This window comes from Vicia villosa, linkage group LG2 (genome assembly GCF_029867415.1).
Source record: "Vicia villosa cultivar HV-30 ecotype Madison, WI linkage group LG2, Vvil1.0, whole genome shotgun sequence".
In the NCBI taxonomy this organism is placed as follows: domain Eukaryota; kingdom Viridiplantae; phylum Streptophyta; class Magnoliopsida; order Fabales; family Fabaceae; genus Vicia; species Vicia villosa.
Genome location: NC_081181.1, coordinates 188,586,388 through 188,730,566, shown reverse-complemented (window position 1 = coordinate 188,730,566; position 144,179 = coordinate 188,586,388). Strand labels below are relative to the sequence as shown.

At 32.9% G+C, this 144,179-nt stretch overlaps 8 protein-coding genes and 1 long non-coding RNA gene across 15 annotated transcripts in view; 6 read left to right on the top strand and 3 right to left on the bottom strand.

The window, feature by feature from the left end:
* Positions 1-6,229, bottom strand: part of LOC131653334 (probable cyclic nucleotide-gated ion channel 20, chloroplastic) — a 6,965-nt gene extending 736 nt beyond the window's left edge. Inside the window, exons 1-13 of one of the 3 annotated variants that reach the window (XM_058923444.1) lie at positions 6,030-6,229; positions 5,155-5,643; positions 4,817-5,008; positions 4,623-4,721; positions 4,277-4,414; positions 3,444-3,692; positions 2,955-3,113; positions 2,189-2,334; positions 1,771-1,848; positions 1,527-1,656; positions 1,004-1,256; positions 611-785; positions 1-297 (exon numbers count right to left, since the gene is read on the bottom strand). The exon at positions 1-297 is cut by the window's left edge and continues 736 nt beyond it. In XM_058923444.1, coding sequence (XP_058779427.1) covers positions 174-297; positions 611-785; positions 1,004-1,256; positions 1,527-1,656; positions 1,771-1,848; positions 2,189-2,334; positions 2,955-3,113; positions 3,444-3,692; positions 4,277-4,414; positions 4,623-4,721; positions 4,817-5,008; positions 5,155-5,643; positions 6,030-6,083 — 2,286 coding nt within the window. In that variant the 5' untranslated portion in view covers positions 6,084-6,229 and the 3' untranslated portion in view covers positions 1-173. The remainder of the gene's footprint in view (positions 298-610; positions 786-1,003; positions 1,257-1,526; positions 1,657-1,770; positions 1,849-2,188; positions 2,335-2,954; positions 3,114-3,443; positions 3,693-4,276; positions 4,415-4,622; positions 4,722-4,816; positions 5,009-5,154; positions 5,644-6,029) is intronic. The other 2 variants (XM_058923446.1, XM_058923445.1) reach the window with 2 other exon arrangements.
* A 22,205-nt stretch (positions 6,230-28,434) lies between these two features.
* LOC131647705 (uncharacterized) lies at positions 28,435-31,244 on the top strand. 2 transcript variants are annotated; one of them, XR_009297912.1, is made up of 4 exons: positions 28,441-28,610; positions 28,700-28,892; positions 28,970-29,320; positions 29,434-31,241. It is a non-coding gene; the product is annotated as an uncharacterized LOC131647705 (long non-coding RNA). The 2 variants fall into 2 exon arrangements; XR_009297911.1 differs by having other exon boundaries at positions 28,435-28,610; positions 28,700-29,320; positions 29,434-31,244.
* Positions 31,245-61,756: 30,512 nt separating this feature from the next.
* On the top strand, positions 61,757-68,821 carry LOC131653333 (uncharacterized protein At4g15970-like). The gene is made up of 5 exons (XM_058923443.1): positions 61,757-62,398; positions 66,434-66,802; positions 67,596-68,077; positions 68,437-68,508; positions 68,620-68,821. The coding sequence occupies exons 1-4, from the start codon at positions 62,171-62,173 to the stop codon at positions 68,489-68,491; spliced, it is 1,134 nt and encodes a 377-aa protein (XP_058779426.1). The 5' UTR covers positions 61,757-62,170; the 3' UTR covers positions 68,492-68,508; positions 68,620-68,821.
* Positions 68,822-74,408: 5,587 nt separating this feature from the next.
* On the top strand, positions 74,409-79,048 carry LOC131653332 (kinase-interacting family protein-like). 2 transcript variants are annotated; one of them, XM_058923441.1, is made up of 3 exons: positions 74,409-74,586; positions 75,486-75,663; positions 77,593-79,048. In XM_058923441.1, exons 2-3 carry the CDS (start codon positions 75,510-75,512, stop codon positions 78,564-78,566), a joined length of 1,128 nt encoding a protein of 375 aa, XP_058779424.1. In that variant the 5' UTR covers positions 74,409-74,586; positions 75,486-75,509; the 3' UTR covers positions 78,567-79,048. The 2 variants fall into 2 exon arrangements, with proteins under 2 accessions (XP_058779424.1, XP_058779425.1); XM_058923442.1 differs by lacking the exons at positions 74,409-74,586; positions 75,486-75,663 and adding an exon at positions 76,739-77,462.
* A 3,034-nt stretch (positions 79,049-82,082) lies between these two features.
* LOC131653331 (dehydrogenase/reductase SDR family member FEY-like) lies at positions 82,083-85,110 on the bottom strand. The gene is made up of 8 exons (XM_058923440.1): positions 84,521-85,110; positions 84,127-84,247; positions 83,847-83,964; positions 83,570-83,706; positions 83,351-83,452; positions 83,116-83,208; positions 82,969-83,041; positions 82,083-82,586 (listed from the first exon to the last, which is right to left on the bottom strand). Exons 1-8 carry the CDS (start codon positions 84,748-84,750, stop codon positions 82,318-82,320), a joined length of 1,143 nt encoding a protein of 380 aa, XP_058779423.1. The 5' UTR covers positions 84,751-85,110; the 3' UTR covers positions 82,083-82,317.
* Positions 85,111-85,264: 154 nt separating this feature from the next.
* LOC131653330 (dehydrogenase/reductase SDR family member FEY-like) lies at positions 85,265-89,343 on the bottom strand. Its single transcript, XM_058923439.1, has 8 exons — positions 88,916-89,343; positions 87,933-88,053; positions 87,600-87,717; positions 87,296-87,432; positions 87,093-87,194; positions 86,864-86,956; positions 86,070-86,142; positions 85,265-85,821 (listed from the first exon to the last, which is right to left on the bottom strand). The coding sequence occupies exons 1-8, from the start codon at positions 89,149-89,151 to the stop codon at positions 85,559-85,561; spliced, it is 1,143 nt and encodes a 380-aa protein (XP_058779422.1). The 5' UTR covers positions 89,152-89,343; the 3' UTR covers positions 85,265-85,558.
* Positions 89,344-103,853: 14,510 nt separating this feature from the next.
* Positions 103,854-108,322, top strand: LOC131653329 (eukaryotic peptide chain release factor subunit 1-3-like). 3 transcript variants are annotated; one of them, XM_058923436.1, is made up of 6 exons: positions 103,854-104,010; positions 105,100-106,587; positions 106,675-106,802; positions 106,882-106,961; positions 107,400-107,475; positions 108,066-108,322. In XM_058923436.1, exon 2 carries the CDS (start codon positions 105,125-105,127, stop codon positions 106,433-106,435), a length of 1,311 nt encoding a protein of 436 aa, XP_058779419.1. In that variant the 5' UTR covers positions 103,854-104,010; positions 105,100-105,124; the 3' UTR covers positions 106,436-106,587; positions 106,675-106,802; positions 106,882-106,961; positions 107,400-107,475; positions 108,066-108,322. The 3 variants fall into 3 exon arrangements, with proteins under 3 accessions (XP_058779419.1, XP_058779418.1, XP_058779421.1); XM_058923435.1 differs by having other exon boundaries at positions 106,666-106,802; XM_058923438.1 differs by having other exon boundaries at positions 103,857-104,010; positions 105,108-106,587; positions 106,666-106,802.
* On the top strand, positions 106,442-132,637 carry LOC131650913 (uncharacterized). Its single transcript, XM_058920613.1, has 4 exons — positions 106,442-106,587; positions 106,666-106,802; positions 132,000-132,216; positions 132,325-132,637. The coding sequence occupies exons 1-4, from the start codon at positions 106,442-106,444 to the stop codon at positions 132,635-132,637; spliced, it is 813 nt and encodes a 270-aa protein (XP_058776596.1).
* Positions 132,638-138,976: 6,339 nt separating this feature from the next.
* LOC131650912 (uncharacterized) lies at positions 138,977-141,715 on the top strand. The gene has a single exon (XM_058920612.1). It carries the CDS (start codon positions 138,977-138,979, stop codon positions 141,713-141,715), a length of 2,739 nt encoding a protein of 912 aa, XP_058776595.1.
* The last annotated feature ends 2,464 nt before the right edge of the window (positions 141,716-144,179 follow it).

Below are 144,179 nucleotides of genomic sequence, written 5' to 3'. Positions count from 1 at the left end.
AAATACATTTTTTTTCATTCCTTATAATGATCAATTTAAGGATTTACTTACATATATACAGTACGTTCAATATATGACACCTACTTCATAACTCCCTATCAGCATACCAGCACACCACTGTTCTATTCCAAGGACTAGAGAATAGAGATTACATACATTAGAGTACAGATAGCCTATGAGTTCAATGTTTGATAATCAGTTTGTCTGGTATGAGAGCTACTTCGACGCTTCTTCCAGTATCTCCATGCCACCTGAATTCTGTTTGCTGCAAGAGATCTCCAATAAGGCGACGCATACCTAACATAACACAATCGTCAAATCAATATGTCAGATCCATGGTTTCGATAATGGATATTATTGTGCATAAAAATCACACCTATTGTAATATTTGTATGTAAATGTGATGGTCATCTTTTGTAATAGTTCCTAAAATATATTACAAGTGGTGGGTGGTCCTACCCTTACAAACTAGTCTTATATGAGTTTTAAATTATAAGTAATAGAGAAAAAAAATGAAACAACATTCTTCATGAAAGATAATGCAATTGAATCATAAAAGGGTGAGGATAGGATGAAGTTTTAGCACAAAAACGACAAGAAAATGGAATACCTTATGACTCCTTGAACACGAGGGCTCCGCAAGAATCTTGCAAAAAGAATTGTGACTTCTTCAATGTCTTTTGCGCGAAGAGAAAAAGCCTCCACATTGGTTAAGCATTTTACTGTTCTGTCACTAGTCAACCCCTTTCCTTGAAGCTTTACTTTTTTACCTTCTACATGAGAAACTGCGTTAGATCACGAGATCAAAGAGATGAAGATTCATCCAATAGATAAACAGAAACTTGAAAGCTTGAAAGGAAGAAATAATTCTTAAAACTCTTATTGATTGATAAAGGATAAAATGAAAATGATTACACTTTTCTCTTTATCTAATTTATATTTTTTCTGATAAACCACATTTATGAAACATGTTGTTTCGCTTTTCTATCCAGTGTAGTAGTACCTTTGCTTTCGGAAGATTGTTCAAGATACCATCTAAGAAGTTCTTCACCACAAGCATCTCCTTCAGATAACGAAACCGGAATTCGATCTTCTCCAATGCTCTCCAATTTTCCACGCACAATAAACACCATCTTCTGCACTAGACCGCCCTGACTCAAAATTTTACTTCCTTTGATGTAGGTTGTTTGTACTAGTCGCTCACAAATGGCATCTAAGATAGGCTCATCCTCATCCATCAGGGAAAAAATACGAACCTGTAAATCCGAACTTGTTTAATATGATTGGTTTTGATGTGTCATTGTTTTAGTTTCAAGATCATTATGCATAAAATTTGGGCATAAAAAAAATTTCCGCATTCAATTTAGATTGGATTCTAGTAAGATATTGGTAGACAAATAGGGAAAAGATAATTTTATTTAAAAGATCAAAAGCAAGGTTTTGAAATTCACGTAACATGTAAATCCGATAAACAAAATCCACTTAGAGAATAATCATGAAATTCTTTAAAATGTTTGAATGCATACTTTTTTAACAAACTTGAAGAGATGACGTCGTATGTCTGTCACAAGATCTTCTGGCAAATTCTCCAAAACCATTTTCTCAGGAACACCTCTTGTTGCAGCCCAACTATATCTTTCAGCCTGTCGTACTCTCCTACATGTCAGACATAGAATTTATCATTTGTACATTACGCTTGATCCATTATTTGATGGGTGCGTTTTTGACAAAGTTGGTGTGATTAGTTAAAGGAATTAGAACATTCCATACCTTTTGAGATCTTCTGGTAAGCGACGATGACTCATCCATTGCTCAACATCACGGCCTCTAAGTTGCATTTCCAGCCTCCTGTAAACAAGATGGAACAAAACATATTGAGTTTGTTACAATCCAAAGGAAGAAACACATCAAAATATCAATAACAAAGTTCTATTAAACTTGCATCTTTAGATAAATTTAAAATGGTCAACATGAACTAAGAAAACTCCCTACACATAATTATCATAACATAATATTATGACAAGACTTTTTCTAGTCTTACATAAGTATCACATTCCAAATTAATCATAATATGAATCACATAGTAGGTAAGATCAAACATAACAGGTGCGAGAATTAAACAGATGACAAACAAGCACCATTGTTGCCAACAATTCAAGTGCACACAAAGAAAGAAAAAAAGTTCTACCTTCGTCCAAGAGCTTGAAGAAAGTTTTGTATGTTTCCAATGAGAAGAGCAAAAAGCAAGAGTCCCAATCCAATGATGGACATTGTAAAGAGGACTTCCCACACAAAATAACTTGGGACTTGATTGCCAGCCAGAGTACTGATTTGCTGTATTAAAGATCACACTGGTAAAATTGGTAAACAATATTAAACCACTAAACATAATTAACCACAATTTTGATGTTAAATTATATTCAAACATACGTGATTTTGAGGTTTTCAAATATACAGGATACGGATTAACTACAATTTGTGTTTAAATATACACAAGTATATTGATTAATGACATTCAAAAACAAGGTTAACTTGTTATGTAGATGGTTAATAAGTTGTGACTTATTTTTATATTCATTAATCATCTATGAAATATAATTAACGGTGCATTTGAACTGCATTAGCCATCCAAATTATTTTTGAATTTTGATGTTCCATTTTGTGTCAAAATGACACGGCTCTTATTTTTAAAACCTAATTTGTTCTATCATCAACCATAATTGGTTTTGAGACATCTATTTAACATTTGCATAAAAGTTTACATATCAAATTACTTTGTCATCTTCATAACTCTTTTATTATACCATTTTATTAAGAAGATATGCCATTAAGCAGTTTATCTTCAAAGGAGGAACATTGTATTAAGCCCATTTGAACATTCACGTCTCGATACTATAGGACAAAATGTAAATAATTACAACAAAGGGAAGAAATTAAAATAACGAAATGCATACCTGGAATCCCCAAAACAATGCATACACATACTTGTTGATCACATTAGTTTCTATAGTAAGTGGTACAGCATTGGCATATATTCCATAAGAAAAAACACCAGATGTTGCATTTACACAAGCATTGGTGATACCTTTATCTCGCAAACATTGGTTAACCCTCTGAAAAAGGAAAGAGGGATAAAAGGAGAGAAGTTAGTAGTTTGGAAGTTACCAAACACTAATTTATAGAATTAAATTATTAATTCTTTTTGAACCATTCATCTCATATCACTGTCATGCTTAGTTTTAACTATAATACTTCCAATGTATTATCATATAACTTTTAGAATTTGGGATGAGTCTAATTTAATTCTACAAAACCGACTTGTAAGGAGAGGACTTCTCAAACCCCACATGCATGGTGAGAATTCAAAGCAAAGTATGAAGCTTTGTTGAGGAAGAAATTTTGTATTTCCTAAAATTGAAGCTTCAAATGTCATCTTAACTAACCTGTAGACCGAAGAGGTACCAACACGAACCAACAACATGGCCAGATAGCATAAAAATAAGAAGATTTAAAATGAAATTTGCCCAAGCCGACTCGAATATGAGTCCGGATGGAGACTGGCCAATTAGTAGAGGCAAAAATCTGAACAATCTAGGAATATATTGTACTAGGATGGCTAGACGTAGAAGATTCTTAGCATAATTTGCTCCTGAAGACCACAAGTGATTTGGTAGGATAAACAATATTATTATCTGCAAGTAAAACAACAAATTTGATGAGTTCATCATAAAAACCCGTAGTCTTTTTTACATATTAAAATTCCATTCCTTTCACAAACTATTTATTTGTTAGTATAGGTTATGTTCTAATACAGTTATCAAATTTGGCTTCGGCCTTCCCTCATAAACACACATTTAGACCGTATTTCATCCGACGTGGGACTCTCAACAGAGACAATAGAGCATTGCGAACTTATTTCTTGACACAATCAACAACAAGGCCTCTGACAGTGATACCTTGTTAAGTTAATTATCCTATAAGCCTGAGCTACTTAATTTCTGTTAGAAGTTAGTTTTTCTATCTTTAATAACTTTTGTGATGTGGCAGTGTTATGCTTAAGAACTTCTAAAGTATTTTCTTTCTTATTTCTATCTTTATATAAACAGGTTATAGTTCAATTTAATCATGTTATGTTTCAAAAAAAATTAATCATGTTTAAGTTCAACATGAGCATCTCTATTATTCAAGGAAAAAGATCATTTCATGTAAAAGTTCATGAGATAAAAGTATTTATGTGCATGCATCTAAGAGCATGGAGAGATAGGAGGTAGTATACCTGAGGAAGAGGTAATACAACAAATAAGTCGAAGAAAAAATAACGTTTAAAGTAATTAATAGCAATTTCCTTGGGACGGTCAACTAAATCTCCAGCACCAACCACCGTTGATTCAGGAGCAACATAAGCCAACCTAAACTGCAAAGAAGCAACTTACTAGAGTTATTTAATCTTTATATTATAAAAACATGTTAAACTAGACTTAAAACTCAACAACCAAGTTTAAGATTCAGAACACATGCACATTTTTCTTCTAATAGGTAAATAGAGACACCGAAATTAAAAGACAAACTATTAGAGACATCTATATTTAAATGGTCAATCATTCTATGAATAAATGGATTACCTGGAGAAGAATGTTCAAGAAATACACAACATCAGTTATGCTTCTAAGTAAAACAAGTATATATGCCACTCCCCAATCGATAACGATTCTTAAAATATGCTGCAGAAAGCGAATAAGAAAAAAGATGTTTTTTTTAAGAGTAAAGTAAATGATTGGGAATATTTCACAATTAAATAAAAGCAAAAGAATCATACCTTGTCCACGTAGATTGAGAAGAAAAATAATGGATCAACAAAAATTGCGACCAAGCAAAATATGGCCAAAAACTGGTTCCATTGTTGTACAAATTTAGTGTGAGGGTTCATCACTCCAGGAGTACATGAAAAGCAGAAAGAAAGAAATTTTCTTCCAAAACCTTTGGCATCACCATAAAGAGAATTGTGGAACTGTAGACATCCATTAACAGCAAATAATTTGTATAAAAGGAAATTAATAAGGTAACAAGAAGTACAAGTATACTGATACAGTATCAGTAAGTTTGCACAAGAAGTTACAAAGAATTACTGGTCTATTACTTTAGGAAGAGAGATACCTTGGGATCAAATATGGCGGAACCGCTTGGTCTTCTTTGCTCAGAAACTTTGACGTAAGTTGGGCAAGTTGTGCAATAAGGATCATTACACATTCCGAGTTGTCCGGACCTCAACAAGTGTTCATTTTTTCTGTCATAGTCATTCTCCCAATGATTTTCATCTGTCTTGTTCTCTCCTACAGTGTTTCGCGCCACTACTAAACTATTCTGAAAAGGATTTCCAGTAGCGGAAGTAGCATGTAGTGGACCGCTCATTTGGTTAAACGGAGTTTTCCTCACCGTACGAAGCGGACCAGTATGTCCGACAAGATTTGGTTGTCTGTCATATGGATGATCCAAAGAAACCATAGGAATAGACATTGAGGCACTTCGTGTCCTAAATATGTTTCTTCGAAATGAAGAACTCTCAGGTTCATCGGATCGTTGTGCACGTGTTATTGGCAGAATTGGAACTTCGTCATTATCAAAATGATTCATGTTTCCTTGATTCTGAAAACAATAAAAATCATCAAAATATTTATCTATGTACCATATCAGCAATTTTAAAATGAAACAATCCAAAAGAGGAAATATAAATCATAAAACAGTAAGGTGAATAGCGGGGTGTCGTGGGTTCGAACTCGGCTCTTGCATCTCATAGCCCTGCACAGCTACCATCAGAGTTGGCTTAAGGGAAAGTTAGTTGGTTCATTTTAACAAACACATTTATGCAATTTCTCTTTGCCATACAAAAATAACTAGGTTTCTTAATATGTGAATTAAAGGGGTAAAGAACAAGCAACAATAATGAAATTATAAACAAAACAAAAAAAAGCAGCAATAAAGAAGAAACATGCAGTAGAGAAAGCAAATCCAGAAAGAGTAAAGAGTGAGACCTGATTAAAGAAGAAAATTCCAAAATTAGGTTGCACTGATTCAAGTAAAAGCATGCATTTTGGGGGGATTTGTGATGATTGAACTGAAAATAAAAGAAAATGAAGTGCGAGTGTGTGTATGAGAGTGTTTTGGGAAGGTGAAGACTTCGACAAGTCAATTCGTAAGGTGAAGTCATTGAAGGCTTGGCGCGTGAATTTCAATGTTTACAAGTGCGCTTTGTTATGGACGTACAGAAACAGAAACACTTTTTTGCGACAAGAACATTGACGAGGATTGACTTAACTTTAGAAGATTTAAAATTATTTTTTCTAGTAGATTTATTTGACTCCTCTTTTTTTTTTTTAAATTTCTTTACCCAGCTCCCTATGGGGGTCACCCCCAGCAAAAAACCTAAACTACCCCTGCTTCGGAGATGAATCTCCGAAGTTATATTTTTTTTTTGAATTTTTGTTGACTTCGGAAATGCATCTCCGAAAACACCAATTTTTTGGTGTTTTCGGAGATGCATTTCCGAAGTCAAAAAAAATTCAAAATCCGTGCATATTTTCGGAAGTTCATTTCCGAAACTGTTGTTGCATATACAAATTTCCCTCCTTCACTATTTCATCATTTTTCTCCAAAACTTCTCAAAACCCTCTCTAAAACCCAATCAATCTCCATCAATTTTTCGCCCTAAAATCAAGTTTCAAACCGTTGATCACGTTAAAGGGAGCATAGAAAGCTACAATTCCAGGTAAACATCTCTCATTTCATCCCCTATTTCACTACATTTATTCAACAAATTTATGCTGAAAACTGATATGGTTCGGAAGTTCATTTCCGAAATATATTACCTAAAAAATTTCGGAAATGAACTTCCGAAATATGCCCTGGCAGTTTAAAAAAAAACAGTTTTGGCCAATTTTGCTAATTTATTCATTTGTTAGGTATGGTGCATCCGGACAACATTGTGCAAGACGATGGAGTATTAGTTCCGGAAATTGTCAACGTTAATAACGATCTGGTTATTGACGTTACTCCTATGATCAATGCGGTCGATGTTCGGCAACATTTTACAAATGATCGGAGCTTCGGTAGTCGCGAACAATTGATTGATTGGGTTCGGAAGGAAGCTAACAAACATGGATTTGGAATTGTTATTTTAAGGTCGGACAACGGAAATAGTAGGCGGAAAGCTTTCGTTGTTTTGAATTGCGAACGGGGTGGTAGTTATGTACAATCAAACCGGGTGCTAAAACACGAGGACACGGGATCGAGAAAGTGCGGGTGTCCGTTTAAGTTGCGTGCCACTCGGAGGGTTGATGATTTGTGGCGGTTAACCGTAATTTGTGGAATGCATAATCATGCCTTGGATGTCAAGTTACACGGGCATCCAATGGCGTGTCGTTTGTCCCACGAAGAGAGGAATGTGATATCGGACCTAACGATAGTCAAAGTGGCGCCTCGCAACATACTTGCCGATTTGAAGCGTAAGAAACCGGATAGCGTTTCAAATATCAAGCAAATTTACAATGAACGGCACAATCTCAAGGTTTTGAATATGGGCCCTCGGTCGGAAATGCAACAACTTTTGAAACTACTAGGCGATAACAATTATGTTTCAAGCTTCCGAACCTCTGAGGACAAAGTTACGGTGCGTGATATTTTTTGGACACATCCCGAAAGTATCAAATTATTCAACACATTTCCAACCGTTCTTGTCATGGATTCGACGTACAAGACAAACAAGTATAGGCTTCCTCTTCTAGAGATCGTCGGTGTGACCTCGACGGACAAGACTTATTCGGTGGGGTTTGCTTTTTTGGAGTGTGAAAAAGAAGACAACTTTACGTGGGCCTTGGGAATTTGCAAGTCTTTGTTAGTTGATCAAGAGGTTATGCCAAACGTCATTGTCACCGATCGGGACAATGCTTTGATGAATGCGGTCGATACCGTCTTCCCGACATCTACCGCTTTACTTTGCCGGTATCACATAACTTGCAACGTGAGAAGCAAGTTGAAACCCGCGGTTGGGACAAAAGATAGGCCGGATGAAAACGGTAAATTTGTCAAAGCCGGTGTTGTGGTTGATAGGATAATGTCGGCATGGAGGGGAATTTTGGATGCATACTCCGAAGAGGATTATACCAAGAAATTGGTACACTTTAGGTCTTTGTGTGGTTCCATTAAGACTTTTTGTCATTACGTCGAATCCACCATTCTTGACAAAGTTAGAGAAAAAGTCGTGTGCGCTTGGACAAATCGGGTTAGATATCTTGGTTGCACCACGACTAACCGAGTTGAACCCGCACATGCGGTCTTCAAGAGGTGGTTGGGTGATAGCAAGGGAGATTTGTGTCGCGGATGGGACACCGTGAACCAAATGCTTGAAAATCAACACAATGAAATTCAAACGTCGTTCGGTCGGAGCAAGACGGTTATGGAACACCGGTATAAGGGCCAAATTTTATTCTCCCAATTGATTTACAACATATCTCGAACGGGTTTGAATTTTTTGTTTCATGAAGCTAAGCGGTCGGAGACCACGGGGACGGATAGTTCATTATGTGGGTGCACCATTAGAACTACATATGGCCTTCCGTGTGCTTGTATACTTGCAAAAAAGAAAAATTTGAATTCACCCATACGCATGGATGTGGTAGCCGACCATTGGAAGAAACTTCGTTTTGATGATTTTGACCCGCCGAAAGAAAATGACTCCAAAATCACCATCTCCGACGAGTTGGAAGTGATAATGGAGAAGTTTGCTAAAGCGGACGACACAACAAAAATGCACATAAAAGAACAATTGCGAAAGATCGCATTTCCGGAGACCACCGATTTGAAACCGCCATCTCAACCGGTTAAAACGAAAGGTGCACCGAAAAAGTCCAAAATTACACAAGATGACACGTCAACAAAACGATCTCCTTCCTATTTTGAACATGTGGATGCATAGTTCCCGGAAATTCATGAGACACCGAAGTCTAAGTGTAATGGTAACAAAGGAGCCCGTATTTCGAAGCCACCTCGCACACCGCCGATCAAAAAAACACCAATTGTCTACATTGATGAGATGCCACTTTTTATGCACAAATATATCGATGACATCGTTGATGTTGGCGGCGACGGCAATTGTGGATATCGGGTCGTTGCGGGTTTGCTCGGTAAAGGGGAAAATAATCACACTTTAGTCCGACGGGAACTCATTGCGGAGTTGACTTCGCATCGGGACATCTACGGCCGACTATATGAAAATCAAGAAAAGTTTGCGAAAATTCATGATTCACTTGTTCCATCACTTACCGGTATCGCTCCGGTCTCGAAGTGGATGTCATTCCCCGATATGGGTCATCTAATAGCAAGTGCCTATGATATTGTATGCGTCGATTTGACGAGGTTTGGACTAAGTGAGACTTTCTTTCCACTTCATAGTCGACCGCCATTAGACTCGTCGGGCCGGATCATATGCATCGAGTATCTACGATCGCGGCACTTCGTCCAAGTGTTTTTGAAACCGGGGTGTCCTATATCGGCGGCTACTTGTTGTCAATGGACCGCACATCGTTCAAATGAGGCGGAGACTTGGCCGGATCCTTTCGTTTCAAGAATGGCGGAGTTTGAAGAAATGATGAGCCAAGAGCGCGAGCAAAATAGAGAGCGGTCGAAGGACGTGCCTATTTTGGACTTAGGATCCACCGATTGGTTCGGTGAATTTTAGTTCGTTCCGGATCGTTTTTGTTTGTAACGATCATTTTTTGTATGTATTGTTGTTTATCATGTAAAATCGGACCGATTCAATACATATATAATATAAGTATGTTTTATGTCATCTTTGTTTAATTTATGTTTAATGTCAATTTCATTTGTTCAATTTACACAACACACTAAGCAATCAACAAAATGCAAATTTTATGTCTGTTTCTGCATAATTCGGAAATGAACTTCCGAAATATGCGTGTCTGCCTCCTAATTTCGGAAGTTCATTTCCGAAATGTCCCCTGAGGCAGGATAAGGTTTGTTGGGCCATCAATGCTCCAATAAGTCTATAAATACCACACACTCTTCTTCATCCTCTTCACACCACAAAACACAAATGACACAAACCTACCCCCACCTAGCATTCGTCTACTTTGAAACCGGCTACCCGATGCCGTTCCAATTTCGCTTCTCGCGCGACACGCCGTTTGCGGAGTTGATACCGTCGCTCAACACGCTTTTGCGCTATCCCGAGAATCGAAAGGTTGTCAAGCTCGAGTACCGCTCGCCATCGCTTAACGACGAGGGAGACATTAAGTTCACACCTTTTGAGATCAAGAACGACGAAGATTTAGCGGTTTTGTGGACAACGTTCGACCGATTTTCTTCGAAAGGCCCGATCGAGTTGGACGCGAAACTTCAAAGATCGGCGGACGACGTAATCAAAATGTTGACTCATCCCCACCTACCCGTGTTCAACAATATGTAACTTTAATTTTCAGTAATATTATCGTTGTAATCTTCACCCGATTAAATAAAGAGAATCGTTGTTGTTTTCCATTTTTCTTCTGTCCAGACATAAATTCGGAAGTTCATTTCCGAATTTCTCCAAGGGGGTGCGTTCGGAGATGAACTTCCGAAACACCACATTTTCTAAAAATGTAACTTTATTTCGGAGATGCATCTCCGAAATCAATATTTTATATTAAAAAAAAACACGTTTTCGGAGATACATTTCCGAAAACACCTTTTTTTCAAAAAAAATACCTTTTCGGAAATGAACTTCCGAAACAAGGAGTAGTGTTGTAAATTCACCAGGGGTGAGCAAGAAGGTTAGGAGGTGGGTGAAGAAATTTTCTTTTTTTTCTAGAGCTAACCTTTAAAATCAGGTTGCAGGCTTACAGCTTCAAATGACAAGAAAAATCATATTACATATCTTCTGTAATATAAAAAAATCAGATGGACTTGAAATCTCATTTTTACCCGAGGCTATGATTTTTCTCTTAATCAAAAGAGGGCATTGACCCATGATATAAAAAGAAAAAAAATAGGTAAACAAAAAATGAGAGAACAAAGATCAAAACCTCAAATCTAACAAATATGAAAGTTAGGAAGGCCTAACTTGTTTCTATTGAAATCCCTAGTTATTTTGGATTGTAAACAATTCTACCAAATATAGTTAGCAACTAAAAAATTTAAATTAGGCCAATTCTGACTAAGAGCATGTTCCATGGCTAGGATGGGTCGCATGAGCTCCGCAAACAAAGCATTAACTGGACCTAAAAAGCTAGTAAAACTGCCCAAATGATCACCACTATGGTCACGAAAAATGCCACCACAAGCAGCCACCGTAGGGGTACCAACAGTTGCCCCATTCGTGTTAACCTTAACCCAAAACCTAGGCAGAGGACTTCACAAAACCTCAATACATAAACGCTGCTTAGGAGGATGCACAGATATCGCAAAATTCTTCAAAATGATAAAATCCTGAATATCATTGTTGGAAGTTTTAGGGGTGAGATTACCTGCTAAAGTTGTGAGAGAAATGATGGAAGTGCAACCAGACTTCCAATGGGAGATCTTGTTTTGAAATCGGACCATGTTTCGAGCATTCCAAATAAAGAAGATGGTGTTGGCCACCGCAACAAGGGTGACTACCCTGCACTGCAAGAAGTGTCTACTGCCAAAAATAAATAGGCAATCCTCAAGAGAAGTAATAGGAGCACTTAAACCAAGTAAACAACTTAACCCGCCCCAAAGACATTTGGCATATTTGCAATCAAAGAACAAATGTTGCAGAGTCTCTAAATCGCAAAGACAAAGGTTGCACTGGGAAGGAAACAACCAGCTCCTAGAGTTAATTCTATCATCAGTGGGTAACTTCCCAAAAATCACTCTCCAAAGCAACAGAGATTTCGAATGGGGGGCGACAGGTTCCAAATAGCCTTGCCCCACAAGCAAACCTGATGGTTAGCAGCAAGGTGTGCGTACGCATCTTTGACAGTGACTAAACCATTATCTGTACCTTTCCAAAACATTATGTCATCACCGAGCGGGTTAATCGATAAATGAGTCACAAGTTGCTGCAACAAAGGGCCACAAGACATCAAATTATGAGGAATGAAAACTAATTGATCTACATATTTAAGGGAAAAATCATTTGCGTATAATGTTGATCTACGTATTTTTATATATGGAAAAAATTATATTTATGATCTAAATATAATTAAAAATTAATAAACTTTTTTGATTTAGCAATTTTTTCTTTCTTCCAATTTATATTTATTATATTTTTGAAATAAATGTGTGTACCATATCAATACCCGTGCGTAGGCACGTGTATTTTACTAGTTTGTATTAAACTCGATTTACATAGCATTTGAGTTTATAAGTGTGCGCATATACATAATATTTTACAAATCGGCATGGAATGATCGATTGAAGCGATCAAACTGAAAACAATATAAAACTGAAAACAATATCAAACTGATCTAAATGGAATATTGGATCACGTAATTAAATTAGTGTAAATGACGAGAACCAACCAAATTTAAAAAAAAAATCGATGAATTAGAAGATTTTGCAAATCATATGAATTAATATTTGCTTTTTTTCCTTCTTAAAAGTCAAAATGAATATTGTTTTATAATTGTTCTGTTTTCTTATGAAATTCGCTAAAACGGTATAGAGATGAATGAAAGATAAAGAGAAGAAGAAAAGTGATCTTATATTATTATCTTCAAGTTCCCTTAACATTGCAACCTGAACCATATTTATAGTACATGATCAATAACAACAATTAACTCAAATAATACACAAAGGTTAGAAACTTAGCTCAAAGGGGTTAAGGAATATAAAAAGATTAGGGAAAATGGACATCCACATCTATTTACTATTATTCATAACACTCCCTCTTAGATGTTCATTGAGGATATGCCTCGTTAAAACCTTACTAGAAAAAACCCATTGGAAGAAATCTAGTGAAGGAAAAATTGTACAATATCCTTTTAAAATAAATTCATTTTTCCCCTCTTCTGAACGATCATTTCTTCGACGATGAAGATCAATCTTTTGTACTAGTTGACTAAGTTATACTTGGGAGTGACTTTGTAAAAAATTCTGCAAGATTATCACATGAACAAATTTGTTGGATGTTTATATCATCACTCTTTTGAAGATCATGAGTGAAAAAGAACTTTGGAGAAATGTGTTTTGTTCGATCTCCTTTAATGTAATCATCTTTCAATTGAGCGATGCATATAGTATTATTATCTTCATATACGATCGTTGTATTTAATTTTTCAAAAGATAAACCACAAGTATTTTGTATGTGTTGAATTAATGATCTCAACCAAATACATTCTTGATTTGCCTCATGTAATGCTAAAAGTTCTGCATGATTAGATGATGTTGTTGCTATGGTTTATTTCACCGATCTCCATGAAAATAGTTGTACCGTCACATATAAGCAAATAACATGTTTGTGATCTACCATTATGAGGATCAGACAAGTAACTTGCATATACATAACTTGTTAATTCGAATCTGGATATTTTGCTATAAAACAAACCCATGTCTATTGTACCTCTAAGATAACGAAGTATATGTTTGACTTCGTTCCAATGTCTTCGTGTAGGTGAAGGATTGTATCTTGCTAATAGATTGACAGCAAATGATATATCAGGAAGTGTATAATTAGCAAGGTACATTAGTGCTCCAATTGCACTAGGATATGGTCCTCCAGAACCAAGCAATTCTTCATCCTTTTCTCGAGGTCTGAAAGGATCTTTCTCCATATCTAATGATCTAACAATAATTGGAGTAGACAACGGGTGACATTAGTCCATATAGAAGCGTTTTAACACTTTTTTATATAGCCTTGTTAATGTAGAAATATTCCTTTGTCCAAATGTTCAATTTGTAAACCTAGACATAATTTTTTCTTTCCTAGGTCCTTCATCTCAAACTTTTTTTAAATAATTCATAGATTTTTGAAGCTCTTAAGGAGTTCCAATAATATTTATGTCATCTACATAGGCAACTATTATTGCAAATTTTTTTCCTAATATTATTATAAAAATACAAAGACAAACGAAGTTATTTGTATATCCCTCTCTAAGCAAATATTCACTAAGACAATTATACCACACGCGGCCAGATTGTTTCAGCCCATAGACATACTTGTTCAATCTTATGGAGTAGCTTTCTCAAGATTTAGAATTATGTGCATCTGGTATATTGAACCCTTCAGGGAGCTTCATGTAAATTTCACTATCAAGTGAACCATACATAAAAGTTGTTACAACATCCATCATGTGCAAATTAAGCTCTTCATGTTCTACAAGGCTTATTAAATATCGAAAAGTGCTTGCATCCATTACAGGTTAATATGTCTCATAAAAATCAATTCCAAGTTTTTGCGAAAATCCTCGAGCAGAAAGTCAAGCTTTGTATCTTACAATTTCATTATTTTCATTTCATTTTTGCACGAAAAACCCATTTGTATCCAACTGGATTTACACCTGGATGTGTTTGAGCTACAAGTCAAAACATTTGTTTCTTGTGAAGTGAGTTTAATTCTGCTTCAATTACATATTTCTATTTAGGTCAATCATCACTTAGTGTACAAACTTTAATAGACATCGATTCATGATCTTCTTTGTCATTTATCACATTAAACGCTATATTATATGAAAAATATCATCAATGTCGACTTCATGTTGGTTCCATTGTATTCCACTATGGACATAATTTATCGAGATCTCTTTATTTTCATAAATTTTAGGTACCTGGTCAATATCTTCTGGAGATAAAATGTTATAATGCTTGAAGATTCTTCTAGATTTTCTATATCCTCACTTGGACCATCTTTATTCTTAGCTCAATTTCTTGTTTGAGTATTTTTATCTTTGGAATCGATTGATTTTGCCACGCTTCAGACGTGGTTTAGACTCATTAGATTGTCTAGCAAGGATATCAATTGTTATTCGAGCATTTATAGTTCGTATATATGATTTAGTCACACCTTTTGAATCAGTGAATGCATTTGGTAATTGATTTGCTAAGTTTTGCAGCTGAATTATCTTTTAAACTTCTAGTTCACATTGTTTTGTTCGATGATCAAGATGAGATAATGATAATTCATTCCAACTGATCTCTTTTTCCAGCTTCTTATTCTCTTTATTCCAACTTATCGCTTTTTCCAGCTTCTTATTCTCTCTCCTTAATGCTGAAAAACTTGATTCATCAAAATGACAATCAGCAAAACGAGCAGCGAATAAATCTCTCATTGTTGGTTCAAGGTACTTACAGTATATGGAAATTCATATCAAACATATATTCTCATCCTCCTTTGAGTACTCATCTTATTGTGTTGTGGTAGAGAAATTGGAACATACATTGCACATCCAAATATTCTTATATGGGAAATATTATGTTCTTTACCAAAAACTAGTTGTAAATGGGACGAGGTGTGGTAACTCGTCGGTCTAATATGAATCAATGTTGTAGCATGCATAACTGCATGTCCCAAGCAGAAACTGGGAGTTTGCATCTCAAAATAAGCGCTCTTGCAATTAATTTCATATGTTTAATAAATGATTCTGCAAGTCCTTTTTGTGTATGAAGATGTGCTACTAGGTGTTCAATGTCAATTCCAATAGACATACAATACTCATCAAATGCTTGAGACAAAAATTATGCATCATTATCAAGACATGCTTTCTTGACAGGATAATCGAGGAAATGAGTTCTTATTTGAATCAGTTAAGCTAGCAATCTCGCTAACGTTTGGCTGCAAGTTGACAACAAACAAACATGTGACCATCTAGTTGATGCATCAACTAAAAAAATAAAATATTTAAATGGTCCACATGATGGGTGTATTGGCCCACAAATATCACCATGTATACGCTATAAAAAACTGATAGATTTATTTTTAGTTTTTTGTTGGTGATGGCCAGATTCAATTTCCCTTGGGAGCGAGAGTTGCATGATAACTTATTTGATTGAATAATATTCTGACTCATTAATTAATGATCGCGTGAATTTTCAATTATTTTTCACATCATTATATAATCGGGATGACCCAATCGGTCATGCCAAATTAGAAATTTATCGTTATTTGTAAACTTCAAGTTTACAGTTATTAATATTGGAACTTACTTTCCTACCATGCTTCATGTACGGTTTTAATTCATTTCCAATATAAGATTATCCAACACGAGAATCCACTTCGATTGTAATATTAGCAACTGTAATTGGTTGTATAAAATTTACATATGAATAATATTTCGAACTTCTGGTTCATATTAGTTTGTACAAAGCTCAAGATTTAAAATTGTTTATTTAAACTTCTCATTCATGATTTCAGTTGGGTTGCAATCAAGTATTTTATTATTTGCTCAAATTATATCCTCAAAACTGGGATTCATATCAATTATATTTTTTTCAATATTCTTTCATGACTCATCTTAATGTATTATATTGGAGCAATTGGAATATACACAAGACATCTAATTGTTCACTTAGATGAGAAGTATTAGAATAAATTGTAAGTTAAGGAGGGTTAAGATATACTATCTTGTTGGCTTGATGCGAATAAATATTTCAATGTGCCTGATTGCATGTTCTCAAATCATAATTTAGAAGTTATAATCTCATAAGTATGCATCATACAACTAACTTTAGACGTTTAAAGAATGGATCTTCAAGTCTATTTTTTTATTATATGAACATATGCTACAAATGTTCAAAATCAATTTTTAATAATATATGTGATACTTATCCAGAAAGTTCTGGAAAGAAAAAATTTATGAAAATGAGATCGTTGTCTTAGAAAACTATGAGATATTGGATCGAACTCTAGTATGGTCGAAGGGGAGGTTCTTGGTTCGAAAGAATTAAGCATGAAGTCGAAGGTTGTTCACATGCTTGTGTCGAAGATGCTAGGGTTGTTAGCATGTTAAATTAGGTTTTAGTGTTTAAACTCTAATTTGTTAAGTTAACTTGTTTATTAAGTTGGCTTGTGTAATGGGCCTTGTGGAAAAAGCCCATTAGTTAGTATGTTAGGTTTTATTATAAATAGCATACTAGTCTCTCATCATTGCTAAGCTGCAAATCCTAATTTAGGGTGAGAGAGGTTATTTGTTATTCTTGTAAACTTGTAATCTTGTTTTAAGAGAAAGTAAAAGAATAACAGTTATAACCAATTCTTGTGTTCTTCTTATCTTCCCTAATCCCTATTATATTTTGTTCTTGACATCGTTTTTCACAACAAAAACAATTTCACATCCTTCTGGGTGCGAGTAGACAATAAATATTTTACATGATATTTAGGTCGATGCAACAATTAATGTCATGAAAAACTCATTTTCTCTTATTTTTAATTTCTTTTAGAAACACAAAAATTTATTGGATTGAAGAAACTTCTAGTTCTTCAATATTAATTATTCGCATCATATTATATCCGAGATGACTCAACCGAATTTACCAACGACGCATTTAAGTGTAATTTGTAAATTTTTAGTTTACAATGACGTGTGCTTCAATGGTACCAATATAAATGTAGTACAAACCCGGGGAAAAAGCTGATAGCTTTTCTATTACACATTTTTTGTCTAAATTATGTTGTGTAATACAAAGATATTTGATACCTACAATATAATTCAAAACCAATATAATAGTATCTCATGATTAAACACTTTAATCATATACTTTGAAAATATTATCATATAATTATCAAACAATTATCCCTTGTAAAACTAAACATATTTAATCATACAAAATCATATCACTAAAATTATATCATCATATAAGTAATTTGTTTTACTATCCTTCGGGGATGCTTGATAAGTTTTTTAGGAACTATATAAATAATTTGTGTTGTTATCCTTCAGGGATGCTTGATAAGTTCTTCAGAAACTATATGAATAATTTATTATAAACAATAATCTAAAAAATATAATCATCCTTTTGGGATGCGTTAAAATTATTTGTGTCAATTTTCTAGAGTGACAATCTTTTATGAGCATATTTTAATACTATTCTTGCAATCTTTTTGGGAGGCATCGAAACCACAATTGATATTATCCTAATCAAATAAGATATAATAGGTTGAATAACTAATATATTTTATGAAACTAAAACAAAAAATATATACCTGAGAGCGTCATGTTGATAACGTGTTATGAAATTCACCAAAACAATATACAGATGAATGAGAGACAAATAAAGAAAAGAAAAATAATCTTATATTATTCTCTTCAAGTTCCCTTAACATTGCAACATGAATCATACTTATAGTACATGATCAAGAACAACAATTAACTCAAAAAATACACAAAGGTTAGAAACTTATCTCAAAGGAGTTAAAGAATATCAAAAGATTAGAAAAAAATGAACATCCACATTTATTTACTATTATTTATAATATTTTTATATAAAAAAATTAATAAAACTTCAAAATAAAATAAAATTTATTAGATACTTATCTCAAAGGAGTTAAAGAATATCAAAAGATTAGAAAAAATGAACATCCACATCTATTTACTATTATTTATAATATTTTATATATATATAAATTAATAAAACTTCAAAATAAAATAAAACTTATTAATAAAACTCCGAACACAAAAGAAAATTAGAAGAGAAAAAGTTTAATAAATACTTAAAATTAATTTAATCTACGATATTTCTGAACATACAATTTAACTCAATTAAATAATTATATAACTTGATTATTAAGATTGACTTATGTGATTGAGTTTTTCAATTTTATTTGAATCAATCATGTGGTTTAACTAGTAAAAAAATCGACCAGTGACCCTTTGATCCCATGACTTTTATGGGTCAATGGTCAGACAAAATTTTAAAACATTGCTTAAATTTATATATTTTTTTATTCTACCACCAACCCTTTAATCCCGTGACTTTTATGGGTCAATAGTCAAGCAGAATTTTAAAACATTGTTTAACCATATATAAATTCACTTCACACAAAGTTTAAAACTACTCCCTTCGTTCCTTTATAATTGTCACTTTTGTGGAAAATATTTGTTTCTTTTTAATTGTCACATTTCAAAGTTCAAGAAAGTATTTTTGTTGTTTTGTCAAAATTACCCCTAATCATTATGATAGAAAGAGAAAAAGTTAAATAAAGTATTAAAAAGTTTAGGGTATTATTGGAAAAATAAATATCATTACTTAAAAAGTAACAATAATCATTGGTTGTCTTGGTATGTGGAAAAACTTAAAAAGTGACAATTATAAAGGAACGGAAGGAGTATAACTTTAAGCTACATGTGGGATGTAGGATTTGATCACAAAAAAATAAACAAAAATGGGAATACTCCTTGAAAACTAATAAATTTATTAATCTATGCAACATATTTTTGGATTATATCTAGGATGAACCATCAACTAAATGACTCATGGTGAACCATAAAAAGGAACCATGAGATTAAGCCATTTTACAATAAGTTATAATGTATCACTCATATAGGATAATTCTTTCTTTGTTCTTATTTATCTCTTCCCCTTACCCTCTCAACCATCACTATGCTTCCCATATCACAAAAATTTACTCTATTGATTCTCTTTCTTTCTTTTTCCCATAATTTCTTTATCTTCTTCCACTGCCATTTACGTATCGTAAGACTTATTCAATCTGACAAAAAATTGAATGTTTTAATTTTGTATTCCTTAATTAAGTCTAGATAGCAACACAGGATGCACAATTAACTAGTCGAAATTGATTTCAAACATTGCATTCATCCACAAAATAAAACAAAAAAAAGTAGAATAATATACTTTTATTTAATTTAAGTGTAAGTATAATTCCTTATTTTTTACTTTAGTATTCATGGAAAATTTTCAAGAGTTAGTATTTGGATGCATGTTTGCTTTAGATCATACAGTCGTTCTTGAAGAGTTGAAGGAAGATTTAAATGAGAGGTTGGAGACTTGGAGATGAATTTTAGAAACACATGTTTTTTGCTGATGAAGAAGTAAAATGAAGTATATGGAATATAAGTTCAACAAAAGAAGAAGTGTTCATAACCTAAATGTGAAAGTTGGAGACCATGTCATCCCTCAAGTCACATGATTCAAATCTCTTGAGCTCGTAATGAAAAATGATGGAGAAATATAAGGGAATGTAAATCATCGAATTCGAGATGGAGCATATGTGTCTTGCTACAGCGGTAAGTCGAGAACAGTGGTTATGGCACTACCATCTTGGACACCACAATTTTCTAGACCTCGACACGTTACAAAGGAATGTTATCGTAATCGGGTTGCCAAAAATCAATATTCCAGGTGAGATGTGTGAAGAGTATGTGCAAGGGAAGCTGCACAAGAGTAGTTTCAGCAAGGATGAAAGTCATAGGACCAAGCATCATCTTGAGTTGGTGTACTCCGATGTGTGCGATTCAATACAAGTCAGCTCGTATGATGGCATTAGGTATTTGTCAATTTTATCGATGATTTTAGTATGAAACCATAGATATACCTAATCAAGAGAAAAGATGTGGTATTTCATGTGTTCAAAAGATTTAAGTCCATGGTTGAGCGGCAAAGTGGTCACAAACTTAAAATTCTCAAAACGGATGGTGGAGGTGAATATACCTCGAATGAGTTTGGGAAGTATTGTGATGAAGAGGGAATAATGCGTGAAGTTGTGCCACCCTACACGCCACAGCAGAATGGTGTTGTCAAGAGGAAGAATCGTTCGATAATGAAAATGGTTCGAACCATGTTAAAAGGAAAGAACTTGCCAAATAAGTTATGGGGTAAAGTTGTTTCTACAGTAGATTATTTGTTAAAATAGGTGTCCCATAAGAGGCGTGGTCTGAATTTAAACCAAGCTTGAGTCATTTGAGAGTTTTCGGTTTGAAAACATTTCGACACATTTCGGGTCAACATCGAAAGAAGTTGGATGATAAGGGTGAAAAGATGTTGTTCGTTGGTTATCATCCTACCGAAGGTTATAAATTGTTTAATGTTGCGAACAAGATAATCGTGATTAGTAGGGACGTTGTGGTCGACGAGCTGAACCTTTTTTATAGTAGAGTCATCCGCCACTAAGGCAACCATACAGAGAATTTTTACCCGCCACTAAGGCAACCACAAGATGCACATGACAGGTCATACATAATAGAAACAAAAATACCATCCCGACAATTAGGGTGTGTTTGGTTCGAGGTAAATAGAGGGGAGTGGAGGGGAGAAGATATTTATAATAAAATGTGTTTGCTTCAATTTTTATGAGGGGAAGGCGGGGAGCAAATTCTCTCAAAATCACACTTTTTTCGTCCCCCAGAATCAGGGAGATTCGGAGGGGAGAGAATGTGACGGTTGATATTCAATACGTTAATATATTTATTGAAATATTCTAAATTTTATTTTATTATTTCAAAATTATTATTTTCTTTCGTGTTCCTGCTCTTTTTTTTTGTTGTGATTTTTCTCTATTGTTTTTATCAATTTATCATAATTATTCCTTACCTTCAAATTATTATTTTTATTTAATAAAAATTATAATCATTGTCGTTTTTTATTTTTATTATAATTTTTATTTTTATTTGTATATTTATTTATTTTTAAATTTTGTTATGTATTTTATATATATATATATATATATATATATATATATATATATATATATATATATATATATATATATATATATATATATATATATATATATATATATATATATATATATATATATATATATATATATATATATATATATATATATGAGAGATCAAATTACACCCGAAGAGTTACACTGGGCGTTACACTCGCTTAATAATTTCATTTCGAATACTTTTTTAATTTCATTGGATTGAAACATAATATCATATCGATCATACTATAAAGTTTGAGATAAATCTATAATGATTTACTATACCATCACGGTATCAAAGATTAACGTCAAAATAAACTTTCATATACTGTAAATTTTGATGTAATTCAATGGCATAGTAAATCATTATAGATTTATCTAAAATTTTATATGTATGATCTATATGATAGCATGTTTCAATCAAACGGTTGATTTTAAAAAAAATCGAAATGGAGTTATTAAGCGATTGTAACTCGTGGTGTAACTCTTCGGGTGTGATTTGATCTCTCCTTATATATATTATTAACCAAAATCTCTCTCCTCCGCTTTCCTACTTTCGTTTGAACCAAACATACATATAATTAAAAAAAAATCCTCCCCTCCTCCTCTCCTCTTCTCTTTCCTCCATTAAAATTTCTCTTCTCCCCTCCCCTCGCCTCCCCCTTATTTGAACGAAACAAACCCAAGCACTTACGGAGTAAAAATCATATTTAACTCTCCCACATATATTTCAGAATCACAATTTATGCACCTAATTTAAGAGTCCATAAGACAACCACATCAATTCAAACAAAATTATTCTTTTGTTTGTTTGCTCTAAAGCAGAATAGGTCAGACTGCATGACAATAGAATAGACTATAAACCTAAAAAAAAAAAAAACACTATGGAATAATTAAAGTAGTTAATTAAAACTTGAACAGGCTTAGGAGCTGTATTATGTATTTAGCCTCTTTATACCTCACATTTCAACCACCACCATTAGCGGCGGAGCCAGAAATTTTAGGGAGTCCGGACAAAAAATTTATACCTTGTTTTTACTAATTTTACAACCTGTTTCTACTAATTTTACCCTTAATTTTGTCTAAAAATTTTGCCCTTAATTTTATCCAAAAAATTTACACCTTGTTTTTACTAATTTTGTCTAAAAATTACTAATTTTGCCCCTAGTGTTGTCTAAAAGATCAACTATTAGATGGAGAGTATACAACGAAAGAAGGGGTTGAGCCCGAACGCGTGCCCGGACTCGCTAGGCTATAGATCCGCCCCTCACCACCACACTATCATTGTAATTAAATATACATATTTTACAACCTTATGCCTTTAAACCAACATCACCCTATGTATTAAATCTCCAGCTACATAAATTTCTTAAAGTATTAGACCTTAAGGTATTAAATAGCAGCAGATCACATGTATATATGACTCACGTTTCAGTATTAACTTAAGTTTTAGGAATTGAGATTACAATAAATTAGCCAATATAAAAATCTGGTAGCTACATAATTTGGATTTCAATTACTAACATTTTTTCAATTGTTTTACTATCTAAACAATCAAACATGTATATTACATCTACCCAACTCTTAATTCAAATCTAGTTTAAAATTTACATGGGAAAAAACCCTTACCTTGCAGTGTTTGTCCTTAGTGATAACATCAAAGAATACTCTTCCAAAAGACACCACCAGAATGAAGATTAAAGAGTTGTTGACGATGAGGAATAGAGAAGAATTTTCTTTTGGTAAATATAATTCCTCTTTGTTTTTGTGGAGTGTTTGCATAAGAAACAATTAGGAGTTTACAAATGAAGGTTGAGAGAAAGTAGGAGGTAGTTGTGGGCAAAAACAATTTAGTGACCTATTCACCATCCAATAATCACGTACATACTTCTTTTCCTTAACTCTCTACTACCACTACTTTCTTACTACTATCATTACTATTTTTATCATTATTATCACACCAAATAACACCTACACACGCACATATACTATTCCTTATTATTTTACTTTTATAACTAATAATAATCAATAAATAAATTATAATAAATATTATTAATAATTTCCATTTATCAAATAAAATACGTAGGGTGTGTTTGTTTCAGGTTGTAAAAGATATTCTCAAAAATATAATCATGGAAATGCAACATTCTCATGTTTAATTCAAGTTTTAAAAAAGTATTTCAAGACATTTTTTCAAGATTCTTTTTTTTTTTAATAAGCAATGGAATATAAGAAATCGCACTAGGGGTGCAACCCTTACAACAAGAATGCACTAGTTAGTGATGTTACAAAGTAATGGTAGTTTATACCAATCATAAAAATCCATCCTACTCGAAGATTCCCTCCTACTAATCCATCTCCAAGAAAAATACATAATATTTGATATCACCTCATCATGACTAAAAGAGCCATTATCAAAAATAATTGTGTTTCTCATGTTCCAAATGCACCAAATAAAAGCTAACCAAATTGTGTTTATAATAGCTTTTATGTTGTTGTTTGTCACCTTTTCTTGAATACTCCCGAATTGCTTGAATTCCTCTTGAGAAAAGATTGCATCATCACCCAACCATAAATAAATTCTATTCCAAACCTCCTTTGTTACATGGCATTGGTAGAAAAGATGGTCCAAAGATTCCGGATAAATAGAACAAAAAGGGCAATCAATGGAAGATAAGATAGACACACCTCTATTAACAAGTTGATCCTTAAGCGGTAGTCTTTTGATGAAGAATCTCCACGAAAAAATCTTGATCTTTGCCGGAATGGTTGTCTTCCAAATTACATCCAATAGCTTGATTGTGGAGTTTGGCCAAGCTATCTCTTTTGCACTTGACATCAAATGCGAGACACTAGACACCGTGAAGACTCCGTTAGAGGTGAGATTCCAATGGAAATCATCCTTAGCCGTTATGTCCAACACAACACCTTGAAGAAGCTCAATTAAATCCCTAATTTCGTCACCAATTTCCTTGCTCGTTACGGACAAGTTGATTAAAGTGGCGTTCGGTACCAAGTGAATCAAAACCTCATCACCGAAGATGGCTTCCCAATTCCACGAATTGTTACCATTGTTCGGATTAAGTATGTCCTTCACCGCACATAATTCGTTGGTTGTACGATCAAACAAGAGTGGGAAGTAAACACGTAGCGGTTGGTCAACCAACCAAACACTATGCCAAAAGAGAACATTATTACCTTGCTTTAAGTCACATTTGATCCGATCGGTGAACCCATCGCCTAAGGCCTCCTCTTTGTAGTCATTAAGAACAATGTCTCTCCACCATCTAGAATCATCCCGATTTAGGAGATCCTTGCTAGCGGCTAACACTTTTATCTTCGGTTCATGATATCTCAAGCGTATGAAATTACTCCATATTGCCTTGTCCTCTTTTAGGATTCTCCACTTCCATTTTAGGAGAAGAGATTTGTTCATTTCTCCCACATCTCTAATACCTAACCCTCCTTTTCCTTTGGGCTTGCAAATGTTCTCCCATTTAACCCAATGGATGCATTTTGATTTCGCATTCCCGCACCACAAAAAGTTGCTAAGAAGGCTTCTTATTGCTTGAAGAATTTTGCTCGGAGCTTTGTAGAAAGAAAGGGTGAAAATAGGTATTGCATTAAGCACAGAGCTGATAAGAGTAACCCTCCCTCCTATGGATATGTTCCTTCCTTTCCACTTGGATAATCTAGATTTTATGTTGTCAATCACCTCTTGCCACACTTTTTTCTTATAAGCACCTTCACCCACCCATATTCCAAGGAATTTAAACGGTAAGCTTCCTTTTTTGCAAGCAAGAAAAGTTGTCGCGGATTTAATGAACCAATCACCAATGTGGATTCCAAAAAAGTTACTTTTATGGAAATTGATCTTCAATCCGGAAACCAATTCGAAACCTCGTAACAACACTTTTACACTCCAAAGATTATCATAAGTGGGTTCTCCTAAGATAATGGTATCATCCGCAAATTGTAAAATATCCACAAATTCATTCGCTCCATACTTGAAAGGCTTAAAATCTCCCACCTCCACCGCTTTCTTGGTTAGAGCGGTTAACCCTTCCATAGCAAGAACGAATAAGAAAGGTGATATGGGATCCCCTTGTCTTAAGCCTCTTTGAACCTTGAACTCTTTTGTTGCACTTCCATTTATCAATACGGACATGTAATTGGTAAAGACACTTGATTCCATCCATTTCATCCATTTTTTGCCAAATCCCATTCTCACCAAAATCCACCTTAGGTAATTCCAAGAAATCGAATCATAAGCCTTTTCGAAATCTACTTTAAGAAGTAAGCACCCCCTCTTCTTCTTCTTTTCCCAATCAAGAATCTTGTTGACCAAAAGCACCCCATCCATCATACTTCTTCCCAGAACGAAAGCGGTTTGATTGGTAGAGACCAACTTGTCCACAACGCCTCTCATTCTCGCCGCTAAAATCTTTGCTATGATCTTATATATGCTCCCCACTAAACAAATTGGCCGGTATTCAAACAAGTCTTGCGGATTCTTCTTTTTAGGAATAAGAGCAAGGAATGAAGAAGTGATGGATTTGACAAGGGTACCTCTATGATAGAAATCGTTGCAACACTTCATAATATCTCCTGTGATTAGATACCAATACTTTTTGTAGAATTCCAATGAAAAACCATCCGGCCCCGGGCTTTTGTTTCCATCACACGACCAAATAGCTTCCTTCACTTCGTCTTCCTCAAAAGGTTTCTCTAATGTCGTTGCGTCTTCCGAAGATAAAGAGTTAAGATTGATCCCACTAAGCTTCGGCCTACAAGGATTTTCTTCTTTAAAGAAGTTTTCGAAATGTTTGAAAGTGAACTTTTTAATGTCTTCTACGCCTTCCAATCTACCCTCCGAATTGGCAATGGAACAAATAGAGTTTCTTCTTCTTCTATATTTTAAGGAATTGTGAAAATAACAAGTGTTGTCATCTCCTTCGGAAAGCCAAAGTTGCCTCGATTTCAATCTAAGCAAGCCTTCTCTCTTATTGATGTTGTCCCAAAACTCCTCCGCCACTCTTATTCTTTTTACTACTACATCTTCCGGAACATTACCTGCAAAATGAACAAACACGTTATCTAAAGAATGCAACTCTCTCCCATCATTGTTGATTTTGAGGTCTATCCACCCATAGACATTCTTGTTCCACCAAGTTAACCGGCTTTTGAGAGTTTTCAACTTTTCCACCAAGCAATAATCACCTCTTCCTTTTATAACTATCTTCTTCCACTCCTCCTCCACAAAGGTGTCCAAATCCTCATGATTGAACCACATATTATTGAACTTAAAAGGTTTGGGACCCCAATCTTTTCTATTTTCTTTCAACCAAATAGGAGCATGATCGGACACATCCCTCTCTCCAATATATTGGCCTTCCACCTTCCAATCTTCTATAAAGCTATCCGATAGAAGAAATCTATCAATCCTACTCATGCATTTGCCATTACTCTTAATCCAAGTAAACTTGCCTCCTATAGTAGGAAGATCCACCAACTCCATGTCCTCTATAAAGTCTTTAAAGGTCGATATCTCCCTCCTATAGCTACGAGTCGATATCCCGATTCTTTCTTCTAAAGAGGTGATAGAATTAAAATCTCCTCCTATGCACCAAGATCCTTCGGAGTTGTTGTTTTTGAACTCACATAACCTATCCCAAGAACTTTTCCTCTTGCATAAATCACAAGATGCATAAACGTTCACAAAGTAAATGAGTTTACCATCCTTCTCCACACAAAGACCTAGAAAGCCCTCGCCACGGAAGCTAAAGGCTAGATTGAAGAGGTCACTTTTCCACATAGTTAGAATGCCTCCCGACGCCCCGATGGCATCCAAGTGTGACCACTCCACTTGATTATCACCCCACATTTATTTTACAACATTAAACTCTACACCTCTTAACTTTGTCTCTTGAATGAAGCAAATATCAACGTCCCCTTTTTGAACATGGTAACCAACTCTCTTCCTCTTGGCCCGACTTCCTCCTCCTCTTAAGTTTAAGGAAAAAATAATCATGGGGATGATCGAAAAGTGTTCCCCGTCTTCCCTACTACTCCTTTGGTGTCTCTATGTTCCATCTCCTTTATTTTTGTTATTGGATCAAAAATATCGGAAGTGTTCTTGATGCTCAACTTAACCATCGAATTCCACAAACCCTCCGCCGCCTTGTTGAACACTCTATTGGTTAATCTTTTGTTGCAATTTGTAATATCGCTACTAGAAATTGACTCACAAGTTAAAGGTAATCCTCCTGATAAATAATTCGGTTTCAAAAAAAGCATGTTCTTGTTGGATTGAGGTGAGGCTCCTACCACACTTGAATCCTTTCCTTCATGAGGCCGAATCTCAACAGGGTAAATGAAATTTTCTGCTTGTTCCCCTAAATCCAACACCTCTCTAATTTTCTTCCTTTCCTTTTTGCAATTCTTCACTCTTTGGCAATGCTCATCAAAGCAAAAAATTTGTTTTCCTTTGTTCACATGATCCTTCTTCTTGAAATTTTTAACCACTTTCTTTATGGGCACTACAAAATTCTTTGAAACTTTTTTGTTGTTTTTGGTGTTTAGAGATAGGCCTTGCATGCATGCTACGTCTAAACCTGTGGCTCTATTAATCTCTTCCTCGTCCTGGCCCACCTTAAAATTTAAAAGGCCCATATCATCTTTTGTAATTTTTAAATGAGTCATCTCCTCTTTTGTCGTTTTACAAATATCAGTGGGGACCACTTATTCTTCCTGCGCTTGAGTACTGAGTTTCTCCAAGACCACTTCCTTACTTGATTTCTCAGCCACCTCATCACTTAAAACATTATAATTTAAATGCTTATTAAGAATAACCATTCCTCCTGGTCCCACCCTGTCAACGGGAATATTAGAGGGACTTTCCTCTTTTGCTGAAGGCGTAAACACGCTCAACACCTTCTCTCTGCTCAGTGAGTTTTCTGAAATAGGATCTAAGGTGCACAGGTTATCTGAAAGAGTAAGGAATTTCTCCCCTAAAAGCTCTAAGCATTTAATGTTTCCTGTAAATCCGCTTCTCCTCTGTGATCCGTCGCTATCGTTTTGCAGGTTCTCATCTCTGATGTCGACATCGTAATTAATGCCATGGTACGGATTCCTAGGCGTGTTTCCGTTCTGATTCGACCGGCGCCGCGGCGAATCGGTTTCTCCACCGAGGGATCCCTGAAGAGAAGCCGTGTTGTCTCCGACCGACGATGACCCGCAAGAAGATGGATTCACGTCCGATTCTCCTGATGCCCAGGTTTGTTCTTCGATGATTAAAACAGTATACCAATCTCCATCTATGTTAACCCTAGCTCTGCTTCGAATTAAATCCAGGTGATCTGTGAAAATCATTATTCTGCAAACATCCAGTCGGTTCTCCTTTTGATTCAGGGTTTGGGGATTCAACATCTTCCCATATCCAGCTAACAGGGTGTTCAAGAATCTTTCGTTTCTGGAGAAGCAAGGAACACCGTAGATGGCCACCGAAGCGACTCTAGCACATTCAACATCTGTTTTCTTCCATCTCCTCACATCTTCAAACCAGAATTCCAGCCAGTCTTTCCCTTCTTGCATCAACGTTTCAAGCTCACCTTCCGCTATCTCCTCTAACAGACATAAGCTTGGGCCTAGAGCTGTTGCCGACACGGTGAAGATCCCCTCCTCCAATAAACTGTTAGCCACTACGTAAGCATCTCCTACTCTTCTTGTTATGCCAACCTTAGCTTTGTTGAATCTCAACATCTCTGATTCATAAGAAGTAAAGAAAAGGGTCTGACTGGCTATAAATTCCTCCGCAGGTTTCGACTCAAGATCTCCTTTGATGATGTCTGCAAAGGACTTCGAAGAACCCTCACCTCCCCCAACCTTAGAAACCATTTTGTTATTTCTGATAGCATTAGCTGAGAAACTCGCCCTTTTAGGTAAAGAGTTTATCTCCTGTTTCCTTAGATTAGCTGCTGGGTTGTTTATGTTTCTCAATTCTTTCCGTTTAATCCTTGAAATGTTGGCGCTAAGCTTAGTGCCATCAAGCCAAACATTGTCCATTTTGGTCTCCAAGAACTTCTCGTCTGTTACGTTTACGAATCTGACGAACCCAAATCTTTGACCTCGCCAATCCCTTTTTGGAGGTATAACAATTTCTTCAATCACCCCCATCTCCTTGAACCCTATGAAAAGGTCTCTAGCACACCATTTTTCTGTGAAATCAGTAATGAAAATGGTGAGAACATCCTTCCTGTTTGACTCTATCTCCTTTCTAACAATGTCCCATTTAGGTCTCTCCACAATAGGTCTCTCCATGAATTTGTTCTTCTTCCCTGTTACCCTGCGCCATTCTCCTGCCATGACTAGCCGGTGAAAACGTTGAAATCTCAAAAAAGCTCAAAACCTGATAGAACACTCACACACTCTCTGTTTTTTCTACATTCTGTAATATTCATGTTGTTTTTTTTTGCAACAATGATTGTTTAGTTAACGGTGGAAACACTATTCCTAATGGAGGTGTTATTTCCTTCAAATATGCTAACACATATTCTTATGCTCTTTCTGTTTCATCTGTGGATTGTTTTCCAAGATTCTTATTTACACATGATTTTTCTATTCTTATTCCAAGGCTTAAAAGAGTGAGAATATAACATTTTCTTAGGAATAAGTTCAACCAACTCTAACTTTCCATTGTCAATCTCATTTTCTATTATTTTTATTTTTGTATAATTTTAAATTAAACAAATTTTATCATTATTCCTTGGAAATTAAATTCTTAGCAAACACATATGTTGGAATATTATTTCAAGGAATACTAATCCTAGGAATACCATTTCAAAAAATAACTTTTCTAACCTTGAAACAAATACACCCTTGAACATATAAAATAGAGGTGTTACAATTAACTTTGCTAAAAATCTCATTGCACATGAGATGAGAAAACATATTAAGATGAGGTTTCATTACTTGAGGGATCTAGTGTGTGAATGCAAGCTGGGGTTGGGATACTGTCGAAGTGAAGAACAAGTTGCAGATTTGCTGACGAAAGGGGTCACAAATGTTTTGTTCAAGAAGTTGGTAATGAGCCTGAGCATGAAAAACTTGGAGCATTTGAATAAAGGTGGTGTATTGAATGTGCATAGTAATTCAAACGCAATATAAGCTTCTGGGAGCAATCTGATGTGAACAACTTAAAAAATAAACACTTTTGAAAGCATAACCGATTACAGGAGGCTATTTTAATTTTTGCATTTCTGTTATGTGTAGGCGTGACTGGTTACAGCATTTGGCGTAACCAGTTACGAGCCCAAGTTTAAGCTTTTTAGCTTTTTTTTTAGTTGTTTTGTATTCCACTTGTTTGGACTTAACTTGTATAAGTACCATCAAGTGTAACATTTGTTGTTAATGTCAAATTCACTCATCATCTCAATTACTCTCTCTTTTTCACTCTATTATTTTCTCACTTTCATCTTCCTCAATTATCACCTTTCTCCGTTGATTCACCAAAATAATTTATGTAAGTGCTAACATATTTGATGTATTTTCTCTTCAAGAAGATAAAAGATAAAAAGAAAAGTTATGAGATTCATTTATAATTAATGGGATAAAATTGTGTCTCCGTAAATGTTCGAAGATGCATATTTAAATTTTGAAGATGTATCTCCGTAAACTGTCTTTTCACCGATACTCAAAACACCAATTGTTTATGCATTATTATTTCTTGAAATATATATATATATATATATATATATATATATATATATATATATATATATATATATATATATATATATATATATATATATATATATATATATATATATATATATATATATATATATATATATATATATATATATATAGTCTCAGTTATTAGGTATTTTGAGTAGTTGTATGTTCCATTGAATTTTTCAGTTGTAATAGAAAACTTAAAAGAAGATTGAACCTAGTTTATATATGATTATTGATTCTCTTTAGTATGTTGACATTTGAAAGCAGGTCTTGACTCCGTGTATCTTTAAGAATTAGTTGCGACTTGCGGTGTGATTTTCTCACTGACCACTCACTTAGGAAGTGTGCTTGCAATAGCATAATTTGAAAGATATGTGTTTTACATAGATACGTCTTCGAATTTTCATAGATGCATTTTTCCAATAAAGTTTCTAAAAAAAAATAAGAATGTCTCACTTACTAAATAAATATATATATATATATATATATATATATATATATATATATATATATATATATATATATATATATATATATATATATATATATATATATATATATATATATATATATATAATATGCAGGTGCATTTTCAAATTCTAAAGACATTTTGATTTTAATATTTTACCGTAGTGTAGAGCACCTCCTAAAAGAGCAATCCGTAAATCTCTATTATATTACGTTGATGCATGAGATAGTAATAGTTGAAACTTTCTTTTAAGTATCTCAAATTTTTTTTAAAACCCGCGGCAAAATTTTAAAAATGTTCTTATATTTCAGAAGTGCATCTCTGAATTTTTTTTTTTTTAAAAAGTCGATTTCGGCAGTGCACTTCCGATTATTTTTAGGACAAATATGTGTTTTCGGAGATGTATTTTCAAAAACACTTTTTTTTGGGAAAAGAGTGTCTTCGGAGATGCACTAACGAATTCACTTCATTAGAATATTTCGGAGATGCACTTCCGAAATATTGTCTGATACATAAAACATAAATCAAGGTGAATCATTTGTATTAATAGTATAATTAATTATATTACTTAAAATATATACTATTTTAATCAAAATATCTATTTAATAAAATAAAATAAAAGGAATATTAATTATTTTATAATATATATATATATATATATATATATATATATATATATATATATATATATTAACATATTAATTTATCAATGGCATATTTGGAATATTAATATTCTTTTATTTTACGATGTATTTTTTGAATGTACGGTATCACATTTATTTTATTTTATTTGTGTTTTAATTTATGTGTTAATATATATAATAGTATTTAATTGATCGTTAAATTTACCAATGACATATTTGGATCCCCATAGAGAGTCCACAAAGAAGTTGTCTAATAATTTGACGCGGACATTATAGGCTACAAACAATTGTGCCTGGGCCTTAGGTTGACCCAAGAAATTGGGAATGTCATATTTGGTGCATTGCTTATTAGAGTTTTTCAACGTCCTATCTTCACGTGGGATTATAGGATCTTCCTAATACACCCCTCACATTCAATATTCTTTTAAGACTTCGTGCGTGAATATTAATGGTGGGTGGCTTATGGTCTGATCGATAGGCTCTGATATCAAATTAGAATTTGACATAACTCATCCTTACAAAATCGGTTGGTAAGGTGAAGAATGTCTCTCTATATATACTCTTTCATTACTCTATCTGCAATAAATGTGAGACTATAGGATATTCCTACCAGTTTTACTTTCACATTGCTTCATCAGTTTTCCTTTTGAAGTTTTTTGTTGATTTTTTATTTTTAACTAAAATAAATTTAAAAATAATTTAAAGGATTTATCAAATACTTTGAAGGAAATAGTATTCCTAGAAATTTAATCATATCCAATAAAACTAAAAGAGTAACATGGACATTTCTTCATCACACACTTGATCTCCATTAATTTATTTTTAGAGGTGTGTATTTATTTTCTAAATCATTTTTTATTCAAATGTTTACTTCTAGAATGTGAAAAAAATTATTATCCACTTGTCGGATTCTATCTACAAAAATTATTTCTATCTAGCGAAATTCAAATATAAAATCTTAAGAAAAACACAACTCCTAAAATTTATAATTTGGAACCATATGTTTGTAGTGTTCCACTCGTAATAATATTGTTTAAATTCATTTGTCAATAAAATAAATTATTTGCAAATTAAGTTTGATTTTTCCGCCTGACTTTTTCTAAGTTGCAGTCGAATTTAACTTTTCGATGCTTCCAGAGAAATACAGAAATAGTCGTATTTTGTCTTTTGGTAAATTTTGATATTTTAAAATTAATTACAGCATGTCAAAAAAAGAAGAAATATTATTTAAATGAGTATTTTCTAAAATAAAAGGATTACTTAAAGGAATAAAGTATTCAGTCTTTATGTGAAGATTACTTCACCTCCTCTTCAATTTTTAAAATAAATTGTACACTCCTTCTTATATGCATGATAAATATTGAGTGGATGTCTTATTTTGGTCCTGGACAAATATTATGAATTCTAATTTGATTTTATTTAGGAGGTCAATGAGAGGAATTAATTTTGTGGTGAGTTGGAATATTGGTAAGTGATAAAGAATAATTAAGGAAATATGATTGGTGCCAAAGTGATGTCATGCTTCCCTCTTTTTTTTTTTTTTTAAAAATTGTCTCAAGAAATTGATTTCCTATATGAGTAAATTGATTTCCATAGTGAAATTTTCAGAAAATGTTTTTCTTGCACTGTTTTGATTATTGCTCGATCTTTTACCTGTAAAAAGCAAAAAAAGGAAACAAACAAAAATATTTTTGGATTTTGGTTAGTATACAACAAATTAAAAGCTATAGGTGTCTGATAGTTCCCCTCAGAGATGAACACGATACTAAAAGCATAACTTTGAGATGGAGCTCTTGATTAATGATCGAGATGCAAATGATGTATGATCTTATGGTCGAAAATTGGGGTATGACAAAGTCATTGACAACTTGTCTTTGAGTTGATTTCCTTGAGGGACTAAGGTTGGTCAGAATCCTTAAGAAGACGTTGGCAGGTAGTCTTTATGGTTGTAATTAAAGATTTTGATTAGTGAATTAAATCTTTGTAATAAGGCAAAATCACCTTGATGGGTAGATTGGAGGTAGCTTAGTTAACGGTGAACCCAAGATAAAATACTTTAGTTCTTTATCATTGTTAGTTTTGTGATGTTTATCTTTGGGTTAACGAAAAGACTTTGTATCTAGAAACCAATTCAAATCGTCTTTCTTGTGTTTCTTTGAACCTTTCATTCATATATAAGTCAGCTTGGCCGAATTTCATTAGAAATATTCATTTTTTATGCTATTTATCTATATTATGGGTTTATGTTGGTACCTCTTTTCTCTACAGGTGAGTAAAATTGATTTTAGAAGCTTCAATTTAAAAAATATATTTTGGTATGTAATCCGATTCAAATATATTGGTACCCCCTTGTGAAATAAGTGACATGTATGATAAAGAGGGTCGTCATTGTTAGTGTAAAAAATATTTTGGTACGTAATCCGATTCAAATTAGATATTATTAGTTTTTATTTAATTTTTTACTATTAATTGAATTAAAATATTAAAAATTTATAACCCATAGGAGTCTGATGAATTGATGACTTCTCCCATAACTTATACATATAACTTGTACATAGTCGTCAATTCAATTTAGGGATGGCAAACAGACCCAAACCCACAGGGTCCACCCGCACCCGAACCCGAGTCAACGGGTGAAAACCCGAATTGACTGGGTTTGGGTTTGGGTTCGGGTGCCACCCGATATTTCGGGTGCGGGTTTGGGTAGTGTGAAACCCGCGCCCAAAACCCGAAATCACACCCGAATATATATATATATATATATATATATATATATATATATATATATATATATATATATATATATATATATATATATATATATATATTTTAAAAAATATATTATATATAATATAATATATATATATATATATATATATATATATATATATAATATTATTTTTTTGTGTGGAAATTTGTAAGAAAATTGTAGGAAAAATATATTTTATGTATTTTGTTGCGGGTTTGGGTGAAAAAACCCGAACCCAACAGATGTGGGCGTGGGTGTTATTTTGTCATCCGAATAACTTTTGAGTTTGGGTTCGGGTGGTAATTTCGGGTGCGGGTTTGGGTAGTATAAAACCCGCACCCGTTGTCATCCCTAATTCAATTGGTTAGACACCAATTCAATTGATCAGAGCTCTTGTTTATTTAATGCAGTTTCTAATTAGATTGATTGGTGCTATGCGTTACAATTTTTTATTTAAAATATAAGTATTTTAAAATTAATGGAAAAAGATGATTATTCTAGTAATTTTGATTAAAAAGATACTATTATTTTAATATAAAAAATTTAATATAGTGGTTTGGTTTTCTAAAACCCTGGTCTTAGTATCTGCCTCCGTCTTTGAATCCGCGTAACAAATACTATATACATAAGAATCTTTGGTAAACAAATGTTGATGTCGTGACTCTAATACCAATCCTAAGTTTGGATTAAAAAATTGCACAAATATAAACAATTTTTTATTTTTTTAAATGATGAACATATAATTGAATACAATAGTAGAATCTTTCATATAATACTATTTTTTATTTTTTTTTCTCAATAACCTTCACACATCATACTTTTGTCCCTAGAAGAAAACCACCCTGAATATGACTTGTCCCAGTTGCAACACAATGGAAGACAAGAAACTAAAGAAAGCTAAAAAAATTGAATGATCTTGTATTCTTGTCCAATGAATTGTCCCACGTAATTGTTTACTATATTATTTTTGACATAATGACTTACTATTTTATATATATGACACATTCTATGTATAAACGTTAACCAAAAAAAAAAAACTATTAAATATTAACTATGAAAAGAATGTTATTTTGTGGAATATTCTTTTTCACTAGCTGTATTTAATTGTCGGGCCCATTAACTATATCCGTAGGGCTTTTCTTAGTTGTATCATCTATTCTGATTTTTTTATTCTACCATATGTCAAAAGAACAAATCATTTACAATTTTTAAAATGCCCTTTTAAAATTGAAAATTTTCGGTGTGTTTTTTTTTTTTATTAAAATTGATTAAAAATCGAAAGTATATTTATTGTTTTAAACCGGCAATATATTTTCGGTTTTAATGTTGCCAGTTGCAGAATATTTTTTTAGACAATATATATCATTTTTAGTTTTAATATATTTACAGTTGTTTCGCACTAAATACAAATAATTGTACAATTAGAAAATATATATATATATATATATATATATATATATATATATATATATATATATATATATAATTATAATATTACCAAATACAAAAATATAATCCAAATATAATAACAAAAAACAACAACCAAATAAATAAAAAAAATCAACAAAAACTACTAAATATGGCGGATGGTGAGTCGGCCTGTCACCCTCGAGGCGTCCCTCTGCTGCCTCTTGTAAAATAGAGCCTCTGCCATGATGGCATTCAGAACACCTCTGGCATCGGATCCATCAGGAAACAAACCTTTGTCAATACCATCTCACGCAAGCTCCATGATATGACAATACCTGGAAACACGTCAGTTGCATGATCAGCCCCAGTCTGCTCTTTCATTAGGATCTCTTGATAAACTGGCCTCGGCGGGTTTCTTGGAGTATCATGTATCATGTATGGATGGGACACCCAGAAGAACCATACCATGTAATTGTACTCGTAGCTCCATCGTCTGGTGCTACGGTACTCTTGGCCTCTTCAGGAACAAGATGATTCTCAAAATCATCAAACATATCATCCATATCCCTCCGTCTCACCGTCGGAGGAGCAGATACAGTAGGATCCCATGGAATAGTCTAGGTGAACCCGAACTGACGCATCACCCACTCAGACATATAGGCAGCCGTCTTGCAAATCGTGTAGGCCTACAAACCCGTAAACAAGACAACCTCGTCAAATGGTATCGTCTTACAGTGGTCGACGTATGAAAAGAACTGTATGTCCTCATGTGTCAGTCGGTCATTGTACAACCGGAACGACTCTACCGCCTCGTTCCCTTTGAGGGGTCGTATGCGCAGGCACGTGACTTATCTTCAGTATAACCCTCCCCAAGTGACCAACCCGAGATGCGGGGGAAGTGCTTTAGGACCCATCCCTGAAATAAGAAAATTAAATAGTTAGTTTCCCGAATCAAAATAATTAACAAAGGCCACAAAGAAAAAGAAGTTATATCGTCATGAGTGACATGCTGTCGATTATTTGCTTCGTATTCCACTTAATCCCTTCATCCAACTTCGTGTACAAGTATACCAGGAAAGCAACCCCCGGTTTCACTGGTGGATCGTCTCAAAATCATCAAAAAAATTGGAGGTACATAATATCAGTGTAAGTGGCACTAGTGTCCATAAAAATATGTGTGCCTACAAGATACAAAAGGTATGCTCTCATAGCAAACCTCCTGTGAATGGTAACCTGCTCGGCATCACCATCAGTCTCCCGTGCATGCCATATCTCATCCTCGAACACCTGAGCTAAATAATTGTACCTGAAGTGACTACCTCGGGTTTAATCACTCTCTCCCAGAGCACTCTCAGGGGTAACTCCCAACATCTCAATCAATAGATCTAACACATCCTCTTTGCTTATTCTCTCATGATCCAAGAATTTCCCCCTGATTGGAAGATGCAGCAGACATGCGACGTCGTTGAGTGTGATCTTCATCTCACCATGTGGTATGTGAAACGCTGACGTCTCATGGTGCCACCTCTCAATGAAAGCGTTAATCATACCCAAGTTGACCACGTTGTATTCACACTACAACACGGAAGGGCTTTAAAAGCGCTTTTATGGGCTTTAAAAGCGCTTAAAAGCACTGTGAAAGGCAGCGCTGGCAAAGGTAACAAAAGCGCTTAAGAAAGCGCTCTGGTAGGCCCCCTCTATAAGAGCGCTTTTCTGGAAAAAGCGCTCTGGTAGGCCACCCTATAAGAGCGCTTTTCTGGAAAAAGCGCTCTGGTAGGCCCCCCTTTAAGAGCGCTTTTTCCAGAAAAGCGCTGTGATAGCCCCCCCTGTGAGAGTAAAAAATTAAAAAAAAACCCCAACATACGAAAGCGCTTTTGGAAAAGTGCTCTTATAGGGTGGGCTTTAAGAGCGCTTTTTCTGGAAAAAGCGCTCTGATAGCCCCCCCTATAAGAGCGCTTTTCCAAAAGCGCTTTCGTATGTTGCGTTTTTTTTATTTTTTATGCTTTTTTATTAATCTTTGGCAGCGCTTTTACAAAGAAGCGCTTTAGTAGGTGGACCTTTAAGAGCGCTTTTTAAAAGCGTTGTCGTTGCTAAATGAGGTATTTTAATGTGCAGCCTGTAATTTAATCCTCCCAGTCGACCTGTAATATTTTCGACCTGTAATATGTTTTCAACCTGTAATATTTTCGACCTGTAATTTATTTTCGACGATATTATTTCAGCCATCAGTAAGACAATATATATACTAATATAATACCATTATAATATCCAAAATTATATATATACATCATTACAACATCAATAATATTATAGTTCAAATCGACACAAATCCTACATGAAAAAGCGCTTAATATAAAATTGACACAAATCCTCTTTTATTTCTTCCAACTTAAGTCTCGGGTACCCAGTAGCACGGAATTCGTCAAGGTACTACAAAACAAAAACATAATATGAATGATACATTTAGTTAAATGTAATAAATTATATGAAATTATCTTAAGTTATAAATTCATACCGTGAGCGGAATCTCTAATTGATTTGCCTGAAGGATTTCTTTCATAAACCTCAATACAAAGTATCCGCAATCGTAACTGTTTCGCTGTTGCGGACACTACATAGAAAAACAAATAAGATCCAAGTAATGTTGTGAAAAATATATTATAAGCAAAATTGTGAAAAATAATGTACCTGCACTTGGATCCAAGTAATGTTGTTAGATTTAGTTCGGGATACCTGTGCGTCCCGTTGACTTCGGAACACTTGTATTGATCTAATTAACAAATATATAAAAGCATATGTTTAGACCAATCCCACAAATAAGTAAATATATAAATATACACGAACATATATTTAGAACGATCCCACTTACAAATCAACGATGTCCTTCATAGCCGGATAATTGGTCCATTCACCATTTACCGAATTCAGATAATACACGACTTCCCTTATAGGGTTGATAGCAAGCAGCAACCAGTGTGCTCTATAAATTAAAACAATAGGTTATATGAAAATTTTGCTATACACAAAAGAAACAGAGATTAGATGAACAAAGAATGAGAAACTAACCCTACTGGTCGGGTATTATACGCCCAAAGATGCAGACTTTCTGTATTGCTGGTGGACATGAATCTATCGACTAAGCGCTGTCTAACTGATTCCGGTTCCGAAGCAATTGCCATTCCGCTGCAATGGGCGGAAGACACGAAACGGAATCTGTTAGACAATGGATTCCGCTACATGTAAAGAATTCGACAAACGGATACATGGTTCAAAAGTTATGTACATAACGAGAATATGCACCAAAATTGAATAAGTACTATACTATTGATTAAAACAATCGGTACAAATTGAATAAAACAAATTAGTCGGAATATGTATACTATTACCTTTATCACTAACGTCTCTTTCTTTTCTTGGTAGGATTGTGTTCTACGCGTCTCTTAACAACGCGGACGGTTGGATTGATCCAAATACCCTCATTATGATCATTTCTAGTACAAGATTCATTCTCATTTTGATCGTTTCTTGTACAAGATTCAATGCCAACACCAAAATCACCTTGATCTTCAATGTTTTCATCAACTATTTTGTTAGATAAAAGCACTATAGACCATTTCGTACTTGTCGGATCATTGACATAGAACACTTGTTTAGCTTGAGAGACTAGAATGAAAGGCTCATCTTTGTACCCTACCCTATTGAGATCCACTTGCAAAAATCCTGACTTATCCATTCGTATGCCACTATTATTTTCAACCCACTTGCAACCAAATACAGGAATCTGAAACTTCGCGTAATCAAACACCAAAATGCGCTCGATAACCCCAAAATATGATAAATTTGCAAATTTCGGATTTAAGTCATTCGCACTTGATATGTGCATTGCTTCAGCTACCAAGGTAACACCACTATTTTGCATAGTACTTTTATCATCCTGTTCTTTGGTATAAAATGTGTATCCATTAATAGCGTATGCGCTATAAGAAAGCACAATTACAGTTGGACCATAGGCTAAACATCTCAACCTTTCTGTTACTGAAGCAGGATCTGAACGATACTTCGAATAAATATGATCCCTAAACCACGGTATGAAACTTCGATTGTGCTCTCGTACTATCCAGTTCTCATTTCTATTTGGATTTAAATCTCGGAGAACAACCTTGTGCATTTCAACATACAGCTCAACCTCAATCTCATTGTGCAGAACATACAAGTGCGCTTGATCCCGTTCGACCATTGATACTGTCACAACTTTATTTCCAATTAGCCTTTTTCCTTCTTTTTTCTCGACAATATGAGATTTGGGGAGTCCAATTGATTGAACATTTGACAGATATTCAGTACAAAACTCAACCGCTTCTTCAACAACGTATCGTTCGGTAATACAACCCTCCGGTCGACTTCTGTTTTTCACGTACCCTTTTAATATTTTCATATAACGTTCAGCAGGGTACATCCATCTCATATAAGCTGGTCCGCACAATTGTGTCTCTTTCACAAGATGAACGACTAGATGAACCATTATGTCAAAAAACGAGGGAGGAAAATACATTTCAAGATCACATAAAGTAACAACTATCTCTTTTTGCAATGTTGGTAAGATCGCGGGATCGACCACCTTACTGCAAATTGACCTGAAGAAGAAACACAGCTTAGTTATTGCGCTTCTTACTTTTTCTGGCAGAATAGAACGTATACCTATTGGTAAAAAATGTTCCATTATAACATGACAATCATGCGTCTTCAAACTCTTTAACTTGAGGTCTTTCATGGACACAAGTCTTCTAATATCTGAAGAGTAGCCTTCTGGAACTTTAACTTCACTGAGGAACTTACACAATGTTTTCTTCTCCTTTCTAGATAGAGTGTAAACAGCAGGTGGCAGATATGTTCGTCTTCCTTTCGTCACGGGTCCCAATTCAGTTCTCATTCCCATGTTTACCATGTCCTTCCTTATGTTAAGGCTATCCTTAGACTTTCCTTGTATATTGAGTAACGTACCTATGACGCTGTCAAATACATTTTTTTCAATATGCATAACATCCAGGAAATGTCTTACGTACAACGACTTCCAATATGGAAGTTCAAAAAAAATGGACTTCTTCTTCCACCCACCCTTGACAAGTGAATGTGCAAAAGGCTTGCCAAACTGAGTGCTCATATCTTTCACCTTTTCAAAAATTTGATCACCTGACAAAAAAGGCGGGGCTGTACCATGTTCGGCCTTTCCGTTGAATTCTTTTCTCCACCCACGGTAGTGATGATTAGAATTTAAGAATCTACGATGGCTGAGAAAGACATTCTTCTGACAAAGCTCCAATCGTGTCGTATCGGTTTCATCTTCACAAACGGGACACGCCTTTTGACCTTTATTGTTGTACCCGGATAGATTTCCGTATGCTGGAAAATCATTAATTGTTCCAAACAACATCGCCCTCAAGTTGAAACTTTCCTTGCTATACCCATCGTAAACCTCCACACCGTTGTCCCACAAAAACTTTAAATCTTCGATTAACGGTGCCAAGTATACGTCTATGTCATTCCCTGGTTGTTTAGGCCCAGAAATTAGCATAGATAACATCATGTACTTACGCTTCATACATAGCCACGGAGGTAGGTTATAGATCATAAGAATCACAAGCCATGTGCTATGCGAGATACTTTGAATACCATGCGGGTTCATTCCATCAATAGACAATGACAACCGAAGGTTTCTTGCTTCTTTTCCAAATTCAGGATAATCAGTATCAACTTTCATCCATTGTGGTTAGTCTGTCGGATGTCGCAACTTTCCATCAATAATTCTTTCATCTGCATGCCAAGTCAAGTGTCTTGAATCGGTCTCACTACGATACATGCATCTAAATCTCGGAATTATAGGAAAATACCATAAGACTTTAGCAGGAGACAACTTTTTCTTATATTGAGGGGCACCACATTTAGGACACTCATTCAACGCTGCATACTCGTTTCGAAACAAAACGCAATCGTTTGGACATGCATGTATCTTATCATAGCTCATGCCAATAGAGGACAACATCTTTTTGGCTTCATACGTTCGATTGGGAAGAACATTATCCTCTGGTAGCATATCTTTCATAAGGGCTAATAACTCTGTGAAACTTTTATCCGACCATCCATTGTCCGCCTTTAAGTTGTACAACTTTAACACCGCAGACAATCTTGTGAATTTTGAACAACCATCATACAACGGTTTCTCTGCATCGCTTACCAACCTATCAAACATTTTGGGACAATCCGCAAGATCTTCTTCAAGCGCTTCTGCAATCTCTTCGACTCGATCGCAATCGTATGTGTCTGTGCAATCGTCGTTTGAAGCATACTTCCTATTACACCTCGACTCAGCATTCCCGTTACTTTTCTCACCATGCATTGTCCAACATGTATAACTTCTATCAATTCCAAACCGTAGTAAATGGGATCCCAACTGTTTCCCGTCAACCTTACCCCCATAACAGCAACCCAAGCAAGGACACGGCATTCGAAGCGGGTCTTCGGAGTGCGCAACCGCAAACTCAACGAATTCCCATACCCCTTTCTCGTACTGTTTCGACAATCAGTTTGAATTCATCCATGTCTTATCCATGTCTTAATTAAGCTAAACAAATGCTTCTTGGTTTCTCTATCAGATACTAAGGAATTCTGTCAAGATAATAAATAGCTATCATCATTATGTCTTGATCAAAATACCTAGTGAGATCCTATAAAGTGTGAATAATAGAATACCTAATCAGAATACCTAATCAGAATACCCGATTTCTTAAAGAAGACATTACCTTATTTCAAGGTAATATAAGTTCACAAACCAAAAAATGGATTGAGAGACACTAAATTGCAAAAAATACGTCAAAACTGGGACAAATCTCCCAAAGCAAATTGTTTGCTCAAAAATCTATAAAAATAAATAAAAGAGGAAATCTAGATAGGAAGAAATTGATAGTTGTATAACTAATTTAGTTGTAATTGATATAATAATAATTTTTTATAAGCAATATAATAATTTTGTTTAATTGAAATCGATTGTTTAGTTAAAATTAGTATCTAATCAATATTGTTTTTCAAGAAAGTTTGAACTTTCTCTCTCCTACATGATTGAATGGAAAGCGTAAGAAAAAAATGATATATTTGTTAAACTACAAAAATATCACAAAATATGAAAGTAATATAGTATAAAAGATTATTTTTTTAAAAATAAAAAGTAGAAACAGTTGAGAAATACCCTCTAATATAATAATCCATCATCTTCAAGTTATGGTTCTCATATAAATTGAAATTGAAATTAAGCAGAAAACAACAAATTATAAGCAAGAAGAAAGGGATAGTAACCTGAGTTAGACTTGATGTGGGAGATGGGTAGGTTTGAATCGGCGTTGTACAAGTAGAAACCAGAGACTTCAAAGTAACTGTAAAATTAAACATACACACGATGCAGTTAAATACACCACTACTAACAAATATCAAAATAAACCCAATCTAGAACTCAATTATTTAAAATGCACAATAATTCACATAAACATGGTACCAATTAATTTTCAGCTGCTCGACCTGCTCTAATTAGCACCAAAACACTAATGTCATTACCATTTTTCATGCTCTAACAAGTTGCAATGAACTCAAAACAACACTATTATCAATTGTCCATTTAATTTCCAGCATTTCAACACCATTGAAACTCATCATTCTCTCAATTTACATGTTAACAACACCACCAACCATCATAGAAATTTCCAGAATCAAATGTCCACCAAATAAGCAATACAATTCACATTATCAATCACTAAAGCAACACCAAAATTCCTGCATTTATATACCTTCGTACAACCACATTTCAAAGCATTTTTATTAGTTAAAAGTAGTGGAAAAAACAACAGAGGACAAGTCTGAAATACTGCACTCAAATGCTTAACTCTAAAGTATAAATAGGAAAAGTTGCAAACATTAGAAATAAGTGAGCAAAGAGATAGAATTGAATTTATCCCAAATGCAGTACCACAAACAACAATCAACCTGCATTAGAAACACTCTCTACCCTTCAAACAAACAAAAATCTGTCCTCCAACTCTAGCCAGCAAGAATTCCAAAACAGTACAATCCACAATAGCAGAACCACAATAGCAGTACAATCCACAAATACAAATCCACAAAACCAAATACAAATCCAAAATAGCAGAACCACAATAGCAGTACAATCCACAAAACCACAATAGCAGAACTTCTTTTTGACATTGCCATCAGAAAGTAACAAGGTATGAAATACCAAACACAAATCCAAAATCAGTTCATAGGGATAGGGTTCGAACTTGCGTTTTTTCTCGAAGGGAGTACGAACGGCGGCGGCGACTAGTTGTTTTGGGAGTACGACGACGGAGGGAGTACGAACGGCAGCTCTGCAACTGCAACCGTCGGAGGGAATACGAACAGTGGGCGGCAGAGGGAGTACGAACGGAGGCGGCGGCAAGTTGTTTTGTGAGAGACGGCGAGAGATGTGTTGTAGAGAGAGAGTTAAAGGTTTGTGAGAGACAACGAGAGATGTGAGAGACTGGGTGATGAGCGAGGAAGAAGAAGACCCTTTTTGTTTTCTGAAACAAATAGGGTGTTTTAATTTTATGAAATATAAATTTAAAAAAAGGCTACTAGAGCGCTTTTCAGAAGCGCTTTCATATGCCCCTTTATACCAGCGCTTTATTACTAAAAGCGCTTTCGTACCTACCCCCTATAAGAGCGCTTTCAAAAGCGCTTTCATACCCACCCCCTATAAGAGCGCTTTTAGAAAGCGCTCTCGTACCCCCCCCCTTTACCAGCGCTTTCTAGAAAGCGCTCTCGTACCCCCACCATTTACCAGCGCTTTTTCCCTTATTTTTTTGTTTTGTTTTTAGCGAAATCTATAAGAGCGCTTTTCCCTAAAAGCGCTCTCGTAGGGGTGCTGCAAAAGATCATATTTGGCGTAGTGTCATTTCCAAATATTTCAACCCTGAAAGTGATGAAAGCTCATCAAACCATGGCTCAATAAGTGGTACCAGTCTACTGATCTTTTGCCCATGGCTAATGACCTTGAGCGTATCACGTTCCTGCATAAATATATAGACGGATTTAATCAACATACCAAAATTCAAAATTAATAAGAAAAAAAATTAAATTTTAAATTTTAATAGATATCAAAATTCAAAATTCATACCTGCTTGTCCCAGGTATGTCTAGCAACATGGTCAAAACAAAGAGGAAGAAGGGATAAATCAGACGGTCCTCCTCCAAAACGCTGAGGCACCGCTGGAGCAGCCCGTGCATTTGCATGCTCAGGTTCCTGCGATGACTGAGGAGTCGTCTCAGGTGTCATCTGAGGCTGTGACTGGGCCTCTGGTGTTTCCTGAGAATCGGAGGTCTCTCCCGCCTCAAATCCTGTCGGTGGAGAGGTGCGTCTGCGGGAGGACGGGGTAGAGAAGGATGGACTAGAGAATCCCTCCTGCTACGGGAGGACGAAGTAGTAGGAGTAGCAGCAAGAACACCAGAGGATGAAGTTGTAGGTGGTGCATCATGTACGACTGTCCAGATACAGGAGGAGGCTGGGTTGCCTGACTCCTTTCTCTCTGCACAGAAGCATGTTGTGCTACCCTGTCGTGTCTCAATCAAGATGTTATGTCAGTCATTGCTCCTATAAAAGCAAGGAAAATATGTTAACTTTAGGATTTATGTTGAAAACAAAGTTGAAAAACAGACACAGACAAAACTAGAAATGTACTTGCGGTTTTGTTCTTGATGAAAACCAGAAATGCATTTCTGGTTTCTAATGCAATTTCAGTGTTGTGTTAATGGCTTTCCACCCCCACAAATGAGCACAACAAAAACTCATTGATCATGAAAATGACCTTTACAAAACCTTTCTAATGATTCATAACATTGAAAACAAACCACAAATTCCCAATTTCTAACCTAAAACACACATTTCAGTAGATTTTACATAAAACAACTTACATGATTGATTGTGGTTGTTTTTTGTTGATTGATTATGGTTGGATGCTTGAGCTACTGGTGCTTGATTCTTTCGAACAACTTCGGTTGCAAATTTGATTGGTTTGGTGAAATGATATTAAGAGAGTTTTGAGATAGTGTTTTGTTTTGTTTGTTTTTTAGACTGTAATGGAATGGGAAGAGGTAGCGCCCTTTTTAGTTCTTCCACGAATCGGAAATATACTTACGATTCCATACCGCAGTTATATTTCTGGTTAATTCCAACGTTAACCTCTATTATGGTGCGAACTAGATATGCATTTCTAGTTTTGAGGGGCATTTTTGAAATTCTGAGTAGTGCACTAGAAAAGCATGGGGTAGAATAAGAAATTCCCTCATCTCTTCCTCTTTTGTTGAATGAAAAGAAAATAGAAAGAACAAAAATCGAATCTACACCTTGTAATATTTATTTGGTCGAATCATAAATAAAAATGATTTCTACCCATAAGCAAAAAATGTAAGAGAAAAACAAATTACGTACATATATATATTATAATGAGAGATGAGGGGAACAAATATCAACCTTTGAATTCATCAAGAGAGAGAATGTTAATACATTAATATGGCTATTAATCTCTTTCTCTTGATGAATCTAATGATTGATATTTGTTCTTCTCATCTCTCATTATAAAATGCTCTCACTAGATATGCTCCCATATATGGAGCATATCAAGTGAGAGTGTTATATACAATTCAAACTTTATTGCTATTTATTGCTAAACTTGAATTCAAACTTTAATGCCTGCTTTATCAGTAGGTCATGTGGTCCTTCTAACAGTATCTCAGTGCAACTCCCTTTCATATTAGAGGATTTGTCCATTGAAAGGACCCATGCAGGAGAAATCTCTTCGCCATTTGGTGTACTGAACTTTGCCATAAAATCTTCCACGACCTATGATTTGACATTTCCTATGGGAATATACTTGATGTCATATTCAGACAACTTCACTTCCCAAGATACCATTATTTCGTCCAGATCTGACTTCTTGAGGACTTGGCGTATGGGATAGACTGTTTTTACCAATATTCAATCTCCTTAAAAATAAGGCATGAGCTTTCTTGCAGTTACCACTACCTCTAATGTGAGCCTTTCTATCTTCTTATAATGAGTCTCAACGCCCATAAAAACTTTGCTCACCAAATAGATAGGTTGGTCCACTTTTCTATTTCCTAGGTGAGTATTGAGCTCAACGCTTGGTCGGTAAGAAACAAGTAGAGATATAAAGGTGAACATGTTATCAAGTATGTTAGGTTGAGCGGTGATGCTATGAGCTCCTTCAACTTTGAGATGCTTGCTCGCATTCGTTCGTCCATTTGAACCTCTCCTTTTTCTTTAGCAGTGAGAAGAATTAAAAAAAGCCTTATTACCTACACTAGAAATAAAACGAGAGAGAGAGAGAGAGAGAAACTAAATGTTCGGTTAGTTGTTGAATCTCTTTGACATTGGAAGGGCTCCTCATGTCTATGATGGCTTGGAATTTGTTTGGGCTCGGCGCTATGGGTCATTTGGTGAGCACGAAACCAAAGAATTTTCTTGCTTGTACACCAAATAAGCACTTGGCTGAATTCACACGCATGTTGTAATTCTTGACTGACCCTGGGATATCTTCTAAGTCTACTGCATGGCTCTTCCCTTCTGATGTCTTCATTATCGTGTAATTAATGTAAACCTCTAAGTTGTTCTCTATTTTGTTTTAGAACATTGTGTCCCTGGGCCTAAATAGGTGGCATCAGCATCCTTAAGCCCAAAAGGCATAACCTTGCATTAGTAATTGCCATGGTTGTACAAGAATATTGTCTTGGGTGCATCTATGTGATATATCTTAACCTGGTTAAGCCTTGAGTAATGGTCCGTGAAACTCAATGTTTTGTAACTCGAAGATCCATCAATTAGGTGATTTGTTTTGGGAAGAGGATATGAATTTTCAAGATATGCAACATTGAGGTCGGCGGAGTCAATGCACATACGCCACTTGTTTGATGTCATTCTCACAAAGACCATGTTAGCCAGCCACAAAAGGTATTTGACCTCCATTATGTAACCGACGTTGGTTAGCTTTTGAACATCTTTGTCAATGGTTGTTCTCTTCTCTTTTCCAATTTATAATCCCTGGGGTCTGGACCCGAGTCTTCCTAGGACATAACAATCACTTCATAAATGGGTAGTTAATTTCCTGATACATGTTTTTTTTACATTAGTGTTGCCCTCGTGTCCGTATTTGTGTCTGTATCGTATCCCGTGTTCGTGTCTGAATCTGGGCTTCATAGGTCGCGTGAAATAGCTCCCTCTTTCACCCTTGAGTATTGATAGGAGCCATCGGTGTTAAAGTTTGTCCATATAACCATTAGCTTTTTCCAAATCATTGTGATTATCCTTGGTGTCTTTCAATATATACACTCAATCTGGAGATTGTCGAAAATATAAACCTCTTCCTCTCACTTTGATATCTAACCCGTGGAAAGTATGATGATCATTTTGGTATTGGCGAAGATTATGTTTAGCGCGCGATTCACAAATCACAATAGTCTTCTTACTAATTAACTTCATATCATTGTGAGCCCCTCAGATTATGTGTAATTAATGTTTCTGTGTAAGCTCATATTATTGTCTTTTTTGCTTTGATCAGATTCGACCTTATAAAGTCCTGTGGAGATTTGGGGTTGATTTCAACAGTTAGCTTCAGGACGATTTTATACTAAATTATTGTTGTGAACATGCATTTAAATAAGATTTGCTTTCTTATTTCGAATTGGGAGTTAGAGAGTCCACACATCAACATAATGATGTAACTCATCTTTATTAGATTATCGTTAGATGGGATTTTCCGTTGGATGAATCTCTATTAGGTGAAGGAAGTATATGGAGGATGAAGTGTTTCCAAAGGTTCTTAGCCCAAGCTACAATATTATTTTATCTAGTGAGGTATTCACCTATTTAAATATTAATTGGCCGTTAGTAAAGTATGTCCATTTTAATTTTTATTCTAAATTAAATCATGGTGTGTGTATTTGTTGTACTCTTGTTGCCACTAGGTGTCAAAGTTAACATATTTACATCTTTAATAACTTTTTACATAAATCAAATTAAATTAATTTAAACTTAGCATAAATAGGAGATATACTCTAATCATCACCAACGACCTCTTTATTCTCCATGCACAGTCCAAATCGTTTCTTTCTGATGTAGCTTTAGGGGTGGTCGTGGTGTGTCAAGTCCTCATGGCCGACAGACCTCCGTTCAGCTGATTGTTTCACATGATTTCGGTTTAAATCTGAAAGAGTTTGGAATTTTCCAGCATCGACGCTTCTATCGATCTCACGCCAGATGTTTCCTGTTAACGATGCTCAGATCTTGATATGTTCTTCGTCTTTATGATTTAACGCCACTTTAGTTGCTCGTTGCTTCTGGTTCGAAGTTGACTTTCTTCCTTTGACTCCGAATTTAATTCTAAATATGTTGAGTTTGTTTAGGTTTAAGGTATATCATCATCCATCACCACATTGTTGCTTTAGGGTTAGTTAAGTGATGGTTTTGGTTTATGGAGCCAATTTTGAGTTTATGTTGACTAAAAATTGTCGTTGTTGTCATATTTCGATGTAGTGGTTTATTTATGTGTAACATCTTTCAATGTAGGCGGCCAAGCTCATTTGTTGCTCTCGTGCATCTAGATCTGGTGCTCTTTGATTCATAAACCACATTTTTTAATTAAAAAATTCGTGATGTACGTGGGTTCGTTGGAGTGTGCTTTTGGAGCATGCGTGTTTATTCAAGATTTAAATTTATGTTTTCTTTATTTACTCTTTAGGGTTACTACCTTTGAATTGTATGCTTGCTTATTAGACTATCAACAATGGTTGAATTATTCAACACCCTCTTTTTCCACTTTTTATACTTCACATCATCTTCTCTCTCTTCCACCTAATAATTCAACACTTATTCAACTTTTACTCACTACAAAGGTTTTGTTTAATAAAATTCAACACCCGACCCCACCAATTTTATTTCATATTTTTATTTTCTTTTATGTTTTTTTTTGTGGTTATATATTAATTAAAATTAAATTAAAATAATTAAGATTTAAATAATTTATTTTAATTTATTTTAAATTAATAATTTATTGAAGACTAAATAGAAAAATTATAGAAAAAAAACTCAATTTTTTTTTCTTTGTCCAAATGAAATGATCCAAGTTTCTATTTATATAGAGAGAGAAATGATGAATTTTTGTGGAAAAAAATTAATCTACTATCTATCTACTTCTACTATCTAACATATATTAAGAGATCGACCAAACTCCCTAAATTGCCCTTTCCTCAAAAATAATTTACACTACAAAATGGACATTTTGGTAACTAACAAAATAACTCTTAATCTTTTTATCTTTTTGCACCAAGTGTTCCACTCTCATTGGTCCACCAACTTTCTACAATATAATATACTACCTCATTTCTTCTCTCCTTATAAAGTACAATTTCAATTGAAAATATATTATAGTTGTATATTTATGATTATTATTCATTTATAATTGAATCATTCATTTTAAATTTACATGTTTTTAAATAAATTTACATGATATTAGACTGTAGTTTATGGGTCACTATCAACATAATACATATTTTATTTATTTATCCAAATGTTAAAATTCTTTTTATTTTTTTCCGTCTCATGGATCAATTTTTTTCTTTGCTTAATTATTTAATAATTAAGTAATTCATTTTAAATTTATTTTTATAATATATATTTTTAATTTTAAAAACATAATACACTACCTCATTCTCTTTCTCTTTATAAAGTACAATTTCAATTGAAAATATAATATAGTTGCATATTTATGATTATTATTCATTTATAATTGAATCATTCATTTTAAATTTACATATTTTTAAATATATTTGATACAATATTAAATAAATTTACATGATATTATGTTGTAGTTTACGGGTCACTATCAACATAATATATATTTTATTTATTTATTCAAATGTTAAAATTCTTTTTATTCTCTTTCCGTCTCATGGATCAATTTTTTTCTTTGTATAATTATTTAATAATTAAGTAATTTATTTTAGATTTATTTGTATAATGTACTTTTTTAATTTTAATAACATGGAAAATGTATTTATCTCACGGGTCACTAACAAGACAATATTTATTTTAGTTTAATTAATCATTATTTTAATTCAAGAGACAAAATCTTTATTTTTAAATATTAATTTTTTCTCCATCTCATAATTATATTTTTTCTTCTTTGTGTATGATTATTTAATATAATTAAATCTATATGATTACTGTTCATTTTAAAATCAGTAAATCATTTCAAATTTTGCATTTATATCTAAAATTTTACATTTGTATTTGATACTATCTAAGTGATATTACATTAAGACTCGTTCATGTGTTATCACATTAACAAATATTTTGTTCTTATTTTTTTTATTTCATAACTATTATTTGAAGATTCTAAATTACTACATATTTTTTTGGTTATTTACACAATATCATAATTAAATTACCGATCCTCAAAATATATGTGGTTGGAATTGCAAGGCATTGTGAAATTGACTATGAAAATCTTGTTAATAATTTTTTTTTCTAATTGTTAATTTTTATTTTAAATATACAATTTGGTCAAACTGTTTTACTTCACATTTTTTCGTATCATTCAAAAAATACTACACCATAAATAATGCACTCGTGCGACAGCACGGGTCTCTGACTAGTTTACTATGAAATAATTGACCCTAAATAATTAAAATCATATAAAAATTCCAACAACCAATCACATTTTGCCAATTGTTTCATGTGGGTCCACACCTTTCTCATTCAACATGTTGAATAAATTCAACACCAATTAATCCACGTCATTTTCAACACCTCATTACACTCATGCAACTACTCACTGTTTTAAAAACGAGACCGAACCGGCCGGTCGGACCGGTCGAACTAGGAACCGGCCAGGTAACCGGTCTGGTTCAATAGCTAGATCGAGAATGTCATTTAACCGGTGTGAATCGGTCAAAACCGATTTAAACCGCTAAAGCCGACAGTTTTTGTGAACCGGCGGTTTAAATGCATTTTTTAATATTTTTTAAATTAAAACAACGTCGTTTTGACTATTTTTATTAAAAATTAAAATAAAAAATAAAATAAAATAATAAAATAATAAAATAATAAAGAAATTGTTGCAGATGCGGCTGATTTTGTTACCGATAATTTTGATATTGAAGAAAGAGATCCCAACATTTAGGGGTGACAAAACGTGTCGTGGCACCCGTCAAAAAATGGCGGGTTGAGTTGACATTTTAGGTCCGTCGTCCACCATAGCCCGCCCCGCCAAAGCCTGCCATCCGGTAAAACCTGCCGCTTTGTTTAAATCCTCTATTTTTTAAGTTAATTCTACTAATTTTAATTTTTGATGGTTTTATTTTATACATTTATTTGTAAATATATGCAATATTTTTAAGTAAAATTTATTAAAAAAATGCTTTACAAAAAAGGTGAACACTCCGGTACCCTTGAGTTTAGTTGGATATCGGTACCCTTAGTCAATCAAACACTATAATTCAATGTCATGTCACTTTTTATTTTTTTTATTTTTAAAATAAATTAAAATTTTAACACAAATTACACTAAAGATACCGGTACTCAACTTAAATTCATGGGTACCAAAGAATTTACCTATAAAAAATTGTTGTAAAAACTATGTGAAAAATCTAATTAAAATGTAAAAAAATTTATTAAAAAATGAAAAAGTAATAAATAAAAAATAGGCAGGCTAGATTTTTATGCCTATTTCAATTTGCGGGCTTGCCCGCCCCGCTTTTTTTTTTACGGGCATATGACGGGGCGGGGCGCCCGCTTTGCCACCCCTACCAACATTGAAACAATTTTTCGTTTATTGAAATTAAATTTAGTAGACAATTGAATTATTTTGTTATAAATTATTCAATTAGATTATGTTGCGATTAAATTTTTGTTTGCAATTATATTTTATAATTATGTACTATTTTATTGTGTGTGATACCTATGTGTAAAATTTGAATTTAAATTATGAACTTGTGAATTTTTTTATAATATGATATTTTCATAAAATTTAAGTGTTAGTTATATTTTGTAGAGACTAAATCATCCGGTTCGACAGATTTTATACCTATATAATTTTGTTATAACGACTGGTCTACTCAACCGAGTTATCCGGTTTAGTCATGCGGTTCGACTAGTGACCTAGTGGTTCGACCAATAAACCAGTGACCCAGTACCTTCACCGGTTTAATGTCCGGTCCAATTTTTAAAACACTACTACTTAATAATTTTATTCAACTCCCATTGTAAATAGTCTTAAATTTTATGTCTCCCAAATCATTGTGGTTTATATATCATTTGCATCAAATATATGATCGAATGATTAAAATTTTATTTTTAAATTGAATAAATAAGATAGTGTGAGTTTGAACCCACGACATAATAATCAGATGTTTATGCAAAACATTCAACTGAACTTGTCTAATCGAACATATTTTTTTAATTTATTTATTTAACCACCTTTTTAATGGAATTTTTTATTTATTTAATCAACTTTTTAGTGGCATTTTTTACAATTTTAGCGTAAAATATTTTCTATTATCTTTTCCCCAAATAAACTAAAAAATCCAAAACAATATTTGAATTCCATTTGTTGCTAAAAAAAACAAAAAGTAATAACCCTTTTGCAACTTGTTCACTCTCCTTTTCCCAAATCTCTCTCTTTATTTTGTCATCATCTACATAACACACTTAATCTATTCAAAACTTTTTCCAAAATTCTCTCAATTCCAATCCCTTCAATTTCTCATGTCTCATAGCCTACAAATTCATGTGATCAATCTTCCCAAAGAATCCCAACCAAACAAACAACCTTAGAAAAACCTCAAACTTTGTTAATACAAAACACACACCTCGCCTTACATAACACACACATATAGTTACATAGAAAAAAATGTGGTAATTATGACTATTATATCTAACGTGTGATCATCCAACGAATTGTTTTCAATTTTTAAAAGAGATAAAAAAAATTGGAAAAATTATATGAATTATTTTAGTTCAATTAAACTAGGTGGAACTTAAGAAAAAATAATTTTGTTCATTTTTTAATTAAAAAAAATAGAGAGAATCTGAAAGTTATATGGATTATTATACAACTCTAGTCTGAATTAAAAAATCTCATAGTTATGTTGACTCAAAATTTTGATTCGGTTCGCGAGTTCAGTCTAATTTAAAAACTCTTTTATTTGAGATAAGTCCGTGTAAAATTTCAGTTTAGTTTAGGGACTAACCGCTTCAAATTACAGTTTAGTAATAAGACTAACCGCTTCATTCTATCGTTTGAAAAAATTACTGACCACTTACCTCCTCTATTTGCTATTTGATTGGAAGTTATTCAAAAATTTCATTTTTCTTGTATAAGGGATTCGAGAGTCCAGCCTACTAAAAGGTCTTAAGATTTATCGAATACTTTAACAACAAAACTTGCGGAGAGGATTAGATATTTTCTTTTTTACCGAATCTCTATAATTCTTGGTGTTATTTCTCTATTCCTTAACTATTTATTTTCTGCATTTTATTTTTTTCAACTAATTTCTTTAATCCTTTAAAATAAATTTAAACTCTGAAAAAATATCCTAAAAGTTTTTCAAACTAATATTTTTCGGAACACGTGATTTCCCACCTCTTGTGTGTGAAGTCATATGTCCAACACACATGTCATGGGACCTGAGCCAAACATATGGTACAAGTTCCACAAGATCAAAGGGCACCACACCAAATATTTATGTAAAGTCAACAAGGAGAAATAGAATCATCCAAGAAGACCATCTAAAGAAATATGTCAGGGGTAACACCGCTCAAACGTCAGGCGGATCCAACTCTCATGGGCAAGATGCTTCTATGAGTCTCGAGTCTAAAAAAGGAAAGGAACCATGCAAGGGAGCAAAGAAAGAATTGTAAGACACACCTTTAATACCATCGTAGGAGGATTCGTTGGGGGCGGAGATACTAATTCAATCTGCAGAAGATACATTCGCGAAATCCTAACCATCGAAGGCTCACTCACTAATTTTGATTTAGAAGAGATAGAAGCTCCAGATTCGGATACCACCTTCTATGAGAAGGACATTACATATGTATTAGGGGTGTTCGCGGTGCGGTTTGGTTCGGTTTTGAGCATAAAAGTCATCCTAACCGCGAGATAAAAATGAATGCGGTTCGGTTTGGTTCGGTTAATTTTTAAAAAGTCATCCAAACCAAACCAAACCAATGCGGTTAGAATCGGTTCGGTGGGCTGCGGTTTACACCAAAAAATAAAAATGTACTGAAATAAAAAAATGGAAAATAATTCATTCTTCCATACATATATTACATATATTACAGTACCATTAAAAAGAAGTTTTTCATACATAATTACACCAAAATAATTCATGCTTCCATACATGTATTTTACACCAAAATTACTACCATATAAGTGTATCATGTATTTTACAGTACCATACTATGTATTTTACATATACTACATACTAAATTACTAATATAACTTCAGTTATTCATACTACATACTATATACAGTTTCTCATACTAATAAACTACATACTAACTAATAAACTACATACTACATATACAAGTATCAAATAACTTCAGTTCTAAATATTGATACAACATTATAACTTCAGGACTAAATATTATCAGTACTACATATACACCAAATGCTTCTCTAGAATGAGAGAAAAATCAGAGAATGAAGTTGAAATGTTGAATAGGAAGGAAGAATGAAGGAATAGTGAGTCACACGTGAGTGTACAATATTGCAATTGGATTGGAAATATAATAAATTAATTATAGAAATTCAAAAGTTTAGTTAAATATGCGGTTCCGTTCGGTTTGGTTCGGTTTTGTGAAATGAAAACCGCAAACCGAACCGAACCGTGCGGTTTGGCCCAAAAATCATCCAAAATATCCAAACCAAACGCGGTTTTTGCGGTTTTCGGTTTGGATTGGTTCGGTTTGCGGTTTTCCTTTTGGATTGGTTCGGATACGATCACCCCTAATATGCATCCACTCAAATGATAATGATCTCATGGTCATAACTGTAAGGTGTGATAGTTAGGAGATTAAGGGGGTAGTAATTGATCAAGGAAGCTCTACAAACATCCTCTGTTGGGATGTATTTGAGGCTTTTCCAATATCAGGAAGAACTCAAAGCTTTCAAAGGATCATTAGTGGAATTCTCAAGTAGGCAAGTGAAGATGGTGGGTTATATTACCCTGAAAACCATGTTTGCGGCTGAGGAGGGTGTGAGTCAGATCAAGATAAGGTACTTGGTTATATATGCGCCTTCCTCATATATCATGATTATACGGTGCCTTTTTCCAACCAACTTAGAGCCTCCATATATATTATGTATCTATGCATGAAATTCCAACTTCTAAATAGGAGAGTTAGGATTATCTAAGGAGATCAAGATATCGCCATGAAGTTCTATGTAGAGAACTTGAAGCTTAAAAATAGTATGGATGTGTTCCGCGCCCAACCGATAAACACTTAGGGAGTAAACGTGATAGACGTGAAGTTAGGGGCCAAGCCACGATAGGTAACTCCTGAGGATGAAGATATGGCTGCCCTACACCAGGTGAATTCGAAGGTGGTAAGATGATAATTATTAGAAACATTTAAGTATTTCAAGCATTGAGTCATATTTAGTCTATATTGACTTATTTATTTTTTGTTTAAGGCGAGATACAATATTTGCCCTTGTATGGTTAAGTTTTTGACAATCTTTATTTTGTGGGGAATATCATCTTCCCTTTCATTGGCGCATGGGTTTTAAATGAGGCGCCTCATCTCATCATATAAGTTGGGATATTTGTCGTTTTAAATTATTATTTGTAGAAAATTTATTTTGTGAAAGGAATTTTTATTGAAATGGAGGCAATCATATGTGTTAGATCCTTATAAAAGAATCCTTGTCTCCCTTTGAGGAGATTATAAATGTTGAGTCCTTATGAAGTAATTATATTTCCTATATAGGAGACCATACACGTTGGATCCTCATGAAGGAGTTCTTGTCGCCCTTCTAGGAGATCTCACATGTTGGATCATCATGATGGAATCTTTTACGTCCTTCGAGGAAATCATATATGTTGGATCCTCATGTTGGAATCTTTGTCTCCCAAGGGGAACATTATCACCCTCATGCAAGATTCCTTTTCGTACAAGATCACATGAAGGCCAAAAATTGTTTGAAGAATGACTTAAGATAATCGCACTAAACCCTAAACAAGAGCATACAATCCACTAGCTAAATAATTCCCAAGGATGAAACGGCAAAGGAAGCCCTCTAGAGAAATATTCATCATTACATAAAAATCCAAAATGGAATAATCAAATTAACCATTAAGGAATGATTACATAAATAAGTCATAAAGGGCAAAAAAGAAACAACAAAACCTCCAACTCACTGACCTTTCTCAAGAACCCACAGTTCCTCAAAATCATGCTCCTAGCTAGTCACTTCTTCTTGCGAAACTACTTCCACAACCTTTTCTCCTTCAGGCTCAATCTAAGTGCCCTTATTATGGGAAGTGATTGCTATTCTTCCTTCAGTTGGCCATCACGGACCACTTTAAATAGGTCCATGGATCTCAGATCTAGCCCAGGATGGAGGAAGGTCACATGCTCCTTTGCACTCTCAAAGTAAATGTCAGATTTATGCATATCTCATCCTTGAGCATAGACACCTCTTCCTACGATTTCTTCTTTGAGTTAAGGGCCTTTAAGTGATTCCTTTAGATTTTGCTTTGAAGTTGTGTGATCTTAATCTTTTGACTCTACTTCCCTAAGTTTGTACTCCAAGGCCTCATTCCCTTTCATTAAGATGTCCACTATTGCTTGACTTTTGACAATATTCCACTAGAAGTCAATAACCTTTGATTTCAGCTCACTCTGGATATGGGTGTTCTTCTCCCTGTTAACTTTCTCCTTCAAGAAGACCTTTAGCAAGTGGTTCTCCTATAAGTCAGACAACTTGAAAGGCACCTTGGTGTATATGGCCTTATAATCTCATGTGAAATATTCATGGAAAGGAAGGCAGAAAATAGTGAATTCTATGGCGTCAAAGGTGGGATCAGTCCACATGGAGGGTTGAGGAGGTGGATTGTCTCTTGCAGGAAACGAATGCTCGCCAGCCCTACCTGCTTTGGGGATCATGATTACCTTTGAACTGGGGGAGGAACCTACGTCATATTTCTAGATTTTATGGGCACGAGGCTTAACGGATGCATCACCTTTTCTTTCCTTTTGATCCCTTTTTGTGTTTAAGCTGCCAATGCGACTACGCGGATTCTTTGTTCTTTGGCACTTGTATTTTTACTTGGCCATACGCTCCTTCCTTTTGGACATAGAGAATTTTGACATTTATCTTGAAAAAAGAGAAGGAAAATATGAGCAACCTGACCAACAAAAAATTGCAAATAAGTGCCAACGCGATATCGAACTCACTTATATTTTTTTCATGTCATTATCAACCCTTGGTCCAAGGAAATCATGCTACGATAATTCATGACATTAAATTCATCCAAGACTTGGACCACCTTTATATCGTTAGGTGTGAGGTAGTAAAATTCCTACCCATTGATCACTAATGGATTGTAGGCTTAGGATAGAGGGAAGAAAGAGGTTCCATGCATCCCAATAGCGACCATAGAGGAACCATCTCACCCTCACAAAATTATACTTCTAATTATTGTAATGATTGGATTATGATTTGAAGATGGCTCTCTCGAGCAAGGCGTCTAGGGTCACCTATTTCCTTTCTAACATTTGTCTTGGCGCCACAAAAGGAGAAGAACATTTTTATGGTAGAATGGACCCTCATGTTTAGGCACATGATCAATAATGCATGAATCAAGGTCTAGCTATTGGATGTGATCTGGAATGGAGCGACATTGATCACCATTAAAACCTCTGGCTCAAATGGGAAAAGGGGATTATAACTCCTTGGTCACAAACTATAAGATAGGGAAGGTGAAAGTAAGGGTTAGGAAAATCATCCAAAATGGTTATGTCATCCCTCTTTATCGTAGAACGTGTCTCCATGATGACTTCTTCCCCTCCTTTCGAAAAATAAAGTTTGATATGTTATCGAAAAGAGGCTATCATTTCCCTCGTGATTTATTGGGACTTGAAATCATCAATGTCCTTGCGCTCATTGACATAGGTGACCATTAGATTCTTGTTTATTTAGAAAACAAAAAGGGGGAAAGAATCATTATTGCTATCACCGCTACTATCTCTATCAGAGATAATGGAATTCTTGCAACTACCGAACATGTCTAATTCCACTAAATTGAAGTTAACCATCCCATCAGGATGTATGAGGTTTCTATAACAATCATTCCACAAGTATATGCACTCGTCGGGGTTTAAGACTTATACTAGGTTTTCATTCCATCTAAATCCCTAATTATCATCCTAAATAGGAAAAGGGAGAGGAGAGGGTACTAGACATGTACCTTCAAATGAAGAGATTCAAAACTTGAACTTGAGAAAACTAGAGGGTGCTTGAGGGATTCTGAGGAGGTCCTCAAGGGTTTTAGAGACGAAATTGTGTGAAAAAGCATAAGGATTAGGGTTGAATTCCTCTTATAGAGAATCATATGGGTAATCAAGACTCTCTCCCTAGGTTTCTCATTAGACGTGTAAGGATCTGCATACTTCTAACATGTGTGGGAAATTAAGGCTAATTTGGTATTCTAAGACTAAATCATTATTGTTTGCATTTAATTTTGCGTGCGTGTTTCACCTCGAATGGTGTTTGGGAGTTTCCCTCAACTAATGTTTGGGGATCTCCTTAGCTAACATATGAGGATTCAACTCATCGACACTTGGTGGGAATGTCCCAGACCACGCTTGAGGAAATTGGCTTGTGCCTGAGGGACTCGCCCTAGGCATACCTAAGGGACTTATCCAAATAAGAAGAAGAAAAAAACTAAATCACTTCTCTCTTTCTAAGTCATCTTACTTGAGGGATTGTGCGTCAGTATACGTGTGAAGGACTCTCAAGAGGCGACGTAGAAGGTTCACAAATGGAAGGAGGTGTAACATGGGAGATGATGTCAAGTTCCCCAAATAAATAGAGTAAATAATTATCACTTTCTCACGCTCTTAAGAATGGGAAAGTGTGAAATCTATCTTCTTAGGATTTGAGACCCGAGCCCACAAGGTTCTTATAAATATTCCAACCTTGAGGTTAGGAAAGAGATTTAATACATCACGTAAAACACAACATACATAACTTCTCAAATTCAGGTGTGAGCTTACTCCTACACTACAAAGTTGTTACTTAATGATTAATATTTAGTTTTTAAAAGTGAATAAATGAGATGTTGTGAGTTCCAACCCATGTTATTACGATCAGATGTCTATACACAATAATAAGCTGAAGTAGGCTCTTTTCGATGAAGATCACGATTGACTTATAAATTACTTGATAGTTTATAATTTATGGCTGATGGTTGATGACCAATAGCTTATATCTTTTATTTGATACTGATAACTGATAAACTAATTTAAGTGTTTGATAAAATTAGCAGTTCAACTAACTGATAAATGTAAAAGGACATAAAAATAAATTTAATAAATAATTATTTTATTTAAATTAAAATAAAACATAAAAGATAAAAATTAGTTTTCGTTAAAATAATAAAGATTAAAAGAGATGAAAAATAATAATAAAATAATATCATCCGAAAAAAATTATAAAACAGTAAAATAAATTATAAGTCTCTGATGAAAAATTATTGTTACCTAATATTTTTTTTTGTCATATGAAGATTATAAGATATAAATTTAAAAATATATCATCCCAAACTGAGTCTTAGTTTTATTTTTTTTAATCGAATATGTTATTTTTTAATGGCAAATTTATTTATTTAGCCCTTTTTAATATACTAACTTATTATTTAATCAACTTTTTAATTATACTTCTTACAATTTTAGAATAATTTCCTATTATCTTTTCCCCTCATAAACTAAAAAAATCCAAAACAATATTTACTTTCCATATGTTCCTAAAAAAACCAAAAAAGTAATAACCCTTTTGCAACTTGTTCACTCTCTTTTCCCAAATCTCTCTCTTCTTTTGTCATCATCTACATTACATAACACACTTAATCCATTCAAAACTTCAAAACCGTTTTTTCTAGAAACTCTTCCAATTCCAATCCCTTCAATTTCTCATAATCTCATAGCCTACAAATTCATGTGATCAATCTTCCCAAAAGAATCCCAACCAAACAAACAACCTTAGAAAAACCTCAAACTTTGTTAACACAAAAGACACACACAAATAGTTACATAGATAGATACATCTTTGTTGGTGAAGAAAACAAAGAAGCTTATGATTATTATATTATAAAGTTTGAGGCTTTCATTCATTCATAAGAGGTCAAAGGTAGAATTTTTTTGACAACCCAATTGAGGTTTTGGGACAATGAAGCATCTTTCTGCCGGCGCCGCCGTGGAGAATGTCTCCGGCGAAGGGAACAAGGCGTGGAATTCAATTGGGTCGGGAAGCAATGGTTTTGTGAGGAGGATTATGCAGACAATTATGGTTTTTGTTGGGTTTGGTGTGTTTTGGATGTTTGTTTACAACAACTCTGCTTCTCCGTTTGGTTTTCCAGCTACTATCTCATATTACTTCAATGGTTTCTCAGCACAAGTTAGTGTTTCTCTCTCTACTTTCTCTCTCTAAGATTGTGATTTTCAATTGGTATTCTGGGTTTTGGCTTTTTTTTTTAAGTCAGTCAAAAAGATGAACTTTTTATTTTTGGGTTTTTTATGGTTATTTTGTTCATGGTTGTTTTTCTTTTGTGGGTCATTTTTTATTCTCCAGGTCATAATTCAACAGAAAAAAAAATTTAATGAAAAATATTTTTATTTTTCTTTATAAAAATTATGATTATTAATTAATAAAAAAATTATGAGATTTCTAACAAATGTGACACAAAAAATTGAATAGAAATTTGTTAAAATATTTTTTAGGGAAGAAATTTCAATGAGAAAAATGGGTGTAGCGTGTGGGGCTTAATTTTAGTACTTTAATTGAGATATGCATCTTTTTCTGCAGACTTTGAAGGGGTAGAGTTTGTATGAAATTTTAATTTTGGAATTTGGCACTATTAAGAATCGTGTGAAAATGTCTTTTTCTTCTGTCCACTTAATAATATTTGTTTTGTATATAATAATTTTTATGATATCACTTGAAGGATAGAATTAGGTATAATTTGTTTGTGATTATCTTGAAAATTTGAAGTTTGTAACAAATCATAAGCAATTTGTGATTGCTTTGTTCTTTCTTGTATATTTGTTTTATGTTAAAGATCCTATTTAAATAGAATAGTATAATCTTAATCTAAAATTACTTTGAATAGTTTAAATCAACAAATGTGTTACAATATTATTTATTAAACGACTTTTATGATTTTTGTAGGGGTATAAATAAGATGGGTTAATTGGATTTAGTATAATTCACTATTTAATCCGTTGAATTTTTAATGGGTTAGATTTATCTTTCAATCTACAATTTCACAACTAAATTGACTAGAATCAATTCGATCATAATGGGTTAGATTGAGTTGAATTTGCAGGTTATATATGAAAATATAATTATTTTTTGATTATTTTTTTGAAAATTCTAAAAATACTGTGATATAATTCAAGGTAATTGCACTATTTTTTTAAACATAAGTTGAATGAAAATGTTATATATTGTCAAATAAAATTTACTCATGTGTCAAACACTTAATAATATTATTAAATTTCACAAAACACATTTTTTTTATAAAATTTATAAGTTAGAAATTATAAAAGAAACAAATAATCAACTATATTAGTATAAAAATTAGATAAATTTGTTGGTCGTGTATTGGATTAATAAAAATATTGATGGTGAATGAAAAATTAGTTTGTAGTTGAATACAAAATTTATTTTTTATTTAAAATAACAATAAAAAATAATAAATTACTAATTTTACAGTAACAAACAGAATTAATTGCTCTACAAATTGAAAAACTCAAATCTAATACTCGAATTAAAATTAGGTTAAATCATATATATTCGTATTTGAACATAATCGAATAATTAGTGAGTTTATTCAATTTAAATTGATGGATTTGACCCTCATCACAAACACCTCTAATTATGTGGATTTTGTAAAAAAATAATTGACATTGTTTTATAACATTTCCTATATAAAACAATTTTATGTTATTTATTAGCTTTTGTTTAATTTTTTAGTGATTTTGTTTTTCTAAAATATTAAATAATTATTTTTTTTACTTTTAAACCTTCCTAGTTTATTTTATTATCTTTCCCAAAACATACAAAATACTAGAGTTTATTGATTAGGTAAATGATACTCTTTTTTATGGGAAAATTTTATTTTTGTATTTCTTATTTAAAAATTATCGTTTTCAAAGTATATATAAGTCAAAATTCAATATTATTTAATTTTTAATATTTTAATATTTTTAATTATTTATGATAGTCCCTGTTTGGGTCTATGTTCCCTCACTCTCTAGAATTATTAGTGAATATTCCGCAACAAATTAGTATCTGTCTTTGAATTCTTCAACAAGTATATTTAATCAATCAATCTGTACTAGTATGTTCTAAAGCATAATTGTTATGCTTCTGAGTTGCCCAACATGTTCTTCTGTTGAAATAATATTCTTTTACTTGTACTATGATTTTATTTTAAAATTTCTTGTAACACATGTTATTTAATTAATTAATATGGATTTTATAGAGTTGTGGCAATTAAGTTTTGTTTTTCTATATTCAATTTTTCATTTCTTTTATTGTTATTTTTATATGGGACACATAATATTTAATTGTTGATGAAAGATCATTGAAATACTTAAATTATTGAAAATGATCTGTCTTTTTTTTTTTTTTTTTAGTAATTTTAGTTGGCATGAAAACTTAAATACTTGATAGATTTTGTCTCATCATACCTATTTGTGCTAATAAGTGTTTTTAGTACTTTTGTAGTTTTATTTTTATAGGTGTCTTTACAAGAACATCATTATCTCAACTTGCAATGTTTACAATATTTTAAGTTAATTTTTTCATGTTTGTGACCTTATGGCTGAACCATGTGCTAACATTGATTCAGACATAACCAGCTGTTCACATGGTTCTCCCAATGTTGACTAATGGTTGACTGAATTTGCTGGCTATAAATGTCAAGTTCATTATTGGTTTAATTTCAAATAATCTACACTCTTTTTCATGATAGTATTAGTGGTTATAAATAATAGAGTAATTTAAATTAGCAATTTTTAGCGTGTTTGGTGTAGCGGTCAGTTACGTTTTTACATAAGCTATCTTTTCGAGCTTCTCTAAAATCACGGCAGATCCATGTCCAAACGTGTGTTTGTTTGATCAAAAGCTAAACCAAACAGGCTATTTATTGACTTAGATGAAAATAATTTTGGAATAGGTTTATCTAAAGTCACAAATTTATCTCATTCATATATTCTCTCGTATTTAAATAAGTAGTTACTAGATTGTAGGCGATTCAAATTTTAAAATTTATATTTTTTATTTTAAAATAATTAAAATTTAAATAGTCGATTATGATTTAATAGTGGTGAAAGTTATGAATTTGAGGATTTTGATTTTGACCACTTTACTTATTTAAGTAGAAAAATTGATTCTTTAAATACATCGATTACACTACACGTAGTTAGGAGGCTTGTATTCAACATATCGATAATTGTTAATTTAGAATTGAATAAGTCAAATTTTCATCTTAGTTGTGAATTTTTTCTTAAAATTTTAAGTATAACTTTAAATTTGAAACGTTTGATTTCGATTGATTCAAGAATTATCAATAAATATTGAGTGCATGAATGTTTGCAATTAATTGAATTTTGTATAAACTTCCTATGTATTTTATCGAGGACAAAACCTAAATTGCATTTTTAAGGTAAAAACACCATTATGGTCCCATGATCCAAATTTTCTACAACCCATTTTTCTATTTTTGATGTCTATGATGATAGTGGGAAAGGAATAAAGGAATAAATTTCCTGTTATAAGATATTATTCTTTGAGGATGTCATACTCAATAATGGTGATATAGTGTCACACAAATCATTTTCCACTCTCTATATTTCTACATATAGGACCATAGTAAGAGTTTGAATGCAACATCACATGTAAACCACTAAAAACTATATGTACAATTTTAACCCTAAAATAGCCTTAGAAGTTAGGAGCCACTTGTGTATATAAGAAAAAAATAAAGGGGACCATCTTGTGTACATTATTTGATTGTCTATATCCAAATTAATTTGAATATTATATATTATTATTGACTTCAAATTTGATGGCTTTTATGGACATTTTTGCATACTTTTCTCTTTTGATGTTTTCTTAAATCTTAATCATATTTTGATCTCATGAATTTTAGATAAGGTTTGCTTTATCTCTTAATCAACCATTTATAAGAAACTAGTTATGAAAATGATAGTTATTGTCTTTTAAATTGACATATATGAATCGCAGACACCAGAAACACGAAATCGACATTGATATGTTGATATCGATAATAATTAAAAATATATATAATAAATTAAATATAATCACAAATGTCAGTCTTGATTTTGAACATCGATATAGACTCACTTTTTTTTCTGAGATATCGTTACTTAGTGTTTAATGCTAACTTATGTGTTAATGTAACAGGAATACTATGATCCAAACCTCAAAAATATTCTAAGAAACGCATCAATGAAGGACAAAACAGTGATACTCACAACATTGAATGATGCATGGGCAGAGCCAGGTTCAATATTTGATCAATTTCTTGAGAGTTTTCAAGTCGGTGGGAACCAAACACAGAAGCTATTGGATCATCTTGTGGTGATAACTTGGGACCAAAAAGCATACTCTCGTTGCGTTGATTTGCATAAATATTGTTATCAACTTCAAACTAATGGTGACAATTTCACTAATGAAGCTTTTTTCATGACTCCAACTTACTTGCATATGATGTGGAGGAGAATTGAATTTCTTGGCACTGTTCTTCAATTGGGATACAGCTTTGTGTTTACGGTATGTTTTTATTTCTTTTTTTGCATGATGCATACAATTTACACATTCAAGTTTTGATAAATTGAATTAGGAATCTTTAAAATAATCGTCAAATCAAACCGAATAATAATTATATTCGGTTAATGAACCGAACCATATTACACAAACCACAGTTCTAGAATCAAACTGTATGTTTACAGTTCTAGAATCAAATTGTTATGTTTAATTAATGAATCGAAACATGTTACACAAATAGTTATAGAAACGAAGTGTTATGTTTGAATAATAAATCGAACCATATTACACAAACAGTTCTAAAATCAAATTAAATTGTCAAATCGAATCGAATTGAAATAAAATGACCTAGTAGTTAGGTTTGATTAAAGAATCGAACCTAATCGAAATTGAAAATAAAAAATGCTGAAAGTAAATTTTAATTTTTTATTAAAGAAATTAGAAAAATAAATATGATGGTTCGGTTTTTTAACAAATTGTTTGGTTTGGAAAAAACTTTCTTCTAACGATTTGGTATAGTTAGAGATTTTGAATTGGTATACCAAATTAATATTTTTATTTCGGTTTGATTTTGGATAAATTGAAATGGCATTGCTCAATTTAGATAATCTTTTACTATAATTTTGTTTAGTTCGATTTTTTAACTGCTATATCAACCCAATAATTTTAGTTAATTCGATTCTAAATAAATTGAAATGATACGATTTAGTTTAGATAACATTTTCCTATAATTTGATTCGGTTCGATTTTTTGACTGAATTATATGAGCACCCTAAAATTGAATGTTTTTTCTATGTAGGACACCGATATAATGTGGCTAAGAGATCCATTCCCACTATTTTACAAAGAAGCTGATTTCCAAATAGCTTGTGATTTTTTCAACGGAAACTCCTATGATTTACACAACTATCCAAATGGAGGGTTCACCTATGTAAGATCCAACCCAAGAACAATTTGGTTCTACAGATTTTGGTACAAGTCAAGAGAATCATATCCAACTAAGCATGATCAAGATGTTCTCAACAAAATCAAAATGCACCCCTTAATTACAATTAAGAAGCTCAAGATTAGGTTCTTAAGCACTGGTTACTTTGGAGGGTTTTGTCAATCTAGCAAGGATTTTAGTAAAGTTGCTACAATGCATGCTAATTGTTGTGTTGGTTTGGAGAATAAAGTTGAAGACCTTAAGATTGTACTTGAGGTTTGGAAAAAGTATATGAAATTGGATGAAAATGGGAGGAAAAATTCACACCCTTCTTGGAATGTGCCAAAAAGTTGCAGGTAATGGAAATTAAATTACAAATTTTTACTTTTATAAAAATAAAAAAATAAAAAATTTATAATATAAATTTTCTGATTTCGATCAAACAGTCACACATGAATTGAATCTGACTTAGTTCAAAACGCTATATACCAATATTATCGAATTGAACATTTGAGACCTGATAATTATTAAGAAAAATGTTGAAATGACTAATATATTTAGAGGGTTAATTACATGTTAATTGACTTGGTCAAAAATTCTATAAAAAAATTAATTTCTAAATTTTATTTTTTGGGGTCCATTTTATGTTGCTATCATAATTATTGGTGTTGTTTTTGGTCTATTTATAATTTCTACCTTTATTGACATCATGCAGAGGTTCCTTTGAACGTAGTAGAAAAAAGAGGGAAAAGAACAAAGGGAGGTTGTAACAGTAAATTATCATAAGGTATGATAAATTATCTGTATTTATGTTATTCACTATATAGTTATTATTTAATTACATGTTTTATTTTATTTTTGTGACACCTTTTTTGTGTTGATTTTATTGGTTTTGAAGGGCGGAGAATGGTCACATTGGAAAAGATGTGTGGTGATGGTAAATAATTTGAAAAGATAGAACAGAAAGAAAGAAAATAATACTCAATTTCTCATTTCTCAGAATATTACAAATTTGCAATTGTGAATTTAAGTGGTTTTTTTAATTCTGAGTTTGAATTTTTAGCATTTTTATTACAATTATTTTATAGTTTCTGTTTCAATTTTTGAAAGTTCCATGTAAAACTGTAGGATAATAATGGTTGAAAAGTTCTCTTGATTTAATAAATATTTTAGGAGTATTTCATAGTAGAAAAAAATGTAATATATATTATGGTCAAAAACAAAATGCACATTTTGTCAGAGAAATAACAAAATGAATAAATGACAAAAACCATGTTTTGATTATAATAAAAAGTTATGACTTTGAAAATTTCTACGATGAAGAATAATTATCATGAATATATTATTTTCAATGTAAAATCATGAGTTGATTACTCAAAGAACGTTCTACATTTTTGTAGAAAAAAACTTCCCAAATTTTGAGTGAAAAAGATATAGTTTTTTTCTTTACCCACCTCCTTATGGGGTCACCTCAGCGAAAACCCCACTTTATCCCTGCTTCGGAAATGCATTTCCGAAATATTTTTTTTCTAAATTTTTTCAGACTTCGGAAGTGCATTTCCGAAAAAATCCCAAAAATTGGGATTTTGATTAATTCGGAGATGTATCTCCAAAAAAACAAAAAAAAATCTAAAAATTCCAAAAATTAATTTTAAGATATTAATTAATTCATATATCATAAATTTGATATAATTTATGAGTAATGAATAATAATAATTATATATTTTGATATAATTTATGAGTTATGAATAATAATTATTATATATTTCTATTCTGATTCTTATTTTAAAATTTAAAATAATTTTAATTAAAAAAACTAAAATAATTTCACTTAAAAATGAGTTATAATTTTTTATTTATATATTTATATATTTAAAATAATTATTATGTATTTACAAAAAAAATTAAAAAAATGAGTGTTTTAATTTATATATTTATATAATAATTATTATATATTTATAAAAATTACTATATATTTATATATTTATATATTTATATAATAATTATTATATATTAATTATAAATATATTTATATATTTATATATTTATATAATAATTATTATATATTAATTATAATTATATTTATATATTTATATAATAATTATAAAAATTAAAAAAATGAGTTTTTTAATTTATAATAATTATTATATATTTATATATTAATTATTATATATTTATATATTATATATTTATATATTTCTCTTACAAAATTAATAATTATTATTATATATTTATATATTTCTATTCTGATTCATAATTAAAAATTAGTTATAATTTTTTATTTAGTTTAAAAAAATTAAAAAAAGATTTTGTCTTGATTTTATTTAATGAACAAATTTTATATTTAATTCTATATAATTCAAAATTTACTTATGGAATTAATTTTTTTTTATTTATATAAGTTAGTAAAATAATTTTTAACTTTAAAATTGTTTAGGAAATTTTGATTCACCTTGATTTTATTGATTCACCTTCATTTTATACCTATTAATTGTATTGATTCACCTTGATTTTAATTTTTTAATAATTATTGAATTCTTTCGGAAGTGTATATCCGAAACATTCCAAGACCAATTTGGTTTTGGAATATTTCGGATATGCAAAATTGTGAAAAATTGTTATTCACACCTCCTCTTCTAGTTATGCTTCTCCATTCTTGTTATTCCTCTTCAAAATATTTCTTTCCGAAACCTTAATTATGGAACTAAGTTATATGATTAGTTTTATGCTTTTAATTTTCTTTCCAAAAATTTGATTATATAGAAAGCTGTTATATAATTAATCAATATATTCTTATTAAATCAAGAGCAAAGACTAATTACATTTTATTTGAAAACACTTTTTCCGAGATGTGCATAGGTCTGTAGTAAAATGGGCCGTGAATATTTTTGGACATACAGAGTTATTGTTTTTGGAGATTTTTTCATGTCATCCTTTTAATCATATCTTACACCTCCTATATCTATGTTTTTATCGTTATACTCTTTTTTTAAAGAAGTTATTTGGTGTACCGGATTTTTATGTATAACTAGTAAAAGACCCGTGCGTTCGCACGGGTCACGCCGATGAAATTTTTTAACATATATATTTTATCATTTATATATTATTAGGTTTTATTTATAAAAAAAGATAGGGGGAATATAAAAAAAATGGTTTGAAGCTGAATTATATAAAAATTGTATATTATAGAATATTGAATGTTACAAACAATAGCAAATCATAAGCTTTGTCAATCAACTTTGTTAATTGGGCTTGAGATTAACAAAAGAAAATGATATGCATTAGTCATTCAAGTTTTTTTTTAATTTTTCTTTTTTGTATATCATGAGTTTATGCTATACTTTTTATAAAACTGACCGATTTTTATAAAGATTTGTTGGATATTTTCAAAAAAAATCTAGTATAATTCTGTTGATAATGGTAATTTTTTCAGATTTTTAAAAAATGTATGAAGACTATTCTTCTGTTGTTTGGAAATCTTAATCATAACTATCAAAATTTAAAAAAAAAAACAATAACCTAAATTAGATATCGGATATATTGAAAAATTCGACACTTTCCAAATTTTTTAAATTAAAAAAAAAATAATTGAAACTATTTTTAATATATTTTTGTCTTTTAAATTAAGTTTTTGACATTTTTAACATAACAATATGACAATATTAACAAATTTTATCAAAAGCATTTATACATTCACAATTAATCCGATAAAATATATACATATAATTGATACTATACTACAATATGAACGCAAAACAAATGATGTTGACTTTTTAACTTCTGGCCAGTGTTTGTCCTGCCTATGTTGTTTCTCATGCTCTTGCACCTTCACTATAATCAAATTTATACTTTACTTTAACCCAATGACTATTATTAACAAAACCAACTTCAATAAGCTTATGTCCACTCGCAGACATAGATGGAAATACCACTCGTGGGAAGAAAGTGATGTTTAGTTTCTTGGACAACGAGATCAATATCACATTGTATTTATAAGCAATAGGTAACCCATATTAGGAATCGTCATCCATTTGTCAAGGTCCTGAACACCCTGGCTAGCTACTTGCGACAAACTCGTAACTTCAAAGACTGTGCCATAGGACGCCTTAGAATATAATTGATTATTTTAATAAACTTCACTGTGTAACTTCGGCTAAACCAAATACCATGAATCTTCACCCTCATCCAAGTAAAGTTATAATAGCACGAAAACCACAATTTTCATCATGCTCCATATCTACAATGTTTTTAATATAGTCATGTAAGAAAACAAGAAACTCATACAGGTAAAGATGTCAGCAAGACTTACTAGACGGTTCGTTTGCAGGTTGTTTTGTACCAGATTTTTCACACTTGGCTAAAAATTAGGTATATTGGAATTTTAAAAAAATGAAAGTTTGCTACTTTTGTAAGTGGAATTAGGGGTGGCAAAACGGGTCGTGGCCCGCCGGGCCGACCCGCACACCCGCCAAAAATGGCGGGTTGGGTTGACATTTTAGGCCCATAGTCCGCCATAGTCCGCCCCGCCAAAACCCGTCGCCCGCCATAGCCCGCCCTGCCAAAGCCCGCCGCCTGCCAAAATCCACCGCTCGGTCAAAATGCGCTATTTTTTAAGTTAATTCTACTAATTCTAATTTTTGATGGTTTTATTTTATACATTTATTTGTGAATATATGCAATATTTTTAAATAAAATTTGTTAAAAAAATGCTTTATAAAAAATTGTTCTAAAAACTATGTGAAAAATCTAATTAAAATGTAAAAAAATCTATTAAAAAAATGAAAAAATAATAAATAAAAAATAGTCGAGCGAGCTAGGTTTTTATGCCCATTTCAATTTGCGGGCTTGCTCTCCCCGCTCTTTTTTATGGCGGGCATATGACAGGGCGGGGCGGGCCGCCCGCTTTGCCACCCCTAAGTAGAATGCTCTTTCCACCCTTAAGGGTGCGCCCCACACTTTTGGAAACCGAAAATGTCATTCATGCATTCAGAGATGCATCTTTAGATGCTTCCAAAATCAAACTAATCTTTGTCTTTTTGATATCCACCTTCATTTGAATAAATTATGGTTCGGAGATGCATCTTCGTACAATATTAGAGTGTATCTAGAAATGCATCTCTGAAATACCCTATGTACTCAACTTTTTGTTTTTATTCACTAAATTTGATATTTTTAGAGATATATTTTAGGTCATTTTAGCCAAGAATAAGAGGTAAAACCTCAATGCACAAGTTCAATGATACTCAACCTATAGATCATCACCTTCGACAAATGCCACCTCTCTGCAAGTGCCACAAGCATGTTGTGGGTTATGGTCATGTACGCAACAAAACATGAATCAGAAAGATTGGAATAGCGAATAACATCCATGAACCAATCAGTAGTGGATTGTTCCAATTCCAATATCTTCCTATCGTGGTTTACCGATTTCAAATACTAATGCTCGTGTAAAAAATAATATCACCATTAGTATAATTTAAATAGTTTAAAACATATATGTATTGCAAAAAAAAAATTAAATATACATCTCCTTCTCATAAATGTCTAGAAGTATGGTATGTGGAGATGAAGTAATGAGGAGTCAAATGGACTTCCTGGACAACTCTCTAAAAATGGATCAATAGTGGGTTCTTCCTAGACTTCAAGGTTTCAAGTGCTACTTCATTATATAGGGACTCATTGCCCCCTTGAAGTAGAGGCTTGAGACATGAGACTACTAAAATTAATATTTGACGAAAATTATGTTTGACGAAAATGTTAAAAATATTAAAATTCACTTCTAAATTTAACACACTCTTCACCAACATGAATAGAAATAGAAATTAATATTTATTTTATTAATCTTTTTGCCTATTGATTGAGTCAAACTCATTTTTTTATAAAAAAAACTAATTAATTAAGAGAAAAAGAGATATGCACTGACAGTGTAAAATATTTTTACACTGTCAACCAATCACAACCATGTATTCAATTAAAACACAATTTTAATTTTAAAAAACTAATATGACATGACAAATATTGATTAGTGCATTAATTGTTATACAACATTTCTTTAATTTCGATCAAATTATCAGATTTTATAATAACTAAAATTATGATACACGGCAATGAGATAATTGTTTTCTAAAAAAAAATTATACTTATACTATAATGATAAGTCCATGTTAAATTAACTAATTAGTGCTATATAAATATTTACCGTGTGCGTCTATAAAATGAATAACAAAACGGTTTTTAATTGAAATATTATTTGTCCATTAAAATCGTTTCAAATTGTTTTTTCAATATTTTCTAAAAGAAATAGTCAAATATTATTTGAAAATATACATTACATGGGTAACTTAATGTATATTTTTACACTGTAAAATATTTTTACACTGTCAACCAATCACCACCTATGTATCCCCATTAAATCATTTTTTTATTTAAAAAAACTTAATGACATGACACATTTATGATTTTCTATTGGATAACAGTGTAAAATTATTTTACACTGTAGTGCACTATCTTTTATCTCATCGAATAATTTTAATTTAATTAATTTTGAAGTTAATAAAATTAACTTTATTTTTAGACTAAACAAACAAAATAATATAGTTACCGTGTGAGAGTATCCTTAACCCGGATATTGGGCGATTTTTTTGACTTACTTTCCTCACTGCTGTGTAACATCACACACCTAGTACACTGCTCTGCTGCCACACTGAACAAAAATACCTACTTTCTCTCTCTACTAGGGCCCTATCAACTCCCTCCCTCTCTCTCTCGTATAACGTATACTCTTTCTTCTTTCAAATCACCGTCATATATATCTTCCCCTGTTTCACTTCACTATCAAACTCCTCTTCTCACTACAGTTTTCACGGTGCGTTTTCTTTCTCTTTCTATCCCTCTCATTCTTCTACTACTCTTTTATCACTGTCACTGTAATACTCTTCTATTAAAATAAATATATTCAATTTTATGGTTATTGTTACCGAGAGAAAAACAGAGTGTATTGTGATTATAAACATCATGAATAAAAAAAATATTCAGTTGAATGCAATTTGTTATTTGGTTGAAACGTTTTATACTGTTTATGATCTTTATTCGGTATGTCTTGAATTTCAAATTTGATTTATTAATAACAAAAAGTTTTTACCTTTTTCTCTGTTGGAAAAAAATCATTTTGCTTCATGTTTTGTTTGATCATTGTTGTTGTGTTAAATTTCTGAGGTTTAAGATTGGTAGTTTATTTATTATTCTCTGTTGAGGATTCACACAAGACTCGTTGATTCCCTGGTAGCTACTCCAAATTTGAAATGTGTGTAATTAAAAAAGGGAATTTTTCTCTCTTGGTTTTAGAAAAATTAGGTTTAAAATGCATTGGGATTAGGGTTTTTTTAAGGCTTTATTCTGAATGTTCACAATGCAACAAGTTTTCATTTTTCATACCGTGTGAATGTGAATACTTTATTCCTTTCACTTTTTTGTTCTTTGAGATCTGTGCTGGAGTAACATGTTATGGTATAGGAGTATTTTGTGACAAAAAATGATTTTGGTCAGGATTAAGTTGAATGTGTTTAAGTCTAAAATCAATTTTAACAGTGTTGTGTTTTTTTTGTTAATTTAATGTTGGGTTGTCTTTATATTTTTTGTACTACATGTTCCATTCTTCTTAAATGCAGAGGACTCTATTATTTCTGGCAAAATGTCCTTTTTGTTATTTCCATTCAAAGATTGAGTTGTTGCTGATGTCTTCTAATTTTTTGTTGCATTGTGTAGAGGGACCTATAGGCAAGAATTTTAATGGTAAGGGGCCCCAATACTATGGTGGATATGAATAAAGAGAAAGAGAAAGTGATTTCAAATTCTCAGTTGATTTCTTCATCTCTGAAAGGGTTTAAGGACAAGAGTATCACCAACAATAACATGCCCTCCTGGCTTCTCACCAGCATTTCTGGTATGTATTGAATTCTCACTGCCGTACTTTTTATTAATTGCTTAATGATGAAATTTTTGTTTGAATTTGAACTTTTGTAATGTGAGGGAGGTAGTTAAGATGTTTGAAAAGTTCAATCTTTTTATTCTTCACTAATTGAATAGTTTTGTTTAGAGTTATTTGTGTTACTTCCTACATTTGTTCCAACTTAGTAATGATTTGTTAATTCATTATTACCATATAGTGTATGATTTATTTAATCATACTTTCAACATGGTATTAGAGCCCAATTCAATATCCATTTGATCAGTTAGTATTGGATTTAAGCTATTAGAAATAGGTGTACCCGGAACCTTTGCGACACTTCAATACTGTCTAACGATGTCAACATGTAATTATCGGTATTGTGTTTCTGATGTCTGTGTTAGGCATGATAGAGCGTGTTAAGGATCTCATATTAAACATTACGTGATCGAAATATATGTATATATGACTTATGTGTTTATATGCCTGGCAATCCTCATTTTAAATGATCACCTTAACCCTTCCAATATTAATTATTAGTATTAAATGTAGTAAGTTTTCTGAAGAGTTTTGCATTTATTGGAAAAGAAAATTGTAGTAGTATATCAATAGAAACACGAGGAATGAAGTTGGAGAATCTGAATTAAATAGAGTCACATGCATTTTGTGTTTATATTTTTTGTATCAATGATGATGGAAGGAAGAAGGGATGAAGAAGAAAAATAAATAAAGAGCTGTTGTATATGATACAGAAATGTCCCTATCAACTGTCAAACAAACGTCCAAGTTTTCTTTGGAAACCGCAATTACCGTACATATTTATTTACCATGTTATAGTATGTTGTCACTTCACAGTTCACACCACTTAGCCACTAGCTTCTCTCTACACGTGCCTAGTAAAATGTCTTTTTGGTCCCTTATAATCTTTGAGGATTACTAGTTTTTAGTAATGTGTATTTATTTATAACTATAATAACTAGTAATATTATATTATTAAAATTTGATAATTTTCAATTTGAAATTGTTTAAAAGAATCTTTTTCATGTGTAGCTGTTGACAGGTCTACTCTTTAGAATCCATGATGTGTCTATCTTTTTTTCAAATCTCCAATTTGATAGTATCAACCAGATTCCATCTTCATTGTCATTGTTCTGCTTCATGCAATCCATTGTCACTTTCTCACGTAACCTTTTTGTTCTTTTCTTAGCCTTTGCCATGACTTTTTACCATTGTGTTTTTCAAAATTTGAACATAACTTTTTCTTGTTGTCTATGTAGCCGTTAGAATCACACACTTCCCATTTTAGCCTCGTGTACTGTGCCCTTTATTATCTTAAACTTCATTGGAATTTTTCTTAAAAAATGGAAAGTTTTTAGATATTTAAGACCTTTTCTTTTCTTTTCACAGCTGGCACTTGTATATCAGGTGTAGTACATGATGCTGACATTTGGATTCAAAACTAGAGACAAATTTAATTGCAGTAGGACTTTATAGGACCTTACCCTTATGCCTAACTATACTATTCAATTTTCATTTTCAATTTTCAAATTATTACTACTTTGTTATTAAACATTTTATCTTGTTTGTACTACCAGAATTATTAATTGGTTTTGTCTTTGTTCCCTATTTTTTGTGTCATTGTTTGGTGACTTGTCACTTTCTTAAGCTCAAAATTGACATCAACCCTTTTGAGATCTGATCTATATTAACCTCCTTTGGTGTTCTCATTGGTACTTTTATTCAAAAGTTGTGATTTTTTTTTCATGGTTTTAAAGCTATGGAATTGAGTCAATCAGGTATGAAAAAAAAGGGTCTTTTTCTGTGTTGTATTATTAAAAGTTTTGTTCTTTTAATGGTTTTGAAATGTATTGTATTTTTGTTGTACAATACTAATTGAAATGTGTACTTGGTTTTTTGTGATTGTAGATTTGGAAGGGAGGGTGAAAATGTTGGCAATAGGAACATGTGAAGATGAAGAAGAAGGTGACACTTTTGCTGAAAGAGCTGAAACTTACTACCAGAAGAGACCTCAATTGCTGTCACTTCTTCATGATTTGTACAACGGCTATATAACGTTATCCGATCGTTATATACAAACACTTGCAAAACATAAGCATCATAGCAGACATTCTTCTCAAGTTTCAACTTTGGAAGAAGGTTTTTATGACCAAGAAGAAGAAGAAGTTATTAGTGGTGTGACTCGAGTTGACTCGGATATGGAAAGTTCAATCTCCTATCAACAAACATTACCTTTGACGAGTGTTCCTAAGAGGGGAACAGCTATGTTTGATGTTGATGCGGTTGTAGCCGAGCTTGTGATGAAGAATGTTGAGTGTGATTTTCTGTTGCACGAGGTTAATGCGATGGAGAGGAGGTATTGCGAGTCGTCGAGGAAAAGTGAGTTGCAAAAGAGTTTGCTTGAGGTGTTGGAATCTGAGAGAGTTGTTTTGCTGAATGAGAATGCTGGTTTGAGCTACAGGGTTAATACTTTGGTTGAAGAGAACAAAGAGCTTGCTTCCGAGTCGGTTTTTATCAAACGGAAAGCCGGGGAATTAGCCAAGTGTGTGTTGAAGATGCGAGAGGATCATAGAGTTTATTTATTGCATAGGAAAATTGAAGATCTTCAAGGACAGGTTCATGGTTTGGAGAAGAGGAACAAGGAGTATTATGAGAGGCTTTTGAGAAGAGAGGGTCAAGAAAATGGAAACAAAGGGAAGAATGGTGGTGAAGGAATAGCTTTGGAATTTCATGTTCAAATGGAGAAACCTAGAAGGTTTAAGTGGAAAGAAGAAGGAAAGTCTTCTAGGAAGAATTTTGATGGAAAGAAAGGGCTTAGTTTGTGGAAAAAGCTTAAGAACATGGACTTGTTGTTGTGTGGGACAAGTCCAGCTTGTTCTTGATCTTGGTTGGACGGTCTAGATGTAACCGACCGAGTTGTTAGGGTTGCGAATGCACACGACTCGAATCTCAAGGTTTTTTGGTTGGCGAACGGACTCTAAGGTGGTGGTTCTTATTGTCCAACAAAGATTTATATGTATACTTTTTGGCTTTTGAATGTTAGTGTTAGTAATTAGTAATAGGTTACCATAGCATGTGTTTGATTTTGCGTTAGAGGCTCCAAACTTGGGTTTGCTTCCGCGCGAATGCATGCACTAAGTTAGCTATGGTGTATATTTCAATATGAACTTTAGTCAAGTCTTGAGGTGAACTAATTATAGATTAGTTAGCATCTTCTAGAGAGGCAATACTTTTGCCTCTAATTCTTGTTTTGTTCTTGTTAAAAGACTTGCTTAACAAAAAGTATGTGATGCATCATTCAACAATGGTGTGTGTAACCAGTGATTAATAGCTTTAATGTTGAATATGTTGTTTTGCATTACTACTTTTCCTTCAACTTTACTATGTTATTTACTTGGTTTGCCTATGTGAGATTTATAGTATTGCTGTAATATAAAAATAAGTTGTGTTTCTTCTAATCAATGTGAGACATGGTCACGAGTGCCGGTGAATATAACTTTTTTTCCAGAAATCCAGTGCAACTAATATAGAAGAAAGTGAACTTGGTTCAGGGCAAGGACTCATGCTGTTGTTGCTTGCAGAGGTTGTTGGAAACGTTTCTTAATTATTCTATGGCTATTATCTCTAGACTGAAAGTCAAAAAGACAAGCAGTTTATGGTTGGGGAGACTTCTTCGATTTTGACAACTGGTCGGATGGAAAAGAATTTCTTGTTGGTGATTTTCTTGGAAAGAGTAGAGTTTCACATTCATAATTGGATTGTGTTTGTTCATGCGTATGAACAAAGACTCTTCTTTGAAGACTTTTGAAATGAGTGCCAACTCATATACATGATTTTGAACCATTCTTACTGTGATCATTTAAGATCATAATAAGTTAAATTGCACATTTACTTTCGGATTTTCTTATTCCAACCATGCCTAAAGAAAGACCCTTTGTTAAAATTGATTGAAATCAGAGAGTATATTTGCGGTTTTAAATCAGAAATATATTTTTGGTTTTGATACTATCAATAGCAGAATTTTTTTTTTAAGTAATATTGTCATTTTTTGCTTTAATATATTTACAGTTATTTTGCATTAAATACAAATAACTGTATAATTGGAAGAAATATATATATATATATATATATATATATATATATATATATATATATATATATATATATATATATATATATATATATATATATATATATATATATATATATATATATATATATATATATATATATATATATATATATATATATATATATATATATATATATATATATATAACACACAAATTTACAACCAAATAACAAAAAAATCAACAAAAACTACTGGGTATGGTGGATAATGAGTCAACCTGTCACCCTCGAGGCGTCCTTCCGCTGCCTTCTGTAAAACAGAGCCTCCTGAGCCTCTGCAACGATGGCATCCAGAACACCTCTAGCATCGGATCCATTAGAAAACAAACCTTTGTCAATATCATCCCGCGCAAGCTCCACGATACGACGACACCTAGGCAACACGTCAGTCGCATGATCGACCCTATCTTACTGCTCTTCTAGGATTTCCTGATGAACTGAACTCAGTGGGTTCCTTGGAGCATCCTGTATCATGTATGGTTGGGACACCCAGAAAAATACTATCATGAGACCATACTTGTAGCTCCAGTCGTTTGGTGCTACGGTACTTCTGGCCTCTTCAGGAACAAGATGATTCTCAAAATCATCAAACATATCATCTTTATCCCTCCGCCTCATCGCCGGAGAAGCAGATACAACAGGATCCATTGAATAGTCTTGGTGAACCCAAACTGACGCATCACCGGCTCAAGCATATAGGCAGTTGTCTTGTGAAATCCGCAAGCCAACCAACCTGTAAACATAACACCTCGTCAAATGGTATTGTGTCACGGTGGTCGACGTATAAAGAGAAGTGTACGTCCTCATGTGCCAGTCGATCAATGTACAACCGGAACGACTCTACCGCCTGATTTTCTCGGAGGGGGTCGTATGCACAGGCACGCGGTTTATCTTCGGTATAACCCTCTGAAAGTGACCAACCCGAAGATGCGGGGGAAGTGTTGTAGGATCTATCCCTGAAATAAGAAAATTAAATAGTTAGTTTTCCGAATCAAAATAATTAAAAGGCCACAAAGAAAAAAGTTATATTGTCATGAGTGACATACTGCCAGTTATCTGCTTCGTATTCCACTTAATCCCTTCATCTAATTTCGTGTACAAGTATATCCGGCAAGCAGCCCCCCAGTTCCACTAGTGGATCGTCTCAAAATCATCAAAAAATCAGAGGTACACGATATCACCGTAAGTGGCACTAGTGTAGTGTCCATAAAAATCTGTGTGCCAACAAGATACAAAAGGTATGCTCTCATAGCAAATCTCCTGTGAATGATAACATGTTTGGCATCACCATCTGTCTCCCGTGCACGCCATATCTCATCGTTCTGTTATCGGTATCAGGCACCAACTTATTCAACTTATGTGTCAAGTTGGCTAGGGATGCGGCGTCATCTGGAAGCTTGAATTCAACAAGAGGGTTATTTTCGTTGAAATACACTTCCGCCTCAATTTGAAATTCAGGAAGAGACATTTTTTGAGATGTCTTTCTCTATAACATATGCCCTTATTTATATAAATGAAGAATGATTATAGACCACACAAATTTGTTGATGCAATCAGAATCCTCCAACTATGTCGATAAAATTCTGATCGTTGAAAGAAAAAATCCAAGTGACGAAACTACCATAAATTTCTGGTATTGTATGGTAAATTTGAAATTTTCGGTAGTTTACAAATACTGGAAATTTCAAAAATACTACCGAATATTTTGTTCGGAAAAATTGTCTAATTCACACAAGGGCATTCATGAGGGGGTGCGAGATAAATTTGGGGGTGGCAGGTTAAATCCTCCGAGAAATGTGTTCTATACGCTAATAAACATGCATCATTTGAGGTATTCTCTTAGGGTCCGTTTGTTTTGATTTTTTTTAAATGATTTTTAGTGTTACGTATTTTTGTGTAAAAAAAAATTACATAAATTTTTTTTATGAAAGTTTCAAATAAAATTTTGGTTTGAATAGTTATTCTTAAAATGTTATATTTCATCTTTTTATTAGAACTTTGTTTGAATATCAAAATTTTAAAAAAATCACTTAACTTTAATACTATTTCAAATAGATTTTCATATAAATTATTCTTGAAATACCACTTTTTTCAAAAATTGCGATTTTGATTATGATTTGGTATTCAATAATATTTGTTTATGTTATATGGTGTCAAAATTAATGTTTCAAGTAAGATAAAACGAATATAACGGGAAAATCCAAGTAAAAAGAATTTGATGGAAGCTTTCCAGATAGAAGTAATGAGTCACATAACACATACTCATATTGAAAACAACCATTGTAAGATAAAACCCTCTTACTTCTTTAGGACATGGTGCTAGTTTTATTCTTACTCTTAATAGAGCAAAAAACTAATGTACATAAACTTTTTGAATTTGGAAAATTCCCCCCTACAAACACACACTAGCAGATCACAGAATATCAATCTAGTTGAAAAAATTATGAGTTTTCCCCTATAAACAGTAAGAGAGCATGTGGAAATACTTGTGTTATGGTTGTGTCACTGTTGTTCTTGTTCTTGTCCATAACGACATTTAACTTCTTCGCCCCCTAGAAGCCTCTCCACAGAATCCAAAGGAAGGTCGATCATCTCTAACGTCTTTTCCCATACTTCATATGACTTTTGAAGATTGTGCGCTTCTTCTGACGGATTTGTGGGTTGACAATCGAGAGAAATATAGGGACAAACAGGCCATTCATCTGATTTCAACAATTCACAATACTCGGTAATTTGAGGATCAGTGGCGGCAAAAAGTGCACTCCTAGAACCTGTATTGCAGCACAATTATCATCTAGCATGAATAGACTTTAGAGATAAAACCCAAGATTCTTAAGTACTTCTAGAATGAAAAACACATGAAATCACTGTTGTCAATCACGGACTGCGTAAAATAGTAACTTGTTCAAATTATGTTAATTTGCAGTGCTATATAACGTTTCTATATTCGCAATCTTACAACACTTTGTACTAAATGGTGCATCGTGGACCAATAGCGGTTTGTTAAAAATCTCCCACACAATAGCGGTTTGATGTATTATAGAACTGTGATGACAAGGAATATTATGGAAACTATCGGATCAAGAACAAAGAAAAGAAGGAAAGAATAAGAACATATTGATTAAATTCAACAAAAGCATTGAATAAATAAACCTTCTTGAGCATTAAAGAGGAAGTAAGGTATCAAATGATATCCAGTTTGAACAAATTTTGGAAGATCCCTTGCCTGCATAGATGAAGTTGAAAGTATTAGTCCATCCAGGAACAGATATGTACAGTTGTTTGTTTCAAAATACTTACAACATTGGTCTGGACAATTCCAGGAGATACACACAATACGCTGATGCCAGCTTCAGCGTTTAGTCGCTTAAAAAGAACACTACTGAACATAACCTGCAGTAAAAACACAAACTCCTTTTTCATTCACAGTTTCAATATGGAAGTAAACCAATCAATCCATTTTCAAGGCATATTACACCATTGAATTTCCACTACGATGCAGAGCATGCATGCTGGATTCAACAGGGAAGTGGACCTGTGCCAACTTGCTGTTTGAATATCCCAACAAACTAGAAAATTTTCTTTTTCCTGATGTGGCATTCATGTCTTCAGGATCAACAAAGCCAAGATGATGCATCTACAGAGAAAAAAAGAAGGAATGTCTTGACTAAAAATAGATGGGAAAATTTGATGTGTCAGTTCAAATCCAACGTATAATCGTGCATTTTAGTGTTTAAATAATAAAAAGACATACCATCGAATTCAAGTTCACAATTCGGCTAGGAGAGCCCCTAATAAGGGATGGTAAAAGAAGTATTGAAAGCATAGCAGAAGCAAGATGATTCACTTGCATGTGTTCTTCGTAACCGTCTTTTGAAAACTTTTGCGGCTCTGAAAAAGACCAAAAACAAGTGAGTACTTTAGTTACAATTGAAGCATTGGACAGAGAGACAGTACTTGGCGCCGTTAGTGATTAAGAATCATGGACAAAAGATAGGCCAAAATTCATCAACAATATCGGAAATACTAACCTCCAATGGAGAAAATACCAGCATTATTAATGAGAACATGCAAGGGTGCTGCGCGGGCATTCCACGCTTCAGCAAACCTAGCAACCGAATCCAATGAGAGAAGATCCACCACCATCACCTGGACAAACCAAAAATGAAAGTCAATAAACACAAGTAATACCAAAACAGACTTATGAACTAAAACTCATTTTGATCTCAAAAGCTATTCAACCAAAAACTATCTCTTAAGCATTATACTCAACTTGCTAAGTTTTTGAGATAGTTAGTTCATGCTAGATACCTCAACATTGAGTGCAATACCCAATCCAGCAGATTCAATCTGCCACTTCTGGATTAACTCAGTAGCAACCTTCGCGTTCCTCACGGCCATAACAACATGAGCCCCTGATTGTGCCAATTGCCTGCATAATAGAAAGAACAACATTATTATCAGAAACAAAACTTGTCAAACTCCAAACCGTAAAGTGTGTATTATCAACCATTTATAGAATATTAAAGCATATTCAAAGAACAACCAAAAAAACCCACTTCCTAAAATGATCCATTTCTCCATAATCAAACAACAACCACAAACCCCACTTACAAAGATCAAATTTTTTTCAACAAAAAACAAAACCCCGTGATTAATATTCAATCAAAAACCAAAAATTAAAAGAAGGAAAAAAAGAATTTACCTAGCAATTTCAAGACCAATGCCGCTAGTGGAACCAGTAACAATACAAGTGAGATCATTGATTGGTGGTAATGGTATAGGGTTATCCAAGTGACGCGCCATGATTCGTTGAAATAGAAAATCGTAGATTAAATGGAACCATCCTCTAAACCATTCTATCCAACCCAAACACTCTTTCTTTTTCTTCAATGGATCAACGCTTGAAGAAGACGACGCCGTTTTTGATGACATCTTTCTCTGATGTGAGTGTGTGAGAGTAAGAGAGGATCTGAGACCTGTCTTTAGTATGATAAAAGATGCTTGAGTGTAGTTAGTTACTTTGCTTGGATTTGTATGATGGTGGATTGGTAGGTTACCGTGTGAGTTTGAGTTTCCCTTAGTTGACTCACCAGTGGGATTTACAAAGGGCACACAACTAACAACACATAGTTAGGCACAACCAATGACGTAATTATGATCATTAAATACTAGTACTTAAACCCGTACATGAAGTTAATTGTTTCAATGATTAATTAACAAACAATTAAAATAAAGTGAATTGTTCATTTTAGAGAAGTAGATCCTGTTTTATGATTACCTAAGTGATGTAAGCCTTCAATGTGCACTAATCATGGTGTTGGAAACGTTCACCAAAACTAAATTAAATTTGAAAAAAGAAAATAAAAAGAAAAAAAATCCAAGTAGAAAGAATTTAATGGAACCTATCCAAAAAGAGAAGTAATGAATCACATAACACATACACAAATTGAAAACAACCATTATAAGATGAAACCCTCTTAATTTATGACATTCACCGATTACCAAGGTCAAAATAGTGATACAACATAGTGCTAGTTTAGTTCTTACTCCTGTAGAGCAAAAAAAACTAATGTACACAAACTTTTTGGGTTTGGAAGCCCCTACAAACACCCCCTAGCAGATCAAGGGATATCAATCTAGTCGAAAAAATTATGAGCTTTCCTCCATATTCTAAATGAAATGCTCATTACTAGCTATAAATAGTAAAAGAGCATTTGGAGATACTTGTGTATTGGTTGTGTCATTGTTGTTCTTGTCCGTAACGACATTTAACTTCTCCGCCCTCTAGAAACCTCTCCACGGAATCTGAAGGAAGGCCGGTCATCTCTAATGTCTTTTCCCATACTTCATATGATGTTTGAAGATTGTGTGCTTCTTCTGACGGATTTGTGGGTCGACAATCATGAGAAATATAGGCACAAACAGGCCATTCATCGGATTTCAACAATTCACAATACTCAGTAATTTGAGGATCAGTCGCAGCAAAAAGTGTACTCCTAGAACCTGTAAATCAGCACAAGTATATCATCTAGCATGAATAGACTTTAGATATAAAACTCGAGATTCTTAAATAATGAAAACACTTGAATTGAAATCACTTTTGTCAATCGCGGTTCGTGTAAAACAGCAATTTGTTCAAATTCTGTTAAGTTTCAGTGCTATATAACGTTTCTATAACCGCAATCTCACAAATGATCGCGTAAAACATCGGCATATTGATTAAATTCAACAAAAGCATTGAATAAACAAACCTTCTTGAGCATTAAAGATGAAGTAAGGTATCAAATGATATCCAGTTTGAACATATTTTGGAAGATCCCTTGCCTGCATAGATGAAGTTGAAAGTTTTAGCAAAGTTGTGAAATAATGCAGTAAAAGTAAAACCAAGGAATAAATAACTTAAGTCCAAAGATTTGCCGTCAATTATGGTAAAATTATTGAAACAAGATGAAATTGCTTAGAGGGCCAAACTCTAAAACAAACAGGCACTTAACAGCATAGCCTTTAAACCAATAAACAAAATATGAGAACTATGAAATTAACCGTTTTGCTTCAGTTATTATATACTACAGTTCTAGATAAATCTCAAGAGTTCTATTTAATCAACCTTATGTTTCATACATTCTCTTCAATATAATTGACAATCTAGACAATTCACCCGTTATCCCAAAGTTACATTAAAGTTCAGCTCAAAAAATTGACAGATAATGATCACAAAAGTACCGCTGTGTACACGAAGGAAATTAAAATAATGCAAACAATTTTATTTTTTTAAAATCAACTGAATTTCTAATATTTAAAACAAACATTAGGGGGACTACGTATCCAACTAAACTAAATTCAACAGTGATTTGGGTTCCCTATACTACGTTCGATTCCGATCTCCCACGACGTAATTTTGGACTTCAAGTATTGAATTCTTGATGGTACGACAAACTATGCTAGTCCAAATTATAAACTATATATTAAACACCTCAACATGTTTTCAAGTTTAAGCTTAGTTCATCCAGGAACAGATATGTACAGTTTGTTTCAAAAAACTTACAACATTGGTCTGGACAATTCCAGGCGATACACACAATACGCTGATGCCAGCTTCAGCAGGTAGTCGCTTAAAAAGAACACTGCTGAACATAACCTGTAATAAAAAACACAAACTCCTATTTCATTCACAACTTCAAGATAGAAGTAAACCAAGCACTTTCTATTCAAGGGATATTACAACATTTCCATACCGACACGGCGTGCATGCTAGATTTAATAGGGAAGTGTACCTGTGCCAATTTGCTGTTTGAATATCCTGTCAAACTAGAAAATTTTCTTTTTCCTGATGTGGCATTCATGTCTTCAGCATCAACAAAGCCAATATGATGCATCTACAGAAAAAAAGGGAAATTTTTAACTAAAAAATAGATAGGAAATTTTTATGTGTCAGTTTAATTGTACATTTTAGTGTTTAAATAGCATAGCGACTTACAATGGAATTCAAGTTCACAATTCGACTAGGAGAGCCCCTAATAAGAGATGGTAAAAGAAGTATTGAAAGCATGGCAGGAGCAAGATGATTCACTTGCATGTGTTCTTCGTAACCGTCTTTTGAAAACTTTTGTGCCTCTGAGAAAGACCAAAAACAAGTGAATAATGTAGTTAACTCTGGAAATATCTATCACTTCTATACAACAGAAGCATTGGACAGATAGAGAGTAATTGACGCCCTTACTGATTCAGAATTATTGACAATAGATAGGCCATAACTCATCAACAATATCGGAAATACTAACCTCCAATGGAAAAAATGCCAGCATTATTAATGAGAACATGCAAGGGTATTGCGCGGGCATTCCACGCTTCAGCAAACCTAGCAACCGAATCCAATGAGAGAAGATCCACTACCATCACCTTGACAAGCCAAAAATGAAAGTAAATAAACACTACTAATAGTAATACCAAAGCATGTGTATGAACTAAAATAAAACTCATTTTGAACTCAAAAGCTATTCAAGCAAAAATTATCTCTCAAGCATTATGCAAAAACAAACTCATACAATATAAAATCATCTTTATTTTTATACCAACTTGCTAAATTTTTAAAATAGTCGATTCATTGTAGATACCTCAACATTGAGTGCAATACCCAATCCAGCAGATTCAATCTGCCACTTCTGGATTAACTCAGTAGCCACCTTAGCGTTCCTCACGGCCATAACAACATGTGCCCCTGATTGTGCCAATTGCCTGCATAATAGAAAGAACAACATTACCAGAAACCTATGAAGCGCCGATACCCCATTCAGAAGGCGTGTCGCCGCGTCGGAAACGGATATTCGTACGACGCGTATCTGACACGTTTTTGCAATGTCCAAATGAAAAAAATAATTTAATTGCAGCAGACACGGATACGACACCTTATTACAAATAAAGGACACACCCAGCTCAAAAAAAAAAAAAGATTTTTTTATAAAAAAAAAGGCCCAACTCAATAATTATCAGATTTTTATTTATAAAAATAATAGAGTTTTTATATTAGCGGGGTCCTCGTGTCCGAGTCCGGACTTCATAGCCAGATACAAAACTTGTCAAACTCCAAACCATAAATTGAGTATTATCAACCATTGAACATTAAAGTATATTGCAAGTACAAAACATTAAACATCATTATTTATGATTTATTATCTGAGTATTATCAACCATTGATATTTGATAGAACATTAAAGTATATTGCAAGTACTAAACATTAAACATCATTATTTATGATTTATTATTTCAGACATAAAAACACAGTCAAGTGAGGAAGGAACCTATGAAGCCCAGCCACTTGAAACACGACACCTCCACCGGTAATAACTTGAAAAAGTACTAATAAATTAATGTAATCACATGGGTTTCAAACACCAACGCTAACCCGAACGCAACTCCTTTCCAAGTTCCAAAATACTATAGCAACACCTACTCACTTCCTAAAACTACCCATTTCTTCATAATCAAACAACAATCACAAAACCCCAGTTACAAAGATCAAATTTTTTCAACCATAACAAAACCCCATAATTAATATCCAATCAAAAACAAAAAATTTGAAAGAAAAAAGAGAATTTACCTAGCAATTTCAAGACCAATGCCACTAGTGGAGCCGGTAACAATACAAGTGAGATCATTGATTGGTGGTAATGGCATAGGATTTTCCAAGTGACTCGCCATGATTCGTTGGAATAGAAATTCGTAGATCAAATGGAACCATCCTCTAAACCATTCTATCCAACCTAAACCCTCTTTCTTTTTCTTCTTCAATGGCTCGGCGCTTGAAGAAGACGAGGTCGTCGTTTTTGTTGCCATCTTGTTTCTCTGCAGTGAAAATCTGAGATCTGTCTTTAGTATGCGAAAAGATAATGGTTGATTGGTTGGTTACGGTGTGAGTTTTTGAGATTTGATGAGTTGACTGGTTCACAATGGGCACACACCTGACCTAACAACACAAAGTTAGGGGCTTTTATTTTCTTTCTTTGAAATTGTAAGGGTCGATCAAATCCTATCTTACTATATAATCTTAGGAATTATCAATTTCTTGTTCAATACAACTTTTACATGTACTCCCTCCTATCTCAAATATAAACAATAAAAAAAAATTCTATGATTGAAAAAATATATATATTATCACTATTCTAAATTTTACATTTTAATATTTGTAACAATTTCTTAAGTAAAAAATATGGATAAATCATAAAATTAGAAAGAGTGTAAATGCATTGAGACATCCTCCTTAAGGTGAGCAATTTTACAAATTTACGTATATTTGAGATTGGAGAAAGTATGAAATTTGTGAATTATAAATTATGTAGAATAGTTTGATGTTTCTATTAAACTGTATACTAGTAGTTAGACCTTAGACTTGTGCGAATCACTGGTTAAATATTTTGTAAGTATAAAAAATATTTAAAAAATTATTATAATTTAGAAATTTTACTTATAGAAAGATTATTATTGTGTAGATAAAATGTTATTATTATTAATAGTATACATAAAAAGGTTAATTTAATTAATTTTTTTGTAAATTATAAAATAATTTGAACATTTCTAATTTATTAATAATTTAGTTTATTAACTCGTTAAATAAAAAATACCACAAAAAACATATAAAAATCATTTAGTTTATTAATAATTTAATCATATAAAAATTACCCAAATCATATTATAATTTAAAAAAAATTAAAACTATATTGATATAAAGAATTTTGATATAGGTTACATTTGTAATTTAAAATATAAGTTTATTATTTTGATCTTTTATAATATTATTTAACTGTTTAAAATAAATTTAGATAAAAATAATAAATACAAAAAATATCATTTATTTATAACATCAAACTAATAATTAAAGTAGAAAATAAGTATAAATGTGAATATAAAATAGAAAAATCACAAATTTTATAAATGGTAGAAGATAAATAAATTTAATTATAAAACAATATACTTCAATTCATCTTTTAAACTCCTATCTTATACTATTAAAGTTCATTAACAATTTGTTAACCCAAAAAAAGTAATTAAAATTTATATATTTAAAAATGAAAATACTTCTTTTAACCCATCCTCTTCTACAACTCAAGTTCTTCAATATTAATTTCGTATGCTTTAAAGTATACTTCTAAAAAAACATAATTAAGAATTAAAAAACAACAAAATTAGAAACACAAAAAAATATAGCCAAAACTTTAAAAAAAAAATAATATTAAAGATAGAAAGAAAAAGAAAAACTATAATTTTAAAGAGGAAGAAGATTTTAATATACCATTTAATATTATTTTGTGATAATTCAAAGTATGCACCTATGAAAGAAAATATAACTAAAATTGAGTGAGAGAATTAAAACCATAAATTTAAAATTATTGTTTCTTTAAATATTTGTATGAGAAATAAAAACCATAAAATGAAGGAAATAATTTACCACTACACATAAAAAAAAATATAACTAAGAATTAGTAAATAAAAAAAAATTAAAACATTGAAAAGAAAATAAAAATTATAAATTTGAAGAGGAAGATATTTTTTTGTAACTCGATAGAAATGTTTCTTTTAATATGTAGTCTCCTACATTCATACTTCTAAAAACTTTTATTGTGATACTTCAGTTTTTTTTTAAAATAACCATGTATTAAAACAAAATTACGCAAATAACCACGTTTCGAAAAAAATTACGCAAATAACCAGGTTTCTGAAACCCTTAACACTAAGGCGCCATCTCACATGGCTTATTCCCTTTTTTTTAGTCCTAGGCGCCATCTGACATGGCACACTCAGTCCCAATAAGCCATGTCAAATAGCGTCTCCCTTCAACTTTTAGGAGGAGGAGCCATCTCATATGGCGCCTCCTTGTATATTTTTGTTCAATTTTCCATTTGAAAATGCACCAAGGCGCCATCTGAGATGGTTTATTGCAGAAAAGTTGTACATAGGAGCCATCCCAAATGGCGCCTCCCTTCATCTGATACAATGGTGGCGCCATCTCACATGGCGCCTTGGTGTCAATGTTTTCTGAAACTTGGTTATTTGCGTAATTTTTTCCGAAGTATGGTTATTTGCGTAATTTTTTTTCTAATGCATGGTTATTTTAAAAAAAAAAATCGATACTTCAATCAACATCTACAAAAACATATATAACAAAAGATTAATAAACAATAATAAAATTAAAACATATAAGATAAAATAAAAATCTTAAATTTGACGAAAAATATTTCTTCTAACCCGTGCCAACTGCCAACTATGAATAAGTATTTTTCTATCACATATGTGATGTATATTCATAAAGATCGAAGACAACTTACTTGTTTAAGTCTATAAAAAGTTGCATATTTTATTAGAAGAAAAAATTATGCAATAAAAAATATTCAGAAATAGCAATGCACAAATCCAAGATTTACAGTACAGATTATGAGGAGTAGCATGTAATTTAAGATTATTCTTATTTGTATAATGCATTTAATAAACCTTTCCATCTACATCTACACCCATTTCAATATAAAATATAAATACATTCAATATGTACTTTTTCTTTTCAGGAATGGATGGATATTTGTTGCTAAATAATTGGAACCCAATACCAACAACAACATTGTTAAATAGCTACCTACAGTCATTCCAAATTCACAATGTTATATCATAAATTTAGGGGTGGCAAAATAGATGGATTAGATAGATATAGATTAGATGATTAATAGATGGACCAAATTAATCCATTACCAATCCACTAAACTCTCTTAATAAAAATCCAATATAATTTATCCATTACAGAATAAAATTCATCCAATATATCCATTAACATATTTCTAATAGATGGATATCCATCTATCCAAAAATTAATTAAAATTTTTTATTTTATTTTTTAAAATTTAAGAAAAAAAATAAATATTCTTTTTGTTTTTTTCGTTTTTATGAAAAAAAACTCGATTTTTTGTTTTTTAGAAGAAAAAAACTGGACTTTTTGATTTTTCCAAAAAAAACTCGATATTTCATTTTTTCAAAAAAACCTCGCTTTTTTCGTTTATCCGAAAAAAACTCGATTTTCTGTTTTTTTGAAAAAATCGATTTTTTCGTTTTCCAAAAAACTCATTTTTTTTTATCAAGCAAGACACCATCCTCCAAGTAGGAAGTAAATTCTGACTTGACATTTGTAATTGAAGTATTTTCCATCACATATTCTGAGAAGCCTCCTCCCAATCTTGACTTGTGACATCAATGTCATCTACCAATGTTGATGCACCAACTTCACTACTTGTAAGAACCATATCATCATTTGGTTGATATTCTTCAACTAAATCTTCACACATTTATATTACCTTTTCCAATTCTTTGGGAGCATTATCCCCATACATAAGTGGGAAGAAGTAATTCAATAATGTTATTTTATATCTAGGATCCAAAACAGCCAATATCGCCATCACCCCATTAATCAAACTCCAATATTTGTCAAACTTCACTATCATACTTCTTGCCATACTTTGTATAACATCACTAGAAGAATCTTGCCACTTTCTTAAGGCTAATCTTATTTGACAAACTTTGGGAAAATAAATGTTTGATGTTGGATACTTAGTACCCGAGAACAACTCAGTGACACAAAAAAACAATTTCAACTTTTCACAGATTTCTCTTGCCATTTTCCAATCTTCTTCACTTGGTGCACACTTATATTGGGAATCACGACGTTGTTTTAAATGTTTAAAAACTTGTTCATAAGGCAACGCAGAAGCAAGCATTAAATAAGTAGAGTTCCATCTTGTTCTACAATCTTGTGCAAGCTTCTTTTCTTAAGTCATGTTCAATTGATTACAAGTTTCTTTAAATTTCTCCTCCCTCTTTGGTGTTGCTACCCAAAAACCGTCACTTTCCCTAATCTTTTCAATTGAACTAGAAATTGTTTGCATGCCATCTTTCACTATCAAGTTTAATATGTGGGCGCAACAACCCATATGAAATAATTTCCCTTTTAAAATAAAAGAAGAAGGTGACATCTTATCAATCAAATGGTCAATCAGAGCATCATTGGTGCTACAATTATCAACGATTAATGTTGACAATTTTCTATCAATATTCCAATCCATCAAACAATCTACCAAAAAATCACAAATGACCTCAGCAATATGTGGCGTAGGGACATAAATGAACCTAAAAATAAATTATAATAAATATCACATAAAATAACTAAACTATAATAATAACATAAATGGAAGGGAGAAGTTACCTGATGATTCGATTATGCAAAATCCAATTTTCATCAATGTAATAAGCTATAACAGACATATATCCTTTGTTCTGATTGCTAGAAGTCTACATATCAGTAGTTATTGCAATGCAACCTTTATTCTTTGCAGGTATTTTCATTTGTTTTGACTTCTCACTTTCATACAACTTCATTATATCATTCGTCATGGTATTGCGAAAAACTATCTTGAACAAAGGTTTAAGAGAATTGCTATAATTTCTAAAACCAATATGGTTAACCATCATGATGGGATATTCATGCAATATAATCATCTTCGCGAGTTCATTCCTAGAAATATCTTGATTAAATGTATAATTTCCAACCACAAATGATTCATGTCTGTTTCCGGATTTTTTTTCTGTCACTTTAAGCATGGCTTGTTTTGGACCTCTCTCTGTGTGTTTTGGACATATGCTAATATGATCAAATAAATGTTTAGTACCATTTTTTTGTATCACCATCAAGTTTTTTATCACAAGATTTGCATATAGCCTTCCAAATGCCTCCTATTTTTTGCCTTTTAAAATAGGGTCAAGCATCCGATTTTAATCCCATTTGGTTAGGACTTGTAGTGGGTTCAACAGGAGCTTCAGGATCTTGATTTTCTATATTTATTTCATTTGGAGTAGATTGAACTTCCTATGTGAGTGAAACTCCATTACTTTCTATAAGAACTTAATTCCTTTCCAAAGCAACATTAGGACTATTAGATGATTGAAATTCACCAACCATTTTTTTATAAAAAACCTGAAACACACAAACACTAATTTTAAAAGGCTACATGAAAGTAGAACAAAAATAATAAATATATAAAATAATAATAAATAAATAAAATAGTAAATACATGAAATTCACATAAAAAATGATTAATAAAAAAAAACTTATATTTCTAAATATATGATGCATTACACATATCTCTAAATGTATGGAGTATATTTCTAAATATATGATGCCTTATTTCCTGTAACTTTTCATCTAGTTACTTTTTAAAATTTTAATTTTTGTAATATATCAAATAGAAATATTGGCTTTGGTCTTATAATTAAAAATATAAGATATTTGATTTGATTTTTTATGGATGATATCATGATATTTTTATTCATTAAAAAAGTAATATTTTTTGTTTATTTAACAAAATTAAATTATAGTGTGATATATTAATAAAAAATAGGAAACGTATATTTTAATATTTTTTAAGGAAAAACTGATGACAATATTTTAATTACAAATGCATAGTATAGTAAAAAATGTACACAAAAATATTCAAAAGGAGATACAGATGAATAGTTTTTTGATTAATTTATATTTTTTTATATGCAAATGATTTGATAACTCTAACATTTCTAAACAATATAATTAAACGTTAGTTAAAACAATCTACTTTTTCCTATAAACAATTACATGAACAGGTTTATGAGAATCAAGGGGAAACAATCTACTTTTTTCTATAAACGATAATATGAACAAAATTATGAGAATCAAGGAGAAACAATCTATTTTTTCCTATAAATAATTACACGAACAAATTTATGAAAATCAAACCTTATTGACGAAATTGTAAGAGCTGAGAATAATGGAAGCACACCAAACGGAGGAGATGATTGACGATAGTGAGCCCTGGCACTGGCAGAGAAGATGGAATTGGAAGAGGAAGCTGAATGGAGATTTGACGGTAGAAGAAAAAAAAGAAGGAGTCTAACGTCTAAGACTCTAAGTGTCTGGCAGAAGAAAATGAAACGCTTCAACTTTTTTTAGGGTATTAATATTTACATTTCTCTCTTAATAAATACATGAATATTTATTTATTTTTAAAAATAAACATAAAGGAAATGACTAAAAAACCTAATCTAAAATATATATTAAATTAACTATATTAAAATAATAGGTGGGATGGGGTCCCTGCGGGGTGGGGGATGTATTCCCCGTCCCCGAAATGCTCTTGGGGGAATTTTTTTCCCCATCCCCGCCCTCGCGGGGAAAATTCCCCATCTTTGAGGCCCCGAACGGGGCATTCCCCTTGGGATCCCCATTAAGAGGTCCAAACTGACATCCCCACAACATGGCCTATATTGAAACACCATATTGAAACAAGATGTAACTTATACAAAATGCATGCAAACATAGATAAGAGAATTTGCGTTTGATATGGTAGTTTCACTATCCTTTTGCCATAAGTATTATGTTAATACATCTGCCTAAAGTCTTTTCATGCTTAGGTGTGAGGACATGAAATATTAACCACTTGCAAGTGGATATCAACTTCCAGTTGGTCAGTGACATGATAATAAGGAATTTATATCAGTGAGAACATGAATTGGCAAGTGCAAATCATTATAATTTTATGTTTACACTCAAGCACGTTGTAGCTTTAGAAACTAATTTCTGTTAATAATTTATTTATTTCTATATAGATTATTAATTAATTTACTTTCTCAATTGTTAATTTTGATGATGAAAGCTTTTTTTATTATTGAGAACATTATTATCATATTCTTTTTTGAATAAAGTGATTGTATAGATTATGATGATTCTTCTATTCTTGTATAAAGATGCTTGTTTTCCATTACAATCAGGAACAACGATCCAATGCCAGCAAAGTATTCTTCTACTTTTTTTACAGGATCGTGATATGCAGTAAGACCACCTTTTGCTAGAAATATTATATCATCACACGTTCTGAACAAAGTATAGCTGTATAACAAGGCGGCTTACTATGAATCAACGTATCAAAACTAAATCGCCTCCATCACAAGTCCCATATCGTTTATTCCATGGTTTTTGTATTGTTTGTATGGAAAATAATACCACATCATTTATTATAGAAACAAAATAGGTCTTTATAAAACAAACAAACACTTAGTTAATTAAAGAGATTTTCTTTGTAGACCCCCTTATGGGGAGAACCTCCAGCAAAAACCCAAAAATACGCCTATTTCGGAAATGCATTTTCGAAGTAATTTTTTTTCTTCAGATTTTCCCAGAATTCGGAAATGCATCTCTGAAAACATCAAATGGGGAGTGTTTTCAGAAATGCATTTCCGAAATTACCTTTTTCACATTTTTGGGTGATTTCGGAGATACATCTCCGAAATATGCAGATTTTTTTTTTTTGCTTTTCTAAACAACGTTTAGTCTTGTATTTTTAATTAAACGACAACGTTTGCAGTAAATAGTGCTTGATATAAATAAAATATAACCCGAATATAATAAGCGACATATTAGCATAAAATACTAATATTATATATACAACTAATAGTGTACGAAAGTGTACGTAAATGTCAATAAATACTAGCCGAATACAATAAAGTCAAAGAAAAATAAATCGAAACCCCCTACTCTGCCTAGTATATGTCGTCGCGCCGCCTGCGTCACCGACCATCCTCTCCACGACTCCAACCTCCTCTGGACCGTCGTGCGCAATGATACCTCGGTCAAATGCGTCCCTCCCAAGCATCTCTATCCGCTGGCATATCGGTAGGAGATCAGTAGCATGGTCATCCTCGCCCTGCTGGTTCTCCAAAATCTCTTCATATGCTGGCCTAGGAGCTCCCAGAGCGTCGGATGTCATCAGAGGATGTGACACCCGATAGAACCATATTACATACCCCTCTACATAATGCCACTCCTGAGTGGCCTACGTACGCCGATACTCCTCCGGGACCAAATGATGCGCCCAATCCTTAAATATGGCAGTGAGCTCCACTTGGGTAACAGTGTCGAGAGCAACCTCAAACGGTGACCTCGGTATCATCCGCACACGTCCAAACTGCCGCATGCACCGCTCCGACAGATACCTCACCATGGTGTTGGCCCCGCATGCCAACCAGCCAGAGTATAACGCGATGCAGTCGAATGGGACAACAACACTGTAGTCGGTGAACGGCGTCCAATGGATGTCATCGTGGGTTGTGCGGTCGAGGTACCCGCGATATGGTCCCATTGCATTGTTCCCCCTTTGGAGAACATATCGGGCGGCCTTGGGTAAAGCGTCATCGTATGCAGCATCAATGGCGAAGCCGTGGATGCGGGGGAAGTAGGAGATGATCCAGCCTTGAAACACAAATACGATAACATGTTAAAAATAAATACGAACCATAAATAAATGTGAAATAATTAAAAAGAAACGTACCGTCAGGAGTGTGGCAGATCCAGTCAACTGCCTGGTCCTCCAGTTGGAGGCTTCATTCAGCTTCTGGTATAGGTATACCTGAATAGCTGACCCCAGTTCCACTGGTGAATGGTAGTCAGGTCCATGAAGTAGCGAAGATAAGTCACGTCCATGTAGGTTGCACTCTTGTCCACACAGAGTGCAGTGCCAACCAAAAACATGAACCAGCAACGGAGAGCGCAGGCACGGTGATACTCCGTAAAAAGCTCGTCTCCCTCCTGCTCGGACTCGGCCGCCGCCACCAAGTGGTTGTCATACAGCTCTCTCAAGCTGGAGAACCGGATATGGGCCTCATTCCTCGTCCGACACTCAAAATCAGCCATGTGTGAGTCTATACCCAGATAGTCGACCATCCACTCGATTGCCTCAACCCTCTATATCCGGAAATGGTGCAGCAGTCTCCCTCTGATCGGCAGGTGGAGCAGACAGTGAACATCATGCAAGGTGATCATCAACTCCCCCCGGTAAGTGGAAAGAAGACATCTCCCTATGCAACCGCTCCACAAAAGCCCCCTGCATGCCGTAGCTGATAGTGGTATACCCGGTCATGCACAACCCACCGAGCCCGGAAGCAGTCACCACATCATTAAACCACTGCGCGTCTGGTTTAAACAGATCAAAAATCTTCCGCTCGTGGTTCACCATTTTTAGCGTCACCTTTTCCTGTTACAACAAAAACAAAAATAAAAATATTGTTAATTAGATCGTGAAGAAAATGTAAAATAAAAAGCTAAATAAAAAACAAAGAAATAATGAAGTCGGTTAAATTAAAAAAATACCTCTCCCTCCCAGACACGTCGAGCGACGTGCTCGTAGTAGGAAATCAACACCGAAGTGTCCCTAGGACCCCCTGGGAAGCCATCCTCCTCCTCCTCCTCCCCGTGCGGAGGGTCAGCATCAGGTATCTCCTGATCATCCCGGTATCTCACCTCCTTCTCCTACTCCCAGGAAAAAGACACCCGAGTAAGCCGACTCCTCGATCCTGATGAGGAACCAATCTCATCCATCTGGACGGGTACTCGTACTCTACCCCGTCCCTGTGTCACTGCCAACTGTGACGCCCGCTCGCGTCTAACCGACGCTGTTTGGGTCTCTTTGCCCTGTTTGAGTCGTGCGGGGTTGCCTGCCATTTTCCTGAAAACATTGAATTCCATAAGAATGCGAAACAATCAAGAAAATAAAAAAACATTTCTGGGTATATTTCTGAAGTACATTTTCGAAACTGGTGAGGGAGGTGTTTTCGGAAATGCACTTCCGAAACCTCCCTGCGACACCAGTTTTGCAGAACTTCAAAACCTTGCCCTAAGTGCATAAAAATTCCATTTTTCCTATCTAAATATATCCAGTGACATATAATAACCTAAATGTACTACATTATATTAATTTATAATACCCCTAATATCAATTTCAATCTTAAATTGAAAATTTGGAAAACTTACAAATTTGAGGTGTTGTTGGAGGTGCTTTAGAGGTGTTGTATGAGCCTTTGGAGTAACCTTTGATGGTCTTTGAAGTTGCCTTTGGTGTTTATGCAAATGCTTGAGAAGAAATTTGGGGTGTTTGAAAGATTTAGGGTAAATGGAAATGGGGGAGAGTGTTTTGTTTAAACAGCGAAACACGCATTATTTCGGAAATGTATTTCCGAAATATTTTTTTTACGTAAAAAAAAAGGTGATTTCGGAAATGCATCTCCAAAATTACTCTTTTTTTAACTTCAGAGATGTATTTCCGAAGTAAATGGGCATTTAGATAATTTCAGCGAGGGTGGCCAAGAAAATAGGGAGGTTAATAAAGAAAATTCCTAATTAAATTTGAAGTAGGCCTAGAGTAAATGGGCCATAAGCCCAACATGATTAATAATAAAATTTTTGTTTAAATAATTTCTTAATTTGAAAAAATCAAAATTATTAATTAATATATTTTTAAAAATTTTAAAAAATATAACGTGATTTAAAAATTACCGCATAGACGTTATGTTGGACTAAAATCAAATTTCGCTAATAATTCATGGGTGGTTTGTATATTTAAAAGTTAATTTAATGCGGCTAATTTTGATATCTACTTAATATAAATCTAAGGTTGTCATGATGACAACCCTAGACACATGTCATGCTAATAGTTAATCTAACATGAACTCTAGACACATGTCATTCTCATAGCTACTCTATCATCAACCCTAATTCTATTTTTTAAAATTAATTTTATATTAAATATTAATAATTAATAACTAATAAAAATAAAATATAATATTCCACTAACCCTATTAAAAATAATAATAATAATAATAATAATAATAATAATAATAATAACATTAATAACTATTAACTAATATGAATGTATTATTAATCTATTCAAATTTCTCATTTTTAATTTATTCGGTTAATCTATTTCATCTTTCCTAATCCATAACCACCTATCATTCATTAGACCTTTTATTCCATCGGTTATAAAATTTATTTGCACATTTAATTGATTTTCAATTTTATTCTTCAACTACTCTTATTCATATTAATAAGACCTTTAATCTCATTTCTTCAGTTACAAAATTCATTTACACATTCAATGCATTTTTTTATTCTGTCTCATCTTTCATACTTTTCAACTATCCTATTTATTCTCATTCTAATTCTAATTGGGGTGGTCAAGCAGTAAGTACAAACATGGATTCGAGTCCTATATTTCTCAAGGATATTATGTCAAACACTACGATTAAAGTTAGAATCAGTCGGATATGGGATAATCTCAACATTACTAGGAAAAAGAATTAATTAGCACATATATGATTTTAATTGATGAAAAGGTACTCTTATTTCATCTATTCCTTTATTAAATTAGCTTTTGTTAATTTTTAATTTTTGCTTTTTTAATTTTAAATTTTTTAGAGCAATTACATACCTACAGTGATACTAAGAAAGTTTTGGAAGAAGGAATAATTTATGTTATTGAAGGTTTTGAGGTGTTAAAGAATGAGACAAGATATGATGTTGTTGAAAATAATTCTTCAATGCTTCAACTTTAAGGTGCTACAAAAGTGACTTTTCAAGAATGCGATTACGGAAAAATCTCTCTCTACATTTTTTTAATTTGTTTGTTGTGTTACTTTTTTTTCTTTGTTCTACTGTACATTGGCAAAGTAGAAATATTAGTAATTCTAGAAATTTGCCGTTTTGGTCTTTCTTTATCTTTCTAATGTTAAATATAGGTAATTTTAGATAGTATAATTTAATTACTTTTAACCTTTTCAGATTTAAATTACATAGTTATCAACCAAAAAGAATTGAATCACATGTGATCATAAAATAATTTTTTTCATTAGTAAAACCTAAGTATGGATTGGATAAGTGAGGATACGTTATTTATAAATTATTAATCATCAAACAACACATTTATTATTTCTTTTGGTTGCTAATGTATTCCATATTTTGTATACTACTTTTTCTCTCCATTGATTTTATACATTTATATGAATTTTTAAAAATATATGGTTACTTTGTTACAAGTATATATATATAACGCTATTTGGTGTTTTATTACATGATTCATAGAAAATCTTAATAATAATAATATTTCTTAGTTACACTAACTTTTAAATATTTTTCAATTTTATTCCTTAAAACAATCATTAAAATGATATTAATTAATAATAATTTTTAATTAATAAAATTGTGAGTTATAATTTTTAATAAAAGTTTTTGTCTTATTAATATTTATTATTTTGCATACGAAAATATAATTTGTCCATATTTTTGTAATGAATTGTAATAATATTTATTTGTAACTCCTATTATCATTGTAAGAGTCATGTATGATATTTTTAATTTAAAAATTTATTATTTTTGTATAAAAATGTATAATTGGTACGTATTTTAATAATTAATTGTGATAATATTAAGATACAGTAAGATCTTAGAGTAAGAAGAGTGGGTCTTAAATATTTTAATGGTAATTAAAGTTAAAAGTTAACAATAATTTGAAAAACAAAAATTTAATAATAATAATATTTATTAAAAATGTCAATTTTGATATAGTATTTAAGAGTTTAGAATATGAAGAGTTCATATCAAATAATTAATAGAAATGATATCATAGAAGGATATATAGGAAAAATATAATAACATAAAAAAATGACGCAGTAACAAAATATTTAAAAATCAGGCTCATTTCTTGATTTCGTCTTACGATTAAATTTAAAGATTTTGATTATTACTTTTATTACAACCTATATTTAGAAATTTATAATTTTTAAGTTTGTAAATTTTTGAATAATCGAGACTTATAATAATGAAAAAAAATCTTAAATATATTTTATTACCTTTTCAAAATAAGAAAAAAATGTTAAAATTGTATTGAAATAAAAAATGTTTATAATGATCTCTCTAAACATTTTAAGATTTTAACAATAATTTAATGAGTAAAAATATTTCACTTTCTGAAATATATTAATGGTAATTAAATTTATAAAAAGTGAGTGATAATAAGAAAAGTTCAAATAAGGTTATTATATTAAAAGAAATTAATATAATCTTTAAATTTTAATAAATGTTTCACTCCTGCCATTTATTTATAGGGAATCCTAACAATTATCTTCTATTTATATTTTATTATTTTATAATATTTTATAATTTTCTTATAAATTTTAGAATTAAAATATAAAAAAAGCTCATTAAAAGAATTTAAAGTCAATTTATTCTATTTTATACAAAACAAAGTTTTTAATAAATTTTAGAATTAAAATTTAATAAAACTCATTAAAAAAATTAATTTTAATTTATTCTTATTATTTCTCTTTTTTTCACTTTATGTCTATTAAAAAACATACAATTTATTGAAATTTATAACGTTTGAATATTATATTATACTTCATAGTTTATTACTTCCAAAAAACTTATGACGAAAAATCATAAAAATATTAGGAAAAACTTAAATATTTTATAATTATTAATATTCTTATATAAGATATTATAAAAATTATAATTTTATAATTTTAATGAAAATTAGAAAAATTCATACTTGACACCTATAAATATATTTATAAATTTATATATTTTTAAAAACACTTATACTAATTTATTTCAATTATTTATATTTCTTTTTTACTTTATATGTAATAATAATATTCAAAACCGCTCACATATTCATCTTTTTTTCATTACCACTTATTTCAATTTATTCTAATTTAATTTTTTTCACTTTATGTTTTTTTTCAATAGCACTCATGATCTCTCGCATGATCATTAATATGTTTAAGCCGAAAATTTATATATGCATTGATTTTTTTTTTAAAATTTCTATACTTTAATTCTAATAATTTAGATATCTTTTCATTTATTCTTACATTAAATATATTTTTGTATATATAATTAAAAATGTAACTCTCAAATAACTCTTGCAATTTTTTATCAATGTTTCTATAATTAAAACGGTACCTAATTAAATAATTTTTATTGTGTATAGTATAATTGGTGTTATTCATGATGACAATTTTTGTTGAGGAGGGATAATAAGTTATCAAGACTTACTCCTCCTCATCATAACCATTGATTCTTCTCAATGGTAGATAAGAATTCACCTTATTTTTTTATGATATTGCATTATTCACGTAAATATGACATATATTTGTAATTTAAAGAAAATAATTTAAAAAAATTTATGTATAATTTATTAAGATTTTTCATACTGTAAAATTTTATTTTATATTTAACATAATTTTAAAGCATGTTTAATTATATAATTATAATTAACTATACTTAATCAAATATTACCTCCGTTCCTTTTTATAAGAGAAAATTCACTTTTTAGATTCATTGAATAATAAATGTATGTAGTCTATAAAGAGACCAAATACATTAGTTATTCAATGAACCTAAAAAGTGACTTGTCTCTTATAAAAAAGAACGGAGGTAGTATATCATTTCATTTAAAAAGATTAAGGTAAAAATTTTAAACAAACCCGTGCAACGCACGGGCCAAAAATCTAGTTTTTCTCAAAATAAAGATATATACGAGGACTAGAGGGTAATTTCGTCTCGACATCCAAACCACACAGCAAAAACAAGCGTCCATCCTGTCGTTTTTTCACCACATCACATTTAACGGTGTCGTATTCCACCCCATCATATTAACGACGTCGTTCAATATCACTTCATATATACTAGTGCTGCAATCGCACGCTTCATACTCATTGAATCCACAATTCCAGATTTCAGCTAGGGCTCGCCTCTTCTCTCTCACTCTCTTCGCGGCCTTCTCTCAGATTTGCGCCGCTACGGTACGTTCAACGATTCCGCAATTTCTATGCGTTTATTGTTAATCACACTCGTATTTTATGTATGTGATTTGCTTGATTTCGCTTTCGAGATTTTTGATTCTGTGATTCCTATTGAATTTCGCGATTTTGATGTTGATTTTGTTGTTGTAATCATTACAGTCGCAAGAATTTTGTATCTGTGTGGTAGAATTGTTGTTATAGATTGTAGACGTACGTACTCTGTTTCGTGATGCTTTGGACTTCACATGCACATGTTTGTTTATGTATTAGTATTATCAATTAAAATATAATATTGCGTTTACAAGTTGCTGATTTATATTATTTAATAATTAGGGGTTTTACTGGGATTTGTGTTGTGTGATTTTTGTTTGTTTGTGTAATTTGATTCGGGGATTAGTTTCCGTGATTAGTTTCTGTGAGAATTTTTTGATTTAGATGGATAGTCTGATTTGGGGGTAAATGGTTAAATGGAAAAGCTGCATCTGAATTGGATTTGATTTATTGATGTTAATTTGGATAGCTTTTCATCTGATGTATGGTCAAAATTTATAAATTGATCTGTGATTAGTAGCACCGATTGATGTCCAGGTGTAATGTTTTTTACTGAATTGTTTCTGTCATGGTTTTAAATTGGGTGCGATTGTGGGTGTTGCGATTGTTGTTGCGATGTGCATTATGATCGTTGTGTCATGAATTATGACTGAGAGGTGTTTGAAATTCAATGTTGAGAAACACTTAAGGTTAAGATTTCTCATTATAATTGAGTTTTGGAATTTCATGAAAATACTTGAAAAAACATGGGTGAAATTGTCTGATGTTGTTCATAATGCGGTCAGATGCATGGTCCTAAATCACACTGCAATTGCTGTCCGATTCAGTTACGGAGGCTACCCCATCCATGATATTGCGGTTGCGGAATGGAATTTAAAACCATGGTTGCCAAGTGTAATTTTTTAATTGAATCCACATAGTGTCAGTATATTCTGTTTCATGTTTGATACTATTTTTTGCCCATGCATCAAGTTTATGTTTCTCTGTTTTCAGTTATGTGGATATAGCTTATTTATTGTCTTTTGTATTTCTTTCAAGGTTATTAGTTCCTTATTGTTCAGAGATGGCTGATGCTCATGATACTGATAAGAACATTGAGGTGTGGAAAATCAAGAAGTTGATCAAGGCTCTTGAAGCTGCCAGAGGAAATGGGACGAGTATGATTTCCCTTATCATGCCCCCACGTGATCAGATAGCTCGAGTTACCAAGATGCTTGGGGATGAGTTTGGAACTGCTTCAAACATCAAAAGTAGGGTGAATCGTCAGTCTGTGCTTGGTGCAATCACTTCTGCTCAGCAGAGGCTTAAGCTTTATAACAAGGTTCCTCCTAATGGGCTTGTTTTGTATACTGGCACAATTGTCACTGATGATGGAAAGGAGAAAAAGGTGACAATTGATTTTGAGCCATTTAGACCTATCAATGCTTCTCTCTATCTTTGTGACAACAAGTTTCACACTGAAGCTCTAAATGAACTCCTGGAATCTGATGACAAGTTTGGATTTATTGTCATGGATGGTAATGGCACTCTGTTTGGGACCTTGAGTGGTAATACAAGAGAGGTGCTTCACAAGTTTAGTGTGGATCTTCCAAAGAAACACGGAAGAGGAGGGCAATCAGCCCTACGTTTTGCCCGTCTTCGGATGGAGAAGCGTCATAACTATGTGAGGAAGACTGCTGAGCTTGCAACCCAGTTTTATATCAATCCTGCTACCAGCCAGCCTAATGTTTCTGGATTAATTCTTGCTGGTTCTGCTGATTTCAAAACCGAGCTTAGTCAGTCAGATATGTTTGATCCCCGTCTTCAGGCAAAAATACTTAATGTTGTAGATGTTTCGTATGGAGGGGAGAATGGGTTTAATCAGGCTATTGAACTGTCGGCTGAAATTCTGTCCAATGTCAAGTTTATTCAGGAAAAACGTTTGATTGGAAAATACTTTGAGGAAATCAGTCAGGATACGGGGAAGTATGTATTTGGTGTTGATGATACTCTTCAAGCTCTGGATGCAGGAGCTGTTGAGACACTTATTGTCTGGGAAAATCTGGATATGACTAGGTATGTTTTAAAAAATAGTACTACTGGTGAAATTGTCATTAAGCACTACAACAAGGAGCAGGAAGCTGTCCAAAGCAATTTTAGAGATCCTGAAACCGCTGCTGATTATGAGGTTCAGGAAAAGCTGTCTCTGTTGGAGTGGTTTGCAAATGAATACAGACGGTTTGGTTGCACTCTCGAGTTTGTTACCAATAAGTCTCAAGAAGGTTCACAGTTTTGCAGAGGTTTTGGTGGGATAGGTGGGATCTTGCGTTACCAGCTTGATATGAGAACATTTGACGATTTTTCTGATGATGGAGGCGTGTATGATGATGAATAGCAATCAATGAAATACTTCCTACTACTGGTGCAGGAAAGGGAGGTCAAAATACCTGCATCAGTATGGGAGGTGGCTGCACGCGCTGCTGCTGCTCCTCCTCTTCCTCCTCTTCTGTCTGTGGTGTTGCATGGAAAGTTTGACTGCAAAATGAGGTTAAATTTTAATGCCCTTTCTGCATCATTTTAGCATAAATTTTTCTATTGTACTTGATTGTCTATATTTGTTGTCAGAAATTTCAGCTGCTTTACTCCAAAAGCGCTGTCTGATATGAATTACTTCCTTGCTTGTCCTCCTATCATTCAATCTCTGGCACTACAAACTTCCGCAACATTGCTGGCAACAGCTGAAGAAAACCTGTCATTTCCTAGTAAGTTTAGTTCTGTTTTTATGGTGTTATTCCTTACTCATTTGCCCTACTTCTCTCTAAAAATTGCTGTATCATTTAGCTCCTCCGCGACCTGCTTGTATTCAGAAGGGAAAAAACAAAGTCGTCCTTCCAAAAGAACAAAACATAGCATCAATGAAGGTCAGACCTCATAATAAGTTATATAACATATGTCAATACACATGCTTTTAAACTTTTATCTCTAGTAATTTAGCTTTCATTATTTTAATTTGCTTATTATATTTATTCATTCTTAATATGCTTTTTGTCAAGTGTAGCTCCATTTGACAGAAAACCTTTTTTTTTTTCTAATCTGGGAATTGAGACTGTCCCATGTCTCTTCAGATTTGGACATACTGATATTTGATCCAAATCTTTGCTGTATCCCAAACCTAGAAAAACAATAATAATGCAAGTTCTTTTGGGTTACATAGGGAAACATTATTTCTATATTGTAGTTATGATTGCAGAGTTCTTTCTACGATGTGCTGTATGGTAGTTTTATATTCCAGCTTCCTTTTACCGGTGTAGTGTTTTGGGTGATATCTTAAACCAACTGAATATTCTTGCGTGTTGCAGCCTTTGTTGAACCGGTCTGTATTTGTAACCTAGCTCAGCTTCGATGAAGAAGCAGCCTGCTCACTAAGTTATCAAGGTGCATTTTACTTTTATCTCTTTCCATCAAATGATGTTTTAAGGATACTACAGGTCTTGGTTGACATTATTTAGAGAATGTTTTTGGTGTTTGATGGTGAATAGCATATAGTTTCAAACTTATAAATTGCATAGAAAATAAACTAGCTAGTTTTTGTGTCGAGTGCTTTGATGTTATCATTTCTACCAACATATAATTAAATGCTGATATTGATTTCTATTTCTAATATAGTCCATGAAAGTGGATGACCATTTGAAATTTGATAATGATTGGCTAATGTTTTTTTTTTGGATTAATTTATAGTATGTAACTTTGTTTAATTTTTTTTTGGTAAGCACCTAGGTTTTTGTTATATTCTCCTCATGTATGACAAATGTTTTAAATGACATACTTTTGCTAGAACGATGTTTACACCGGCACCATGCCTTACTTTTGCTAGAACAATTTTTTTGGACATTACTATGCAGCATATCCATTTTACATTAAACGCAATAAGCATAAGCATTGTTTGAAATTTCAATATCCCATCACTATATGCTGTGGGGCACTTGTCTCTATTCCTGAACCAAGTTGAATAAATGGTGTTGTAGGTGAACGAGATATTTCGCTGTATGCCTTTCTTCAAGGATAATCGAGCCTATCCACACCTCATCAATGCTTGTGTCTTCTACTATATCATAAGTGCCTCAGTCATGCTTTTGAAATTTTCGATACATTGAACTGTGTTTTATTTTATTATTGATACTGTACTCATGGTTTGCTTTTATTCCTAGTGTGGTTTGTATAATAGATTGCTTAAAGATGTCATGTTATGAAAACTTCAGTTATTAAAACTAAATTATATTTACACCATTGCCATGATTTTACTTTGAAATACGACTGGAGTTTGTTAGAAATTCACCAGGCGAGTGAGTTTGAATTATTTAGTATAATGGTGGAAGATATCTGCAATATTATTCTAATGAGTTGCATCATTTGCAACATTATGCTATGCGTTAAACTTGTAGTTTGTATGTGTACGAGTAAATATTCTCAAGCATAGCCAGACAATACAAGGTGTTCTGACCTCAAGTGAGACCATGTTTGATGTATATTTATTGTTTCGGTTGATGAGCTCTTAAAATTGTCTTCTGTAAAAATTGTCTCTAAGATTAAGCTTGAGTGTTACCTTTAGTCTTGATTTTCAAATAATGAGACTCTAGTCCTAATCTAGGATAATGAGTTGGCCACACACTTTTATATAAGGTGCCAATGATTTAAGATTTAAGATGGATCTCGAATAATGGAAGATTTTGTTTGAGGCCTACGATTGTCTCTGGAGGGGTTTGTTGGAGATTGAGGTTAGTGAAAGCTAATTAAAATGTTGTATGCATGTGTGCTTATAATGGATTCTTTGAAGATTTTAGGAGGGAATCCGTTAAAGTTGCTGGAATAGATTCTCTTATGAGCGCGTGATTCTCCGGCATATGTGTATGTTGACGGGCTTTAGGTGTAAAGTTCACTTTGGATGGGTCTTAGTCAAATTAGAAACACTGTTTTATCTTTGTTAGTTTTACATTATCGTTTAATTATGTGTCTAGAACAATTTTATTTTTTGCTGAAGCGTGTAGATCAAACTTTACTAGGTGTAATAATAAATTTAAGGGTTAAATAAGTTTTTGGTCCCTATAAATATCTCAATTTTGGTTTTTAGTCCCTATAAAAAAAAGGTCGACTTTTAGTCCCTATAAAATTATTTTTGCACTCACTTTTAGTCCCTGTAGAGGGACTAAAAGTGAGTGAAAAAGTAATTTTATAGGGACTAAATGTCGACTTTTTTTTTATAAGGACTAAAAATAATTTTTGATAATTTTATAGGGACTAGAAACATATTTAACCCTAAATTTAAATGTCCGACATTTTAGATAACTTTAAACATTGTTGATAGACGTGACAAATTACCAAGTGTCCTTTTTAGAGGGTTAGACCCTTGGCTGAGAAGCGCTTCTTATGACCAACACAATAGCCCTTAAATGATACCATGAAAAGTAAGCAAGCAATGAAATAAAGCCTCCTCTTAATGAAAGAATAATGATGATACAAATTAGTGAAAACAACAAACATTTCTTGAACCATAAATAAAATTCTTGAACAAACGGCTCTGTAGGAGCGACAAAAATAAGACAAAAATAAAATAAAATAAAATGCACATTCTGACATCTGACCAAGAGTGACCACCAGTCTTTTATCTACTCTTTCTTACTCATGATGAATTTTATTCCTCTATATTTTAATCATGCGGTAGAAGGATTTCACATTCCTCAGGGAATTCTTGAAAGACACTTTTATAGTAGGGTAACTAAACTTTTTAACCCTTGCGTACTCTTCTTTAGCCAAGTGAACGTTTTTAAAATGCATTTCACACACATCATTTTGAGCCTTCAAACGTTCTCAAACTTTACTCAAGAACTTCTCTAACTCCCCTATAGTCTAATAAGTAGAACTTAAAGCCCATTCACGTTTGCTAAAGCAATTTCTATATTAACAACGTCTTCTAGATCTCTGTCAAGGTAATATCCCTTTTTTTCATCCCTAGAGTAATCACCTTCACTTTATTAGCCAACCAAGGTAATATCCCTTTTTTTTATCCCTAGAGTAAACACCTTCACTTTATCAGCCAACCAACAAATGTGGATACAAAAATGATTGCACCTTGTCACCCATTTCCATTAAGAGGTTAGCAAATTCCTGAAGATAACCAAAAAAACTAACTCATTTCGATGACAAGCACCCCAATACCCTGCTTAAGCCCATATTTTCCTTTTAGAGTGATTCAGGCTCCAAGATCTTGCCCTTACCTACAACTCCAAAAGCCAAGTGGGAGGAGGCATTGCGCATCTAGTACGACATTTACACCATCTCTTCTTGATGGACAACTTCGGTTTGTAATTGGAAAGTATACATAATCTTCTTCAAAAATGAAATATCGAAGCTCCACAACTTTCCTAGGACCATGACAATTAAAAAATGGAGATAAGTTTGTTGAGGCCGAAAACAAACCTTCCTAAATCTAGCTTCCCGTTTCGAGGCATTTTAAAAACGAGCATCTTCACTTACAAGATGGTTGGAAGGATATCGAAGAGAGGTCGGGTAGACTTCGGGTGAGGAACAACGTTATATGTCTGGCCGTTCTGGATGAGGGATAGTTGGGGAAGTCATAGTGGAAAAGGCACCTGAGGTATGAACTTTTTCTAGAATCGGTACTGTCACAACCTCAAAAGGTGAAGGATTGTTTCTAAACTACCTCCTCATCTCGAGCATCATTTTGTAGCAGTCCATCTTATAAACAAACAAAGAATCAAGCAAAAACAATAGGAACACTCAGTTTCGAATAGTGAAGCAAAAGGGAAAAGGTTATCCATGCCATTACCAAAAATGTTATGCCTCATCTCTAGTAGCCACCTTCATCAGCAAGCGGGTCTCTATATATTGTTTCTTTAACTCCCCAAACACAATAACATATGGTCCAACGCAGCCAAAACCTTTCCAAAAAGCCATAAGCTTATTCTTCAACTAGGCTTCCTCATGAGACAAGTTATCATACAAATAAATATAAGTTTTTAGTTTGGCCACAAAATGATTTTTAGCGCCATAACTTGGGGAATCTGTTAATACATCTTGGAGGTATGTCAGGTTGAGATTCATAGACATTCACATGAGAAAACTCGGCAAGAGGCGTGACTAGATAATATCGACCTTTGAAAAATTTCTTATTGTCGACATACACTGCAAACATCTTACTACCTTTCCAAAAGGAGATTAAACCTTGATCCTATTTTGAGTCAATAGAGATACATTGGATGTTGAAAAGATGAAAGAAGAACGTCAAAATCACCACATTCCTTTTATTTTTGCACAAGTATTAATAGACTTTGACATAATTCCATTTCACGGGATGCACTTGTGAATATACATGGCAACGAGCCGAGTCAGAGACGATTTTTACTTCCCCCAAATCCAAACCCGAATCCCCAAACAATCACGGTTCTTTGCCCCAAACCCTAACGTGGATGGAGAATTAAAATCCAAATCCATCCCAAACAGATTCAGATATTTCCGCCCAGCCACCACTAATTTAGTGAAATCAAATTTTTTAAATAGAAATATTTATTATTTTCAAAATTAAATTACATTACAAATAATAAAATAAAATAATATCAAAATATCAAATTGACCACATATTGAATAAAGTACATAATGAAATAAACATGGAAGATTCACGGTGGGTACTAGTTTTCCCATTACCCGACCTCCCCATATTTTGTAATCAGAGAAAACTCAAATCCTAACCCAAACCCAATCAAAGTGGGTTTTCTCTGTCAAATTCAGGGTGAGTTTGGGTGGATACCCTCAAGTACGGGTTATGTTACCATGGGAACTTGTGAAGGGAAAATGGCCATGTGGTTGAGAACCCCTACCTCAAAGTCGTTAAAGGGAATATGGAGACCTATATAGGAAAATAAACACTTGTGGATGTAACACCCCAAATCTATCCGAAATTATAATAAGGAAAATATCAGAGTATTTAAAATTTCAAACAACAGATTGGAGTATCACATATCAAAATAAAATTTCAACTTGTATGTCATTTAACAGTGATACATAGCATTCGAATAACAATCAACTATCAGCTTTATTCAACTCAAACAACTTGGAAGTATAACAAGTACTTCATATTATTCAACTTGGATTCAACGATTATAATAACAACAACTAAAACATTAACAACATAGAACAACAATGTAAACAACCCCCCGAGTGCTATGTATCGAAGCGACACACCAACAGGACTCGATGAAGCAATAAACTTCCACAGCTATACTTGACTACCTGCCCATTTTCCCTGGTAGGGGAAACATCAGCAGAAAGGATGAGATATCAAACTATATAAATAGGATCATGAAAAATCATATATTAGGTAAAGAATATAAATGAATCACCACCCCACACAACAACAACATAAACATCACAAAGAACATCACCAATGAATAGTCATGATATCAACATATAAACATATTCAACAAGTCATCATATAAGCATCATCAACAAGTCAACATATAAACATCTTCAACAAGTCAACATATAAGCATCTTCAACAAGTCAACATATAAGCATCTTCAACAACTCAACATATCAGCATCACAAGGCATAAACGACAACTTCAACCAACAACTGACAACGACTCAAATGCGACTCTACCGTGCATATGCATGTGGTACCAATCGGAGCTTCAGCCTCCGTCACCAATTGCCCAATTCAGAGGCACAAGACATAAGGCTTCGTGACTAATTTGCCAATCCAGGCCGTCACAATATATATGCAAATGTATGCGAATCGATGAACCGAACATCACACAACATCATCATTTACTTCAAAAAATATTTGTCACAAGGCACACGCCCATATCACAATTATCACCGATCATAAAAGGTAATAACACTTCAAACATAATACAACAACTTCATATATCAACGGAACAATTCCGATAATTCACCTAATCAACGGGAGATGCCATTAGTAAAATAATCACAAAGATATTCACAACAAATCACAATTTCGGTCAAATTCTCAACATAATCTCAGTATGCCAATTTATCAAGTAAACCGAATCAACCTCCAATTAACATTTAACTAAATTAGATATCATGTTAATTATCAAAACGATATCATTGACATATCGATATATTATTCTCAACGTAAATAGTCAACCAAAAACACAATTACGGTCAAATTCTCAAGATACCGTTATTTAACGATAAACCGAATAATTTATCCAAGTCTAAGTATTTTCCAATTAAATAGACTTAGGAAAATTTATTCAACTGTTAATTTAAACAACCAATTAATATCACATTATATTAATTTAATTCAATATTTTATTTTCAATTCATTTTTCAATTTACTATTTCACTTTCTATTCCAAAACCAACATATTTAATATAAAGGATACTCAAATCCACACAATTTCGGTCGGTTCGTAAAATAGCACAATTTTAACAAAATATCACTATCACATTAACCTACTAATTAAACTTAGGTACCACATAAATTTTCATCAAATTCCGAACAACTAATTATATCGCTTAATTCGGCTATTTCGGTGAAACGAGACTGTTTTGCATTTCACTAATTCTATAACTGTTACTATTTTCAATTTATTTATTCTACTTGTTTCTATTATTTTATTCATAAATGATGCTCATTTCTATCACATATGTGCCATTATATATATATATATATATATATATATATATATATATATATATATATATATATATTCTCCTTCAGTAACAATAAGCAACATTGGAACAGCACTGGGCATATATGAAAACAGAAATGAAAGAAAAAAAATAACATAACTGAACCACATGAAGCGAACAGTAAACGGCTTACATGTGCCTTCCACCGCTGGACGCCATGGCACGAGGTGTCGACCGTCCCAACTTATATTTTCTTATATTTTTCTTTTAATTTTCCATACACACAGCATTATAATATTCCCAATTTAAATTTTCAAACAGTAACATAAAATAAAATAAACAAAATCCAATGAGAATCTATATCTTAAACCCACGTCCAATCCATCATATTTCTATTTAGGTAATAAGAATCCCTTTACATTGGAATGAGTACAGTTCTAAGAAGATTCAATGGAAAATTAAAGAAAAATGACACTTTAGAGAAACATTTTGAGTCTCCTTCTTCTCCTCTTCACAACCCTAACCCCCTTTCTCTATTTCTTCTTCTTTTCCTTTCACGGTTTTCTCTTTCTTTTCTATGCTACAACTTTTTCCAAAAGACAAGTAACACCACCGCTTAATTACTACTGCTTAATAACAAGCCTAATAAAAATACACCCTTAACACTTAAAGATACCATAATATAAGCCCAATATAATTTATACACTTAATGTAAAAATAATACTTCCACTTAAATACCATTAAAATAAAATCCGATTATTTTAATATACCGACTTATTACTCAATGCCTCATATTTCCGGTATAATCTTAATTACTCGGAAAATTCGCAAAACGCTAAATATTAGCTCATTAATATTTCTAATACTAAAAATATTAAAATCTCCGATTAAATATCGATCCGATATCCCAAACTAATACCGACTAAATCGTCCCAAAACGCAAAAAATTCAATAAACATCACAAATGTCTAAATTAAGCCAATAATTATTTTTCCGGACTTTACAGTGGACAGGGTGAACGTACTCCTCATATTTTATGCATTACCTTTTGACACCTTATGGAGCGAGAGCCCCCTAATTAGAGGACAAACCCACCTCATTTAAAGCATTGAACAAGCCTTGTTAACTTGCAAAAACAGAATTCATGTCAATGTCTTATGATCCAACTATGATAGTTGATCCCCATTTCTAGAATCCATGCCAGTCTGCGGTTGCCTTGATTCATGCATGCTTCACTGCCAATATATAAAAAGAATGACTATGAGTATAAGCACATGATTGAGATTCAATCCACCATATTACTTCATTATCAGTTAGATCTCATACGAAAGCACACTGATACACTGTGCTATAAATTTGAGCCTTTCGTTCTTGCTTAAAGTCGCCTACGTACTCTAGGTTTGTTAAAGGAAAATTTGGGAAAGCAAATCTTGTCGCATTTTCCCTGACATCTAGCCGGCTAGTAACACCTCCCCTTTTGTAAGCAACGTCAACTTTTGAGTTTTCCATGACAACCACCCTAAGAATCCTGACGAGTGACAAAGTAAAAGCAACAAAAAGAGAGTCAAGATGATTGGTTACCTTCAAGAACCCTAGAAGATATAGTGTGAGGAAGTTGAATCGTTGAAATTCCGAGAGGGTTGTTAGAATAGAGATAACAACATCAAGAAGAAGAAAAACATAAATGCACGGGGTCGAACACAGTAGGAGGAACATGAAAATTTGTAGGGTTTCACATGCAAGGGGAGCACAAAGAAATTAGACCCACCCTGACCTTTATTTACTAGCAATAGGCAACCCTACGACTAGTGACCAAAGATCGATGAAAACACACTATTACCACCAATGGTCTTGATTTTGCCTTAATCCTCCCATAAAACTAGAGTACTCAAAGAAAGATCACATTTGCCTTGAAATCAAGGGTCGTGTGGAGATATTAAACCGAGAAACTTTTCAGCTACAAAACATGCATTTAATGTGCAAGTTCCCGAGGCCAACTACTTACACTCACCACATCTCTAATAGTATGTTTGGATTGGTGTTTGCATAAACAAAATCACATCCTAATGCACTTTCACCGTGGTCATGAGAAGCTACAAAGTGTGGCTTCTGGGCAAAACATGCGCTTGACACTTTTCCACCCGGTATCCAAACATGCCATAACTCTAGAATGGGTATTTGCATGGCAACCTTCAAACAAAAAATGAGGCCGATTGGGAAAAGTCGGTCTGAAAATTTACTTCACAATCTTTTCTTCGTAAAATGATAGAAAGGACTTAGCAACTATTTAGGGTGAGGCCAATGGCCCAATAAGACCGATCCAACTTAAGCAACCAAATTTAAAAGTATCTCAAAGTGGAATGCAAACAGGTAGACCCTTGCCAAAAAAGTGATACATCAGATCTGATCCACTTGCTCATCTTCAGCCATCAAATTTATTTGGAGGGTCTCCCGCACCTCACATCAGGTCAAGCAGAAACATTTCATTCGTCCTTCATATATAATATTTTTTACATGCCACAATAAGTTTTATTTATTCATTTCACTTATCTACACTTCTTTGACCTCACTGGATGTTAAAATATTAACCTTGCAAATTTGTCTCCTTTCTACCGCACCAGGAGCTCTTACCACCACAACAGAAGAATTCTTGACCTCTACACCACTATTTATCTGTTTTGCACTGTAATAATTATCAACATATTCATTTAAAAATGATTGATTAGCCATCCATATTTTATTATTGGATTCAATTATAATCCAAAAGCCCAAAATAAATTTAGTTCCAATTTAATTTCAAATTTCATAGAATTCATAAAATAAGATATCTCATGTTCATTTATCAACTTCATTCTTTTCCGATTGAATAAGTTGTCTTGACCGTTGTTTAATATTTAGTATTCAACAAGGAACGAGTGTTTTTAAGACAATAATCTACCATGACGCACAAACAAATTTTATAATTCGATATTTGTTGATTTAAAAATGTGGTTGAAAAGAAAGATTCGTAAAAGTGGTCAACTAAATTCGTTAAAAGAGAATAATCATCAACAAAATTGATACATACTCCCTCCGTTTCTTTTTAAGTGTCCTTTTAATATAAATCTTTTCAACCAAGATAGTGAAATGTTAGTGTTAATTTTTCTACTATACCCTCATTTATTTTCTCTTTCCAAATAAATTCAAATATTTTCTCTCATTAATTTCATGGAAAATGTGAAGTGTAGTTATTAAAAAAGTAAGAGTATAATTGATAAATTGTAACATTAAATTATAAAACGACACTTAAATAAAAACAATTTTTTTTTCTAAAACGACACTTAAAAAAAACTGTGGGAGTATTTTGTATTAATAAAATGGTTAAGAAAACACTTATCAATTAAATTTTTTAAAAGTTTCATATTAAATGAGATAAATTCTAAACATATTTTTATAAGTGAAAATACTTTTTACTTTATATTATATATAATTTTTTTGATAAAATTGAGTTAAACCTAGAGCTGTCAAATGGGCCGCCCCAGCCCGCCCCGACTCGGTAGGCCAATATGTTTAAATGGGCTAGTCCGGCCCGATTACTTAATGGACGACATAAAATGAGTCCGACCTATTTCTCAAAGGCCTGTGCGGCCTAATGGGCTAGTCCGGCCCGTATTTCAATATTATAGTTTTAATTTTATAAAAATGATGTAATGGTTAAATGCAACATAATATAAGCAGAGAGTCATCATAAACGTATATAAGTGATATTTAAAATATTTATCCATAAATATATATGAATACCACAAAAACGTTCATGTAAAAGTACAAAGTAACTTAATATTATCACTAATACTTATCAAATTTTTTCTTCATCTCACAACCATTTCCTTCATCACATCATCTTGAAAATATATCTTCATCCTCCTTAACTTTTATTTATCACTTGAAAACACATTTATACAATCATATCTTATCTCAATATTTTTTTTCCCTAAAATTTACCAAAATCTTTTTTTAATGCACCAGTCTGAAGCCCGCTTGGCCCGACCCAGCCCAACCCAACCCATGAAAAACATAGGCCCGATGGACTGGCCCAAAAAGATAGGATCGTATTTTTTAAGATATTTTGCGGCTCGACCCGACCAAATTGTTGGGATTATGGACTGTCCGATGGGCCGAGTCAATTTTCACAACTCTAGTTAAACCTAACGCATATTTCAAAATTTATTTAAAATCCGTTGGACTGATTATTACTAAATTCAAGTAAGACCCAAATATAAATTTATAGATGACAATAATTTATGAGAAAAAGAAGCAAAGACAATCCTTACATTATAAGCTACAATTTTGCAAATTTGAGTTGAAACAAACTCATTAATATTAAGTGTAATATTTCTAAGAGAATTTTTTTTTACATCCATATAGGGTGAAAAACACCTATAAAAATCTTAAAATACTCTTCAAATATGTATTTTGGAAGATTCTAATATATTTATTGAACATACATTTTTTAAAATATATATAAAAATTAGGTGATACTTATAACACATGAGAATACATATTTTAAAATTGTACTCTTTATTTTAAACTAATTGTTTTATTCGGAAAAAATAACTAAAATTAATTATTATTTTTAATATAATTAACTTTTTATTCTAAAATATATTTTATTAAATACTAAATATTTGTGAGAAATATTGACAAATCCAACCATTTATTCTAAAAAAAAGTCAATTTTTCATATTTAAAACGATTCATATGTGTATGACCAAATTCTTAACATATAAATTGCTTTAATTATACTTTATTTTATAATTATAAATGTCATAAATATTTATTTTTGATAATAATTAAAATGCAATTATTTTTTTAATAATTTTATGGATGATAATTATTATTTGGCAAAGGAAGAATAAATACAATAAAATTTTAGTAATAAGTTTTATTTTCTTCTAATATGAAATTTATATAAAATGAAAAAAATGTAACTATTAATTCAAATATTTAAATATGAAAATTAATCAACTATTTAAATATGTTACTTCCATTCTATTCTTTAATAAATTATGAAATTGTTAAAGTTTTGATAAATCAGACGAGCTAAAGTTGTCTCAATTTGTAAGATATAGAAAATTGGTCAAACTCTTTCAACTTGCTTAAAAATATTATTATAAGAATTAAAAATATTTTGCACCAACTCATTAATGTCTATCATATCATGCTATTTTTAAATATTAAACTCTATGTGATAACTAGAAAATTAATGTATCGAGTATTCTTCAACTTTACATAACAAATACAATAAATTATAATTTATATCAGGTTAACAGTATTAAAATTTAAATTTACGTTACTATCATTTTCTTCAATATATACCATAAAGTTGTTATTACAATATTAATATATTTTACTAATCGTTAGTTGGTCCAGTGGTGATTGGCGCTGGATTTGGTAGGGAGAACCATGGTTCGATCCCCCGCAACTGCGATCGGGAGAGGGATGGAACCACTTGATGCCAGAATTCGCCCCCGAACCAGACTAAACCGGTGCTATAAAGCAAAAAAAAAAAAATTAATATATTTTGTTATTCTTTATGACATTAATTATCATTTTTAATAAAATTCATTATTTATAATTTAACTATCTTAATTTCTTTCGTTCCAACAAATAATTAATAGTGCTATTTATAAAATATTAAAAAGAAATAGAGAAAATATATTTCAATAATATTTTTTTATATAAAATAACATCTTTTTCAATATTTTAATTATATAATAGGAAGTAATGAATGTGATACACCAATTGTCAAATGGGTCTAAATATTTTTTTTGAACATGCTAAAATAATGTTTATATCTATAAAAAATCCATTGTTGATCCAAATGATACATTAATTCAAATATTTAAATATGAAAATTAATCAACTATTTTTTGTTATTTAATATTTTAAATTTAAAAGTAAACATTTGAAATTTAAATGAAAATTTAATATTTATATAAATTAACAACATTAATATTACATTATTCAAAATATTGAAGTTACTAATCAAAATATTGAATATTAACAGGAACATGAAGTTACTGATCAAGATATTTTGAAATGAACGAGAACTTGGAGTTACACATTAAAATATTTAATATTAATGAAATTACTGATTAAAATATTGAATATTAACGGGAAGATGAAGTTACTGATCACAATATTGAATATTAACGGGAAGATGAAGTTACTGATCACAATATTGAATATTAACGGGAACCTGAAGTTACTGATTAAAATATTAAATATTAACGGGAACATGAAGTTAATGATCACAATATTGAATATTAACGGGGACCTGGAGTTACTAATCAAAATATTGAATATTAATGGAAACATGAAGTTACCGATCACAATATTGAATATTAACGGGAACATGAAATTACTGATCAAAATATTTTGAAATTAACGGGAACCTGAAGTTACAGATTAAAATATTGAATATTAACAGGAACTTAAATTACTTATCAAAATATTGAATATTAACGGGAACATGAAGTTAATGATCACAATATTGAATATTAACGGGAACATGAAGTTAATGATCACAATATTGAATATTAACGGGAACTTGAAGTTACTGATTAAAATATTGAATATTAACAGGAACATGAAGTTACTGATCACAATATTGAATATTAACGGGAACCTGAAGTTACTAATTAAAATATTAAATATTAACGGGAACATGAAGTTATTGATCACAATATTGAATATTAACGGGAATCTTAAGTTACTGATCACAATATTGAATATTAACGGAAACCTGAAGTTACTGATTAAAATATTGAATATTAACGGGAACATGAAATTACTGGTCACAAAATTGAATATTAACAGAAATATGAAGTTTCTGATCAACATATTGATTATTAACGGGAACATGAAGTTACAAAAGGCTGTTTAGACACAGTTTAATTTTGGTGCTTTCAATTTTGTTCCTGGTTTTTTTAGACACAATTTAATGTTAATTATTCTTATTTCTTTTCCATAAAATGTTAATTACTTTTAATATTAATTTTTCTATTAAAAAATATACATTAAAAACAAATACACGCCCCGTACAAGAATCCGTGCGAACGCACGATTTTTTTACTAGTTTAGGAGAAAAAGAAAGAAAGACAATCCTTATATTATAAGCCACAATTTTGCAAATTTGAGCTGAAACAAACTCATTAATATTAAGTGTAATATTTCTAAGAGAATTTCTTTGTACATCCATATAGAGTAAAAAACACCTATGAAAATCTAAAATACCCTTCGAATATGTATTTTTGAAGACATTCATATCATATTTTTAATTATTTTGAATATTCATATCCGAAATCACCTTTCTTTGAACTTTTTTATTTAAACGTTGAATTTAAAATGTCAGGTGTTTTTTCAAATATGCATATCCGAAAAAACCCTTCATATTCATCTTTCCCTCCTTCACTCTTTCATTCATTTTCTTTCACACAAAACCAAAACTCTCTCCAAATCCACCTTCATTTTCATTCAGTCTCCAAATCAAGTTTCAAGTGGTTCATTATATCAAGGAGAGCATAAGAAGCTATTCCCTCCGTCTCATAATAAGTGTCTTATTTACACTTTTTCTATGTCTCAAAATAAATGTCATTTTAGAATATGAATACAACATTTATTATTTCTCTCTTGATGAATTCAATGGTTGATATTTGTTCTTCTCATATCTCGTAATAAAATGCTCTCACTTGATATGCTCCACTATCTATAATAAATAAGGGTAGTTTAGTAAATGATATTAATTTTATTATTAAAATCAACACATCTAATCATTTTCTTAAAAGTTGCGCAAAGCTTAAATAAGACATTTATTATGAGATGGAGGTAATACAATTTGAGGTAAAGTTCTCTCATTCCATCTCTCATTTCACTGCATTGGTACTAATTTGTGGAAGAAACTGCGCCACTTCGGATATGCATATTCGAAGATACCCTTTTCTAAAAAAAAAGAAGGTGATTTTGGATGTGCATATCCGAAGATATCCTTTCCTAAAAAAATGGGATGATGTCGGATGTGCATACCCAAAGACACCTTATTCTAAAAAAAAAAGAAGAATGTCTTCGGATGTACATATCCGAAGACACTTTGTTTCTAAAAAATAAGGTGACTTCGGATATGCATATCCAAAATCATACAATTTTTTTGAAAAATATATCTTCAAATATGCACATCTAAAATGTAAATGTAAGAGTATTTTAGAGATTTTACCATGAATCTGAATATGTGAGTATGTATACGAGTGCAGAGAGAATTTCTATATTTCTAAATTACGATGGTTTGACCTGTTTGTGTGCAAGTACAACAAGGCATGGTTGCAATCAAAACCCATATTTTTCAATGTCATTATTGAGTTGACATCTCAACTGTTCATCTGGCCCCTTAGCTTATACAATTAAGTGGATCTATCATCTATCATTACCCGATTGAAGTTCATTAATTCATAATGTAAGTGGAGTAATCAAGGTAGTTGGTCAAATTTGAATGCAATATTAATATGCAAAATTAGTTATATGATCCATTGTATATAACTTGTTGGACCAAGATAATAATAGTACTCTTGCAAGTTCTTTGCAATTTCTTGCACCAAATGATAATATTCAAAATATAATCATTCAATTCTTATAGTAATCTAATGAATATTGATATTGGAAAATGGCATGATGTTATAGCATACATCAAACACCAAATTAAAACAATAAACTATTGACATCTAAACCGACAATATCATGTGCAAAATAGATGATTTGTTGGATGGAAAAAAATTCAGTTTTGATTCTTTATGGATTATACTATACCCTTCTATCTGTCTCATGTAAAATCATGATGGGGATGGTTGAGGCTAACCAATTAGAGTAATAAAAATAACCCAATATAGAGTAAGTTGAATTTAAATAAGAAAGTATGTAAGATATACAGAAAAAGAAACTCACAAAACTCTTACGCCATATGATGCATGTATGTGTTTTTTAATATTTAATTATCAGTTCTTGTGAATTATTTGAGAATTATTAAATAAATTCAAAAGCTAAAAAATAAATGATTAAATATTTGAAGTTATCATTAACTTATAATTATACTCCACTGTCCTTTTAATTTTTTTTTATTAAGTTAAGTATTTTTAGAGTATTTTTTTTGTTTATTAATGATTAAATTTTTACCTTTTAAAAATAAATAAGGGAGATGTTGGATTGGAATATTTGAACTACCAAATCAAATAGTTAAACAAGGTCTTTAGAAAAAAACATTAGATATAATATTTAAATAATTAATTGGTAACTTGTATTAGACATTTCTATTAAGTCTAAATAATTATAATTTGAAGAATATCATTATTTCTAAATTATATTTAGAGTTCATATTTTTTTATATTAAAAAATAACTTATTTCTTTTCAATGTGGATTTTTTTTTTCAATAATTGGATTCCTAAGAACTTTTAAATAATTTATAATTGAGTGATAAATGTTTGAAATAATTTCTAATTAGGTCTTACCTTACTAAAATATTTATTGATTCCTTTCCCGTATTTTAAACATACATAGTATTTTCGAGTAAACTAAAACACTTTCATTAAGATAGAGAAAGTACACCAATATTATATATGTATATATGTTAAGATCCAAAATATATAAAGGAAAATGACATTTCTAGCTTCAGCTTCAAGAAGTAATTCAAGTACCAACCGTTAAATAAAAAACTATATAAAAACATTTAGGTGAAATTAGAATTGGGTCCATGATCAATCATTCTAGGCTCTTCCATAAATATAAATATTATTATATTATATAATTATTTGTCGTAATATTGAAATGTAGTATGAATTTATGGGAGGTTTTGGCCTACCCACTTAGAGTATCTATTCATTGATTGCATGTGTGTTAGTGGATAATTTTCATTTTAGATACCGCAAATATTGGCTTTTGTCATGTGCCTATAATCCAATTAATAACGACAAGACTATGTTAATGTTTTTGTGAATTTTGAGTTGATTACACCTTCTTCAAAACAATAAATTGATCATATTTATGCATGGAAGACAATTAGCTTTCAAAATCAATATGCATAGAATAGGCCATAGTATAGTGACTTGTAACACCCCAAATTCTACCCGAAAATATCATGCGAGAAATCAGAGTATTTTAAAAACTATCAACAAGCATTTGGGATATCACATTTACTTCATATAACAACTCATAAACAAATACATAGCACTTTAATCTCAGAGAAGCACAAAACAACTTATAACAGCTCTTAGACAAACCAACTTCATTTTAATATGCAGCGGAATCATAACATTCGACTTTATAAACAAATCATCTTATTTAATCGGAAACAACTTCAAACATCATAGTACTTCTCATTATTCAATTTGGAACTCAACAACTAAAACATGAACAACATAGAAACAACAATATAGACAACCTCCGAGTGCTACGTATCAGAGCGACACACCAACCGGACACGATGAAGCTACAAACTTCTACAGCTATACATGAGTACCTGCCCATTTCCCATGGTAGGGGAAACATCAGCAGAAGGGGTGAGATATCAAACAGTATAAAGGAAAGTATGATAATAGATATAGCAAGATAATATCATACACAATTCACCACTTCTCAATATAAGCAATTTGCATCACGACAATAACATGGATCATATATTCCAACTTATACACATATATCATTAATACATATATATTCACAGTCTCATCATATATGTTTCATTCACGTACATCATATCTACAACACATCAACAATCAATATCGAATGAATTCAACTTCACAAACTATGCATCCACACATCATAACAATGAATCGAATGCAACTCGGTATACAAACTCGAATGCGACTCAAACTATGCATATGCATGTGGTACCAATCGGAGCTTCAGCCCCCGTTACCAATTGCCATTTGGCCCGTCATGTTTGCCATAGTTTTCAGGCCGTCATGTTTGCCATAGTTTTTAGGCCGTCACAGAGTATGCATATGGAATGTAACTCGACAAACAAGACAACACAACATACTCATCAAAATCACATATCGTCACGAGCAAGGCCGTCTCAATTTTTTGGAGGCCCTGTGTAGATTAGTCATGGTTCAACCATGACAAAATAATTAGAGGCCCTATTTACCCTCATTTTAACAGTGACAAATAGTTATGAGGCCCTATTTAGTTACGATTTAATCGTAAAAAATTTGAGGCCCTGTGCGGTAGCCCACCTTGCACGCCCTCAAAGACGGCCCTGGTCACGAGGCATAAGCCTATATCACAATCACATTACCATTTATTCGAGGTAATTCACGTCACTATAATATTTCATCTTCACTTAGTCACAAAATCATCCTCACAAATATATACAACATCACGTATTCACAAAATCGTCACAAATATACAATTCTCATATCATCAAGATCATTACAATTATCATCATGTTTCGGCACATCGGCACAATTACTCAATTTCACATATTAACACAGTCATCACAATTATCATCACAATCCACTAAACTAACGACAATTAGCTAGGATTCATACCATAAGGTTAATCACATAACAGTGCACAATAATAATCATATTGGCAATCACAACATTATTCGTAACAAAGACATCCAAACTGAAATCACAATTTTTGGTCAATTCTCAAAATAATCTCAATATGCCAATATATCAAGTAAATCAAATCGGCTTTCAATCATCAACTAAATCAATTAGAAATAATGTTAATTATCAAAACAACATCATTGACATAACAATATATTATTCTCAACTTGAATATTCAACCAAAACACAATTACGGTCAATTTCTCAAAATACCGTAATTTACCGATAAACCGAATAATTGGTCCAAGTCCAAGTATATTCCAATCACATAGGCTTATTGGAATTAATTCAACTAATAATTTAATTATCCAATTAATAATCAAACTATATTAATTTCAATTCAACTATTATATTTCTATTCCATTATTTTCCAATTCTACAACCAAAACTCATTATTTCACTATCAATGGTTTACCCACAACAAACACAACATTCTAATACACATAGATTGTCAATTGCACACAACTTATCACATTTATATCATCACATTCCAACAAATAATCAAATACCTAAAATTGCAACATAGAAGAACATGGATATCAAAGTATAGAATCAAACCCACCATAACATACTATCATACAACCCTTTAGCATGAAAGAACCCCACCCTTACCTTGACAAATATGGACTCTTTCACCATAGCTCTAAGCTTTTCTCCAAAATAAATCCTTCAAACATAATTTGGAGACACACCTCTATGAGTCAGGAACGTTGTGTCAAAACCACGCGACGATCCAACGGTTGGATTGAGAGATTCATCCGTTTTGCTAAGGTGACTCAATGCTGAAACTTGCTGCGAAAATGAGGTTTCTTCTAGCTTTTCTCTTCCACCATTGTTCTCTTCCCTTTTGCCTCTTTTCTCTTCTTTCTATCTTTTCCCCCAAATGAAAATAGTAACCTCTAAAACCCTAATCTTCTCTTACTATCTCACTTATGTCAATTGGGCTTAACCCACCAATCCATCCATTATGTTTATATCACTTAGGCTCATTTAGTTATATCTCTCTAATAACTCAATTAAGCCAAATAACACAAATACACACTCATAATTAAATACTTAAATAATTATTATATCACATAATAACTAAATAAATAAGTAATTATTAAAAACACCAAATAATATAATTACTAAAATAATTAATAAAAATATTAATAAAAATCGGGATGTTACAACTCTCCCCCACTTTGAATATTTTCGTCCTCGAAAATACAATCGACACAACCATCTCATCGCCAAAACTACACTTACTCTCTCCAGACTCACACAAACCCAAAGGCATTCCACATCTACGACCATACAAAGCTTCAAAATACAAGCTCTCAAAAGATCCTTAAGCTACTGAATCGTCTTCTCCGTTTGACCATCAGCTTGCGGATGATAAACAGAACTCAAACATAACTTAATAATCAAAGTACTCTACAAAAATTTCCAAAATCTAGAAGTAAAATTCAGATCTCTATCAGAAACAACACTCGACGGAATACCATGCCAACTCACAATCTTTTCAAAATACAACTTTGCAAGTCTCTCCATCGGATAATCCCTGCTTATCGGAATAGAGTGGGCAAAATTTGTCAATCCATCTACAATGACCCAAGTTGCCTCACAATTAATGGATGTCCTCGACAAACCCAAAACAAAATCCATAGAAATGCTATCCCACTTCCACTCAGGAATGGACAACGGTTGCATCAAACCAGACGGTTTCTGATGTTCAATTTTTGACTTCTGACAAGTCAAACACGAATACACAAATTCCGCAATATCCTTCTTCATACCTCGCCACCAAAATAACTTTCTCAAGTCTTGATACATCTTAGTAGCACCAGAATAATTACTCAACCACTTTGATGCCCTTCATCCCAAAAATTCTCTTTTTCAAATTCGAAACATCAGGAATACAAATTCAATCACGACATCTCATGACACCGTTCTCATCAATCCGAAAATTATCACCTTATCCTCGATCAATCAATGTCATCTTGTCAACCAATTTCAAATCCGATTTCTGACTTTCTCTAATCTCATCAAGAATACCACAAGTAAGCTTCAACATACCAAACTCAAATCTCGAAATTATTCCAACAATTCCAATTCTTGAATCATCAACATAGACATATGCAATTATTTCCTACTCAATGCATTGGCTACAACGTTCGCTTTTCCCGGATGGTAATTCAAACCAAAATCATAGTCCTTCAAGAATTACAACCATATTCTTTTCCTCATTATCAACTCGTTCTGATCAAACAACTACTTCAAACTCTTGTGTTCACTATATACCTCAAATCTCGATCCAAACAAGTAGTGCCTTCAAAGTTTCAAAACAAAAACAACGGCGGCCAACTCTAAATCTTGCGTCAGATAATTCCTCTCATGAATCTTAAGTTGCCTTGAAGCATAAGCTACCACTTGCCCTTTTTGCTTCAACACAAAGCCTCACTGAACCTTCCTTCTTCTTTAACCAACAGAACAGGTGCACCCCACAGCGACACACTCGGACGAATAAACCTCTTCTCAAGCAAATCCTCAAGTTGACTCTTCAACTCTTTCAACTCTGAAGCTGACATCTGATATGGATCCATCAACACAGGACTGGTTCTAGGAACTAAATCAATCAAAAATTGAACTTCTCTTTCCGGCGGTAAATCACTTACATCTTTAGGAAACACTTATGCAAATGCGTAAGCTATCGGTAATTCATCAATTGATCTTTTCTCATGAACATCCAAAGTTGCCAACAACATAAACAACATCGCACCATCTTGCACAGACTCATTCACTTCCTATATTATCAAGCTGGCAAGATAAGTCTATCACATCCAATACGATCCCGTCTACTATCAACAAGAGATTAAGGGTGATCAGTTCCTCAATTTGTCAATAGATAGCCGACAACCATAATGGTAGCGTAAACCATCGTTACTCAACTGCAATAGAATCCTTTACGTCACCAAAAGTACCATACTTCAATAACTCCCAAAATCATCTGAACATGCTAACACACACCTTGTAATAACATTAGAACATAATTACTTTACACCATTATCAACACTTTTTATTCTTGGAATCATACACGTCCCTTCGCATTTACTCCGACTTGAACGTTCCAACAACTTCGACAACTTTTCCAATCTTTTGCCTAGGATCCCTTGACAAGGTCTACCGCAATCCATGGCTTAGTCATTATTCTTACGTCAACATCCTACGCAAAGGTTACTTAAACTGATAACTTCACAGTCCACCAATAATGTTGAATATGGCAACTTCCTAAATTCCATCTTATGAAAATTATCCTTATTCCAAGACGTTCCGACTCGTTAAACAACCAAAATCTTAAATCCATGTTACCTTCGAATTCGGAAACCAACAAACTTCTACATTGCTTGCTCTGTCTCCTTAAGCAATATATTGCATCAATAACTTACAACTGAAACATATCCGAGAAGCACAGCTTCTCCCTTACTTCGCTCAAACTAACCCTGCAACAAAACAAACAAGTACCAACAGTGTTTCACACACATGTCGCGTACTAAGGAATAAAACACTAACAACATTCAACTGTCACACAACTCAACTGACTCGACAACTTGGCCGAACGGACGGACCGATCTGCTCTGATACCACTAATGTAACACCCCAAATTCTACCCGAAAATATCATGCGAGAAATCAGAGTATTTTAAAAACTATCAACAAGCATTTGGGATATCACATTTACTTCATATAACAACTCATAAACAGATACATAGCACTTTAATCTCAGAGAAGCACAAAACAACTTATAACAACTTTTAGTCAAACCAACTTCATTTTAATATGCAGCGGAATCATAACATTCGACTTTATAAACAAATCATCTTATTTAATCGGAAACAACTTCGAACATCATAGTACGTCTCATTATTCAATTTGGAACTCAACAACTAAAACATGAACAACATAGAAACAACAATATAGACAACCCCCGAGTGCTACGTATCAGAGCGACACACCAATCGGACACGATGAAGCTACAAACTTCCACAACTATACTTGAGTACCTGCCCATTTCCCATGGTAGGGGAAACATCAGCAGAAGGGGTGAGATATCAAACAGTATAAAGGAAAGTATGATAATAGATATAGCAAGATAATATCATACACAATTCACCACTTCTCAATATAAGCAATTTGCATCACGACAACAACATGGATCATATATTCCAACTTATACACATATATCATTAATACATATATATTCACAGTCTCATCATATATGTTTCATTCACGTACATCATATCTACAACACATCAACAATCAATATCAAATGAATTCAACTTCACAAACTATGCATCCACACATCATAACAATGAATCGAATGCAACTCGGTATACAAACTCGAATGCGACTCAAACTATGCATATGCATGTGGTACCAATCGGAGCTTCAGCCCCCGTCACCAATTGCCATTTGGCCCGTCATGTTTGCCATAGTTTTCAGGCCGTCATGTTTGCCATAGTTTTTAGGCCGTCACAGAGTATGCATATGGAATGTAACTCGACAAACAAGACAACACAACATACTCATCAAAATCACATATCGTCACGAGGCATAAGCCTATATCACAATCACATTACCATTTATTCGAGGTAATTCACGTCACTATAATATTTCATCTTCACTTAGTCACAAAATCATCCTCACAAATATATACAACATCACGTATTCACAAAATCGTCACAAATATACAATTCTCATATCATCAAGATCATTACAATTATCATCATGTTTTGACACATCGGCACAATTACTCAATTTCACATATTAACACAGTCATCACAATTATCATCACAATCCACTAAACTAACGACAATTAGCTAGGATTCATACCATAAGGTTAATCATATAACAGTGCACAATAATAATCATATTGGCAATCACAACATTATTCGTAACAAAGACATCCAAACTGAAATCACAATTTTTGGTCAATTCTCAAAATAATCTCAATATGCCAATATATCAAGTAAATCAAATCGGCTTTCAATCATCAACTAAATCAATTAGAAATAATGTTAATTATCAAAACAACATCATTGGGATAACAATATATTATTCTCAACTTGAATATTCAACCAAAACACAATTACGGTCAATTTCTCAAAATACCGTAATTTACCGATAAACCGAATAATTGGTCCAAGTCCAAGTATATTCCAATCACATAGGCTTATTGGAATTAATTCAACTAATAATTTAATTATCCAATTAATAATCAAACTATATTAATTTCAATTCAACTATTATATTTCTATTCCATTATTTTCCAATTCTACAACCAAAACTCATTATTTCACTATCAATGGTTTACCCACAACAAACACAACATTCTAATACACATAGATTGTCAATTGCACACAACTTATCACATTTATATCATCACATTCCAACAAATAATCAAATACCTAAAATTGCAACATAGAAGAACATGGATATCAAAGTATAGAATCAAACCCACTATAACATATTATCATACAACCCTTTAGCATGAAAGAACCCCACCCTTACCTTGGCAAATATGGACTCTTTCACCATAGCTCTAAGCTTTTCTCCAAAATAAATCCTTCAAACATAATTTGGAGACACACCTCTATGAGTCAGGAACGTTGTGTCAAAACCACGCGATGATTCAACGGTTGGATTGAGAGATTCATCCGTTTTGCTAAGGTGACTCAATGCTGAAACTTGCTGCGAAAATGAGGTTTCTTCTAGCTTTTCTCTTCCACCATTGTTCTCTTCCCTTTTGCCACTTTTCTCTTCTTCCTATCTTTTCCCCCAAATGAAAATAGTAACCTCTAAAACCCTAATCTTCTCTTACTATCTCACTTATGTCAATTGGGCTTAACCCACCAATCCATCCATTATGTTTATATCACTTAGGCTCATTTAGTTATATCTCTCTAATAACTCAAATAAGCCAAATAACACAAATACACACTCATAATTAAATACTTAAATAATTATTATATCACATAATAACTAAATAAATAAGTAATTATTAAAAACACCAAATAATATAATCACTAAAATAATTAATAAAAATCGGGATGTTACATGACTCATGTTGGTGTATTTGGAATTTGTTGAAAAACTTTAAACCTTGCTTTAGGCCCACTATTAAATGTTTTGAGTTCATGTATTTCGAAGTATATTGTTGTTTTTATATTTTTCATCTTAATTTATTTTGAATGACTTTTTCATTTCGTAAATAAAATCGTAATGGTTATATGAAATTTAAGATTTAAATTTTAGTATTGGTGTCTAACTTAACAATGTTAGTTGAATAGTTGGACTATGATTTACGAACATTTTGTATGTAATTTACTCAAAATATTATTTGATATTTATTTTAATTGTAAAATTTTATTGAATTCATATTGATTTCAACTTTAAAAGATGTCACAAGTAGTTACAACAACAGATTGGTGAAAAAGTAGTAATACTTTATGGAAATTTCAGACAAATTTTTTTAATTTTCTCTGTAGTAGATCCGATATTGTTCACGCTACCATCGATACATCTTACTTATGGAACTCTTGTGAGATCTTGACATTTAAAAAGGAGATTTATGAATTTTTAAAGTGACTTTTAAAATTGGGTGAAGGTAGACTTTGTGAGTCTAACAATGATTATGCTGATATTGATATTCCTCGTGATATTTTAATGAAAAACTTTGATGATTCTATTGTTGCCATTGTTGAGAATATCTACCCTGCTTTCATGGATAATTACAAATCTTTTGACTACCTTAAAAGTCGAGTTATCTTAGCATCAACAATTGAAATTGTTGATCAAATTAATAATCATATTCTTGATATGATGTATGTATATTTTTCTTTCCAAATTAACATTTATAATTTATTTTCTTTTTTAAATATGTCCTATCTAAATATTTACCTCATTTTTATTATTTAACTTTTTTTATATAGGCTAATCAAAAGATTATTAAGCTCTAATTCAGTTGACTGTTCTGAGATTCATGGTAACAGCATTATTGATGTTCTTACTCTTGAGTTTTTCAAATCTCTAATAACTTCTGGGTTGCCTAGCCATGTCATTAAACTAAATGTGGGTACTCCGATAATGTTTATGAGAAACATTGATCAATCTGAGGGTTTGTGCAACAGAACTAGGCTTATAGTGACTAAGATGACAAATCATGTTCTGGAAGCTGAAATTATGGGTGGGAAAGGCCATGACAAAATTATCTACATTCCTAGAATGGATATGTCACCCTTATAATCGTCTTGGCCTTTCAAATTGAATCGAAGACAATTTTCAATTATTGTATCTTATGCAATGATCATGAACAATTCTCAAGGACAATCTTGGATTGGGTTGGACTTTATATACCAAAGGGTCTTTTTAGCCATGGTCAATTATATGTGGCAATTTCAAGGGTTACAAGCAAAAAAGGGATCAAGATCTTGATACACGATGATGATAAAAAGGCGAAGACCTCAACCGCAAATGTAGTATACAAATAAGTGTTTGCCAATATTTAATCGGTAAGTCAATTTAGTGATTTATTTTCTTACTATCCATTATGGGACTCAACTTCTTAACCTAACTTTGTTTTTATTATTTTCATATCTTTAAAATAATATTACTTTATACAACATATAATTGTTTTTTCAAATGCATATTTTTTACTCGGTTCCCTTAAAATACAGGTATATTTTGATGCATCCAGCAAAATTGTATGCTAGTCTGAATGAAATATAATTTCTTTGTAATCAACCTTTAAATTATTTAGTTCCTTTTTTATTTGTAATCCACTTTTAAGTTCCCATCAATTTTGACAATAGAACTATAAGTGGCAGATATTCAATTTAATGTACAAGCTTTGTACACAAAAGGTTCTATGATGTAGAAAGTACTTTTGTTTTTGCTATTAAACAATATTTCCACATGTCAACAGTAATAATAAATATTATTATGCATTCTACACCATAGAGCAATCTAGCACCATATGTTTATACTTGGTAGAAGACATTCAGTCATATACTTATGTCATACTTATCCACAACTTTAACTTGTGACCTTCTACAAAGTTGTAAATCTTTCAACAAAAATGTTAAAATATATTTTATAACACCCATTTTCTAATCCCAAATAATAACATACATTCACAGAGTAATATAACATGCATATAATAAAAGGGCGTCACATGTTGTTTCCATAACAATGAAAACCAAAATAAAACATACAAAAATGCACCTGATCATATTTATAACACAATTTGAAAATTTCATGTTTCATCAATATGCATATCGCAACGGAATGATAAATTCTCCAACATTTAAATGATTATATCCCATACTATAATCATCTATCAAAATCATAATAACATCATCATCTCATTATGTGTCATACGAATCCAATAATAGGCAACATAGCCATAAACATAATATATCCAAAATACCATGTCAAATACAATAAAGATAATAATAATCCAACCATCCAAAACATGAGTTCAAATACCCCCCAGTGTTACATGATCAGAGAATTGACTCACTACCTAAATCAAAATGAAATGACCGATAAACTCTTCGGCTAAATCCTCGTGCAAGCACGCTACTCGTCGGAACCTGCGCGATGTCACAATGAACATCATTCAAACCGAAGGGTGGGAATTCAAATTATTATGAATATATATAATACGACAATGAATAAAGCATACAATAGTATAATCATCCATCACACTTCATAATTTAAATAAGTTCCATAATCATTGCACAAAACACAAATTTCCACATCATCACATAAGCACTCATCAATTCAAACAACCGCATAGCAAACAATGTGACTCGAAACGCAATTAATGCGACTCATGCATGTGGTACCATGTGAGTATCAAGCTCACCGTTCCCGATTTCATACTCAAGAACCAAAGCCACGCTTTCGATCCAGACAAGACCAAAGCCCTCAAAATATGAACATATAGTTCACCGCTTCCGAATCCACAAAGGAACAAAGTCACACCTCTATTTCCACTCTAGGATTAAAGCCAACCGGAGTTTCAACTCCCCATGAATGCATGCGCAACAATTCACAATATATGCAATTAAGATTATCACACAACCTTAATTATCCAAGCATATCACAATAATTCGCACATTTTGAATTATCCACCAAAACGTTGCACAACACACATTTATCATTAAACAAGCATTCACATAGCATGTAATGATCACGTATAACATATAGCACACAAGCCAATTCATGTATTCCACTCAATTCACATTATACATAACCAAAACACTAGTTTCATGTATAAGTTCATTTTCGATTCAAAACCTATCCAAACATTATTGAAAAATTATTAAAATACATGGAAATTCATCTTAAATCATAAGCATACAAGATCTCAAGTAAAAGAATAAAAAATCACAAAATTCCATGTCAGGCCGCGATACACGCCCAGCCTACCGCGCTACGCGCACTTTGTACCGTGCGACACGCCCTTTGTACCGCGCGACGCGCGCTCTGTTCTGCGCGACACGCCCTATGTACCGCGCGACGCGCCCCCTGCGTTTTTGGGAAAAATCAAAATTTTGTTAGTTGTTCTAAAAATCACTTTTAACCAACAAAAGTCCATCCAAACAGAAATTAATCACATGTGTAAGGTTCCTAATCATATTTCTAACCATGGGTTATCATTATAACATCATTAAACATGACTATTTAACAAAATCTCATAGATTTACACAAACCTTAACATATGAATTATGAGAAATTGAGAGATGAAAACCTAAGCATACTACTACCCATAGGATATTATACCATACCCACAATAATAAGGATTCTCCCCCTTACCTTAGGTTATATCTCCTTCTTCTTCTTCTTCTTCTTCTTCTTCTTCTTCTTCTTCTTCTTCTAGTTCCCTCTTTCTCCCCTTTCTCTTCTCTTTTCTTCTCTTGAGCTCTCTCTTTTCTCTTCTTCCAAATGATAATTATGACTCTAAACTCTATTTTCCTTACTATCTTTCTCTTAATTTAACGAGCTTAGTCACACTCACTCATATTATTTCTATTCTCAATTGTTAGGCCCAATAATTATTATCTCATTATTCTACTAATAGTTCAATTAACCCCATTAGCATAATAACACACAATTAAATAATTATCACACCAAATAATAATTAAATAATTATACTAATAAAAAATAGTTATTAAATATATAAAATAGAAAAATCGGGATGTTACACATTTCATTATGAAATGAATTATGAAAACATACCATCATTATACCATACAATTTTTATCTGTCAAATGAATCTTTTCCAGCTATTATTTAATTTACACATTACAACATGTAATTTTTCATCACTTGCTTCTTATATGTCACAGTTAGCAAATCAAATTATATGCTACTTGGTTGTTGTTTATTATACCATATCTTACCAAAACGACTATATCTTTTACATACAAAGTATTTCTTAAACTGAACTTCTTTAACAAGGTTTAATTGGAGATGAAACTTAGGTATCCATAATACTACAGATATCCATACATAACATATTTTTAACAATAACACAAAACAACATTTAGAACCATATTGCTATCATTCTTATAGAACTGCATCACTTCAAACTGATTAAATATTACATTTATAATGGCTTATGCAGGACGATTACTACATTGTTGTTTCAAACTTAACGTGCAAAAGCATATTCATATTACCTATTACATTAACATATTTTCTTTAAGAAAACAGGTCCAAAACCAACTACAACTTAAACATAACAAAGTCTTTCTTAAACATGACCCATCAACACAAAATACACTTGATCAACCAAAATCCTTAACCTTCTTACTAACACATCCAGAAATAACAATGCGAACCAACTTTTAACGGTTCAAGACTGTCACAACAAGTTTTTCTTCTAGAGGGTCACGAAGGCTAAATGCCAATTTATCACCTCTTTTGAGCCGTATGTTTCTCACGAACTCATACCAACCATGTTCAATATACCTTTCTATTGCAAGATGAAGTCCACGTCATATCTTTCACCAGTATCGAAATCAACCAACTGAATACACCAATGAGCCTCCTGCAAGCAGTTCCTAACAAATTTCTGAAGGATTTGCTAAGCATAACAAATAAATGCGTATCAATAAATGAAATATTTCAAACTTCTATTCAGTTATATTTGCTACACATAACAGAGAAATGCATATCAATAAATGACATACTTACAAACATATTTTTTCTGGCTGTCTTCCTAGATTTTATTTTCCTTTTCCAAACAAAGTACCTAGGGCGCCTACCCACATCTTCATCACTTGAATCATCATCAGAACCACATTATCAAAATAACCATTAAATCGTATTTTAACATCAATACATGCCTACAATATAAACTCTAACCTACACAATTAAATGGCTAACAACTACACATATAATAACGTAAAAACTAATTTCATATTATCAAATACCTTTTACTATATGAGGAAATCGATATGTGAGAAGATCCGACATCGGTAACCCTTTTCCTTTGTTAACATGTCTTTTTTCCTTCGGTGCTTCAAAAAAATCTAATGCATGCAACTTGCACTTCAGAGCCACGGCTTCGCGGTGGAGGCGGTCTTCATCGAAACAACACTTTTCCCATTACGATCTTTGACTTTTTCACTTTTCATCATTAACAAGAGATGCCAATGCAAGTTTTTCTGTTGTTTTCCTACCATGTACAACAAACGCCCCTCCTTCTTTTTCTTTAGTTTTCTGACCTTCAACAACACATGACCATGCTTTTGCTATTTCAGTTTTTTTCCTAAGCCTTGGAAGAAAGACACAGCTCTTTTTGGTACTCACTGTAAGCCATGTAGAGCCTCATTTTTCTCCATGTTGTTTCTCGGTCCAAGGAATCAATGGATATGCAAAAAAAACACAACACACCGAATACTTACTAAGTATGGAGAGGAGTACATATCATATATATACAAAAAAAATGGATAACAAGACTTCGATCCAACCTTCCAAGTGGGGTAACAGGAGTGTTGCTTGACATGTTGAGTTGTGGAAGGAAGAAAAGGCATTTTTCTTAGGGATACAGAGAGATTTCACGGAAAGCAAATTCTTGGTTTTCACGTTGGTGTTCTCTAGGAAATGAAGGGTTTCAACTTATAATGTCAATTGATATCTTCTTGGATAGATAATTCATTTTGTTGGGAATGTGTCCCAATTTTGTATTGCATTACACACCCTTTTACAATTTTTAATTTCTATTAAATTGATATCATTATTTGATAACATCATAGGATTAACTGTAATTTTTTATAATATTATAGGATTAAATGTAATTTTTTATAACATTAGAGTGTCTTTGTACATTATATTCTACATTGCATTTTATTCACTCAGTATGTTTTTAAGCTCAATAATTACTTATTTATTTTTCACAACTTTAATGTATTTTTATTTTTTATTGTAAAACATACTTAATTATTTTTACTATATTTTTGTGTCAATATTTGTTTTCTTTTAAAAAAGATTATTTTTTCACTAATATATTTCTTAATTATAATTTAACTATTAATTACTATCAATATTTTTTTTTATCATCTATTTTTATCTGTTTTAAAATTGTCTGTCCCACACCAAAACCTGTGCGTAGACACAAGTTTGTTACTAATTATTAATAATGACGTAGACCATAAAAAAATTCATATTATCATATAATATGATAATCAATGATCAAATAACTGGATTTTTTTAAAAGAGTACTAAAAAAAAATTAGGAAAAATCAATATAAAGAACATTTAAGCCAAAAAGTTATTGTTTCTAATATAGAGTAAAATGTTATATATTAATATAGAATTTATGTGACTATCAGTGCGTAGTATGATAGATTTTTGAAAAATATACTCTCTTCATTTTTATGTATAAGTAAATTTTGATATTTTAAATTTATTAAATAAATATTGCATTTAGATGATATAGACTAAATACATCCTTTATTCAAAAAATATAAAAAAATAAAATTACTTATAAATAAAAATGAAGAGAAATGTATTATTTACACGGTATGAGGCAGGTATAACCCCTAAATAATGGTCAATTATTTATTATATCTTTCCATAAATTTCTCAAAATTATTTCCTAATTTACAAAACAATGCTTGTTTATCACACCTATTTGATCTTGCTTTTTCTTCGCAGTCCTATATAAGTTAGTAGCTCTGCCTGAAAACATATAGTAATAGATTGAATAGAACATTCTAATGTGTAATTAACTTATTAAACACAGTTGATGTTAACAAGCCCACTCGCGTGAAGAAGCAGCCCACCTGGCTGAAGGATTTTTACACCAAATAATATTAATTGTTTTAGTTATTATTGTTGGACTCTTATGTTAGTTTTAATTTTATTGCTGCTGTTGGGCCTGCCCATTTAAGTAACCCATTAGGGTTAAAGCTTGTATTTAAACTACTCTTATGGATAAGGAAAGTAAGAAGAAAATTATTCATCTCTTTGTTTGTTCTTATGTGTTTTGAGTTTATCCTCCATTAGCAAACCCTAGTTTGGTATAGTTTCATATTTCACCTTATCATTTTGGTGCTTTCATCTTGAACCATGGCACCTCCAAAACCACCCCAACCTTCTCCTAATGAAATCATTGAACAAGCTGTATATACAACAGCTATGCGTTTGGATTCTGCTATGCTGGAAACCCAGCAACAGATTGATGAGAGATTTCCCATGGTTCACTCAGATCTACAACAAACCCAGCAGAATCTGGGTCAAATCAGCACCCGGCTGGACAACGACCGACAGCTGTCAGATACTCGCTACGATTCCCTCATGGCAGCGCTGAGCAAACTTCTTAAGGAGAAGCAAACAACCGCTGCTGCTGCTGTCAGTTCACCAGCTAGTTCTTCAGGTATTTTTCATCCCCCTCCATCTAGTCCCTTTACTACAGCACCCATTTCCCATGTCATCACCCCTACAAATACCCCACAAAGAACTTCTGCCACAATTAACTCTACCCCACATCCCTCCACCCAAATACCTCTACCTTTCACCACTTACCCAATCCTTACTTCTGCATTCACAGCCCCTCCACATACCCAAACTTTTCCTCCCCCCCCCCAAATACCTTACAACCCCATACCCAATTTAACTCCACTTCCACCCTTCCGTACCCCAAAACTAGAGTTATCTATGTTCGATGGCTCCAACCCACTCGAATGGCTTTTTCAGGCTGACCAACACTTTAATTTTTACCAATTACCTCCGGAAAACAGATTGGGCATGATGTCTTTTTATATGAAAGGTGAGGCCTTAAGTTGGTTCAAATGGATGTACAAAAATCAGGAATTAACGGACTGGTTTGCTTTCACAAGGGCGTTAGAACTTCGTTTCGGTCCATCCACTTACACTAATCATCAGGCAGAGCTATTCAAATTAAAACAAACCGGGTCAGTTGTGGAATATCAAGCTACCTTTGAAAAATTGGGCAATCAGGTTGTCGGTTTATCTTCCGAAGCCATTATTAATTGTTTTATTTCTGGCTTACTGCCTGATATTCAGAATGAGATTGCTCTCCATAAACCCACTTCCATTTCCCAAGCAATTGGCCTTGCCAAGCTGATTGAATCCAAACTTAGAGAATCCAAACCAAAAATTCAGAAAGCTTTCTCCACTACATTTCCACGTCCTACATCAAACCCATCAACTTTATTCCCTTCCCCAACAACCCCAAAACCTGTCCCACAAAACTCCCCACCCAAACTGCCTATTAAACGTCTCTCTAGTGCTCAGATTCAGGAACGTCGAGCCCAAGGGCTCTGCTTTAATTGCGATGACAAGTTTATCCCAGGTCACCGCTGCTCAGCAGGAAAATTTTTATTATTATTGGTGGATGACGAAGATCCTGACTCCTCACCGCCAATAGTAACCATTGATGAACAGATTGTGGATGCTGCTCAAATTAATAATTCAGATGAAACTTATTTCCAATTATCACCTCAAGCTGCTAACGGACATTTTTCACCTAAGACTTTGAAATTTAATGGTCTCATCAACGGATTGGCAGTAATAGTATTGATAGACACGGGTAGTACGCATAATATCCTACAGCCTAGGATCGCCCAACATTTGAAGTTGCCAACTAACCCAATTCCTAATTTTGCTGTCATGGTTGGTAATGGTTCTAAGTTACTTTGTTCAGGATTATGCCCAAAAGTACCGATTACTCTCCAAAATACCCTGTTCACTATTCCTTTTCACCTTCTGCCCATCGAAGGCGCGGATGTCGTTCTTGGCATGGAGTGGTTAAGAACCCTTGGTCCTCTCATGGCTGATTTCTCAATTCCCAAAATATCTTTCACCTACCAAAATCATGACATTACCATAACCGGAGACCCAAAGATACTTCCCACTCATTCCACTTACAACCAATTCTGCCATCTTCTCCATACAGACTCCATTGCTTCCCTCCACCTGCTCTTATACCAACCCCTCTCACCACCTCAAGACTCAAATTCCACTTCCAGCAACCAAAACCCCCTTTCCACGCTACCTACCACAATACCAACACAAATTCGCAATATCCTACAGTCTTTTCCCTCAGTTTTTCAAACCCCTCGTGGTTTACCCCCACCAAGACAACACGACCACCATATTCCTCTCCTGCCTAACACTCCCCCAATCAATGTTAAACCCTATAGATACCCCCACTCTCAAAAAGAAGCTATGACCACAATAATCAATGATATGCTTAAGGAAGGAATTATCAAACCTAGCAATAGCCCTTATTCCTCACCGGTCCTACTTGTTAGAAAGAAAGACGGATCCTGGCGTTTTTGTGTAGACTATAGAGCCCTAAATGCGGTAACAGTTCGCGACCGTTTCCCTATCCCTACAATAGAGGAACTCTTTGATGAGTTGGGATCTGCAACTATTTTTTCTAAGATCGATCTTCGATCTGGATATCACCAAATCAGGGTTACTACAGAGGATACTCACAAAACTGCATTCAGGACATTCGACGGACATTATGAGTTCTTAGTTATGCCATTTGGCCTAACTAACGCTCCTAGTTCGTTTCAATCAGCGATGAATGATTTGCTTCGCCCCTACTTAAGACGGTTTGTTTTAGTTTTTTTTGACGATATTCTGATCTATAGTACTTGCTTATCTGATCATGTTTATCACTTACAATTAATTCTAAAATTACTTTGTTCTAATCAGTTTTATGCCAAGCTTTCCAAATGTACTTTTGCTGTCCCTAAGGTGGATTATCTAGGTCATATTATTTCTGGTGATGGTGTAACCCCGGATCCTACCAAGATTCAAGCAATGCTGGATTGACAACGACCACGTTCTCTCACGTCTCTCAGGGGTTTTTTAGGTCTCACCGGCTTTTATCGACGATTTATCCGTCATTACGCCACACTCGCCGCTCCACTCACCGATTTATTACAGTCCACTAGATTACATTGGAATGATACAGCAGAGGAAGCTTTTACAACATTAAAAAGAAAAATGACAGAGACTCCAGTTTTGCATCTTCCTGACTTCTTGCAGACTTTTGTCCTGGAAACGGACGCTTCAGCAGTTGCAGTCGGCGCGGTCCTTTCTTAGCAAGGGCATCCCCTAGCCTTCTTCAGCAAGAAACTGTGCACCCGTCTTCAATCTTCCAGTGTGTATGTTTGGGAGATGTATGCGATCACTGAGGCTGTAAAAAAATGGAGACAATATTTAATCGGGCGTCACTTTCACATCTACACCGATCAGAAAAGCCTAAAGAATCTTTTAATGCAAACCATTCAAACACCCGAACAACAAAAATGGGCGGCTAAACTACAGGGTTTCCAATTCGACATATTTTACAAACCTGGAAAAGCTAATCTGGTGGCGGATGCTCTCAGTCGCAAAAACACAGAAGATGCTGCAGTCCTCCTCTCTATTTCCTCTCTAGTACCGAACCTCATAACACAGTTAAAAGCTTATTACAAAACCAACCAAGAAGGGAAGAGTCTCATAAAGAAGATTAATCAAGATAGCTCTCTACATCAGACTTTTCACATTCACAATGAGCTTGTCTACTATAAAGGTCGCATTTTCATACCTGACTCTGCAGATCTACGCTCCTCAGTCCTCAAGGAGTTCCACGCTACTCCCATTGCTGGGCATTCCAGCGTAAAACCGTGCCTGGCGCGCCTCTCTACTTCTTTCCTTTGGCCTGGAATCTACAAAGATATCAAAGCATTCATTAAGACATGTGCGGTATGTCAGAAGAACAAATACATGACAAATAGAAAACAGGGATTACTTCAACCATTAAACATCCCTAAGTTAGTCTGGGACGAGTTAAGCATGGATTTCATCACTCACCTTCCAAACTCGTTTGGCCACACCGTAATCTGGGTTGTCTGCGACAGGCTGACTAAGTTTTGTCACTTCATTGCGTTACCGACAAAGTTTTCCGCTAAAGATCTCGCTTTGCGCTTCTCTGTAGAGATCTGCCGACTCCACGGCATGCCTTCTTCAATCGTCTCCGATCGCGATCCATTATTTCTCAGCACGTTTTGGAAAGAACTCTTCCGCTCCCAGGGAACCACCTTGCGGTACAGTTCGGCGTACCACCCTGAAACAGACGGTCAAACCGAAGTGGTTAATCGTTGTTTAGACACATATTTAAGGTGTTTCACCAGTGAGAACCCAAAAAAGTGGTTTCGTTACTTACATCTTGCAGAGTTCTGGCACAATACCGCACATCATTCCGCCATCAACATGTCACCCTTTGAAGCCCTTTACGGACGCACCCCTCCGTCCTTGTCCAACTATGACCATGGATCTACGAGCGTTCCGTCGCTGGAAGAGTCTCTGCAACATAGACAAACAATTTTAGACAATCTTCAACACAATCTCAAAATAAGCAGACAGAGAATGGAAACTCAAAGCAATAAAAAGAGAAAAGACTGTAACTTCGCCGAAGGTGACTTAGTCTTGCTTCGTCTTCAACCTTATCGTCAAACCTCCATCCACCGCCGCACCTCTCAGAAACTTTCACCTCGCTTCTACGGACCTTTCAAGATCTTGCGCATAATCGGCAAAGTAGCCTACCATCTTGATCTACCACCGGACTCCAAAATACATCCAGTTATTCATGTCTCACAACTGCGTGCTTTTTTTGGTACCGACTCGTTATCTCACTCTACACCGCTTCCTGAAGTTACTGAGGACGACGATGATGAAGAGGAATTTTCGGAGAGGGAAGAGAATATGACGAAAGGGGTCTCACAAGAGCTAACAAACTTGAATGAAAAAGAGACTACAAAAGGGAAGCGGAAGCAAGCAGAAGTGAACAAAAATAATGCAAAGACAGAGAGAGTACTCAAAGATAAGGGAGATGTGTTGAAGACTTACACGCCACTCAAGTCTGGTACTTTGAATCCCACTTCCCCAAACCTTATCTCCAACGGATCTCAAAAGAACTAATCTGAGCCGTCCGTTAGCCCACCAAACCCACTCACCTTATCCTCACCGTTGGACCCCACTGACTCTTCACGTGTTTTTGATTGTTCCAACACGGCTCCAGCTGCAAAAGTTACCTGCCAGGCCCCACAACATTCAACTCTCCCACGTGATTCAACTTTGGATTCCCAAAGCGCCGCTACAGCTGTTTCCAGCTTATCTCCACTTCACAAAACCCTAGCTCCACCACGTAATGGGCTCCACAATTGGGCCAAAGCTTTCGATCCACCCACCACCAACTCCAACCTTGAGGACAAGGTTGTCTTTGGGCCGGAGAGTAATGTTAACAAGCCCA

Bases quoted from the DNA above. Each gene is read 5' to 3' on its own strand.
- LOC131653333 (XM_058923443.1), top strand. From the start codon at position 62,171: ATGAAGCATCTTTCTGCCGGCGCCGCCGTGGAGAATGTCTCCGGCGAA. The intron at 62,399-66,433 runs GTTAGTGTTTCT...TTAATGTAACAG, and splicing joins TCAATGGTTTCTCAGCACAA to GAATACTATGATCCAAACCT. The intron at 68,078-68,436 runs GTAATGGAAATT...GACATCATGCAG, and splicing joins AATGTGCCAAAAAGTTGCAG to AGGTTCCTTTGAACGTAGTA.
- LOC131653332 (XM_058923441.1), top strand. From the start codon at position 75,510: ATGGTAAGGGGCCCCAATACTATGGTGGATATGAATAAAGAGAAAGAG. The intron at 75,664-77,592 runs GTATGTATTGAA...TTGTGATTGTAG, and splicing joins GCTTCTCACCAGCATTTCTG to ATTTGGAAGGGAGGGTGAAA.
- LOC131653331 (XM_058923440.1), bottom strand. From the start codon at position 84,750: ATGTCATCAAAAACGGCGTCGTCTTCTTCAAGCGTTGATCCATTGAAG. The intron at 83,965-84,126 runs GTATCTAGCATG...TGGTTTGTCCAG, and splicing joins GTATTGCACTCAATGTTGAG to GTGATGGTGGTGGATCTTCT. The intron at 83,209-83,350 runs GTCCACTTCCCT...TTTTTACTGCAG, and splicing joins CAAACAGCAAGTTGGCACAG to GTTATGTTCAGTAGTGTTCT.
- LOC131653330 (XM_058923439.1), bottom strand. From the start codon at position 89,151: ATGGCAACAAAAACGACGACCTCGTCTTCTTCAAGCGCCGAGCCATTG. The intron at 87,195-87,295 runs GTAAGTCGCTAT...TTTTTTCTGTAG, and splicing joins TTGTGAACTTGAATTCCATT to ATGCATCATATTGGCTTTGT. The intron at 86,143-86,863 runs GTAAGTTTTTTG...TCATCTATGCAG, and splicing joins GAATTGTCCAGACCAATGTT to GCAAGGGATCTTCCAAAATA.
- LOC131653329 (XM_058923436.1), top strand. From the start codon at position 105,125: ATGGCTGATGCTCATGATACTGATAAGAACATTGAGGTGTGGAAAATC.
- LOC131650913 (XM_058920613.1), top strand. From the start codon at position 106,442: ATGAAATACTTCCTACTACTGGTGCAGGAAAGGGAGGTCAAAATACCT. The intron at 106,588-106,665 runs GTTAAATTTTAA...ATTTGTTGTCAG, and splicing joins AAGTTTGACTGCAAAATGAG to AAATTTCAGCTGCTTTACTC. The intron at 132,217-132,324 runs GTATGTATATTT...TTTTTTATATAG, and splicing joins AATCATATTCTTGATATGAT to GCTAATCAAAAGATTATTAA.
- LOC131650912 (XM_058920612.1), top strand. From the start codon at position 138,977: ATGGCACCTCCAAAACCACCCCAACCTTCTCCTAATGAAATCATTGAA.